At 41.6% G+C, this 127796-nt stretch overlaps 2 protein-coding genes across 3 annotated transcripts; one reads left to right on the top strand and one right to left on the bottom strand.

Annotated features, from left to right (window-relative positions):
- Window positions 1–37588: 37588 nt before the first annotated feature.
- Window positions 37589–58326, bottom strand: ABHD17B (abhydrolase domain containing 17B, depalmitoylase). Of its 2 annotated transcripts, none has more exons than XM_080638000.1 (4): window positions 58296–58326; window positions 51250–51724; window positions 39883–40062; window positions 37589–38973 (listed from the first exon to the last, which is right to left on the bottom strand). In XM_080638000.1, the coding sequence occupies exons 2-4, from the start codon at window positions 51714–51716 to the stop codon at window positions 38754–38756; spliced, it is 867 nt and encodes a 288-aa protein (XP_080494126.1). In that variant the 5' UTR covers window positions 51717–51724; window positions 58296–58326; the 3' UTR covers window positions 37589–38753. The 2 variants fall into 2 exon arrangements, with proteins under 2 accessions (XP_080494126.1, XP_080494127.1); XM_080638001.1 differs by lacking the exon at window positions 58296–58326 and adding an exon at window positions 58069–58244.
- A 218-nt stretch (window positions 58327–58544) lies between these two features.
- On the top strand, window positions 58545–83074 carry LOC308231730 (uncharacterized protein C9orf85 homolog). The gene is made up of 4 exons (XM_080637427.1): window positions 58545–58682; window positions 78216–78322; window positions 81648–81761; window positions 82513–83074. Exons 1-4 carry the CDS (start codon window positions 58581–58583, stop codon window positions 82688–82690), a joined length of 501 nt encoding a protein of 166 aa, XP_080493553.1. The 5' UTR covers window positions 58545–58580; the 3' UTR covers window positions 82691–83074.
- The last annotated feature ends 44722 nt before the right edge of the window (window positions 83075–127796 follow it).

Genomic DNA, 127796 nt, shown 5'->3' with positions numbered 1-127796 from the left:
GCTGGAAGATCACACAGATTTGGCTAGACCATTTCAGATGCTTCAGCCCAATATGTACTTGTTACCACTCATCTGCTGAACAGCTACACTAATTGCATGTCCCTCTTCTGCAAGACTGGTACTACTCCACACAATGCAGATGTCTGCTTATGCACCCCTTCCCACAATATAAGCAAGCAAGCAGTTCTCATACTGATCACATGAACAAACCCAGTTTAAACCACCTTAAAAAAAAAAAAAAAAAAAGAAAATAAAAAAAAAGGCAAACATTATTTGCACATCATCTAAGTAAAAACAGTGATTACCTGCCAGTCTGGCTCTGACAACAGAGCATCTGATCTGCGTGGACAGCAAACTCTAGTAGGCAGACAGCACTGAGCCACTGAACAGGCTGCAACATCTCCAGTCTCCTCACATATTCCATCATCGCTTTTAACTTGTGCCACTACCACACACTCATACAAGCCTCAAGCTTACTTTAAGGATGCACAGTTCACAGGTTTTAAAAATAAAAGGAAAACCAGAAAAAAAAAAAAATCAACACGTCTGTTGCTCTGGGCTTTCAAACATTACCAGCTGTAGTGCTGACCTACTACCATACTGCTTAATCTCAGAGCATATAATCGTCATAAAGGAAAAGGCTGAGGAAGGGTGGCGGAAAACCACACACATCAAGAAAAGTATTTCCCCATGCAATACAGTGCCATAATGGTTACTGCTGCTTTCCTGGCACAGCCACTTGTCTGGTATGAGATCAAAGAGCAGTGAAAACCCCAAGAAAAGGGAAAGGGACAAGAAGTCAGGATCAAATAGCTCCTAAGTAGCTACAAGTACTGAACAGAAAGTGATGTAAAGCAATCCCCTGAAGTATGACATGTACAAACTTTACAAGCCTCCAAGCTGGTCAACTACAACGAAGACACTAATTTCAGGACAATGTTTCAAGTGCCTCAGAAGCCCTCAGTTCAAAAAATCTTAACCTCACCATGAAGAAAATTCATGGTTCCCAGCGGACACCTGGAGTGCCCACATGCTTTCCTATCCAGTTCCACATTTTCTTCCATTGCCTTGTCTTGAAATTACACCTATTCACTACGATAACAGACAGCATGTTTTTAGGAATCCACTTTTCCACCCGTGTGAGCAAGAGCTGGAAAGAATCTGTGCACAGTAAAACACATTAACACAGTTAAGTAACTGTTGGAAATCATAACAATGCTTGTAACAGCCTGAAAAATCCCAGCTGACTTAAAAAAAAAGTAAAAACTCTAGACATCTTCCACCATGCTAGTTGTTCGCTGCATGCCACCACTGAGTTTCCTCCCTTGCCCAACAGTTTCAGGAGAAAATCAGAGGACAAACTGCAACAGCCAGTGAGAAACAGAGATACAAACATGGTTAAGAATTGCAGAACTTTGTTTAAAATAAGTTTTTGTACCAGATTTTCTGAGTTTCCTGTGCAGCAACTATTAATTTTCACAGAATTTTTCGGCACAGAGAAAAGACACAAAATTGCATGATACACAACCACTGGAAACTACTTGAGTGAGGACCTCATTTCCCAAAACAAGTCCTTCCAAAGTACCACAGATCGAGAGACAGATGTGTAAGCATGCATATTATTTACAGTGTAAGACAAGATCTGTAGATAGAAGAAATCTTCATCAGCTGGTCTAATGAAATATTTTGAGCACGCAAGTCTCTCTCTGGGTCAAAAGCAGATTTCAAACCTATATACAAGTTGGAAAGTTTAATTACATATGTTTAGTTGATACACGGAACAGTTTAGTTATTATCTATGGATAGGCAAGGGGACAGGGGATAGCAGATGGCAAGAAGATTGCTTCCCAAGCGAACGAGACAGGTAATTAGTAGCCTGTGGAGTATGAGTTTATCTTTGGAAACAAGTATGAAATTACAGCACGTCAAGTAAAACCACTCTCAGGTTCATGGTTTATAGCATACAGGAGAGCCATGAATTTAGTTCCTAGTCTTTTCTAAAGATGTTTGGTAGATCTCCATTAAGGAGGAGGCTTAATGATCAGAGGCAAAGTGGGGATTTGTACAAGAGATATGGTTTCCCTCTCCAATGACAACCAGGTTTTTGTTCTTCACCCACGGTTTGTGTGAATGAGCTCAGCAAGTTTTTCAGAAAGTTCACATGAAGAAATTTAGTGATTTCCACGGTTCTTCTACAGAGATGTGTCTTAACGGCAGAAACTGCAGTTACATGTTGTCTTTTCTAGTATTTGTACACCAAACATTATCCTGCAAGCATTCAAGTGTTCTTAGCTGACCTCAAGACAGCTATTTTCAGTCTGCTCCAGTATGTTTGTAACATACTCAGATCTCTCCCACTGAAACAAAGCAATGCAAGTCAAAAGCCGCAGCATCAAACTGAGGTCTGCGTATCTAAAATGATGCCTGACACTTCCAGCGACTTCAATTTTTCCCCTCTTTGTTTCTTTTTAACACAGTTATTCTTAGTAAATCACATACAAATTGGGGAACTCTACCCTGTTTTTCATTAATTGTTAAAACAACAGCATGTTCCAATGAAGGAAATTATTCAGAAAACATTTGTTTCTTTACATACAAGTGAATTGACCAATGACTTAAATGCAGAGGATCTGAGAGAGTACACCAGAAAATACGGCACATGTGCTGAAATAGGCAACATGAATGTAATAGTTTTTACTGTTTCTCTCATTTTCAGAAATGAAAGATTTAATAACGTGCATAAAACATCCAGGAGTGGAAACTTGCATTTTAATCACGCATCTGCCATTAGCCTGCTGCGTGACTCACGGCTTATTTGGGCCCCAAGCCTGTAACATGAGAAAAATAGCAGACACTAGCCTCACAGGGACATTGTGACGGTTAGTTTACAGAACACTTTGGTCTCCCTCAGCTCAGTGATGCATCTGAGCACAAGCCCACTTTTAAGCAAATAAATAGCTCTGCTTAAGTCAACAACTTCCACTGTTTAAAAGTAATGGATCTGCAGCACCTTAGAGAACCTGAAGATGGTGGCAGAGAAAAAAAAGGTAAAAAGAGGGGAAAAAAAAAAAAAGTTTTAAAACTACTTTTCATATTGATGATAAGAAGTGGTACCTACATATATTTGTGATCTCTGGAAGAACACAAATCCCATCCAAAACTGCTGCATCTTAGGATTTCACTGAAGAAATATTTTCATGCAATGGTAACACACTTCATAGAAGTGAAGTCCAGTTTTGACACTACCTTCGATCACTGGAAACAGGGCTCTGGCCTGCAATCCATTCAAGATGAGGAAGGTGATATTATGTATCTATTTTCTTATTAAATTGGAAAAGCTCTCCTAAATAGATAAGCATACAGGACAGTACAGAATATAACAGGCAGTGGGGAAAAGAGTCAGTTCCCATATTTAGCTTTGGCCAAGAGACATAAGCATGACTACTCCGAGAAACTAACCATATTGATAAAACTACTTAATGATCAGTGTGTTGGCATGTTTATTGTATTTAAAACACAAATCACTAGCATAGCATGCTGTCTTCCGTATCAATATGTGAACTTCTTCTTCATACTGGTTCTTCGTACTTGTCCTTGTTTTCTTCTCAGGTAAAGCTCTCAAGTTCTTGTAATTTTTTTCAGTCCAATTCAAATTTCAATATATGATACGTCACATCTTATTCTACTTCCTTGAAGGATTGCCTCTGCAGTTTTTAATTGTGCATCAGCCACAAAGAAAACAATGCTGTTTAAGAAGCTGAACTGCTGTAGCTGCACACCCACATTATTTTAGAGTTGTCTTGCATTTGTATGAGCCAAGTTAAATGAGTTTGCATTAAAAGATAATTAGTCTAAGAGCTCCAAATCACATTCTCTGAGAAAACAGCTGTGACATCAGTACCTCTTAGCTGTCTGAACCCCCAGAGGATTCTTCATCCTAGAGAAGGATGACAAACAGAGAGGACATATGACACAGGTCCACAGAGTCAGAAGCAACACTGAGAACGCAAATGACTGTTCATGTCTCTTCAACAAATTAATAAAAATAAAAATAAAATAAAAAATTAAAAAAAAAAAAAAGAAAGCAGACATAAAGAGGTTTCTGAACCTGACTCAGCACTGGATGGTATGACTTTAAGAATTTATGTAAGTTAAAAGAGCAGCAAGGTCACAGAATAGAATAACCGTGCCTCAACCTTAGGAATTCCTTGAACCATAAGCTGTCAGAGGCTGGAAGCAGTAGTATCATTATCCTTACCAGACATGTATTATTCACCACAGTCAGATATTGGGTAACGGACTGGACAGACACTCTGTGGGCATATGATTCTTCTACTATGCTGTAAGATCTCATCTAACTGTCATCTTCTTCCTCCACTTCTCCAAAATCATCTCCACCTGCAAAGGCCAACCCCCCCCACCCCCACCCCCCACCCCAGCTCAGCCACTGCAATTGTATGTTGATGTATATTGATGATCAGCACAAAACACACCTTTACGTGATGGCATAAATCAGTGACATATGGTAGCTGAAACATAGGAACAGTTTTCATTTTGCTGTAGGAATGGTGGCCTCCAGCAGAAGGGCAGGGCACATATCAGCTAAATCTGTGAAAGCACAAAGCCTTAAAGGTAACAGCTTGTGAAAAGAGTTTCCACAGCTAAGCCAACGCAGGATAACATGACAGTATGCCTCACTGCCAACATCCTCTATGGCTCTAAGGTAGGACAGGAGTTGCAGAACTATCAGAATTGAGAGCATGGTGAATGACATATAGTGATTTAATGTACAGTGATAACACACAGTGAAATCAGAGTGTACTTAATGGTATCTCAAAACAGCAGCAAGTCTTCAAAAAGCAAAACAAAGCCTTCTAATCCACCATTAAGTATGCATTCTGCTGAGCTGGTGGCTGCATTCATACTTTGGATTGCTGTGGTAAATTCCTTTCTAGGAAGCTCAAAAAACTTTGCACCCAACAGCTAAGACCTGCAATATTCTGTCAGGTACAGCGAGTCATTTTGCATGATTACCTACTCTTTACTCTTTTCCTTCTTAATCCCATGCACTAAACAGCTAGAAGAACTAATAGTATAATCCCTTTTGTTAACTTACTTCACAACAAAGGAATAAAATCAGTTGCAAGTTTTCAAGTAAGCATTTTTTAATGTCTTCAGTATTTCCTCTCCATATTGGCAAATTCATCACTTTTCTCCCTCACATCTTTCTTCAAGGTATAGTTTTCTACTCCCTCATGATTTCCTTTCTCAGTATTGCTATTCCAATAAAATACTTCTGTGGATTTCTACACCCACATCTACAATCCATTCCCATTTGCCTTGCCAGAAACATCTCTATTAAGTCAGTAATGAAATCCTTTTAAGTAAAAATAAGCTGAGCATGGATCAAGTCTAATCATGACTGATTCTAAACAAGAAACTGTAATTTATAATAAGAGATTTTAATCACATTTTGATGTACACTTCGGATGATTTTCTAAAGCTGCCTTGCTAATGCAAAGAATTAACTACTGATATATTTCAGACTATGCTCCTATCATATAATTTTTTAATACACGGAAAGTGAGATTTATTATAATTTTCCCAGTAATTTCTGTCTGAAGTTTTAAAATCACTGGTGCAAGCACACAGAAGGTGAAGAACAGAGTCACCATGAGCACTGTGGTACAAAATTCCTTGCAGAGATGTGTGATCATAGAATCACAGAATGATTGGAAGGAGCCTCAAAGATAATTCAGTTCTAACCCCCTGCCACAGCAGGGACACTTTCCACTAGACCAGGTTGCTCAAAGCCCCATCCAGCCTGGCCTTGACCACTTCCAGGGAGGGGGCAGCCATAGTTTCTCTGGGCAACCCGTGCCAGTGCCTCACCACTCTCACAGTAAAGAATCTCTTCCTAATGCCTAATCTAAACCTGCCTTTTTTTAAGTTTAAAGCCATTACCCTTGTCCTATCCCCACATGACCTGGAAGTACTAGAAGGCTGCTCTAAGTACTGGAGCTTTCTCTTCTCCAAGCTGAACAAGTCCAGCTCTCTCATCCTGTCTCCATAGGAGAGGTGCTCCAGCCCTCTGAACATCTTCATGGCCCTTCTCTGGCCTTCCTTCAGCAGGTCTACATCTCTCTTGCATTGGGGCCCCCGAGCTGAATGCAGTACTCTGGTTGGGGTCTCACTAGAGCAGAGTACAGGGGCAGGATCACCTCCTTCAACCTGCTCTCCATACTCCTTTTGATGCAGCCCAGCATACAGTTGGCTTTCTGGGCTGCAAGCGCACGCTGCTGGCTCATGTTGAGCTTAAATGATGCAGATCATCAGCTGAGGAGCTCCTTTAGCTGCGGGGCAGGGGTAGCAGGGATGCACCTCTACAGCTGTGGAGCCTGCAGCATCACTCCCCAGCAAATATCAAGGAACAGGTTCTCTCCCCCAGCCAGCTCTCCCAGCTCCTGTGTAAGGCAGCATGAAGAGGAAGTGGAGCTCTGATCCTAGCATAGCGGTGGTAAGTGCCTTCCCACGGGTAAAGAAGAAAGGGGTTACAGCATACTCAACAGGTAAGATATACAAGGCTGAGTCACGGAATAATATCCTTGACATATCTAATACCCATCTTTCCTTCCTCTTGTGGAGGAAAAGTAACAACCTGAGGAACATTGCTCATTTTCTGCAAACAAGACTTCCACACCAAGAAGGTGAACTGACTTACTTCAAAATGCACAAAATAATACGCTAAAACTTTCTTACAGCTTTTTCTGCAATGTGCTGGACACATGATAAAGGAAGTTAATGATTGTGCTTGGTATTAAAAGCATATTAGTAAGTTCGAAGGAGGTGATTCTGCCCCTCTACTCTGCTCTCGTGAGACCTCACTTGGAGTATTGTGTGCAGTTCTGGTGTCCTCAGCATAAAAAGGACATGGAACTGTTGGAACAAGTCCAGAGGAGGACCACAAGGATGATCAGGGGACTGGAGCACCTCCCGTATGAAGATAGGCTGAGAAAGTTGGGGCTGTTCAGCCTGGAGAAGAGAAGGCTGCATGGAGACCTCATAGCAGCCTTCCAGTATCTGAAGGGGGCCTACAAGGATGCTGGGGAGGGACTATTCATCGGGGACTGTAGTGACAGGACAAGGGGTAACGGGTTCAAACTTAAACAGGGGAAGTTTAGATTGGATCTAAGGAAGAAATTCTTTACTGAGAGGGTGGTGAGGCACGGGAATGGGTTGCCCAGGGAGGTTGTGAATGCTCCATCCTTGGCGGTGTTCAAGGCCAGGCTGGATGAGGCCTTGGGTGACATGGTTTAGTGTGAGGTGTCCCTGCCCATGGCAGGGGGGTTGGAATTAGATGATCTTAAGGTCCTTTCCAACCCTAATTATTCTATGATTCTATGATTTCTAATCCAGATTGTCCGAGATACGTAGGCATCTATTTGCATCTTTGGTGATAAGTATGCTGGTTTAGAGTATTTAAAACAGACTGAGAAGCACCTGTCCCACTTTTCCTTATCATTACTCAAGAAAGTAAAACCTTGTAACCTCCTTTCAAGTAAAAGCTATTCAAACATGTATCAACTCAGATAAAAAAATAACAACCAAAACTTAAAAAACAAACAAACAAAATAAAACTAAGCTCTAAAATAGAAGTCCTACAGTTTGTTCTTCAAGTGTCTAGAATTAGTAGATCTCCTTGTGTTGTACCTATATTTTTATATTCATGCCTCAAAGGAAATAAAACACCTTTCTGTTCCCCTGCCCCATCCCCTGGTTTGTCAGCTTGGAAGAAATGTGAAGTGTGGCAGCAAACAGCAAGTCTTCCAGTCATGGGACCAGCTCCAGCTGGGAAACCTTTAGCGGATTTTACAGTGCCTCCTGAAGACAACAGCTTTTCCACACAGGGGTCACCATCCTCTATTGCTTAGTGTCTCCAGCAATTAGCAGCAAGTCTGATGAACAGGTTAAAAGCTCCCAGCCAAATCTCACCACCACTTTTCCCCAGAAAAATACTTTGAGGTTAAAATAACACTCGTAATTTAAAAACCCTACAGTTTGCCACTGAAAAACCATCTATCCGCACCTCAAAACAGCACGCACCACAGCTAGGACTCAGATCAGATGCTGAATTTCAGAAGACACTTCTGTAATATCATTTTAACAAGGACTTCATGGCCCTCCCCTTGTCATCACCCCCATCCCTAACCCTTAACCCTAACCCCTCCTCCCTTCAGTCACCCATTTTATTCCTTTTCTTCCTGAATTCCTTTGTAGCTGGGGCATTACTTGTGCTTTAAACAAAACTGTTATTCTTCAGGAATAACTTTGCCTAGCTTGATCCCCTGGCACACACTTTGCAGGATGTTGTATTAGTAGGGAGAGAGCAGGAGGAGCAGGCCCAACAAACTTGATCTGACAGATTTCACATTCATGAAGGCAGTGCGCAGGATCCATGTAGACAAAGCACCCCTGAGAGCTACAGACTCTTAAGAACAAAGATGAACCTCCCCTCCTCCCTACTGCTGCCCGTAGGCCATTTCACACCAGTAATGTAGATAAGCTGCTGATGAATCACAGAAAAGGATTTGCAAAATTTGACTGCTGCCAGCCAAAAGTATGAAGTACTTTTTTATTTTCCTTATTGCATTGTCTTTGTCAAGCCGCAGGCACTATTTCGTTTTTCTAACTATTCGGGAATATATACTCTCTTCCCTTTTAAAGAACTCGTGCCACTAATTCACATTTAAAATATAAACAAGGATAGTATCTTCAGCACACACCTATCATCTAAGATTTGATGTAGCACAAACGTAGCGCATTCATCACTGCACACCCTCCATTACTAGACGACCTGAGATACACAACTCCCACGCCGTTTCTTCCATGCCTCTGAGCAAGTAAAGTAGGCTGACGGTTATCGGGCACAGGAAAGGTAGTCCGTAATAACAGAGGCACTCCGGAATGCCTACCACGACAGGTCCTAGCGGACGTACTGAGCCTGAGCCGAGCCCTGCTTCCTAGCGTGATCCCGGGAGCGTCTCACCAGCACCGCTCCCAGGAGCGACGAAACCTGCCAACGCGACCCCACCGCGCCACCTGCCATTGCACCACGCCGAGCCCTCACCTGCCGCCGGGACACACTCCGCCGACCCCTCGCCCAGCGCCCCGGACACGCCTGCACGGCCCCGGGCGGAGCAGGCGGCTCCTCCGCACAGCGGCGGCTGCACCCGCCGCCGGTGCTCCCCGCCCAGCGCCGGCTGCCGCCGCCACCCCGCTGCCTCCTCACTCCTCCTTCCTCCTCTCCCCTCCCGCTGGCGTCGGGAACAAAAGAGGCCGGTGCGGCAGCGGGCGGACGGCAGGGCAGCCGCGGCAGGCCGGCCCGGGCCCTGGTGCCAATCCCACGCCGGCAGCGCCGTCCTGTCCCGCCTCGCCGCAGCGCCCCGGCACTCCCCAGCCCCACCACCGGCCTCGTTCCCGTTCCCATTCCCGTTCCCGGCCGGGCGAGCTCTCACCTGGGCCCGGCGCGGCGGCGCGCTCAAGGCGGCGGCATGGCACTCCCCACCCCGGACACGGCGGGAGGCCGCCCGGCTGCTCGCCACCTCCCGCCGCTACCCGCCCCGGCTGCCGCCCTTACGCAATTGGCAGGGGCCGCAACCCCCGCGGGGCGACGATCTCCGGCCCCGAAACGAGACGGCTGCGCCCCGCCGCCGCGGCCCCGCCTCAGAGCTGGGGGAGGAGCCGCACCGCCCGCCCAGAGCGGCGCCGGGACCGCCCGCTCCGGCCCGGCCCGACCGGGGCCACTGCGCTTCGTCTGGCGGCGCAGTGAGTGGCCCGGCCCGGCGTGTCTTTGGAGGTGTCCGATCGCCCCCTGCCCGGCGGGACTACGGCAGCCCCGCACTGCCACCCCGCTGGGAAGGGGGTCGGTGCCGCCTCCGGGGCGGGGGACAGGGGAAGGGGGTTGGGCAGGAGGAGGGCCAAGGGGGCACTTCGCACCGCTGCCCTGGCCCAGGGGTCTTCCCGGGCGGCTTGGAAATCAGCTAAATAGCAGCTGAAATACCAAATACGGGCTTAGGTGCCCATGTAGATAAAAGTCCACGTGTAAAGCGCACAGGTGCTGCTAGGGGAGGCGTAGAGGGTCCGCGCAGTGCGAGAGCAGGTAAAGGAGCAGAGGCACAGCGAAGAAACACAGCGTGCCGTCCCCGTACCGACAGCAGAGAGTAAGGCAGAGGCAACCCCAGTAGAAAGCAGTAAGGCGCGAGACGGTTGTCATTATATCTAGGCTTGCTGGGCTGAAAGGGAAGAGATTACTGTTACTTACAAGAGTCGTAGCCCGGACAGCCCCTGACCTGGGAAAAGAGCTGGCTGGAAAATCTGTTTCCGCTGTGAAATTTTTTTTATTTTTTTTTCCCGAAGTCTGGTTTGGAGTAAAATCAAACTAACCTCAAAAATATTCTGAATTTGAAGGGACCAGTGGCTGCAGCTGTTCCACAGCAAAGAACATCAATCTGGCTTAAAAACTCGGAGAGACGGTGGAGCTCCAGGACTTTACCTTTGCTGTGTGGACCCGTAGCTGAGGGGCACTTCAGCTTCCGAGCCCATCAGCTTTGATTTAGGTCTGACAACGGGCTTCTCTTAAGTTTGGGACCTCCCACCGTTTCCAGTGCGTCGAGGTTGGGCCAAACTCATCACAAATCAAAAAAGAGGAAAAAAAAGTCTTCCCGATCAGAGTTTTCAATGAAATGCTTCGAGAAATACAGTCAGCGTTTTCCAAAATAATAATTTCCTTGGGGAAATTCCAGACAGCTGGAAACGAAGTGATAACATTTCTATTTCTATAAACGGTGCCCCACGTAACTTTAGTTCTAGCGATTTCTTTGTTTACCAGTAAGCACAGCTTGCGTTTGCCTACAGCATATGGAGACATCTAGTGACGAAGTAATAAACTGCAAATCAGTTTTAGTCCGTCTGGAATCCTGGAGGTCCTGCTCGCATCCTTCTCTTGCAGGATGTTTCTGGGACTGCGGCGCTCAGGGTGGCACAACTGCTAACACCGCGACATCTGCAGCAGGACCGCGATGGAAGGAGCGGCCCTGGCTCGAGTGGGGACTGAGGCTGCAACCCCTCCGCGCAGCTCGAGCTTCAGGACATAGCTTTGGGGGCTGAAACTGTAGAGTAATGCTTTATTGGAACAGACTTGTCTATATATGCACAAAAGGGGTTGAGACTGTTCCTAACTTGCCCTTCTCATCAAACCGCAGTGAAGGAAGCCCTTAGGTGCATAAATAAAGCAGTTTTGTCTTCACTTTGATTATGTCTCCGTGTTTCTGTTCCTTCTTCTTTAGCACCTTTTTTTTTTTTTTAATGCCCCTGAGCACAATCCTTCTAACACGTGATTGTAAATCTTTGCCTCATTTTGACAAACACACATTCAAACTGTGTGCATTTTATATTTGCCAGTGACTTTGGCTGAAATAAAATCGAAGATAGCTTAGCTTTGTTCAATGTGAACTTCAGACGTTTCCGCTGAAAAAATGCCCAATTGAAAAAAAAAAAAAAAAAAAAAAAGCCCAGTTTTCTGTTCTCACTAATTCTAGAATTAAATGCTTCGAATGTATTATTCCCCAGAAGCTTTTGTTTTTCATTAACACGGAGCACTGCTTATCCACTGGAAAGTTAAGAGTCCAGGAACAGAAAGTATACACTTCATATATTTGTATACAGAATGAAGAAACACAGACTGCTGATCAGCATTCCCAGTCGTAAGCCTGCTAAGAGCTCATTTCAGTGATACCTGGGTAGATGTTTGCTACGACTACTATATGGGGACATAAAGCAGAACCACTTCTACATACCTTAAGTATGAAGTTAAATATATTGCATTATATATGTACACGTGTGTGTGTGGTTGTGTATCTTAGAAAACACACAGAATACATACTTAGTATGTATTAGTCTTAGGCAAAACAGAAATACCTGTCAGCAATAAGACTTGACCTCTTATAGAATGAAATTATCACATGACAGATATAATTTTTAAGAGTTGTACATTTAAATAGAACAATACCTAAACTCTCTAAGTATGTGAAAGATTGGATTTTAAGATTACCTGAATATGAAAAATTCTGTATATTAAACCCAAATGGCACACTAAAGCATTACATCTCCTTGTGATATGACTTCTGTCATCACAATGCTTTGGGTTTAAGGAGACAAAACCTTGGCCAAGTGTATAACCCAAAGCTTAAAAATAGTAGAAAATAGAATTGAAAGAAGTCATTGATGCAGTCACTACTTCATTGAAGTCCAATGATTTCAAAATAAGCACAAAAAAGCCCACTTTTGTTCTTCTGAACAAAAAGAGGTACTAGGAGACGGGGGAGCAGTGCTAAGTATATCCAATAACTACTTAAAATTATGTCATATTTTCTTAATTTCAATTCAGAAAATCTGACTGTTGGTCTACTGAGATAAGAGAGGAAACATGCGTGTTTCTTTTCCTCATTTAAGTCCTTCTGGCATATGTCCCAGGTACTCTGTGGTAATACGTTTTCCATATAGTAGCTGTGTTTTAAATTATCACACTAAACACATGGATTTTTAATTACCTCTTTGGAAGTCTAACACATCAGGTGGCAAAAAACCCAAGTTAAATTCCTGACATATTACAAAGGCTGTCTAGGCTGAGGGGAGGTTTGTTCTTGGTAAAAGCCTGTTCCTACTTTAACATACCGTGCTTCAACCAAAGCTAACAGCAGTTAACAAAATACAACAACAGCTCAAGTGTTCAGAATGCATACTGGGGGAATGTAGAAACAATTAGTAACCAGATTTTAGTAAGGAACAGTTTCAGTGTACCACGTTCCCTGGCCCAGTGAAGGATCATGCCTTTTTCTTTATGCATGTCAGAAGAAACCCATGTACAATTCTTTTGCTTTTTGCAGGTCTACAAAAAAAGTGTGGGGAAAGTTACTACAAAATTCATTTATTATTACTGAAATTAATAAGATTCAAAGCAAACAATAAAACCCTGTGTTATGCAGCAAACACATTCACCCAGGCGTTTGGAAGTCTGGATTTAGTCCTTATGTGAAAAGTCTTTTAAATTGATGACAATGACTTTCCTCCACAGCAGTGATGCTGACCGGAGACATGTGGCCTTAACACTGCATTATCTGCTGTGGGTGCTTCAACAATATCATCGACTTCCCTAAAGCTTCCCCTAATGGCCAATTACTGAGTTCTGCCTGAATCATACCTTTCATACTTCCCCCCTTCACTTTGGCAGTAACCAAAAATTTCACAGTGGGGAAACATGTCACGATTTCAATATTCTGGGTCTGACAAAGATGAGAAATCATTAAAACCTGACAAGAAAACCTGATGAATTTTTAATGTCTTCTTGATTTTCTCCTCTGTAATAAGATACTGACAGTGAATCAGCAAAGAATTTTGAAATTCCTGTTAATGAAAGGAGTATAGGCTGCACTGAAGGTCAAAATGAGGATTTGTAAGTTGGGTTTTAAAAAGAGCAGTTGAAAGTAAATGTAAAAAGCAAATTAGAATGCGGTAAGTGTGAGGAACCAGATATGTGTAGATGGAATACATGAAGGACAGCAGGTAATTGAGACAAAAGGAAAAATAAAAAAAAATTAAAACTCCCTCACAACTCAAATATGGGCACAAGGAAGCTCCATTTTGCCTTTTTTACTTCTCCTAAAATGCAGTTTGATGAAAGACAATATACAAGATATTAATATTTCATTAATTTTTAATATAATCTGAATAAAAGTCACAATTCCCTACCAAGGCAACCCATTCATTCACACTAAGAAACACAGACACTATTTCTCATTGTGCTTACATTTTTTGTTTAGTGTTAATAAAAATGTGATTGTCTTCTGTATTTAAACACTTCTTCCTTGGGAAGGCTGCTTTGAAAAGTGTCCACCTTCCAAGTCACTTTAATATTTATTTTAATATGACATTTATGCAAATTTTACTAGCAAACTGTAATAATCAATTTGGCTTGCATGTAAGGGAAATACTGATGGAAACTGATTGCTAAATAGGTTACTAGAAAAAACATAACCATAAGGACTATTGGTCCTATTTGCTTGTTTGGTCAATAAACATAAACAACATATAACCGCATAAACTCTTAGACTAGTCAGTCCCATGAGAGCTGAGTTTGGAGTGCTATGCTCATAAGTCAAGAGCTGCAGTCTGCAGACCTTTACACATGTCAGAAATATTTTATATGCAACAGATTATGAGACATTTCACAGTCCATAAAGCAGACTTAAAATTGTTAAATACATAATTTCCTATAAATTGCTTGCCAGACTTTAGTTAAGGCAATTTGATTTGATCTGTGATCATCTGTATTGTATTTGATCTTATCTGCTTGGTATAATTGCTTTTAAATTATGCACATAATATTTCTATGCAATAAATTTCTGACCTGAATTTTTTGCTCTTTATTTTTCTTAACAGAGATCGAAATTGGTTAAGATTCTGTGAAATTTACAAGAAAAAGATTCAGAGCTTAAACCACAGATTTCAGATCTGCATTCACATTAGCAGGTATATTACAAGTAAGCCAGATACATGACAAAATTGCTGGATTTTAATCTTCAAGAAAGATGGAGAAAGTGGAGTCTGACTTCCACTGTAGAGAAATACATTTTAAGGACTTTGCCTTTATGGTAATTTATTACCTAGCTGGTTGAAGAGACAACATATATATTTGTGCAAGTAGAAATGCTCGGGAATATGACATAATTAAAAAGCATTAATAAATACCTCTGAAGAAAAAAAAAACAAAAACAAAAAACAAAAACACAAAACACAAACCAAAACAAGCTATATTGCTTCTAGATTGTTGGCCAAAACATATGTGAAAATTGCTGAAAACCTGTAGTTGCTGGTAATGCTTCCTCCTAGAACAAACATATGCAAGTAGAAATACTTTTCGTGTCTTTGAAAATGCAACAGGTAAATTGCAATGTTGGACTCCATGGTGGCATTCATTTCTATAGCATTAAATCCAAGTTTGGAACAGAACTTTCCATCAAAAACTGCAAGACACATTTCTTGCACAAGGTGATTTGCTACTGCAAATCTTTGTACAAAGCTTTAGGCTTGCAACTCTAATACGCATCCAGACCACAGTCCTCAAAGTTACACTCTTATAAAAACTGCTCTAAAATTCAGTGAAAACACATTTGACACACTTTAAAGTAATATTATAAAATAAGTCAGTTTTGTTGCTTACCTTGTTTTGTACCAAAGCAGTCATATGCACATGTAAAACTGAAGGGGTTTGTTTCCAGTACGTTTTCATTTTTCTGTCAACACAGTATGTCAGCAAATAGCTGACTGAACCTTTTTCCTTTTGGGAAAGAACAGTACAAAGGCTAATCATTGTTACAGGAAAAGTTATCTGTTGGGTTCCCTGCATAGGATATCATCCCGACCTTTTGTTTTTTACAGAAAACAGGAATTGAAGTGTCTCACATGAATGACAGCCAAATATAAAAACAAGAAGTATTTGTTTGCCCATCAGAAGTGAATCCTTTGATTCTCAGAGGTGTATTTGCAGTGCTGCAGAACATGTATCACCTTAAACAACTGGAAGTTCTGGTTGCGATATTCAATAATCCTAAAAATCATGCCACTTTTAAAGTCAGTTCCTAAAACAAGAGCTTGAAGTGACAGCACAATGACCATTACTGGCTTTGCAAATCTCTTTCTTGAAACAAAAATAAAGTGATATGAAAATAGAACTCCCCACACTAGAGCAGAGGTTCATCTAGTGAAGTAGCCTGTTTCCAACATTAGCTGATGACAAGAGATGAGAACAGTATAACAAAAGTTAAGTAACACAATCAACACTTGGTGGACTACTTCCCCATCTTTCAATGATTTGCAGCTTTGGGTCATCACTGATATACTTCTTTTTAACAATTTCTGTTAAAATAATCTGTTGCATTCTGAACTCACATAAGTTCCTAGCATCCATGACATCCTGTGACAAGGAGTTCTGCAGTATAACTGCTTCTTGTAGGAAGAAATACCTCTTTCTCTTGGCCATGGAGATTTTACTTACTTGTTTGATATGATACCCCATGATTCTTATGTTAAAAAGAACAGCCATTTGTTATTTACCTTCTGATAATCTTGAAGGTCTTCTACAACCTTGTTGATTCTATGATTCTACATGCCATTCCATCACATTCTCCCATATTTATCTCTTCTCCAATCTAAACATAGTAACAAAATATATCTGTTTGTCCCTTACATGGAATCTGTTTAATATCTCACCATCCTTATTGCTCTTTTGCCAGTTTTGCTGTACCTTTTTTACAAGACAACTGAACCAGAACCGCAGTGGGCTACAGAATGTAGGCACCTTGGATTAAAAAAATCTGCTTTCTTGTTACTCTTGTCTTTCCCAAAATCATCCCTAAAGTTTTCTTGCTTTCTTGGCCACCTCTGAACATTGAGCTGTTCACGTAGTAGTATTCATTTTAATGCCAAGATCTTATTTCTGAACAGTAACTCTTTAGAACCCATAAGCGTTTCTTAAATCTTAAATAAACTTTTATTTAAATAAACTTAAAAACTTAAATAATCTTTAAAAAAAAAATCTTAAGTAAACTTAATTTAAGATTTTCCAACAACTTTTAAATACCATATGCTACCACAATCAGATCAATATGCTTTTAAGAAGCATGCTCCTTTTCTGTGTCAGTTAAAAAATAGGAACAATGCAAAAATGATAACCTTTGCAACATTTAAGAAAGCAGAACTTCAATTCGCTGTTGTCCCCTCAAACACTGTCATTTAATTTTAGATAAACAATGAGGGGAAAAAAAAAATCCCAAAACAACAGGAAAAATACCTAATAAAGTATGTAACATGCTCAAGACAAGATCAGTGCAAGCTTGACATTTTTTATACACTTAAGGCTAGATACCACTAGATCAGGAAGGTTTTTTTCTGCTGACCCCTTAATTTTCCTTCAAGTTCTCTTGCTACCAACCTCTTGTTTCTCTCTTACGTTTTGGTCCCACTCCCTTCCCCTATTGCCTATTTTATTGCAGCAGAAGTACATTTACTAAGCAATCCAGATATACATGTTGGATGGACACCAGCATTTTATAGCTAAGTCCTACCTCCACAGAATTCCATGGGGCAAGCTACATGGAGCAAAAGGACAAAAAAAAAAAAAAAAAAAAAAAAAGCCAAAACCAAAAACACAAATAAAAAAACCAGCACAACCCCAAACAGAAGAAAAAAACAAAAAACCCACAAATAAACAAAAACAAACCGAAATGCCGACCCCCAACCCCACCCCCACCCCCCCCAAAAAAAAGGCAAAAAACAAAATCAAAATCAAAAACTACAGCTGGGAAGATACCTGTCGTGGTTTAAGCCCCAGCTGTAAATTAGAACCACGCAGTCTACTTCCCCCCCCATCCCCCCAGAGGGATGGGGAGGAGAATTGAAAGAATGTAACTCCCACGGGTTGAGATAAAAACAGTCCAGTAACTAAGGTATAACACAAATCACTACTGCTGCCACCAATAATAATAATAATAATGATAAGGGAAATAATGAGGGAAGAGAATATGATACCGCCTGCTGGAAAAGAGCCCGACAGAAAAGAGGACGTGCCCTTCCAGGTAGCTCCCAGTTATATCCCCTGGCATGACGTGCTGTGGTATGGAATACCTCTTTGGCCAGTTTGGGTCAGGTGTCCTGTCCCTGCTTCCTCCCGGCCCCTCCTCCTCCCTGGCAGAGCATGAGACTCACAAAGTCCTTGGTCAGTCTAAACATCGCTGTTATCAGCTCTGTTCCCAGGCCGAAAGTCAAAAACACAGCGCTGCACCAGCTACTAAGAAGGAGAAAACTGACTGCTGCTGCTGAACCCAGGACAATACCCCATATTTGTACATAATACATCCAAAACTTAGACAGCAAAGATTTCTTAGACAATGATTTCTCAGCTGAAACTTCAAGCTAAGCATACAGATAGAATAATACCTGTCAAAGCAATTTTCTCCATTTCTGAATTAGAGCACACGCTTTATGGGAGTGAAAAACTTACTGTAATTTAAGCTAAACCCTGAGAAAAACAATGCTACAGTTGAGAGTGTACAAAAAAGCCTCACTCAACCAAGCCCTTAGAGAATCAGAGGTAATGACTGCACAGGAACAGATACTGAACAGAAGAGGTCCTGCTGGCTTTATGTATCACACAGCCTGTCTACAAGACTGGTTTGGACAGTGTTTTCCACTAAGCATGCTGTTTTCCTACCATATTTACGCTGTTTACAAGCGTAAGGAATGAGCAATGGTGCTGAGCTAATGCAATGATTAAACTTTTCCATGGGTTCAGACAAGGCGTAAGCAATGCAGCAGCTTCTCATTGGCTTTTGCTGCACGGATGAGCTTCATGGAAGTTTAGACTAAACCTCCACCTGTACATGAACCAGATTCATGCTGTAATCCCAAGGAATTAAGAGCAAAGGTGCCGTTGAACTTGGTAAATAAAAACTTCAATGTGTATGATGACAGCCACTTATACTTTCAGACAAGGAGGTGGTTTTCAGCAGGACTAGTCAGAAGATTTGTGTTCTCTCCTTGAAGCACTCAGCAATTGCAATATAATCCCTTAAGACATTCACAGTTCTGCTAATGAAAAAGACAAAGGGTGGGATACTGTTGTTTTCCAAAGCTATGAATGCTTTCAGGTCAAATCTTTTGCTATGCACAAGGGGTTATTACACAGTTATAGATACTAGCAGGATGTTGGCCATTTTACTTCATTTCAGTTATCTAATGTCTAACACTTTTGGCATTACTGTTTCGACTCATGCACCTTTCAGGAGATAAAAACCAAACCCTACACATGAATTATTACACTGGTTTTGTATGGGAAGGTTTTAGTAGTGGTGGGGCTGCAGGGGTGGCTTCTGTAAGAAAATGCCAGAACCATGTTTGATAGAGCAAATGCCAGCTGGCTCCAAGAAAGACTCACCTCTGGCCAAGGCCAAGCCCATCCGTGATGGTTGTGGTGCCTCTGTGATTATTAAAGAAGGGGAAAAAACTGCTGGACAACAGAAGTCAGAAGAGAGGAGTGGGAATATGTGAGAGAATCAGTTCTGCAGACACCAGGGTCAGTGCTGGAGAGGGAAGGAGGTGCTCCAGGAGCTGGAGCAGAGATTCCTTGCAGCCCATGGTGCAGACCATGGTGAGGCTGTGCCACTGCAGCCCATGGAGGTCCATGGGGGAGCAGATTTACCTGCAGCCCATGGATGACCCCATGCTGGAGCAGGCAGATGCCCAAAGGAGGCTGTGATGCCATGGGAAGACTGTACTGGAGCAGGTTTCTGTCAGGACAGACAGGTCTGTTCCTTAAGGACAGCACCCATGGAAAGGACCCACACTGGAGCAGTTTGTGAAGAACTGCAGACAATGGGAAGGACCCACATTGGAGAAGTTCATGGAGGACTGTCTTCCTTGGGAGGGACCCCATGCTGGAGCAGAGGAAAAGTGTGAGGAGGAAGAATTGGCAGAAAAAACCATGATGAACTGACCACAGCTCCCATTCCCTATCCCCCTGAACGCTCACGGGGAGCAGGCAGAAGATTAAGGAGTGAAGCTGAGCCTGGGAAGAATGGAGGGGTGAAGGGAAGATTGTTTAAGATTTGTTTTTATTTCTCATTATCCTACTCTGATTGGCAATAAATCAAACTAATTCCTCCAAGCTGAGTCTGTTTTGCCAATGATGGTAACTGGTGAATGATCTGTCCTTGTCCTTACCTTGATCCACGAGTATTTTTTCCCCCTTGTCCTGTTAAGGAGGCGGTGTGAGAGGGTAGCTGGGTAGGTACCTGATGGCCAGGCAAGGTCAACCCACCACAATTGTATAGTAGCTTCATCTTTGTGGCATGTCATTTTAATTGTAATAATTTCAATTTAATCGAAAGAACTCTACACTTGTTTTTATTGAATTCCAAAAGGTTCCTCTCTGTCCAACTCTCTTGCCTGCCCAGGTTCTCACTGAATGGCAGTACAGCATACTGGTGTAACAGCCACTCCTCCCAGTTTTGTATCCTTCCCAAATCCTCCCAGTTGCTGTCCCTTCATCCAGGTCATGGATGAATTAATTGACCAATTAATTGATTAATTTCTGCCTCCTCCAGGCCCAAACTGTGCAGGGGCCTCAGGCGTCCCCTGAAGCTCATGGAGGAGTGGAGGAGGCTGTCAACCCAGGAAGCTGGGAAACAGTAACAACAAAAAAACAACAAAAAAAAGAGGAAGAGGACAATTAAAAACAAGGGGCTTCCTCCTAAAGCTGTTGTCCCCACCCAGAACCGTTTTGCTGTCCTGCAGGGTGCTAAGAAGGAAGGGCACTTGCACCAGAAACAACCGGCTGGTGCGCCGGTAAAGAAGATCTCTACTGGTGCTGCCAGGAAAAAGAAGCGGGTCATAGTGGTAGGGGACTCTGCTTTGAAAGGGACAGAGGCACTCATCTGTCGGCCTGACCCAGTCTCGAGGGAGGTGTGTTGCCTACCTGGGGCACGGATCAGGGATGTTGCAGAGAGGCTGCCTGCTCTAGTGAGTCCCACGGACTATTACCCACTTGTGGTGATCCATGTGGGTGCTAGTGATGTTGATAGCAGTAGGCTGGAGAACATAAAGAAGAACTACAGAGCCCTGGGAGAGGTGGTTAGGGGCTCTGGAGCTCAGATTGTCTTTTCGTCAATTCTCCAGGATACAGGGGGAGACCTTAAAAAAGCTAGGAGGATTGGTCAAGTTAATAAGTGGTTAAAAGGATGGTGCCATAGTCAGGGGTTTGAGTGTTTTGAATATGGGACCCAAGTTAGTAGGCCAGGTCTACTGGGGGCTGGTAGAGCTGATCTGACAAAGAAGAGGAAGAGTGGTTTTGGTAGGAGGCTTGCCAGACTGGTCAAGGTTGCTTTAAACTAGATGTGTTGGGGGAGGGGGGCATCGTTCCATCCCAACACACCCAGTCAGGTGCCAGCACCTACAATAAATGCTCGGAGTGATGCAGAGATATTCCAGCCGCTCCAGCCAATGAGCCGGCTTCATTTGGCACTCAGCTCAGATGCCTCTATACAAATGCCCATAGCATGGGGAACAAACAAGAGGAATTAGAGATGTGTGCACGACTACGGGAGTATGATATAGTAGGCATCACAGAAACATGGTGGGATGGCTCCTACGACTGGAGTGTTGGAATGGAAGGTTACAGGCTCTATAGAAAAGACAGGCCTGGCAGGCGGGGAGGGGGAGTTGCTATTTATGTTAGGGATAGGCTGGAGAGTATGGAACTCTGTCTGAGGACGGGTGAGCAGTCGACAGAGAGTTTGTGGGTCAAGGTTAAAGGGAGAACAGCGATGGGGGCCATTACTGTGAGGATCTGTTACAGACCGCCTGATCAAGAGGAATCTGTGGATGAAGTGCTCTATAGGCAGATAGGAACAGCCTCATGCTCACAGGCCCTTGTTCTCATGGGGAACTTTAACCACCCTGACATCTGTTGGAGTGAAGGTACGGCCCGGCACAAGCAATCCAGGAGGTTCCTCAGTTGTGTGGAAGACAACTTCCTTCTGCAAGTAATAGAGGAGCCGACAAGGAGAGGTGCCATGCTTGACCTCGTGCTCACCAACAGGGAAGGGCTGGTTGGAAATGTGATGCTCCAGGGCAGCCTTGGATGCAGTGACCACGAGATGGTCGAATTCGAGATCCTCGGGACAGTGAGAAGAGCGTGCAGCAAGCTCACTGCCCTGGACTTCAAGAGAGCAGACTCTGGCCTCTTCAGGAGCCTGCTTAGTAAGGTTCCATGGGATACAGCCCTTAGAGGGCAGGGGGGCCCAAGACTGCTGGTTGTTATTCAAGGATCACCTGCTCCAAGCTCAGGAGTGTTGCATCCCAACTAGAAGGAAGTGCAGCAGGAGGGCCAGGAGACCTCCTTGGATGGATAAGGAGCTGCTGAGGAAAATTCAAAGGAAAAAAGAGGCTTATAGAAGGCGGAAGCAGGAACAGGCGGCCTGGGAAGTATACAGGGGTGCTGTCCGGGAAGCTAGGGAGCAGGTGAGGAAGGCTAAGGCCCAGTTAGAATTGAACTTGGCTAGGGATGTTAAGGATAGCGGGAAGGGATTCTATAGGTACGTAGCGAGTAAAAGACAGACTAGAGACAACGTTGGCCCCCTTTGGAAGATATCGGGAGAACTGGCTACCCTGGATTTGGAGAACGCTGAGGTTCTTAATGACTTCTTTGCCTCGGTCTTCACTGGCAAAGTCTCTGACTGCACCACCCAAGTCTTGGAAGGCGAACGCAGGGACTGTGAGAATGAAGACCCTAGGCCCACTGTAGGAGAGGATCTGGTTCGAGACCATCTTAAAAACCTGAACGTTCACAAGTCCATGGGACCTGACGAAATCCGTCCGTGGGTCCTGAAGGAGCTGGCGCATGAAGTTGCTAAGCCACTGGCCATCATATTTGAAAAATCATGGCAGTCAGGTGAAGTTCCCGACGACTGGAAAAAGGGAAATATAACCCCCATTTTCAAGAAGGGGAAAATGGATGACCTGGGGAATTACAGACCAATCAGTCTCACCTCTGTGCCTGGCAAACTCTTGGAGCAGATTCTCCTGGAAGGCACGCTAAGGCACATGAAAAACAAGGAGGTGCTTGGTGACAGCCAGCATGGCTTCACTAAGGGGAAATCCTGCCTGACCAATTTGGTGGCCTTCTATGATGGGGCTATGAAACTGATGGACAGGGGCAGAGCAGTTGACGTCATCTACCTGGACTTGTGCAAAGCGTTCGACACTGTCCCACATGACATCCTTGTCTCTAAATCGGGGAGACATCAATTTGATGGGTGGACCACTGAGTGGATAAAGAACTGGCTGGATGGCCGCATGCAAAGAGTTGTGGTCAATGGCTCAATGTCCGGCTGGAGACCAGTAACAAGTGACGTCCATCAGGGATCGGTGTTGGGACCGGTCTTGTTCAACATCTTTGTTGATGACATGGACAGTGGGATTGAGTGCTCCCTCAGCAAGTTTGCCGATGACACCAAGCTGTGTGGTTCGGTTGATACGCCGGAGGGAAGGGATGCCATCCAGAGGGACCTCGACATGCTTGTGAGGTGGACTGATGCCAACCTTATGAAGTTTAACCATGCCAAGTGCAAGGTCCTATACCTGGGTTGGAGCAATCCGAGGCACAGCTACAGGTTGGGCAGAGAAGAGATTCAGAGCAGCCCTGCAGAGAAGGACTTGGGGGTGTTGGTCGATGAAAAAATGAACATGAGCTGGCTTCAGTGTGCGCTCACAGCCCAGAAAGCCAACTGTTTCGTGGGCTGCATCAAGAGGAGCGTGACCAGCAGGTCGAAGGAGGTGATCCTGCCCCTCTACTCTGCTCTCGTGAGACCTCACTTGGAGTATTGTGTGTAGTTCTGGTGTCCTCAACATAAAAAGGACATGGAACTGTTGGAACAAGTCCAGAGGAGGACCATGAGGATGATCAGGGGGATGGAGCACCTCCCACATGAAGATAGGCTGAGAAAGTTGGGTCTGTTCAGCCTGGAGAAGAGAAGGCTGCGTGGAGACCTCATAGCAGCTTTCCAGTATCTGAAGGTGGCCTACAAGGATGCTGGGGAGGGACTCTTCATCAGGGACTGTAGTGACAGGACAAGGGGTAACGGGTTCAAACTTAAACAGGGTAAGTTTAGATTGGATCTAAGGAAGAAATTCTTTACTGAGAGGGTGGTGAGGCACTGGAATGGGTTGCCCAGGGAGGTTGTGAATGCTCCATCCTTGGCAGTGTTCAAGGCCAGGTTGGATGAGGCCTTGAGTGGCATGGTTTAGTGTGGGGTGTCCCTGCCCATGGCAGGGGGGTTGGAACTAGATGATCTCAAGGTCCTTTCCAACCCTAACTATTCTATGATTCTATGATTTTAAGACTGGACCCAGTACTGACCCTTGGGGTACAACACTGGCTAGAGGCCTCCAACTAGACTGCACCACCAATCACAAACCTCTGAGCTCTGCCATTCAGCCTGTTCTCAATCCACTTCGCTGTCCACTCTTCTAACTGACACTTCCTGAACTTACCTGTGAGGATGTTATGGGAGACAGTGTCAAAAGCCTTGCTGAAGTGAAGGTACGTAACATCCACTGCTCTCCCCTCATCTACCCAGCCAGTCATTTTGTCACAGAAGGCTATCAGATTGTTTAAGCATGACTTTCCCTTGGTGAATCATGTTGACTATTCTTGATAATCTTTTTTTCCTCCACATATTTAGGGGTGACATCCAGGATGAGGTGTTCCATCACTTTTCATGGATGGAGGTGAGGCTGGCCAGCTGGCAGTGTTCTGGGTCCTCCTTTTTGCCCTTTTGAAGACTGGAGTGACATTAGCTTTCCTTAAGTCCTCAGACACCTCTCCTGTTGTCTATTATTTTTAAAAAATTGTGGTGAGTTGATTAGCAGTAACATTTGCCAGTTCCCTCAGCACTCGTGGATGCATCCCAGTGGGACCCATGGATCTGTGGGTGTCAAGTTTGAGTAAATGATCTCTAACGTGATCCTCTTTGACCAAGGGAAGGTCTTCCTTTGTCCAGATTTCCCCTCTTGCCTCCAGGGATTCTTGAGGGCTGACCTTAGCAGTAAAGACTGAAGCAAAGAAGGCATTCTGTAACTTGACCTTCTGTGTATCCTTCTTCACCAGGACATCTGTCTCATTCAGCAGTGGGTCCACAGTTTCCCTAGTCTTCTTTTTGCTACTGATGTTCTTGAAGAAACCCTTCTCGTTGTAGTTGACATCCCTTGACAGATTAAATTCCATACGGAACTTAGCCTTCCTTGTTGCATCCCTACGTACTCTGACACTGTTCTTATATTCTTCCGAAGTGCCCTGTCCATTTTGCCACATTCCATAAACATCCTTCTCCTGTTCAAGTTTTGCCAGAAGTTCCTTGCTTATCCATGCAGATTTCCTGCCCCTTTTGCTTGATTTCTTACTCATAGCGATGCCCTGACCTTGACCTTGGAGGAAGAGATGCTTGCATGTTGATTGGTTCTCTTGGACACCCTTGGCTTCTAGAGCCCTAACCTATGAGGTCATTTAAGCCGAATTCCTCACAACAGCACTAGCCATGAGGCCAGAAGTTTATCTGCAATATGCACCTATTTCTGGCTGAACCCTTTCCTCTAACTGGAAGAAATGTAACCTGGGCATTAATATTTTTCACTCTCACCCCCAGGGCTTTATAGTCTTCCTTGATTCTGGCCAAGTTCTGGCTTGTGTAATTTGTGCCCATATGAAAGTGTAGCAGTGGATAGCCTGTGCTCTTGACAAGTTGTGGCACTCTCGGCAACATCTCACACCTTAGCTCTGGAAGGCAGCATACCTCTTGTGACTCCCTGTCAGGCTGGAGGATGGGTGCCTCAGTGTCCCTTAACAGAGACTCACCCACTATGAGCACTTTTTTCCCTAAAACACCAAAAAGATCCTATTTTGTTTGTTGTATTTACAATTCAGTTTCTTAGGTTTCTTGCTAGATACTACACAAATATATTCAGGCTATGTTAATATCTGCCTTGGAAAGCCTGCAGCTCTACAATTAATTTTCAAACTAGGGACTGCATATCAACTTAATGACAGAGACTGCTGACTGGTACAACAAAAGAGATGAGATGTAAAATGGCTCTCATGTATCTCATCGGTGCTAATGCTGAAGCTGAGTAATCAGATTTTGAAGGGAAATATTAGTAACTACTGTACTTCTGACTGGAGAAAAAGAAGTTACTATGGCTGATGACTCCCCATCACTGCTGGTTTGTGCCATATTCCTATCCAAATCTGGGATGGGACAGATACTTGCTATCTGGCATTGCCTGCCAGGAGAATGAGGTCTCTCCCTCCTTTTAAAGAATTTCATTTCTATCCTAGTATACATGATGTCCCTTTCACCAGCCAAATTTTCAAACGTTTTCTCAATGAGGAAGGCAGAGGAGCTACAAGCTTTCTCTTTCTTACTTTGTCAGTAAAATGCTAACTTTTTCATATGCAGTTGACAACACCTTCACAGAAGTCTTGTTCCTGTCTTTGGGCTACCCTAGAGCTAGAAATCTAATTAGAGATTTACTGTCAGGTGAAGGCCATTTTTGTTTCCCATTTTTATTTCCCTTGTACGTGAACATGGCCAAGGAATAAGAGAGCCCTTGAAAAAATAATGATTCCTAAGCTTTGCAGGGGAACTGGAGGGAACGGAAGCTGAGGATGAAATTCCTCATGGCTCAGCGAAATATTCAAATAATGGTGACGGAAAAACTGCATCTTTCTATGGACCAGGCAAATCTAAAGCACGAGACTGCTCCACTTGATGTGTGGTTGATGCTTAGCAACATATCTGATCTTTCAGTTACAGTGCTGAAATCTCTGGATTACAAATGGCTTAAACTCAGAGAAGTAACGGAGTTACAAAGCTATGATCTCCCCTGTCACATACCCAAAGGTGCCCATCAGTTGCGGCCTTGGACACCTGTTTTTGGCCACTTAAGGCCCAGCATGTGGAATATCAGAATTGGTCCTGCAAGTAGCAGCCCATAAGGAAAAATGCAAACTCAAGCACATTTGGTGCTGACAGCTCCCATGCTGCTTTCATTAGCTTGAAGTTTAATTAAATGTTTGTCTTACAGTCTCTAGACCTTCTATTCTCTGTAGAATGCTATGGTTACATCACAATCTAAGATTTCATTTAAAAATGAAGCATTTTTAGCATCTGTTTTGAAGCTGGTGCTTGACAATGTGAATTTTGAGTCCTCTGCAGGTTCAAAACACAGGAGGTAAAGGAAAAAAAAAACCAACAACCCAGCTTGGGTTAGTTTGTCTTGAGGGATAAACTCAGGACTTTTTGTGGTCCAGCATATGTTTTTAATATACCGGATTGGGCTGGGCTTGAGTTCACTAGTTCTTCCTTGTTGAAAAGACTCATAAACATCCTCAGGGAAATAGATCTCTTATAAAACTCTGCAGAATGCATTCTGTTTGGAACTAAATTCCAGACACACTATCTACACACAGCTCTATAGGAAACTTTTTTTATTATCTCATTGATAATATCATTTCGATTTCACAATGCAGTATTGTCTTCCTATCATTCTGCTAGTATTGTCTCACAAACAGTACAGTCATTAAATACTACTTAAAGGGTAGCAGACAGCTAACAGGATACAGAACCTTTTATCTTTTGAGTCAACTTCAACCACTACTCCAGCAGATGAAGACCATGATGGATTTGTGTTTATAAAGTGGATTAAAAACAAAGCACAGAGGAACTGTCTGATGCCACTGTGGGGAAGAATACTGAAGACAAGCAATCTTCTCAATTCAATTCTATGCAAACCAGTGGTGGTTTTGTAACAATCATTGTCTTATTTGATATTCTCAGCAGAAAGGTCATGATCAGGAAGATTAAACACATCATAGATCTTTTAGGGATCTACCCACTCTGCTTCAGTCATTAACAAGGACAGTCAATACCACTGATGGACTCTTTCAAAGAAAACATGTAAAATTATAAGGAAGTGAGAAGAAAACACTACCCTGAGAGTGTGTATTTGAAATATAAGTATAAATTCATTTAAAGAGTCTAATACCATTTGCCACTTTTCATGCTGGCATAAATTCCTACATGCCTACAGCACTCAAACCTAGAGCCTTTCCACTGAACTGAAGACTGTATCAGCTAAACTGCTTGTAACACATTCTTCAGCTCAGCATGTTACACATCTTAATGTCTGGTGATTCAGGTTTATGTCAGCAAAGGGAAAAAGGCAAGTTATAAAGCTTTCAGTTGTAATCTAAAAATACCTTTAAATAATCTATTGTTTTAGCATACTTCTGTTTCAGTATCAATATTTGCCTTTTGTTGCTACTTGAAATTGCTGCTACGAGGCATAAGGACATGAATTTTATAAATATTAAATGTAAATGCTGTTAAACAGAAACAGAGAAATATTCTTTAAATAGAAGCTTACGCTCATCTTACACCTATTACCTTCTCATAACTTTTGCCATATGAATTTCCACAAGAAAGCACATGGGAAGATGACAAAATGAAGGCAGGTATCTGCAGACTTACCCTTCTCAAGCAAGCCCGGTCTGATTTATTACTGAAGTTTTGAATGTCACATTAATGTGTTAAAATAAATATATTCAAAATTAAGAATAAACACATATAAATGTAAAGTTATCTCTGAAGCAGTTTATCTATTCTTATCTGTGCAACTGAAAGCACAATTGCAGGTCTAATTCAAAGGACTTACACAACTCCAATTTGCTGCTGCTGCTTCAAGAAGACTCTTAGAAAAATACAGAAGACTTTAAATAGAAGAAATTCTCAATGTCTTTAGCAAACACTTTTAGGTCTAATTTGGTTGCAGCAGGACTAGAAACTTCTAAAGTCATGGCAGCTGCCTTCAGTAAGACTTGTATATTTTTTGAAAACTGTTATTTTCATCCTTGCAGCTGGTAAAAATAAGATGAAAAGAACCAAGAGAATGTCAAGTGTGGTCAGACTGAATGATCGTGTATTTTATTTTGACTGTGCTAACTAGCTATATCACGATTTGTTCCTGCACAATATTGGAAACAGATTCCACTACCACAAAGAGACGAGACAGCTCTGCATCTTGTGGTATCACCAAGGTATCAGAAATGTCAGCAATAGATGCAGAGAGAGCTCATCATAAAGCTTTAGACATTGCATTAAGGTCTAGACCAGCGACCTGCAAAGTGTGTGTGGGGGAATGAGTACACCCCAGGTTGTATGCAAGACAGTCCACTAGGGTGCAGGAATATGTTGCCATTAATAACTATTTTTTTTAATTGTGTTTGTTTCATCTTTATACCTTTTTTTTTTAATTTCTATTTTTGTATATATTTTATAATGCATATATTAGTACAATAGTACATGTATATAATTTATAAACAAATAAATATACATCTATCAGGGGTGCATGCTCAAAGATGTTTTACTGATAGAGGTGTGTGACCAAAAATGTTTGGAGACCATTGGTATAGACCTAGTACAGTAATGGTATCAATGAACAAAAGTAAAGGATGTGCCATCATTACAGTTAAATTGTTTTATCAGAATAAACTTACTCCCCAAGGACATATGATAAAACACAGGAATTGGAAAAAAAGAAGTAAATTTGTCAGGTTTCCCACCTCCTCTCCTTTCCGCTTCCTCTTATTTTCCCTTTTTCCATCTTCCCCTCTGCTTTTCATTATATTTGGCACTTTTCCACCTATTAATTTCTCCATTCCCGTTAGGATTAGTTACATTTTTCTTTCAAAATGTTTTCTTTTATAAAGCCAAAAGCTCTTAGCTCCTTTTGTCTTTTTCTTCTCATTTTTATTTTTCTCTCATTTTGTCACAATTTCTCAGTATTTCCAGTATCTCTCCTTTTTCTGTCTCATTCTACTTTTTTTTTTTCTTGCTGGCCTCTAACTATAAGCCCTTTTATCTGATTTGCAGACTCATCTTTGGGCCTTCCCATTGCCTATTTCCTCCTCGTCCCCTGCTTAACATTTTTTTCTTTTTCCCTGGTGGGGCTTTATATTTTCCACGTCCTCTCTTTCCTGTTATTTTCTTTTCCCATAACAAAATGGAAGAGAAATACTTAGGAGTAGAGACATGCCTTTGTAGTGTTCTGTTTCCTCTAGCCTTCCTGCTGCCCTTTCCCTTGGCAACAAATCTCCCCTTACGAAAGCAGGAATAGCTGACCATTTGCTGCAACAAGTCCCTTCCTGTCCAAGGTCCTCTGTGCTGCTGACATGCAGAATATGGCGTGCAGCCAGTGAAGCCTCATCCACTTCTGGCAGCAGGTTGGAAGATTTCTGGGAGGATGTGCTGGCTTATAGGACTCCGAGTCTGGCACAGGAACAGCTAAACATAGTGTAAGGGTGAAAAAAGGGAGCAGGTAAGAATCTGCAGTGAAAAACAGGTGTGTGCTCATCTGGAAGCTGTAGCTAAAGAACAAGGCAATCTAAACTCCAGTAGAGACTTCCTATATCTGCAGGTGCCAGTTACATGCCAAAGCATATTAATTAGAGTTTTGTTTCAGCAGCAATCATTGCAATAAGCAGTCTGGCAGCATGCGACTTAGTGGTCAAAAGCCTTTGAAGTCTGAGATTATTTATTAGTTGTTCCACTGTGGCTGCAATTTTCAAGAAGTCATTATCGTAGGTATTTCAACATACACAATGGCATGAAGAATTATCAGCTATACTGAAGTGTAGGCCCAAAAATATTAATGTAGCTACTAAGGCAGTTGTTTTTCTTTAACTTGGAAAAATTCCCTGAGTTAAGAGAAAGCATCACTACAGAAATTATCAATGTATATGCACACAATTGGTCGAAAATATCACATCAAAGTATTATAGCACATATCAGGTAACTTTACTAACACATTAAAGATGAATATTTAAATTAGTCCTCAAAATAATACATGGTTTTACTGCTTTACTTGTGTTAAAGAAAAACGCAAGTGCTTTGGAGAAATTTTTTTCCTTTTTTAACATGCTTCCTTTCAACAATGTTTTTTCTGAGTGACTCTATTGCAGAAACAGCATCAGCACCCACATAACATAAATGTCATTCCTTTTCTACACTAATGGTTTCAGAGGTTAATAAAAATATATCTATCAAAGTATTGACCCATAATGTATAACAAGTGCTAAACTCTGTATTTATATTCTTGTGTCTTCTCTATCATATGTGCACATATTTTCAGTAATGCTGTTTCTTTCTGCACTCCACTTACCCCTTCTCAGAAAGGACATAGCAGAGGACAACTAAAATGATTAAAGAGGAGGAGCACTTGCTTTGCAAGGAAAAATGGAGTGAAATCTGCTAGGGGTAAGTTGTGTAAGATGATGGCAGAACTGTTCATTAAATCCTGCAAACGCAAAATGGAGAACACTCATTTAGGAGTTACATTGTGAGGAAATTGATTTAAAACAGATAAAATATTTCTTTCAGAATGAGTAATGAAATTCTTGGATTTGTAGCCATGGAGCAACAGTATCAGGAAGTTCAAGATGAGGATAAAGAAATTCACATACAAAAACTATTTAAGTGGTTAGGTTTGGAAGTACCCTTTAAAATTTGTAGTTCTGCAGTTTAGGATGCCAGTGGAGCATGAGAAGATCTGACAACAGAGGGTACCCAGGTCTGCAAACTATTCCTAAATAGCATTTTCGACTCTCACTGTTGCAGACAGAATACTGGGACAGATGGACAACTTATCTGCAGGCTAGGGCAGTTTTAAAGAGAATTTAATGAAGGAAAGCATTTACTGTGCATTAATAGCTAATCTGTTTGCATGTTCTGACCCATGTGTAAGTGTGATACAATTAAAGGAAAGAAGTGTAAGTAATCCTGTGTTTATTGTGGGTAAGGTCGCAGAGTTATTGCAGAAAAACTGACACGTAAGAAATTCATATGTTTGCTTAAGTAAAAACTATTGTGTGCTCATATCTGTTGCTCTGCATGCAGCCTACGTATTGCAAAAAACTACAATAATATAAAATTTAGATGTAGAAACAGATGTCTGCATGCTTCATGGAAGCCTAACAGAGCAGATCAGCTCCTCTCATCAAAACAAATTGCTTCTTTGATTAGACCTACATAACAGGAAAAACAAAATCCTACGAACCGTAAAGGGAGACACAGAAAAACACAGTAGCCAGTTAAATCATTCACTGTGAAGAAGAATCAAATCCTTGGCTATCATAAATGATCACACTATTAACTTCAATGAAACCATACAACAGCTATATATCTAACAGTCTTCTGTGCACTGACTGATATACAGAAATACGCATATTTTAAATTATTAATAAAATACACAAACGTATCTATACCTTAGTTATTACTGGTTACTTACAAAATCCAATTATTCACTGAAGTCACTGATTACAATTCAGAAGAAGTGATAAATTTAAATAAAAGAACAACAAAATTACTATTAAACACATACATTCTCATGGGTGGCCAAGTCCTCACATACCACACACAGAAAAAGAGAGATAGCTTGGCCCAGAAAAGCTGTTGAGCGTTGATGAAGGAATAATCAGACATAAGTCATAATACTTTGTTCACACATGAACACTTGTTTTGTATATGATAATTTTTTTAGAGTAGCTATTCTCCAAACATCCATGTAAACAAACCTATTTATGCAAGTTTTTTGTAGAAAGCAAGCATAAATGTCACAGATCAGAGAGCCATGGACAAATACAATGTGATTTTGTTATCCATGAACAATGCATTATGTAATATGCATCTCCTTACTAAGTGAAAATCTAGCACGACACAGCTTTGAGTTAACATCTGCATTTTTCTGGAGGTGCCTCCAGGACTGCATATTCAGATTTGCCAGTCCTTATAATGGTTTTATCACACCTTCTATCTCGTACCTCTGAAGGACTCTAGCTACTGACAAGTAAATCTCAACTTTTCCTTAAAAAAAAAACCTTCTAGCCTTTGTGACTACAGAAAAACACATGAAATACAGTGTATGTATTATCCTAACTGAATGCCTCCAATTATTTTTGTTCAGGAATCCTGAACAGAATGACAGGTTATCTATCACACGCTTGCTATGATAGGCAAACTGAGAGAATGCTGGGTTCTATGATTTTCAAGGCTATTCTTTGCCTGTCTGCCTGTTCTGGCTCCAAGCATAATATCTGTGTTACAGTACTTGAACGGCCACAAAACCTCTGACAGTTTGTTACTTTTATTCAAGCTTGTTGCTAACTATAAGAGATACTACAACGCACACAGAATTCTGTTAAGTAAATCATGCGATACATTGCCCTTTTCTGTGCAGCACACTACAAAAGAGTTGGCTAAATACCAAATAAATCATTAAACTATATATTTAGTACCATTACATACCATCTCCGGCAGCAGAAAGGTCTGAAAACCACAATGCCTTTTGCCAGCACTTAGGTTTCCTAAATCTTTTGTGAATGTGTTTTTAACAAATTAAAACGTCATCATTAACATAACAAAATAGCACCATCCTGCGGGGCCATTTCAAACCAGTGACTAGCACAGTTCTGCTAGTTCTTTCTGAATAGCATGCAGCATCTATCAAATGGACCTAGCAAACTTATTTTAATCAAGATTTGAGGCAAGATCACAGAACATCACATGTGCCTCCAAATGAGCAATGCTCTGACAAAGCTGCAGGTGATTTTGAGTCCACACTTGCCTTCAGATGGCTTACAGCCCTTTTATGTTTAAAGTATACTTAGACTACAAGACCTTTAAAAACAGATGACTTGCCCCACCAAGGACCTTTGCAATGCTTAAGATGCTTGACAAAGACTTGCACTGCTGTTATATGTCTTTGAGGTACTAGGTGAATTACTGATCAAACATTGTTCTAGCTTAAGACTTACTTGGATCTTTCGTGTAATTCTGTTCTGGAACAAAATAGTAAATCCACTATTTACCTGACTCCAGAAATTTTTGGGCAAAATATCTGTGGCTTTATGAAAAAAGGAAAAGGTCTCAATATGACAATATGAAAGCCTTTTTTTATTTATATATTCCCATACAAATGATTCCATTTGTATGGATATACCTTAGGTTGTAGGAGACAGGGCACAGCTACCCACTTGAGATGTGCATAGCTTCCAGCATAATAGCAAGACAAATTGATCATCTCATCTTCAATAATCTATATCAAATATCTTCAATAAAAGTCTCTTTCATGTCTTCTCTTCAGTGCTGAAGGTTAGAGAACTGTTTGCCCACTGTAAGCAAAAGAAACTGAAAATGAAACATTAAAATTACAACCATTTGTATGATGCCTCATTTACCAACCACAAAACCTCTTCTAGGCAACAAAAACCCTTTTGAGGTTTTCTAATTATTTTGAAATAGATTATAAACTTAAGACATCTTACTAATACCTCTAGAGAAAAGTTGATGCTGAGATTCTTCTTTAAGGTTGGCCCCTTCCTTGCTAACAAGAGTAATCAGATTCTAAGGACTCTTTTACACTATTCTCTTTCTTAAACGGTTTTCCTTGCCATTCTACAAGAAACATGCTATATTTTTACTTCCTTTCACAGAAAGAAAGAGAAAGCAGTCTTAGCTGAGAAACAAAGATTTATAAAAAAGGGAGAAGGAGAGGTGTAGGGTAGAATTCATTGTCATGAGACAATGGAATTTCTTCACTGGGAAACATTGTTTCTATGGCTGTTTTACAATTAATATTTTCCCAATGTAAACTGGTTAAGAAGTTTCATATGTTAAGAGTCTTAAGGCTACTTCATGCTGAAATTTCAATCTAGTGCTACTTAAGCTCAACTTTTAATGATTGAAAAAAGTCAAGTGTTGTCAGAAGTGCATTGAGCCTGACACACAGCAGCACATGAAAAAAACCTTTTTTTTTCCTCCAATGAGAAAATAAAGAACTTTTTTTGTCTTACAAAGACTATTCAAGTAGAACAAGCTTTTTAACTAACTTTATTGAAACAGCCCCAAACCACCTTATATTTGTTCAGTCTCTGCTGTTTGCCAAGCACCTAGGATAACAGTAGTTGTCAATTACACATTCCCCCCTTTGAGAATGTTTAAGACCTTTCGAGCACTTTTGATTTTTTCAGGATAGCATGCCTATGCTTTATATCTAGCTTTTCAATCTTTGCTTTGTAGTAGGCTAGCAATGTGATCTCTGATGGCACTGTAGTATCAATTTCGGTGTTAGCCTCAGCACACCTAAGAGTGATGGTCTCAGGATTTAGACAGAATGGGCTTTTTTCATAGCAGTCTTTTGATTTTTTTCTGTTGCTGAAAAAATGTCAAAAGTAGGCAGCACGAAGTGAAGATAATTCTTGTAACTAAGCAGTCTTCACTTGTGGCACACAAATGGGTGTAACACCAACCATCAAAAGGATTTGCACGCTGTACTTCACAAAACCACAGAATGACCGAATTTGGAAAGGAGCACTTGATATCCTGTAGTCCAACTCTTATGCCGAGAGCAGGGTCAGATAAAACAGATTTCCCAGGGCTAAGCTCACAGCTAGGTTCCAAGTATCTGTAAAGATGGAATCCACCACTGGTTCCAGTGTCTGACCACCCTCACAGAAAAAAAGAATGTTGTTTTCTGGTACTAAGATTGGATTTCCTGTTTTTTCAGTGTGTGGTTGTCATCTCCATGGGAATACTGGGGAAAGCAGAGCTCTCTCCCCCTCCATCAGATACTCACACATGATTATAGTCCTCCCAAAACTTTTCTTCTCCAGGCTTCCTATGACAGACTCCACAGTCCTTCAGTGCTAGCTGTAGCCCTGCACTGGTTTTGCTCCAGTACATCCATATCCTCCTCAAACTGGGGAGGCACAGAACTGGGCCCACCACTCCATATGTTTCCACCCACAGTGAGGAGCAAAGGATCACCTGCCTTATACTGCTGGCAAGTGTCTGCCTCATGCATCCCAGGTTGTTGTTGTAAGGGTGCACTGCTGGCTCACAGCTGGTTTGATGTTCACCAGTTCCCAGGTGTGGTGGGAATCAGCTTTTCTGCAAAGCTGATTTCAAGCAATCAGCCCCTACTTACACAGGATGCTTTTTCCTCAGGTTCTCAAACACAACTTTCCTTATTTTCAGCTTTAAGATACTAACAATGACTACTGTATAACGAGAAAACTTTGTATCTGTACAACTTAGAACACTCCATAGTGAAAGGTACCAAGTAGCTAGCTGTGAACATCATTCAATTAAAAAGAGCTCAAAAGTAAACATTCAATTTCTTTTTTCCCCCACCAAAAAAACACAAACAAACAAAAAAACCAACCAACTTTCCTTTTCAAGCTAAATTTGAAATCAGTCAATAAAAGCAGCTAACTGAATATGCACTGGAATTCTTTGCTGCCACAAGCAGACTGTAAAGAGGGGAAGGTTTTTTATTTTTTTTTATTTTTTTATGTGTAGTTGGGAATGTGAGACAGCAAAACATGTTCAAAAAAATCCCACCTTTAGAAGCTGATCTCACATTTTACAATAAATGAAGCTGGTTTTGAAGTTGTTTTGCCAAGGTTTCCAGAACTGCAACAGACATTACTGTCAAATGTTTGTCTCCAAGAAAGAAAAAAAAAAAAAAGAAAAGACGAGATTGTGGTTCACAAAAATGCTCTTTTCTTTCTCCCTAAAATACAGACATTGTCTTGTTAATGAATGCTGAATAAACTACTATTTATCATGAGACAATTGCATTTATAACTTAAAACAACAGCCCACTGTCAATTCCAGCAAAACTATGGTTTAACAAGACAATCACCATGCCAAGTGTTTTCCTCCTAGCTCCAACAGCTCAGAATCACTTTATGTTGCTAACAAGTTTGTTGCCATAATATGATTCTCAATACAAACTAGGCTGTGCCTAAAAAAAATTTTAATTCCTTCAGTAAAGAACTCAGATGAAAGAAATCTAGGTATAAAATAAAAATCAGAACAAACTAGCAAGAATTAACCATGCAGAAGTGGTCCCAAAGAGACCAGAAGCTCTACCCACCACCATAGTCCAGCACAGCTGCATCTCTGAAGAAAAAAAAAAAAAGTGAGTCAGGCTTTTTGTTCTTTTTCAACAAAACACAGAAACAAAAGCAGTAAAACTGCTATGCCATCTTTTCTGTCTTTTCAACTGCAGAGTGCCATAATATTCGCTAGCACAATCGAATAGTTCTTGTGATGACCTTAGATCATTTTCCTACGATTTGCAGTACTATGAGCCAATCTGGATCACTTACCATTGCAGTTCTGTGTATATGGTATGATGTAATAAAGCCAAGTTACATATCTATTTAAGCACTCTAACTGTAAAATCTTGGATTAGGATGAAAATGTTTAAGTCTAATAATATTGTGCTTGAATACTACTCTGAACTTCAGAACACACTGAAGCATATGTGATCAAAAAAGACAAGCAAGAAGGCAGTTGCCTGAGAACAAATTAAAATTTCTTTCTACTCAATTAACAAACCAAAGGGCACAAGACAAAGTCACTGGTGATTTCAAATAAAGCTAAATTTGAATTCATTACAGAGGAACATTAATGAGTAGTTCTGCAGCAGAAAAAGTGTATCCTGAAGAGCAGAAAATAGCATGAAGAGGCACAGGGATGGGAGGGTGATCACAACAGCAGCTGCAGATAAAGAAATGTGCCAACAATTAGTAAACAATGGGTTTCTACTTTAGTTCTCAGATTTCCTAGATTAAATGGGGAAGTTACTTACTATTTTTGATATTGCAAGCAACTGTTGCTATTTCTTACAGTTAAAAAAAAAAAAAATTAAAAAGAGAACAGCAAGCATGCAATATTGTTTACTGTTAACCAACACAGCTTATCCAAAGTTTTCACAATACTTCAAGTTACATTTAAGTATACAATAGTTTCAGTCACAAAAACCAAGCAGAACAATAAAACTACATAAGGCCTTGAAATCAGAAGCACAGTGTATTTTTGGAATATTACTTTGTTTACAAATCGGCTACATATAATTCAGTTTCTTTTTCATAGTTTTATTCACAAAAAATGCATTGAAGGCAAAGGCAACTTACAAAGTTTGTTGTTTATTTTACTATTAGTTAATAGAAAAATGTCAACATTCTCTTCTTGCCCTCCACTCCAGCCAATTAGTAAAGTTTCCATACAATACTCGAAAACCAATAAGCTTTTATACTGAATATCCAAAAGTAAGCCTGATCAGACAACTGCATATTTGCAAATTGTTTATTACAAAGTTGGGTAAGCATTCAGGTTCTTTATAATGAAATATTGCACCTCTACACAAACAATGTTTAAAACTACAAGGTCCACAAAGACTTCCAGGTTCTAAAAGTCTTACTGGTTTCAAAGTACTCAGTGACCTCAGTAGCAGTCACATAAATGATATTTGCATTACAATAATGATAACTTGCAGCATTATTTTGGCAAGATTAGGACTGCTGAGAAGATGAGTAGGTAAATTTGTTTAACATGAAAAGTAAGGGACAATACAAGAACAAAACAACTAAAGTACAACTAAGCACAAAAGATAAAAAGAAATACGGAAAGAGAGAGCTATTTTGACCACCTCCCCTATAACAGGGCATGGGTTATCCCCAGTGACTCTCTATTCTTATTACATACATAAATATTTGCTTACATTTCATGGTTATTACATTTTTATAGAACAACTGCTTAGAAGTCTGGTTTTTAATTTACACCTGTGCAACAGAGTAAGTCACAGTACATTTTGAGATGTTTAAAAAATATTTTTAAACTTGGTTTTGATATGCTAAAGCATTTGGCAACACCTTTACAGCATTTAATTTCTATAATTACAATTTCATACAGTACTCCTTGTGATTTTTTTTTTGTACATCTAAGACGACAAAACCTCACACAGTAATATGAACTGCCAAGCTTGACTGCATGATCATGTAATTCCAGTTTATAACACTGGCATTAAAACCTTCATTAATCATGTTGACAAATCATTACCTGTACATTTAATGAAGGCAACCAAGATGATTTGAAAACACAACCTTCAGGTTTTATGTTATATATTTATTAAGGCATGCAGTTCTGCAACGAAATGAAAAGCATATAAATCTACAAGGAAAATTATAAGTTCACCAGTTCCTGTGACACAAACTGTTTTAATCTTTCGAGGTACTGTCCATAGAGTTCCACGTCATTATGGCCCGCTCCTTCTACCCACAGTGGTTCTACAGGTCTCTGGCAGCGCTCAAACAATGCTAGGCCATGCGAAAAGTCAATTACTTCATCTTCAGTCCCATGGATTATTAGCACAGGAGATGTTATTTTAGAAATTTTGTCAATGCTGTAAGAAAAAGATTACATCTATGAACACAGTGAGCTTTATTAGATCTTTTTGAAGGACCAGATGGTTGACTTAACTTTTTAATTACACATTGTAGTTTCAACAATTTCAATTGTTTCATTGTAGTTTAACAATTTCAACAGTTTAAATCATTACAAAATTAGATCTTAACAACACCCTGGAAGCCACTACAGAAGCACATGTAAAAAAACACTACTGGAAACTATTAGAATCGAATAACAGAGCAATCCATCTAGAACGGATATTTGTTACCATGTTACATTAAAACCAAAAAAAGCCACAGGACTGATGAAAGCATTAGTTCAGAGTCTTCCAGTAAAAAAGGGCTTGTCAGAAGTGAAAAAATTTTAGCACTTAAAGTTTGACCATTTATGGGGCAAAATGTCTTTGAAGTTAGATGCTTAAAAATACAAGTTGTTTTTTGAGACAAGCATACAACTTTGTAATGGCCAATACTGGCATTAGTTCTGAAACACATAACAGGGATTTCCTTCAGTTAAGGTCTACATAGCTTTTCAGTCTTCGCTGCTTATAGAAACATGCAAAAGACTGTTCAGTTACCGAGATTAACAACACACTTGACTAAAACTGCTTGTTACATTTAATGGTATTAGGGGTTACATATAGGAAACTAAACACTTCTTTACAGATACCCAATGAAATTATTAGAGATGTGAAAAACCTAGATTACAAAGTTCTGTAAACTCCTTTAAATCAAATGTTGTTCATTGTTGTTATTCACTCTGACTTTCCTTCAACTGTTGTTTTTTAAACCTCCGAAAGAAGCTTCAGAGAATTTGCCATATTACTCATTTCTTAGTCTAAAACTTCTATAATAAGGATGCATGCAGAATAAAAAAAAAAAAAAATTAATATCCTAAAACTTACTTTGGGAATGCATCAAAGCAATAAGTCTTCTTCGTATCAGGAAAAGCTACTCGCATTCCTGAGGTCAATGGAGAATGAAGAATTACAGCAGCACTTTCATATCTAGCAGCAAGATCCACAGATGGTACTGTTCCTATACTCTGGCCATATATAATCACATTTTCAGGACGGATTCCATACCTAGAAATTTAAAAATGTTAACCAAAGCGTCATATAAATTGAAACAGACAAAACTGCAACTACACAATTAGGCAAAATAAGCATTTGTGAAGAATAATATTTCCTGAAGGTGACAAAGTATGAAACAGGAGCTGGTAGAAGAACAAGCAGGTATATTCGAGCACATTCCTGACTTAAAGACACAATTATTTAATCTGTACTTCTAGTAACTTTTTTACCTTATGCCTCAATGATACTGAAATATGGTTTGTTTTGTTTTATTGTTTTTTTAAATGCGGATTTGTGAACGCAGTTGCGACTTCTTGTTGAAAGCCTTTACTGCTAACCCTAGCGGACCTACAACAGAAAACTGATTAGAGCTTTGTTAACTCTATGGTTATTATCAAGCAGAGCATAATCAAATATACAAAAATTTGGTTGGCTTTACTCTTCTAATACCCAATAAAAACCGCAAGCTGCTAATACTGGTCAGCAATTTAGTGGGACTTAAATCATGCCCAGATAGTGCCCAGAGTAGTACACATTCTATGTAGTAGCAAAGATGCTTCTTTCTTATCATAGTTGATTTGACACGTAACCTAACACCTAACCCACAATTAAGACAGCCCTATAAGCACTACAAAATTAAAGTTAAAGCCTCCTAGTAAGATGAAAACACTATTTTTTTCTTCAAAAGAGTCATGAAACATCTAGCTAACATTTACACAAGTCATATCTAATATATTGTCCTGGTTTCAGCTGTAATGGTTTGGTTTTTTTTACTTCCTAGTAGCTGCTGCAGTGCTGTGTTTCAGCTTCAATCTGAGAACAATGCTGATAACACACCAATGCTTTAGTTGTTGCTCAGTAGCCCTTACCTTGATGAAGGACTTTTTCAGTCTCTCACGCTCTGCCAGGGAGGAGGGGAAGCCAGAAGGAAGCAGAGACAGCACACCCAATCCAAACCAGCCAAAGGGGTATTCCACATCACAGCACATCATGCCTAGTATATAAACTGGGTGGCAGTCACCCCGAAGGGACCGATTGCTGGTCAGGTTGGGCTGGCTATCAGTCAGCAGGTCGTGAGCATTGTGCACCACTTGTGGCTTTTGTGTTGGGTTTTTTCTTTTCCTTTTTTAGTGTTATATTCTCTACCCCTGTTATTTCCCTTATCATTTTTATTAGTAGTAGTTACTGGACTGTTTTTATCTCCGCCTGTGGAGTTTATGTTTTGATTCTCCTTCCCATCCTGCTGCATGGGGCAGGAAAAAAAGGGGAGAGTGAGTGAGCGTCTGCATGGTTTTGAGTTACTGGATGGGCTTAAACCAGGACAGTCCTTTGTGTTGCTCAACATGGGGCACAAAAGGTTAAGATAACAACAGATCTGACCAGAGTGTGTCTAAACATATTTGTGATAAGCATTCATTGTTTCAGAGTGATAGTCATTCATCACAATGTTGATTTATTTGCTCTCAGAGTTGTGCTTGGTCTCAGAGTTTCATTATGTCACACCTTACTTGCAGCCAGTATTTGCTTTTTTGGTGTTTATCAGATTTGAGGCCTAGGCTAAGGTTCTTGTTTTGTTTATTATATGATAATCACTTGTGATACAATAGAATTAGTGATCATGAAACTGATCTGGTATGTGTTCTCAGCACTGCCATCATCTCTATACTTTGAGAAACACGTAATGGGAATTATTAAGAATGACAACTCTTTTTTCCTCACTTGGAGGGACACCCTATGGAGGAGACATCCTCCCGTGCCTTCTGCTCTCCCACTAGGCTGATTACAATGGCATTTGAGAATTTTAAAGATTTTCAATATTCTTTGAATACCCTTGAAACCAGCCTGCTTCTTTTGCTGGGAACCATCATTTTGTTGAATATGGTTCAGGTCTTAGATAGTTGTTTAACTATCCTGGGTTCAGCAGTAACAGTCATTTTTTCTCCTTCTTAGTAGCTGTTGCAGCGCTGTGTTTTTGACTTTCAGTCTGGGAACAGAGCCGATAACACTGATGTTTTTAGTTACTGCTCAAATGTTTAGCCTGAACAAGGACTTTGTGAGTCTCATGCTCTGCCAGGGAGGAGGGGAAGCCGGGAGGAAGCAGAGACAGGACACTTGACTCAAACTAGCCAAAGAGGTATTCCATACCACAGCATGTCATGCCCAGGATGTAGAACTGAGAGTCACCCAGAAGGGCTGGAACTCTGCTGGGTGGGGGGCGAGGTATCGGTCGGCAGGTGGTGAGGTGTTGTATTCTCTTGTTATTTCATTTATCATTATTATTATTGGTGGTAGCAGTAGTGATTTGTGTTATACCTTAGTTATTAAACTGTTCTTAACCCGTGGGAGTTGCATTCTTCCGATTCTCCTCCCCGTCCCTCCAGGAGCAGGGAGAAGAAAGGACAGGGGGGAAGTAGACTGCGTGGTTCTAGTTTACGGCTTGGCCTTAAACCACTACAACCTTAAATAAGAATATCACCTGGAGATCTTTCCCGAGGCTGGCCAGTCATGAGTGGCAGGGTGTGTGGGACAGTATAGGCAAGTAGTTAGGCCAGTGGGGCTCTCCAGTGCTTTGGAACTTCACCCTTGAACAAATGTGAAATCCAGGAAAGCTGGTGAAACACTTAGACAAGGTATGCTGTTGTTCTGGCAATAGCAGACAGGGACAAATAACCACAATATGCTGGGGCTTGGTCTGCACCTACAGAGCCCTGCTCAACACTATCCAGTACCCTCAAAGGGAAAGCACCTCTGGACCTGATGGCAAAGCAACAGATAACAGGGCTACTCCATCCCCAGTAACAGGCACAGAAGCCACTCCAACCCCAGTAGCAGGCACTGCAGCTGATCCTAAGTACCAATCTATGACAATATCAATTGCCACTATAAGCAAGAGGAGATGTAACTCATGTAGTGAAGGAAGATGAAGAAGGCTCAATGCCAGAACCAGAGGGGCAACAGCTGAACAAGAGGAATTAGTACAAGAAACAGAGGAAGATGAAGAGGTAAGTTCTCAATCCCTGTCCTTGATGGAGCTGTGGAATATAAGAAAAGATTTCAGCTGCCCTCTAGGTGAGCACACCATCACCTGGATACTCTGATGCTGGGACAATGGGACCAACAGTAACAAACTAGAGGGTAAGGAAGCCAAGCAGCTGGGATCGCTTCCTAGAGAAGGGGGAATTGTCAAAGCAATTACAATAGGGAAACAAATCCTCAACTACTGGAGGTGGCTCTTGTCAGCTGTTAAGGAAAGGTTTCTCTACAAGAAGTGTATGTCACTGAGGCAAGTGGACCACTTTATTACATGTGCTTTTCATTGCTTTTCATGATGGAGATAATGAAGTATTGTTCAGTATCTTACAAATATGGCTAATTGTATGCTGTGTAGGTCACCAAACACTAAAAGTCTCAAAATCAGGAGCATTAGGAAAAAAACATGTTTCACATGTATCAAGACATTCAAATTACCAACCAACAAAACTCAAAAATTCACAAGTATTTTCCAATAAGCCAGAAAACATATCCTGCATGTTACATCAACATGCAACAAACATTAAATATCTAGGAAGGTTTCAAGAAGAACAATTACATTTAAGTTGTTACTAAAATATAAGTATCACTAGCAAAACTTACTGAGCAGCCCAATAAGCTTTCTAAATTTGAGCTAAAATTCACTGTTCACAGCTAACATTGTCTACTTAAATATTTATTTAAATTGTGTTCTGCTAGAGTGAAACATAGACGCTGTAAAAGTATTAGCATAGATACAGATAGTCCTGATGCATTCATAGAATCTATGTAATTACTATCAGTGTTTTGGAGAAAGTTTCTAGGATCATAATCAAGAGATGTAAAACACTAAAACTCAATCATCAGCCTGGAACTACAGGCAAGCCCTTTACTCCACAACAGTTCTCAGAAAATAAAACAACATTCTGATTTACAAATATTTTTCTCAAAACTCCAACACACAAAAATACAATAAATTAGAACTCTGATGTAAGGTCTTCACTCTTTCTGTAGCTCTTCTGAAAGAACACCCAAGAACATCTATCTATCTAGCATCTATCCTTCTACAATTAATCTCCGAACTGAAAACAATTCAAATCACATTTATCCATTCTGAAAGTACAGTATGGCTTTCTATCCCTTTTATACAATCTGAACAAAACTCATTAGTACCTGAGAATTTGCATCATTAGTATAACATGGAATTTGCTCAGCATGTTATAACATAACATAATTTTCAAAAAACCTTGCAAATTATCACTCTGACATTTCCTTGGGTATTGAGTTTTACAAGACGCAGGCCATTGCACAGGAATTTAAAGCAAAACTTAAAAGTGTATTTTGCAGCATGTATTCTCCTCTTTACCTTCCCCCTCCCAACCCCCCGAGCTGGTTTTGGATCCAAATCCTTCAGCCTAAACTGAACTACAAAAAGTGACCCAAGAAAAATATTTACTATATTTGGATTAAAGTAACCTTTTCTCCAGCACAGCCGAACAGGTTGCCTTCACAGCACCCACTAGAAATGACTTTGCAGTCTGGAAACAAAAATACTCAGGCAAATCACCAGAAGTGGTGATTCAAAGCAGACTTTTGCATATTGTCACTTGGGAAAACAAAAACCAAAAAAACCCAACACAAACCAGCCTAAAAATCACAACCAGCCAAAACGAACACCAACAACAAAAACACCAACCCAATCAATAGCAAAAAAACCCCAAGAAGTTTGGAAACCAGAGACCAGCATCTGCTGTCTCCAGTCTTCTTCTCCTGAACTGGCATCTGAAAAGTTCAGGGAAAATGAAGAGTCCCTCAGTTCCTCTCTCCCAGAATTATCACTTTCTAAGATAAACCAGAAGAACTCTTAACAGGTAACTGTTGGCAAATTCCTCAGTCACAAAATCTGTCTACTCCTCCCTTTCGACAGCCCTGTAAACTCCAGGTAAACTCCAAGAAGTTTGGTAGAAAATTTTAGTGGACTATGCACCTCGTCTCTCAAATGAGGAAGAGTCAGATCAAGAGAAAAACTGTTCTCTCAGTGCCTTAGAATTACAGGCTATCCTGAGGAAGGGGAACATGATAGTTACAGAGCCATATGCTGTTAGTAGCTGCTCTGATAACAAAAGCTCACAGACATGCTATAAAACCCGATTACATCTTCAAAAGCTCATTATGTCGATCATAGAGGTAATGTAAACACTATTGTCCACTCTAATCTTAGATAACTTGTGTCAGAAGAGACAGAAGTTCAGTTTGTTGTTTGTAACAGTGGGGATTTGTATGTTGTGTTTTTTTGTGGGGTTTTTGGGTGTTTTGTTGGGGGGGGGCAAGGGTGGGGTTTTGTTGAGGTTTTGGTGGGGTTTTTTTTGTTTGTTTGGGTTTTTTTTTGGTTTTTTTTTTTTTTTTCTTTAATCCATAATCATTACAAAGGACCTCAGTATAAAGATCTTAAAAGCACTTGTGCAAAGATGTACCTTCTCAGAGAAGGTGTTCTTCCTCAGGGACAAGCTATTCTGGACTGAATCTGGCATAAAATTCAGATAGGTATTCTCTGCAGCTCAGCATTTTTCTCTTCTCCACAGCAACTGAGGTTTCAATTCTTTTAAATTCTTTTCAGGTCTTTTTTGACCAAGACCTGATTCATCCTTCATGTTCATGCACCTACAGCCTACCTGTCTACAAAACACATGGAATTTGAAAAGCAGTTTAATATAACTAGATGTACCTCCATTGACATAAACTTGCCAACCTCCACACAGAATGGCTGAACACTCAAACTTCTGCCCTGTTATCACGCTAAAGGAAGAAGTTAAAGGAAAAGGTTAGTATCCCTAGGAAGCTAAGCTATTGCCAAACAGAAGGGAAACACTTTCCTATTTGCATCCTCAGCCACATGTTGCCATTGGGCTTCACCAGCTCTTTTAGGAAACTAAGTTAACCTCCTTTGGGAGTATAGGAGCAACTATTTTTCTGCTCCTTTGTGCTGCGTGTCTTAAGGGCCAAATAAGAAATGACATGCTAGCCAGTAGATTGTTGTAACTGTAGCATCAGAGCACTCCGTATAATCAGGGCCCAAGTGAACATAGGGCAACTAATGAAGGCAGTATCCTCTTCTGTAAGCCTACATATGCTGATCAGACCTAGACGGTCTCTTGTAAAAGAGGCAATCCTAAACACTCTGAACTGATCTTTTCCGCTTCTGCAGGAAAAGAACTGCTAAAACAGCAATGAAATAATTTTCCTCTTCTCCTTTGTGACAGACTTCACAATGTTCTGTAGCAGAAACTCTTTCACCATTTCCTTTATATTTCTGTCTCTCTAACAAGACCTTTTCTGCACTTTAATTATCTCAGTGGCTGTCCACCCTTCTCAATCCCTCCCTCCTCTTTTTCTGTTTTCACAGAATCATAGAACAGTTCGGGCTGGAAGATGATCTAGTCCAATGAGGTTGCTCAAAGCACCGTCTGACTTTACCTTGAACACTTAAATTGGATATTCATCACACACCACTTACACTGGATACTCACCATATTATATACTTTCACTGGATATACATCACATTATCAGTTTGCAATACGCAAACTTCAAAAATGAATGTCTGGTTGTAACAAGCGGTTTTTTTGTTTTGGTCTTTTTTAAACTTAAGTTACATTTAACAGCCAAATGCCAGCTGAAATTACCATACTATACTTACAGGCTCTTAAAGAGTACCTGCTATTTTGCCCTTGATATATTTAAGGGAGACAGAAAGCAATTCCTCTTTTTACTTCTGAACTGCTGTTAATCTAGAAGACTTGCTCACTTTACAATAATAAAGCATCTGTAAAATCAACATCAGAAGGGTACATTTTCAATAGTACCTCTCAGATTCACGCTAATGAAGAGCTATAGATGCCCCAGAGAGTCTACTGTTTGTGAAGCTAGTGCAACACACATTTAGCCAACTGACAGCAGTGCTTGAGGCTCTTGGAACAAGGGGGAACATCCTTAGGGAATTTTCAATCCACATTTCAGGACCTTTTGTCATCATGCACATAACACACAAAATTGCATCTACAAGTTGCAGAAATATGAAGGGCATGAACAATCTCCACACCTTTAACTATCATTCCAGGCCATAATAAGATTTGGGAGCATACAGCTCTTCCTCAACTCAGATGCAGATTCCCCTTTTACATATATAAGACAAAACAATGCTAGAAGAAACAGGAACTATGTCTTATGAGAGGCAAGCCCATTGACCACTTGGGTAGTAATAAAGAAACTGCACCTTCTCTGCCTCTCTCATGATGGTTTGCCCTTTTCTGAACCTTACCATGCTGCTGGTACATTTGTCTTAATGGCAAGATTTCATTAGAAATTGAGCTACATTATCAATTTAAATAAAAGCTCAATTTAAACAAAAGCTCGATTTCTCTCCAATTATTCAAAGTTAAGGTACCTTATCTTCTAGCAAAAACTCCCACCCTACTTTTGAATAAAAAAGCCAAACCAAACCCCAAAAAAACCCCACTCACAACATAATTCGTGAATTCCCTTCAACAGCACAATATGTTGTTCCTGGACAGAACAGGCTATTTATACCTCACTTCTGGAGGTATATATTTTTTACACTTCTAGCTAATATCCAGATTTTTTTTTTTATTCCAATATTTGACTGTTCAAATTACGGACATTATGTCTACTCTGACACACCAGTCTGATGGTGAGATTTACCTTTCAATTTTTCAATTATTCTATCGTTCATGCTAAGCAACAATGAAAAGAAGGTTGTTTGGTTTCTTAAAGGTAAACCTGATAATGAAGTAACTCCAACAAGTCTTCAAGTTTCTGAAGGAGTGCCACCTGCCCTGCATTTGCCTGGGGCTGGTTAAACTTTTCCACCCTTCCTAGGGTGTCATCAAAGGCCTTCAGAGACTGGGACAGCAGGAAATAGGCGTACCCCAAAATGACTCCTGGCATTTCAACACTTCGTACCTATGACAGTCTGAAAAAGAATGTCCTCACTTGCAGCTTCTATACAGTCCGATGCACATGAACATGCAATGATGCACAATTTTCCCAAACATGATGGCAGTGAATCACCTTGCCTTCTTGCAGTCAGCATCCTCATGGATAGCTACTGCTTCCTATATAAATACTCAAAGCAGGTGAAGAATAGGGATACAATTCAGAATCTGCATCTGCTGTTTACCTCTTCTCATCTGCTGCCAAGTTATCTTTCCATATTAATTTATATGAATTATAATATTCACATGCCCTTACAGCAAAGTGGTGTTGAACAAATTTCACTAACACCCTCAATACTAGTATTCCAGACTATTTCACCCTAGGTGCCCAGTCTCCACTGGGCAGCTGTACCAAATTTAACACACAAAATGTACAAAATGTACAAAATGTACAAAATGTACAAAATGTACAAAATGTACAAAATTTAACACACTAAGGTATCTCCAACAAAAGCACCTGTGTTGACAATACAATGAAGTCCTCATCAGCATTTTAGTTACCCAGAAACACCTTTTAATACTGGGATCTATGATCCCATTTTGCAGAAGAGGGAATGCAGGGAGCTGTGGGTGGCTGTGATCAACCTTCGTCCCACAAAGGTAATTTCTCCATTCTGTTCTTCATCCCATCGCAATTTGTGAGGTACACTTTAAAAGTCTAGGACCCCTTTCTTCTTTCATTCCATCAACATGAATTTCAGAGGAGCTGCAGGTATACTTATATCTGTCCTGCAAACAATCCACTGAATAGATTTGTTTTTGCAGAACACTTACATTATAAAACAGTAAAGACGGTGCCAGTGTAACACTGACAGAACAGGCTATACTAGAAAGGTGAATCGATGCTGCTGCAAATGCTCAAAGGCTGCATTCTGGTCTAGATATTCAGCAAGTATTTAAACACAGCTGAACACTGTCTCAAGGCTCAAGAGAGTACCACAGACTGGTAACCAAACTCTGTGAGCCAGTATATCCAGAGTCACGTAGGAGGGAGAACTTCAGTACATTCAGCGTTCAGATGGAAGGACAAGACTAGGTCTGCCAATTAGGAAGTTGCTGAAAGTGCCACAGTATAAACTAGTAACACCAACCACTTTTTAAGCATGGGAAAAAATCATCAGTTAATCTTCACAAAATCCAGAAGCTGGATAGATCAATCCAAGCTCTATACACTCTACAGAATTATGTATTTCTGAAATAGGTTTTGACACATTTTTATGAAGACAGCAAATAGAACTGAAGTGAGGTCACTCCTGAATTAAGAGGGACAAGCAGACAGATGTAGAAGGTATTTAGTCGTCCCCCCACAACAATGCCTGTTTGGCAAAAGGGATGTTCAGACAGGATATTATAATGAAAAACCTTGTTTAATTAGTGAAGGTACACTATGTACAGTTCAAGAATGGAGGCAAGTATTCAAGTTGCAATCACATTTCCTTGTAAGTTTTCAATCAGAAATTTGTTAAGGGGAGGAAGAGACAATAATTACAAATTAGTTTATAAAAAGAGCCTGTAAACTGACAAACATAATTAAGTCTCACTATCTACCTCTCTTCAATTTTCTGGTGCATTTAAGTAATCCAGAACATCCTCCACATTGTTCAAAATGGTATTATGGTTTTGGTCAATGTTACTGAATATTTCACAAAGTGGCTATCTTTCAGATCACCTATCAACTACAAACCATGGTCACCCATGCACCTGTTGCAGCTCTTAGCTTACAGACAGAATCTAGTTGTATCTCAATTTTCCACTGCATTCAAAACAAATGCCTAAACCCAATCTAACAACACAGTACACGCTTTTGAATATGAGGCTGAACACATGTGCCCTGTGGTTGTATGATGTTTATGATAATAAGTATTCTTCCCAGTTTAATATATGAATAAAATATACTTCTTTAAAAAGAGGTATCACATATTTGTCATAATGCTAAAAAAAAAAAAAAAAAAAAAAAAATCACAAGACAACATGTGTGTTTCAAACACTGAAAAGTGATAACGCACTCCAAAGCAATAGGAAAATAGCTAATATTGATCAAGTTCTAAATTCACTGCAACAACTACCAAGCTCCAGAATTTAAAGTCTTTATGTATGCCCTTACACTATATCACATCCCTGGTATTGTATTATTAAACAAGATGCTCAAGTTATAATGATCAAACCATAACATCCTGCTCTACACTAAATTCAGATTTGCACAGCTTTTTGGTGCTAAACACACAATATGATTGGAGTTTTTTGGTGAACATCTATTCTTATTATCACATAGCATTTTAAAAAACAATCTTTGTAGCTTTAACCAAGAATATTGCTCTAAATGGAACAAAACATACTGAAAAATGCTCTCAAAATTCAGAATTGGGTACTCAGTGGTGCATTTATGTGGTGCCTATGATTCTTACCCATATAACAGAATGCCTCTGGAGTGTTACATATTACTATTTTATCTCCCTAAAACCATAGGCTTAGAATGCAGAAATTGATGAAATAATATCCTTCCAATTTACATCTTCTTCTTTGTCCAGTTTTAACCTATTTGAGCTTACACCACCAATTAAAATTCCAGGATTTTATTCCCATCATAATGTATTTACACGGATCAATTATAACCTCTCCCACAATATTTTGCCAAGATAAGAAACTTTTTTTTTTTAATATAGAAACGTATCTTTAGAAATGTTGTAGCTGCTAGTGTGAATTCTGAAACAAAGGTGGTATGACCACCATACAGTAATCCAGAGTTTCACCAAGTTCTCTCATAACAGCTTTTACACAGTCCCTCTCTGCAAAAAACAGTAGGTGATGGAATTGTCGGAAAAAACAACACACATTTCCCCTCACCCACATCACACCAGTGGTTTAGTTAGTGGGGAATTGATTATTATAGGTTTTTTCCATCTTTTGATATTTATAGCTGAGAAGATCCCAAATTGTGACACAGATTATCTTCTAGTAAATCAAGACTGAAACATACCTTAATAAATTTCAATCAGTTTCAATTTTTCTAGTATACCAATACTATATACTAATCCTTCTCAGTACTAACAACTTCAGTATAAGGCACCACCAATCAGCTTTAATCCTAAAATACAGCATTTCTGTTTAAACTACCAATGCGGATTAAGTACAACCATTTGAAGAACACACTGTAAAAGAAAAATAGCAACTAATGTCTTACCTTGTCCTAAGGGCCACCCAAGCAGCATCAATGTCAGCATACAGATTCTTCTCTGTTGGCTTCCCAGAACTTGCACCATATCCAGAATAATCGTATGAGAATATGTTGCAATTAATTCGTGAACCCAGTCCTATGTAAAAGCTGCTCATCTGACCCAGGTCAACAGCATTCCCATGTGAGAAGAGCAAAGTATACTTGGCATTAGGTGAGCAACGCACAAACATACAGGCAATCCTGTTACCTTTACTTGTTCTAGTCATGAAGCATTCAATGGCATCTTTTTCTCTAGAAGAATATTGCCAGTCTGCTCGCTCTGAGAGATGTAAAGTCCAGCGACTACCACTCTCATCACACATCAGTGTGTACGTGGGATCAGGAGGTAAAAATGCCAGTTTGGAGGCAATTTTCCCTGGGCATGGTGGACAACAGAACAGGCAACACAGTTCACTAAACGAAAGATTATTCATCTTCTCGGCTGAAACAGGAAGAGAGAATGGTATCAGTTTCTAGTTACAATCCAATATTAAAAAAAAAAAAAACAAAAAAACCCCTCATGTCAAATGTGAACATAACCCCTCCAGAATATGTAATTTTAGTGGAAATATTTAACAAAACACAGATTTAAATATATGTATATAAATTTCTACACAATAGTTTATTTTATATCATCAGCTACTTCAGAATGAGCATATTATTAAAGAAGGGTGACAACTCCAAAAGCTCTGTCAGATATTAAAACTAAAATATTATTATCCAGGAAAGAATAAGCTTAAGTTTTGGAGTTTCTGTGGAGGAAATGAAGTTCCTGTTCTTAAAGCCATAAAGAGAAATGTGCTTCCCTTGACAAATATGTATCTTATAAATAACAAAAATATTTTTGAGTGTTTGCAGCGTACTAAGGCTATGCAGGTTTCTGCAGCCAAAAATCACTACGGCATTTCCTAAATACAGAGAATATGTATGGCAATCATGACTTATGAGCTCCTGTAAGCAGTATCATAAGTATGAAAGGTGCATGAAAGTCAAAACTTACAAGGCAAACCAAAATCCTTCTACTGGCTTAGCAAACACTATAGACCCTCAGTACACTAAAATCTATCCATAACCTCCTCCTTGCTGCACATACTGGCTGACATAAATGTTTCCAAGCCCTTCAAAGAAATAATTAGCTAAGGTTTCCCACATTGCACTTAGGAATTCAGATTATATTAATGACATGACTATTTTTATTCCATGCTTTAACAATACCATCCCAAATCAAATGCTCTATTACAGATATTTGTCAAATCATTACAACCTACACTGCCAATTCAAAGCATTGGCTGACAAAGTGAGAGGAGAAAAAAATGTAAACACACATATACCTAAAGCAAGCTAGGTATACAAGATACTCTCACCCCAAAAAGCAGACATTGTGTCCTTCTCTTAATTTACAGCAGAGAGAAGAGGGGAGGGAAGGGGGAAGGAAATTCTTTGTTCAGACAGTACCTTTCCTCAGAGGCAGGAAGAGTGATAAAATCTGCCAAGAGCCATGCTGGAAACCAGCACACCTATGACAGGTATTTACACTATTTTCCTAGTGTTAAGGCATCTGACATTTCACCCCAATTTTAACTTTTCCATCCCAAGCCCATCTACAGGTCTCAAGCTCGGTTTCTGCCAGGTCACTGCAAACAGAAACATGGTTTCATGTATAAGCTTTGACTGCTAGATACAAGTTTACAAATGGGAACTAAATAAGCTGATTTCTTAGGTCCACAGTCCCATGTTTTTTCAGGAATACTTCGGTACTCCAATAACAAAATCTTACTGCTAAGTATAATACTTGGTGGTATTCAGATCATATTTCAAAGTTTGTCCTCCAACTTGCACATTTTTCATGCCTGTACAAATTTCTTCATAGAAAAGCTTCAAGGACACTGCTGTAAGAATTGCTGAATATAGATTACAGATCAACTCTCTGTATTTTGGACATGTGAATGGTCTCTTCCTTTTGGTAGAGTCTGAATGCATACTGCATATAGCACTACACAGAGTATACCAGTAGAGTAGTAAACAAGACAGTCTGAGAAACAGCGTAAGCATTCTTGGAATACTACTCCTTTTTGTAGGGCACAAACCCCTGGTTTTTTTGCAAAGGCTGCTACAGCCAAGTGCTTTCACCTGAAGTCTCCAGTTTTCTTCAAAACAGAGGGAAAATCACAGACTTTTAGATATGGGTGACCAACACTACCAATTTAGAGATGGCAGGAAGGGTGTATTGATCACCTCCCATAAAAAGATAGATTATCTCTTAAATTAAGATCTAAATGACCATATTTCTGCCAGCTAAAGAAACAACAACCTCATGTATTTATGTAATCATCACAAGTAGTCATTCAAATTTGAAATAGCTCATCTGTTCCCTTTCAGGCGAGATTCCAGTTTAATTTTAACCTGCAAGTCAGGACAAGTGGAAGAGGTCTAGGGATTGACAAAAGGCTTGGTCTACCTTATGCACACGAAAAACTCAATTTTTTTTTTTTTTTCCTTCTTTATTTCTCTTACAGCAGTGGGCACCAAAGGAGACACTTCAACACTACCAAGAAATTTCACATTCACATAAAAACTGCTTTGATGCCTCAACAGGCTTTTTCTGCAAGACCTACTATTCAACCACACTTCTATTTCTATCAGAAACTATTAAATCCATCTGTTCCAAGTAAGTTTCCCACCTTTCAGAAAAGCTGAAGGCTAAAGCTAGATACTACAATTTATTCTAGGGGAACAGGGGGAATATTATTTTACACGAACAATCGAGAAAAATATGTACCTCCAGAAGTGAGGTATGAATAGCTTGTTCTGCCCAGGAACAACAGATTCCGCTCTATTCCAGCATATAACAATAGCTGCAGAATTTCTTACTTGCTTCCCAATACACTTGTCAGAAAGAACTAAAACAGGAGTTTGCATTATTTATAACTATAAACAACCAGCAACACTACAAATATTATCTCACTGAGAAATTGTTTGCTATTTGTCAAAGTAATTTCGGAAGACTGGAAACTGGCCTGTGGAATTCACACACAGGGCAGTACTGCAGTAACCACAGTTAATCAGCTGAGGTGGTACTGTGCCCCCAAGATAGCTTAAATGTGCTAAAAACGGGCTGTTGCCACATGTGACAAATGACTTATACTGAAGACCATGGCTAAAGTATTATTTCTTCCCTATGCTACTCAGTAAAGCAGACTACATATAATGTTCATTTAATCCAGTGGAAACTGTCTACTGAAACTGCAGATCCTGATTCAAGAGTCATTCTCCATCTAAATCACAGCTAGCAACATCTCATTTCTTTAAAACAAACACTCGCTACTTTCTTCGCTCAGAAGACCCAAGAAAAACAGCAGATCTCTAGTATCGTTAACTGAACAAATCTGACACAAAACACCTATTTAATTCCTCAGGAGAATATCTTCAACTAAACGCAGAAAACATTTCCATTATGCTGGAGCTGGTTTGTCATTCACTGAATTCACGAGTGTGTTCTTAACCTCTGGATCTGTAATGGAACCAGGATGCGAGAGTCCCCAAGGTGTACAGAGTAATTCCGATATCACTGTTTAAAAGTTCAACTGAATCAGCATTTCACCAGATGTCATAATTTCACTTTAACTAAACAGGCATAATCTTTCCTCAAAAAGTGTACTGTTCAGACATTTCAATGAGGGATTAAAATTAACGTTACCCAATAGTGGTTTTTTAATGTTCCTAATGTTAGAAAAAAACATACCATGATTTCCTAATGATTCATCCTGCCAAAAATTATTCCAATAAAAAGTCACAAAACCCTCTTCATTTAGCATCACCTAATCTTGGTAAAAGTTTTGGAGATCAACAGTCTTAAGAGACCAATTATTTTATTAAGTCTAAAATATAACTTATGGAAAGTGAGCAAGGTATCACAAAGTGAATTGCGTTAAAAAGCACTCTAATAACAAATGGGCTTGATCCGTGTTTTAGCTGGACTCCTACTGAAGCCTGGCAAAAACAAGACTGACCACAAATTACCTTAATCATACAGTTCCACAAGTACAGATGAGTGACTTTAAATTTGCCTAAGATACCTTGTGAATACTTAAGTTATAGTCTTAACACCTTCTGAGCATGCATGATGTAAACCTCTGTGCTCATTACAGTAGCATGACAGAGATCAACACATCCCAACAACATAGCTATTTCACCTTCTATTTATCATTTCAGTACTAATAAAGAAGCCAGCGCTGTTTTGCATTGCAAGCACACTTCCTAGCTGGTAAAATTGCTAACAAAAAAACCCAAATAAACAAACAAAAACCCCCCAAAACTGAAAAACACCAAAACACACATACACACAAAAAAATTATATATATCTATCCTTTAATTTCTATGGAAAATGTACTTTAAGTGTGAAAATTCTCTGGAAAAAACTGTGGAAAACTGGAACTTCTATTGCACCAAGAAAGGTTAAAAAATAAAACAGAACGCAAGTGTTATCACCCACCCACTCTGGGATAGCTTTTAAAAGGAAGGTCAGATTATTTCATCAAATTTATCTCTAACTCTCTTGTGAATAAAAAGTAACATAGAAAATGATAAATGCATCCACAGGCAGTAATTTCAATCCATTCTTCAGCAATTAACCTTTTCATTAAGGCTGACAGAACAGAGGGGAAGTCTATCTAACCTGAATGAACACCTCAAATATTTATTTTATGATGCTAAGGATAACACAAATGTAGCTCTTTCATGTAAGCAATTATTCCTGACTTCCTCCTTCTGCAAATCATAACAAGAAAGTGGCTCCTATTATTCACATCTTCAAGTACTTCACTACGTATTAGCCTCAAAAGCCAACTCTTGAAAACACTTATCTAGAAATCTTACATTTACAGTAAGTATAAATTATTCTAATTGTAAATCGAAATTAAATTACTTATTTCATAGGAACTATTCAAAAGAGCAAAGTAAGTCTTGTAAATATAGCTCCTGGTTTGTAAATTTTAGTGGTGCTCTAACTGTAACAAGCACAGTATTCAAATTGTTGGGTTTTTTTTGCTTGTTTTTGCTCTTTTTTTGTTGGTTTTGTTTTGGGTTTTAATCATAATGTTTTATTATATACTGCTGAATTAAGAAACTCTAAAGAAGAAAAGAAACTCATGCTTTCGCTGAATACAAAGCAATGAAAACTTGAGTTCAAGCCGTTACTGAAGTACCCATGTTTATTTCAACACCTGCATTACACTAGAAATGAACCAGAAGGGTATGAATATCCTCCAACTACTTCAACAGCAAAAGTAACAGAATATTTAGTGAGGGAAAACAAAGATAAAAATCAGTGTCTGATTAAGTATTACATAAAAAGGATTAAAGTAATTATTAAGACAGAATACACAGGAAGCCAGGAAAAGAACACAAAGGACATCTATTCAATAAGAAAGAGTCATACCAAAAATATGGTGAACTTTTTTGAGGCAGTTTTCAAAGAGCAAAGCAACCTACATAAAACCAGAGAAGCCTGATAGGTTCAAATCTTCATTTTGGCTAGTCTGCTTTTAAACAAATACACTGCTTTACTATGCTTATAAATGCTAGCAATATTATAAAGTTTAACTTGTATATAGAGAGACCTGCTGCTGCTGCTTACTTTGTATACCCCAAAACCTAATGGCAAAGTTGAGAAATGAAAGGGAATACAGCAAACACTATGTGAAAAATCTAGCCATTCCTTCTCACTTAAAGAACAAACTGACCCTCTAAAGAGCCCAGTCAGACAGCTGTGGGATTAAATCAGATTACATAATGTTCTGCATACTCCAAGCAAGACTCTGCACCATGGAACTTCTCTGCTAAAGCCATCTGTAGGCTGACAGGCGCTGAAGCCCCCTCCTGTATTTCAAACACATCAATCTGGTGCTTCACTGCACCAGTCGGTCAATCACTAAGAAGCAGCTATGCTTTTGAAGCCTGTCTATGTTCATATGCTACTATTTTGGTTTCTCCAATCGTGCATTCTTCTAATTACCTTCTGGCCAAATACTTTAAACTTTTAAAATAGTAAAACCCCAGAGCAATTTTAAGGCCAGCGCCACTCCCACCTCAAACAGCAGAAGCTGAAGAAATACATTAAATCGGGCTAGTAAAAACTAAATGAACTCTTCAGGTGTCTGTATCTAAGAACTTTGCAGAAGTCAACATCGCCTACGAGGAGGCACTATTTAGACCCGCTAAACGCCAGTACGTAACAAGCGTTTAAGGAGTCAGCGCGCCTGTTTCCCCAACAAAGGCGGCCACGGCAATATCACAGAGCCGGCAGCCCCGGGTCAGGCCTCTCACCCTGGGCCCTCTGAGCAGGCGGCACCCCCTCGCTGGGAGCTCCGAGGCCAGCAGGGCAGAGGCCCCTGAGCCTGCCCCGAGGCCCAACCCCCACGTCCGGTTCGGGTCCGAGACCCGCACCGCCACCTGCCTTCCTCCCTGAGTAGAAGCCGTTGACTGCCGCGGCCCTTCCTCCCGCCCCATGCCACAGCTCCACAGGGGAGCCGCCGCACGCCTGCCCCAGACAGCGGAGAAATGCTGTGAACAGGAGAGGAGGGCAGAGAAGCGGCCGGACCTGCCGAGCGGCCGCCTCGCTGCCACACCTCGGGAGCACATCCTCGAACCGCAACACCACCACCAGCGTCGAGCCGGGCCCCCGCTGGCTGTGCCCCATCACCCCTTTACCACAAGGTGCCAATCGCCGCAGACCCCGGTCCTGGTGCCGCTGCTGTCTGAGGGCGGAGGAGGGGGCACAGCCCATACCTGCACCTGGAGCTCCTCTGGGAGGAGGCGGCCCCACGCTTCCCCAACTGCCGCCGCTCAAGCCCCGGCCGGCGGGGGGATGGGTGCCGGTTGTGCTGAGTAACGGCGGGCAGCTATCAGCGCCCCGGCCGGCTCCCGCAGCTCTGCAGCCGCGCTCCGCGGTAGTGAACACGCGGCCCCCGGGAGGCTGCTCTCCGCACGGCCTACAAGACCTGCACCCGTCTCACCTCTCCGAGAGACTGCATCGGACCGAGCGGCTGCCTAAGCGGCCAAGGGGGCGACGGGCGGGACCGGCCGCAGAGCACCAATGAGAGGGCAGCCCGCAGCGCCGTGCCTGTCGCTGAGGCTCCGCCTAGGGGCGGGTAGGAGGAAAGCAGCCGGGAGACAGCGAACCGTGGTGGGCGGAGGGGTTAGAGAGACGCGGCTGCGGGCCAATGGGGAGGCGAACGGGCCGGGGGAGGTGCGGAGCGGTTCCGGGGCAGGAGGTGCGAGCAGTGGCGGTTGCCTGGGGAATGAGCTCGGAAAGGGGGAACGTGTCGCGCACGAGGCGCCAGCGCTACCAGAACACGCGCGCCTTCAGGAACGACAAGTACGACACCAGCGTCCGGCGCAAGGTAGGCGCGGGCGGGCCGTAACGGGGCGGCCCCCGCTCCGGTCGGCTCTGAGCCCCTCTCGGCAGTGCGCCTGTCGGGTCGCGTAGCTCGCTGCCCCCGGGCACGGGAGCGACGCGAGTAGCGTGAGTCCGCCGAGCGGCAGCAGGGCGGAGCGACCCCGCGGAGCAGCTGCGGGGCGGAGCGGCGGAAGGGGTTTGCTGTCTAAAGGGTAGGTAGGAGCCTGTGCGGCCTGCTGGGTACAGGGTGCCCTTGAATCGATGGCCTGCTCCGATGCGGCCTTCGGCCAGAAGGTGTTAAGGAGCCTCAGGACCACAAACAAAGCCATGCAGCAGTGGAAGCCGAGAAGCATTTTCATTTTGGCAGTGGAGAAACCTCTCATCACGGTCTGGCCAAAAGGTTCGCTGCAGTGTCAAGGGCATAATACATAACAAGACATTTCAGCCAGCTGCCACCTGATCCCGGTCTGAGGCAGCTGTGTAAGCAAATGGGTTTTGTGTGATACTTGATCCATGTTCATGACATGACAGGCCCTTGTTAAGCCAAACAATTATTAAGAGAAGGACTGAAATAAAGCATTTACTTTAGTGCAGTAAGTAAAAATTCCCTTCAGTGTTGTCGTCCGTGTGACTTCTTGGAAGGTATTTGGTTTTCTCAGAGCTTGTGACTATGTGGTCTGATTTCAGACATCTGATTTTGAGAATTTGTTTTGAACAGCTCCCCCACGTTGTGGTTTGAGCAGGACATGCCATCATCCACGCAAATACCAGGTTGCACTTTGCGTTCGAGACAACTTCAAATAAGATTCATGTTGGCTTTAAGGCTTTAAAAAATCTTATGGGGCTTTTCTGAGTAGTTTCATAGAAAAGTGTCTTTAGATGTTTTATCAGTGCTTTTGCTACATGCAACATCATGATTTGATATGGTCACACTTGTTTAAAAAGACCATTGTTGTCTTTTATTTGTTGCTGTTGTTATTTCTAAGCATGGAAAAGGAAATGGTTTACAATATATTCTTGCAACATTTTCTGTGCTTGTAGTTGTGGTAACAAAATAGCAGTGCTGGAGAGGATGAAGGCCAAGTGGCGTGCCTGACCAGTAACAACATGAAAGTGGGATGTTTTGTCTTACAGGCTCAAATGGAAAGGGATGAGTAAAACAAAACACACGATGAGCATCCTAGAAGAAGCTTATCTCGTGCTATTGCTGTTATGTCAGTATCCCTTTAACTGAACCTGACTGGGTTGTCATAAATAACTGAGAGGAGAGGACTGGTAGAAAATAGGACTGGTTCTGCAAGTTGAACAGGCTGCTTAAATGGGACTCTAAGCAGCACCAGTGCTATTTGTTGAGTGAGTCACTGCATGATCCCCAATAGAAGAGTATTTTCCTGTCTGGCCTAAACACACATAGACAAAAATATCCTAGAGAGTTGGTCTGTCAGAAAAGTCCTCAAAGAGAAACTGAATTCTAACATCATTTCTGTAACTAAAGCAATTGCTTTAATACCCAAATGGCTGTTTTCATTCCCTTTTTAAATATTTTGTATCATGTAGAACCAACTACACAGTACCATGCACACAAATAATTTTTTTTTAAAGCTGTTGAATGTAGCCAAGCTTCACTGCAGGCATTGACTGTGATATGGGACTGTGTCTATTTCTGATTTCTGTCTGTGCCTACCAGTTCATGTGGAGATAGCTGAACACAGGGAAGAAGCTTCTTGAAGAAGGTGCTTCCTGTTACGGAGGTTAGATAGTGTGTGATAAAGAGAAAGTAATTTTTCTTTTGGCATATTGTCATGTACAGATTCTAGTGCTAAGGGAAACACAGGAGTCTTTATATTGATGACTAGACCTGATTCTGCCATTTGAGAAATTTAGTTAGGCTAACAAAGATTAGATTATTAATGTCATAGTTTAGCTACAGACTATGCTGAATTATGACAAGTTTTGCATCTCTGCCTTGTCTACTCCAGAATGATCAGATGCACCACAGATGTTCAAGGTGTGATGAGGGAAAGGATGAAATAGTAGCAGTTTGATCACAGGGAGGGATGCAATAATGGGCCGTTCTTTCTTTTCTTCACTAGCTGAGTAGGTCAGAACACTCAGAGCTGCTGAGCTGCTGAAAGAAGGTGGGTCTCCTGTAAATCACGGCTAAACTTCTTTTTTTCTTTTTTAGTTTTAGGTATTTGGCTTGTCTTTGACTACTGTTATACACTGTCCTATGTAATACTACCTTGAAAGGCTGCAGAATGCTTTATAGCTTAAAAATTTTATCCTGCTGCATTTGTGCACTGCATTAGCAATGTTGAATATTAACTACAGTAGCTTCAGGTTGCACTGCAGGTGTAGTTGAGTTGTTGTTTGCAGTGTTATTGCTGCTTCTCTCAGTGAAGCAGTATCTGCAGAGGAAATTGATGTGATAGCCTTCTGACTTCCCTACTGGCAGTTGTTATCCAGTTCTTCTGGGTTTTTTCTTTTTGAAGAGTTTTGAGTCTGACACTGAACTTAGCATCTGTTTTCTAATCTTAAAGACTATATATTTGATTACTTGCAAAACATGATGAAAGTTCCATCTGGCTTTCCTCTAAGGATCAGCCTTTACTACAGCATTACTCTAGGCTAGTTGAGGTGAAACACTCTTGCAACAAAGTACACTGCCTCTCTACTGGTTTTGGCCAACTGCCTACAACAGTGCTGGGGGAGCCTGCATCTAGGATGAACTGAAGACGGAAAATCCAGGACAGTGTAAACCCTGACGGACTGTGTTGTTAGTTACTGAATCTTGGAATTTGTTTATGGGTGTTTGGTTTACGTAGTATATTCCAGGAGAGCTGTTTGTGGTACTCAGCTGAGGAATATACATTATATTTTATGAATATACATTTTATTTAAAGTATATTACATAAGTCAGCATGGAAGCTGGAGAAGTTCTAGAGATGAAAGCAAATAGCATTCAATGAGAACATTTAGAACTCTATTGTAATAAGATGGTAAACCACAAAGTGATTCATATTTACACCCAAATGACTGATCTGTTTCTCCATTTCTTTCCTCTCATTAAGTACACCCCAGATGATAATCCACATTTCCCTAAATTTCAGGGGTTATTAACTCTGAACCTTAGCTTTACCGTAGTGTTTATGTCAGCTACTTCTCAGCTGGCTGTATGGATAAATAATTTGGTTTTATGGTCAAGAGTGCAAGATGGCACTAGGAACAAAACAAGTGAATATAGATTACAGAATTACAGAATCATAGAATGGTTTGGGTTGGAAGGGATCTTAAAGATCATCTAGTTCCAAGTCCCCTCTATGGACAGGGACACCTTCCTCTAGATCAGGTTGCTCAGGGACTCAGATCTTAAATGCTCAGCCAGTGATTGTGAGTTGAAGCTCAAAGAGGAGCTATAGGTAAACCAGTGTGGGGGATTGATCTTTGCTGGATGCCAGATGCCTACAAAAGCTGCTCTATCACTCCCACTCCTCAACTGGACAGGAGAGAGAAAATATAACAAAAGCCTTGTGGGTCAAGATAAAGACAAGGAGCAACCATTCACCAATAACCATCCAGGCAAAACAGACTTAACTTGGGCAAATAAGTTTATTGCCAGTCAAATCAGAGTAGGATAATGAGAAATAAATCCAAATTTTAAAAACACCTTCTCTCCCACCACTCATTTCTTCTTGGGCTTAACTTCACTTCTGAATTCTCTACCTCCTCCCCACCAGCAGCACAGAGGGACAGGGGAATGGGGGTTGCGGTCAGTTCATCACGTGCTGTCTCTGCCCCTCCTTCATCCTCATGGGAGGACTCCTCACACTCTCCCTCTGCTCCAGCATGGGGATCCTCCCATGGAAGACAGTCCTCCGTTAACTCTCCAACGTGAATCCTTCTCGTGGGCTGCAGTTCTTCACAAGTTGCTCCAGTGTGGACTCCTCTCTCCATGGGGTCACAGGTCCTGCCAGGAGCCTACTCCCGTGCAAACTTCCCTCAGGGTCACAGCCTCCTTTGGGCATCTCCCTTCTCCAGCATGGGCTTCTCCATGGGCTGCAGGTGGAATCTGCTCCATCATGGACCTCCATGGGCTGCAGGGGGACAGCCTGCCTCACCAGGGGCTTCACCGTGGGTTGCAGGGAAATCTCCACTCCAGTGCCTGGAGCACTTCCTCCCCTCCTGTGTTCACCTTGATGCCTGCAGAGCTGATTCTGTCACATATTCCCACTCCTTTATCTGTCTGAATTTTCCCCTGTGCCGTAACTTTTTCTCCTTCTTAAGTGTGTTATCCCAGAGGCATAAACACCATCACTATGGGTTTAGCCTTGGCCAGCAGTGAGTTCGTCTTGGAGCTGGCTGGCAATGGCTCTATTGGACATGCTTCTGGCAGCTTCTCACAGAGTCCATGCCCTGTATCCCTTCTGCTACCAAAACCTTGCCATGCAAACCCAGTACAAGCAGTAGCCAGCTGGAGTTATCAGATTAATGGTATCGGAGTTTGGTTACTTCCTGTTCTTGATGTGCCATAGCGTAGCTTGGTAGGCTGAAGTCTACTTCCTAGCCACCCCTGTTATTATGGATTTAGAATTACATTCAGGCCTGGGTTATAGCCTTTCATGTACGGAGGAGAGGAGAAAGCATAACATCTGAGGCCCCCAACATGGACCTCTTGGATTGAGTCTAGAAAAGGGCCATGACGATGGTCAGAGGGCTAGAGCACCTCTCTGATGAAGATGGGCAGAGAGAGTTGGCCTTGTTCAGCCTGGAAAAAAGAAAGCTCCAGGGGGAACTTTAGAGCAGCCTTCCAGTACCTAAAGTGGGACTTGTAAGAAAGCTGGAGAGGGACTTTTTACCAAGTAGTGGAGGACAAGGGAGAATGGCTTTAAGATGAAAGAGGGGAGATTTAGATTAGATACAAGGAACAAGGTTTTTACTGTGAGCATGGTGAGACATCAGAAGAGTTTGCTGAGAGAAGCTCTGTCTCTCCATCACTGGAAGTGTTCAAGGCCAGGTTGGACGGAGCTTTGAGCAACCTAGTCTAGTAGAAGGTGTCCCTGACCGTGGCACGGGGTTGGAACCAGATGATCTTTAAGGTCTCTTCCAACCCAGACTATTCTATGATTCTATGATCTATTCTGAACTCTAACCTAACTCATGGTAAGGGAGAGCCCATGCATGTGTTGAGTTCTTTGTGGGGAAGAGGGTGGGAGTTGGCTGTTGGCCCGTCCAAGTGTGTATATTCTCTTGCTGGTTGCATGCATGTTTTCAGAATCATGGGCACAGATCTGAAAAAAGCCAAACATCTTGATCTCCAAGATGGCCATTTGGAATTGGGCTTAGAGAAAGCTTTTTCTTTCATGTGTTTTAAAGTCCATAGCAGTAAAGCACAAAAGGACCTTAAATGCTAGCTAACCATACATAACCATTACGGATACAAAGAAAACTTTAGGTCTTTGATTAAAATGTTAGATATCCTTCTCCTAAAAAAAAAAAAGATTAAAAAACACTTGTGTAGAAAATGGAATTTAAAGTAATACTGATACAATATGTGAGTAAGTGAAGCTCTTTGGAGAACTTACTTGTGAAATGTGTATTAGACCCCTGAAAATCTGATGTCTTGTGTCATTGTTTCACGTTTGTTAATCTGTGCTGATCTACTCTGCTATGTAGTCATTCACAGGAGATCCTGTGGAGTTTTGTTTTCGAGAAGTGTAGTTATTCAGCCTTTTTGATTGAAGCAGTATCACCTGTGCTTTTTATCAGCTGTGCTTTTGACAAGGAAGTTAATGGATGGCATTGACACTGCATTCCTTTACAGCAGAATAGAACACTGATGTGTTCACAGTACTAGGAGTCTGCTTTCAGTAGAGTAACTCAAAATACCCGTAGGTTCTCACATAATTAGAAACTTCCAAACAGACAGTGAGGCTTTTTTGAAACCCCATCATTACGTCTTGCTTGTGAGTGCTTTAATGCTAGCTTAAGCTAGGGATTATTTTGTGTATCAAGTTAGTAGGTGTAGGTGCGTGTGTTTACTTTAATGCATTCTGAACTGCTTTTGGCGGGTTGTTACATGATTTAATATTGGGTTACGTGAGCATACAGAGGTTGCTGTTTTGTTAGTGAAGTTGATGTGACAGTGTGTATATAATATGCACATGGAATATTTTATGACTGTATGCTTTAAGACTGTTTATCATGTCTGTATTGCATAACTATAATTTCTTCAGAGAATATATAGACATACTGTAAGCATTGGATGAGTTGCATTTGTCCTTGGAGGGAAGTATAGCAAAAAACCTGCCAACCAACCAACCAAAAAAACATAAAAGGAGGGAAGAGCTATTGACTAAAACAGGGAAATAAGCATTAAAAAAAAAAAAAAAAAAAACCAAAAGAAAAAAAGTACATAGAGAGTCTGCTGTGACAGAAACAGAATCTGAACTGTCAGAGTAGTTCTCACATCAAGAAGTCCATTTCAGATCATAAGCACTACCACCTCTTTGTGTATGAGAGCTAACAACCTGTGTAAAGGCTAGGTAGAAAATTTGGAAAGGAATAATGAAGTTGACAAGCCTTGTTCAGGTCTTTGTGTGGGTTGTTGGGTTTTTTTGTAAAGAAAGCAAGCTATTAAATGGGCAAAAGGAAGAAAATATGAATATATGAAAGTTTAAACAATGTACAAAGTATACTGAAAAATTAGTTTTAATAGGAAAAGTAATCAGCAAAGGGATTGCTTTGATTTAACTAATAACTTCCCTATTCTTTCTGGGAAGTGAGATACCAGGAAAGTTTCTCTTCCAGTTTGTTAGAAGAATTTACTCTCACATGTTCTTTGATGATTTCAAAAACATGAAAAAATAGCTTATCCAAATCTTTAATTCGGAACATCTTTCTTCACTTCTTCAAGTAGGCATAGCTTCTTTAAGTGATATGCTACTTTTTTTTTTTTTTTATCAAATGGAGTGTTGGATTTATTTTAGAAAAGAACAGTGAACTATCAGCTTGTTTTAATGATAGTATCTTTTAAACATCAGGGATTTTTTTCTGACCAGAATAAACTTAGAAGGCAAGCAAAGCCAAAGTTAAACTCTGTAAGCTTGCCTGCTTGATGTAAGTCCATCATTTTTTATTGACTTTCTCAATCATCAGCCTAGTAGAAAGACTGTAGAGTCAGTCTCTCTCCTATTCAGATGTACCGAGCCAGTGATTACACCACCCCATACTTGAAGTGCCAACAATGAGTAAAAAATGCAGGAAATTGCTGAAGGGGAGGAAGAGGTTGTGCTGTATGTGCCTCTTAGAAGGAGGAAATTAGAATTTAAAAGTTGTTGTCTGTCTTCGAGTTGTTGCTTTCTGAGCAGATATACCATGTGATTTTTTTGAGCTGCTGTGTAAGATTTGTGGTCTTACAGGTGACTAGGTTGAAAAATCCAGTCATCTTTATTCCTAGATCAGGATCTTAAATGTGATCTTCATATCTACAGTCTAATCAACAATCTAATTTGCTGTCAAAAGACTCCTAGGCAGCATTTTGGTCAATGTTCTTCATCTTTGCACTGGATATTTGAAGTGTCGCTGATCATATCAATAAAACAGAACAATCCAAATGTGACTGTGTAGAAGTAGTCTAAATAGACAATCTCTGATAGAGATTCATTGACTATGGATAATGTGATTGTTGCTGTGCAGTTCAATATATTAACTTTATTTTACTTTACTTTAGAGCTTCTTGTATTAATTGTCTTCTGAAGACCTTTTTCAGTTGTGAAGCAATGCATTAATATAGAGGTAGAACTAATCATCAGATGAGTTGTAGGGATTTGTTGTTGGAACAAGGATGAAGAGGTCCCAATAATATAGTCTTTATATGCCACATGACTAGTCTAGGTCTTGCTATGAGGTGGTGTTTTCATGCAAAGATCTACAGAATGACTAAAATTAAAAGGCATCTTTGGAATTTTGGATGGCCTGCATTCTAGTTTGTCTGCTAAGTAAACAAAAATAAAAAAGAAATTCACCGCCATATGGTTGTTGTATATTCTGGAGGCAGATGATACGCATATTGGAAGGGGGAAGAGCTTTATAAAGCTCCATTAATAATAACTATGCATATTTGCTTGTTCCATAGCAAATATTTAGCAGAATTTGTAATAGGCAGCCTATATGACAAATTTTGGATGAGAGGTGAAAGTAGTTCCTAGTATGTTCTTCTGCACTGTTTATACCACATGCAGTCCTAAGCATGGTCTCTAGCATTCCAAATGTGTTACGCATTGCTGAGCCTATCCCTGCATCACTTAGTAGCAGGGCTTCCATTCACAGTCATGATGTCAGGATGTATTATGGGAAGCAAGGTGGTTTTCAACAAGGAAGCTAACTCCCTCTGGAAGGGCAACAAGCTGTCTTCAACTTAAACTATTGCAATATTTTGATGTTTATTGAGTTCTACCTTAGCTACACTAAAAATAGTTGATCACGGTAAAGAACACCTGGAAATAAAAATTACAGTGTCTGTGTCTTTCTTCCCTCATGCGTTACTAATTAATGCAAATCAGGAGTGTGAGAGAAAGAACTGGAAAGTTCAGGCTAATTTGCAGGTTATTAGAAGCTTATTCAGGCTACATTACTTGGAGCCTTACTTTGTGCTGTTAAAGTGCTGAAAAGAAGGCTTATCTTCAAATTGCATGAATTTTGAAAGAATGAACACAGTCAGTGTTGACAGCAGTTTGAATTGCCAGCCCTTTAACAGATATGTGCTTGGAATTTGCAATTATTTTATTCTCTCAGAAAGTTTCCTCATTAGCTGCCAGGATCCATCAGTAAACAAAGCCTAACACCTTTCATCTTTAGCTAACTCATTATATGGTAGTGTCTCTTGGGTATGAGCCACCTCCACAGGCAGTGTTCCAAAACCTCTGCCTTCTGGCCAGTCCATGATATCTTCCAGGATTCCTCAGCAGTTGAGCTTATTGTGTGATCAACACTACCTGCTTCCTCTGTGTAGTCTTGGTTGTGTGAGGGGGTGTTTCCTTTGAACATCAAATATAGCATGGGCAGTTGGAGTGCTGAGAGGAGATAAGCTCCTGTACCAACAACCTCTGAAGCAGCTTGAACCCCCTCTTATGCTGCTAGTATCTTTTTTCAGTTGGGTGTGGTGGGCTTCTGATCCTCAATACTCAGGGCTCCCAAACCCTAGTGGTCAATATCAATTTTCTCCTGATGTTTTCTGCCAGAGGCTCCAGGTGAGACTGTGTTCCCCAGCTGCAGTGTAGAGTACGTTCTGCGTATCCGGCCAGGCCCAAGAGCTACCACACAAGCTATTTCCTGTTTGATATGCTCAAAGTCCTGTTGTTGCTCAAAGCCTCATTCAAAGCAGTTCTTCTTTTGGGTTACTTGATAGAGAGAGCTCACAAGCTGACTGTAACATGAAATATGCGTTCTCTAGAACCCCACAAAGGGGTTCTCTGCAAGGAAAACTGGTTTTTCCTTCTTGTTAGCTGACAAAGACATAGTTGCTATCTTGTTGACAACATCCATAAGAACATAGCATCCATTCTGCCATTTTATTCCCAAGAACTGAATCTCCTGCGCCAGATCCCTTGACCTTACTTTTCTTTATGGTGAAACCAGCTTTCAGAAGAATCTGAATTACTCTGTGAGGAGCATAAACGACTTCTTTTGTGTCGCTGCCCCACACAATGATGTCAACAGTGTTTTTTAGCTCTTCAAGTGGTAGGACTGTGCTTCTACCCCTGGTGCTGTTGATTCCAGGCGTACTGGACACCCCTCCAACATGAAAGCAAGATGTGGTCTGCACTCTGCTGCCTAAGAGATTGAGAAAAATGCATCGGCAGTGTCAGTTGTAGCATGCCGGCTGGCTGCCTTTGACTCCAGTTCATATTGGAGTTTTAACGTGTCTGGTACAGCAGTACTCACTGCATCACTTCTTTCAGGCCACATTAGTCTACTGTTAACCTCCACCCTTCATCAGACTTTTGCCTTGGCCATATGAAACTATTAAAAGGTGAGTGAGTCTTGCTGATGACTGCTTGGCTCTCCAGTTGATGAATCAGCTCATGGATAGGAGCCAGGGAGTCTCAGTTTGTGGAATATTGCCACTGGTGCATGTCCTGGTAGCAGTTGACACCTGCTATTCTTCAACTGAGAGAAATTCCACAACAAAGGGACCTTCCAAGAAGCTGGACAGGGTAGATAGCTGTTTGATCTTCTGTGTATTCACAATGGCTACACCAAAAGCCCATCATTTCTCCTCTGAGTCCGTGAAGTACTTTCTCCTGAAGTGTTCTATGCCGACGATGCAAGGGACCTCTAGGCTGGTCACAGTGGGGTGCTTTTGACACTTAGAATCATAGGGTTGGAAAGGACCTTCAGATCATCTAGTTCCAACCCACCTGCCATGGGCAGGGACACCTCACCTTGAGCAACAGGTTGCTTAAGGCTCTGTCCTTGAACACTGCCACGGATGGAGCATTCACCACTTCCTTGGGCAGCTTGTTCCAGTGCCTCTCACAGTAAAGAATTTCTTCCTTATAGCCAACCTAAATCTCTAAGTTTAAACCCATTACCCATAGACTTATCACTACAATCCCTGATGAAGAGTCTCTCTTCAGCATTCTTGTAGGCCCCCTTCAGATTCTGGAAGGCTGCTATGAGGTCTCCACGCAGCCTTCTCTTCTCCGGGCTGAACAGCCCCAACTTTCTCAGCCTGTCTTCATAGGGGAGGTGCTCCAGTCCTCTGATCATCCTCGTGGCCCTCCTCTGGATTTGCTCCAACAGTTCCATGTCCTTCTTATGTTGAGGACACCAGAACTGCACACAGTACTCCAAGTGGGGTCTCATGAGAGCAGAGTAGAGAGGCAGGATCACCTCCTTCGACTTGCTGGTCACGCTCCTTTTGATGCAGCCCAGGATACGGTTGGTTTCTGGGCTGTGAGCACACACTGAAGCCAGCTTGTGTTCATTTTTTCATCGACCAACACCCCCAAGTCCTTCTCCGCAGGGCTGCTCTGAATCTCTTCTCTGCCCAACCTGTAGCTGTACCTGGGATTGCCCCAACCCAGGTGTAGGACCTTGCACTTGGCTTGGTTGAACTTTGTGAGGTTGGCATCAGGCCACCTCTCAAGCGTGTCAGGGTCCCTCTGGATGGCATCCCTTCCCTCCAGCTTATCAACTGAACCACACAGCTTGGTTTCATCAGCAAATATGCTGAGGGCGCACTCAATCCCACTTTCCATGTTGCTGACAAAGGTGTTGAACAAGCTTGGTCGCAACGCTGACCCTGAGGGACACCACTTGTTACCGGTCTCCGCTTGGACGTTGAGCTGTTGACTGCAACTCTGCGTGCAGCCAGGCAGCCAGTTCTTTATCCATTGGGTGGTCCGTCCATCAAATTTATCTTTCTCCAGTATAGAGACAAGGATGTCATGAGGGACAGTGTCAAAAGCTTTGCACAAGTCCAGGTAGATGACATCAACTGCTGTCCATCAGTTCTGTAGCCCCATCAAAGAAGGCCACCAAATTGGTCAGGCAGGATTTCCCTTTAGTGAAGCCATGCTGGCTGTCGCCAGCCGCCTTGTTTTTCATATGCATTAGCATGGTTTCTGGGAGAATCTCCTCCATGATCCTGCCAGGCATAGAGGTGAGACTGACTGGTCTGCAGTTTCCCAGGTTTTCAATTTTCTCCTTTTTAAAAATGGGGGGTTTATTTCCCTTTTTCCAGTTGTTGTGAATTTTGCCTGACTGACGTGATTTTTCAGGTATGATGGACAGTGGCTTATCAGATTCATCCACCAGTTCACTCAGGACCTATGAATGAATCTCATCAGGTCCCATGGACTTGCGCATGTTCCTTAGATGATCCCACTTGTCCTCTGTTAAGCTCACCTCAGCTTCTGAAACAGATAATTCTCAGCACCCAACTGTCACTGCAGAGATCTAGATGGCTTGTGTGCCCCTATACCTTGATGGCACCAGTGTACACTGTGCACCAGTGTCTACTAGAACCTTCTACTTCTGTGGGTCTGATATGCCAGGCCATCAAATCCATACAGTCCAGTATACATGGTCATCCCTTTCCTCTTCCTTGGCAAGGCAGGTACCTTATATTCTTGTTCCTCATCAGAGTGTTCACTGTTTGACCCTTGCAGTGCCAGACCAGAAGTACCCCTTACCAGGATCAAGGGAGGTGATTTCAGTTCTATGTCTGGGAGACCGCTGATTGCCTTCTTGTGTCTCTACAGCAACTATGCTGACAGCCTTCTTGGGTGACCCCTTCTTGACAGCAGTCTTCCCTCTCAGTTCACGTACATGGGCTTCCAGCTTAAAGGTAAGTTCACCATCCCACTTCCTCGTGTCATCCCTCTGGCCTCACAGGAAGAATCAGAAAACCAGAGTTCACCACATTGCATGCTCCTGGGGCTTACTTTCCCTCTGACCAGCGCAGGAGATGACTGATTTCTTGCAGTGCCCCTAATAGCCAAGGTACTGGCCCATAGGGTTGAGGAGGTACAGAAATTTTCTTGCAAGTTTTTGAGCAAAAAAGAGGCTCTCCACAGTTGGTGTATCCATATCCGAGCAGTAATTTGCTGCCAAGCTGTGAAAGTGTGATGCTTGGGCACTTTGAATCACCTTCCTCCACATGGCTCAAGTGCACATGACGTCCTTGGGATCTTTGGAGTCATCATCATCCTCTAGATCACTGTAGATGAGTTCTAGCACTGCTAGTTCTCTCTGTTACTCGATGCCATCATTTGCAGTAGTCTGCTTTCCTGAGGACTTCACAAGAGCTTCCTTGAGTGGGTATATTGACCGCACACTTGAGAGGAACTGTCTCCAAAGACAGCAAATTGCTGCCTCTTTTCCAGTTCCTCTTTAAATTCCCTGGTTTCTGTCACGGTATCCCAGTTATTGGACTTTCTTACCTTCCAATTGCTGACTGTCAGCCCCATTACCCCAGCATCAGAGCAGCCAGGCAGCAATCTGCTCACCTGGCTGGCGACTGTAAGCTCTCTACATGTCTTGAAGTTCCGATGAGGTCAGGGACCAGGTATGTCTGCTTCCTGTCTAAATTTTCCCACTCCGTCCTGCAATTTCTTTGTCGAAGTACTGACTTTCTTCTTCTTCTCCTCCCTTACTAATTGGTGATGTGGGCCCGTTGTTGTTGCCCACTGTTTCTTTTTCACTACTGGGGCAGTTACTATAGCTGCTTGGGTCCCTATCTCAACCATGATGTCTTCAAATGCAGTTTGAGAGTAACTTGTTACTCTTTTCCCAAGGAGCAAGTGATAGGACAAGAGGAAACATCCTCAAGCTGCACCAGGGGAGGTTAAGATTGGATATTAGTAACAATTTCTTCAGGCGTTGGAATAGTCGTGGAATGACATTCCCTGGAAGTGTTCAAAAAATGTGTAGATGAGGCCCTTAGTTACATGGTTTGGTGATGGATTTAGCAGTCCTGGGATAGAGGTTAGACTGGATGATCTTAAAGGTCTTTTCCAACCTAGTTGATTTTATGGTTCTATGATTCTGTGAACTTTCTCTGAGAGTACCAAACAGGCACAGGCCAGGCCCCAGTACAATGCTAGAAGCTGCTGGTTTTCACTGGGGTAGGCGAGACACCCTTCTATCAGGTGGTGCGTCAGTTTGCCAGGGTTGCTTGCCTGGTCAGGTGGAAGTCCCAGGTTATAGGAGTTGATAAACACCCTAGGAACCTGCCCAAATCTTTCCACACACTGTGCCACCCAGGTATCACCCACCTCAGGTCCTATTTCAGTAACAGGTGATGTCCAGCCACAACACAGAGATGTAGTGTTTGCTCTGGAAGGCAAACGTAAAAATAATGAATGTCGTCCCCCTCCTCCTAAGTCGCAGATTTTATTGCTGGACAGATATGCTGCGGTATGGAATATCCCTCTGGTCAGTTTGGGTCAGCTGTCTTGGCTGTGTCCTTTCCCAGATCTTGCCCACCCCAGCCTGCTGGTGAGAGGGAATGTTGGAGAGATAGCCTTGATGCTGCAGCAGGTGGCTGAGCTGTGGGATGCTGTTAATAGGCTGCAAGATATCAGGGAAGCTGAGAGGAAGCAGGACTGCCTTCTCCAGGCCCAAACTGTGCAGGGGCCTCAGGCGTCCCCTGAAGCTCATGGAGGAGTGGAGGAGGCTGTCAACCCAGGAAGCTGGGAAACAGTAACAACAAAAAACAACAAAAAAAAGAGGAAGAGGACAATTAAAAACAAGGGGCTTCCTCCTAAAGCTGTTGTCCCCACCCAGAACCGTTTTGCTGTCCTGCAGGGTGCTAAGAAGGAAGGGCACTTGCACCAGAAACAACCGGCTGGTGCGCCGGTAAAGAAGATCACCACTGGTGCTGCCAGGAAAAAGAAGCGGGTCATAGTGGTAGGGGACTCTACTTTGAAAGGGACAGAGGCACTCATCTGTCGGCCTGACCCAGTCTCGAGGGAGGTGTGTTGCCTACCTGGAGCACGGATCAGGGATGTTGCAGAGAGGCTGCCTGCTCTAGTGAGTCCCACGGACTATTACCCACTTCTGGTGATCCATGTGGGTGCTAGTGATGTTGATAGCAGTAGGCTGGAGAACATAAAGAAGAGCTACAGAGACCTGGGAGAGGTGGTTAGGGGCTCTGGAGCTCAGATTGTCTTTTCGTCAATTCTCCAGGATACAGGGGGAGACCTTAAAAAAGCTAGGAGGATTGGTCAAGTTAATAAGTGGTTAAAAGGATGGTGCCATAGTCAGGGGTTTGAGTGTTTTGAATATGGGACCCAAGTTAGTAGGCCAGGTCTACTGGAGGCTGGTAGAGCTGATCTGACAAAGAAGAGGAAGAGTGGTTTTGGTAGGAGGCTTGCCAGGCTGGTCAAGGTTTCTTTAAACTAGATGTGTTGGGGGAGGGGGGCATTGTTCCATCCCAACACACCCAGTCAGGTGCCAGCACCTACAATAAATGCTTGGAGTGATGCAGAGATATTCCAGCCGCTCCAGCCAATGAGCCGGCTTCATTTGGCACTCAGCTCAGATGCCTCTATACAAATGCCCATAGCATGGGAAACAAACAAGAAGAATTAGAAATGTGTGCACGACTACGGGAGTATGATATAGTAGGCATCACAGAAACATGGTGGGATGGCTCCTACGACTGGAGTGTTGGAATGGAAGGTTACAGGCTCTATAGAAAAGACAGGCCTGGCAGGCGGGGAGGGGGAGTTGCTATTTATGTTAGGGATAGGCTGGAGAGTATGGAACTCTGAGGACGGGTGAGCAGTCGACAGAGGGTTTGTGGGTCAAGGTTAAAGGGAGAGCGGCGATGGGGGCCATTACTGTGAGGATCTGTTACAGACCGCCTGATCAAGAGGAATCTGTGGATGAAGTGCTCTATAGGCAGATAGGAACAGCCTCACGCTCACAGGCCCTTGTTCTCATGGGGGACTTCAACCATCCTGACGTCTGTAGGAGTGAAGGTACGTCCCGGCACAAGCAATCCAGGAGGTTCCTCAATTGTGTGGAAGACAACTTCCTTCTGCAAGTAATAGAGGAGCCGACAAGGAGAGGTGCCATGCTTGACCTCGTGCTCACCAACAGGGAAGGGCTGGTTGGAAATGTGACGCTCCAGGGCGGCCTTGGTTGCAGTGACCACGAGATGGTCGAATTCAAGATCCTCGGGACAGTGAGAAGAGCGTGCAGCAAGCTCACTGCCCTGGACTTCAAGAGAGCAGACTTTGGCCTCTTCAGGAGACTGCTTAGTAAGGTTCCATGGGATACAGCCCTAGAGGGCAGGGGGGCCCAAGACTGCTGGTTGTTATTCAAGGATCACCTGCTCCAAGCTCAGGAGTGTTGCATCCCAACTAGAAGGAAGTGCAGCAGGAGGGCCAGGAGACCTCCTTGGATGGATAAGGAGCTGCTGAGGAAAATTCAAAGGAAAAAAGAGGCTTATAGAAGGCGGAAGCAGGAACAGGCGGCCTGGGAAGTATACAGGAGTGCTGTCTGGGAAGCTAGGGAGCAGGTGAGGAAGGCTAAGGCCCAGTTAGAATTGAACTTGGCTAGGGATGTTAAGGATAGCGGGAAGGGATTCTATAGGTACGTAACGAGTGAAAGACAGACTAGGGACAACGTAGGCCTCCTTCGGAAGATATCGGGAGAACTGGCTACCCTGGATTTGGAGAAGGCTGAGGTTCTTAATGACTTCTTTGCCTCGGTCTTCACTGGCAAAGTCTCTGACTGCACCACCCAAGTCTTGGAAGGCGAACGCAGAGACTGTGAGAATGAAGACCTTGGGCCCACTGTAGGAGAGGATCTGGTTTGAGACCATCTTAAAAACCTAAACGTCCACAAGTCCATGGGACCTGACGAAATCCGTCCGTGGGTCCTGAAGGAGCTGGCGCATGAAGTTGCTAAGCCACTGGCCATCATATTTGAAAAATCATGGCAGTCAGGTGAAGTTCCCGACGACTGGAAAAAGGGAAATATAACCCCCATTTTCAAGAAGGGGAAAATGGATGACCTGGGGAATTACAGACCAGTCAGTCTCACCTCTGTGCCTGGCAAACTCTTGGAGCAGATTCTCCTGGAAGGCATGCTAAGGCACATGAAAAACAAGGAGGTGGTTGGTGACAGCCAGCATGGCTTCCCTAAGGGGAAATCCTGCCTGACCAATTTGGTGGCCTTCTATGATGGGGCTATGAAACTGATGGACAGGGGCAGAGCAGTTGACGTCATCTACCTGGACTTGTGCAAAGCGTTCGACACTGTCCCACATGACATCCTTGTCTCTAAATTGGAGAGACATCAATTTGATAGGTGGACGACTCGGTGGATAAAGAACTGGCTGGATGGCCGCATGCAAAGAGTTGTGGTCAATGGCTCAATGTCCGGCTGGAGACCAGTAACAAGTGGTGTCCCTCAGGGATCGGTGTTGGGACCAGTCTTGTTCAACATCTTTGTCAGTGACATGGACAGTGGGATTGAGTGCTCCCTCAGCAAGTTTGCCGATGACACCAAGCTGTGTGGTTCGGTTGATACGCCGGAGGGAAGGGATGCCATCCAGAGGGACCTTGACACGCTTGTGAGGTGGGCTGATGCCAACCCTATGAAGTTTAACCATGCCAAGTGCAAGGTCCTACACCTGGGTCGAAGCAATCCCAGGCACAGCTACAGGTTGGGCAGAGAAGAGATTCAGAGCAGCCCTGAGGAGAAGGACTTGGGGGTGTTGGTCAATGAAAAAATGAACATGAGCCGGCTTCAGTGTGCGCTTGCAGCCCAGAAAGCCAACTGTATCCTGGGCTGCATCAAAAGGAGTGTGACCAGCAGGTTGAAGGAGGTGATCCTGCCCCTCTACTCTGCTCTCGTGAGACCTCACTTGGAGTATTGTGTGCAGTTCTGGTGTCCTCAACATAAAAAGGACATGGAACTGTTGGAACAAGTCCAGAGGAGGGCCACAAGGATGATCAGGGGACTGGAGCACCTCCCACATGAAGAGAGGCTGAGAAAGTTGGGGCTCTTCAGCCTGGAGAAGAGAAGGCTGCGTGGAGACCTCATAGCAGCCTTCCAGTATCTGAAGGGGGCCTACAGGGATGCTGGGGAGGGACTATTCATCAGGGACTGTAGTGACAGGACAAGGGGTAACGGGTTCAAACTTAAACAGGGTAAGTTTAGATTGGATCTAAGGAAGAAATTCTTTACTGAGAGGGTGGTGAGGCACTGGAATGGGTTGCCCAGGGAAGTTGTGAATGCTCCATCCTTGGCGGTGTTCAAGGCCAGGTTGGATGAGGCCTTGGGTGACATGGTTTAGTGTGGGGTGTCCCTGCCCATGGCAGAGGGGTTGGAACTAGATGATCTTAAGGTCCTTTCCAGCCCTAACTATTCTATGATTCTATGATTCTATGCTTGTGAACACTGCTCAGCAGTAGCCAAAACACTGATGTGTTACCGACATCTTCGTAGCTGCTAATACACAGCGCAGCCCTATGAGGACTGCTCTGGGGAAAATTAACTCCATCTCACCCAGACCCAATGCACATAAAAATTTAATTCATAATGCATGACTGACATCAGAACCACAGCTTTCTGTATTCGATATTCAAACATTCTTCAAAACCTTGTTACTTTCTTTTTTTAACGTGCCAAGTATTTGATAATTTGTAAAGAAGTTTACTGTCTTCTAACTGAAGTAGCCAAAAAGTGCCACACCTTCAGTTAACTACACTGTGGGAAAACTCTTACCACATGGTTGAAGTTTATTGCAAATGAAAACAGTGGAAAACAAGCTCCATAGTGTAGTCCCACTCATAAACAGCATACATACATTTTTTGAAACAGAGTAAGATACTTTATTTTTAAAACTATGCTTGTTCCTTTGTGTAGTATGTTGAAGTAGAACTTTGTGGGGTAGTAAGAAGTTCTTATGTGTCATAAACCCAGGAAATTACTTCACAATGATGTGAACTCTAATGCCAATTAATGCAGTATCTGTTCCAGCAAACTTTTAGGTATTCTAAGAAATAGATGTGTTTTAGTGTTAGTAATCTAATGTTAATAATCTAACTTTGGTGCAGTAGCCATTTTAAAGCTGTTTCAAGAAAGGCACAATAGATTTTTTTTTTTTATATATATGTACTTTATAATGGCAAAATTTCTATTTTTAGAGTTCTGAATGAACACGCACACCCATATGATAGATAGTTACTGCTGGCATTTTTAGGTGGAGAAGAAGTAAAAGTAGGTTGAATGTGTAAGTATATGTTGCTTGTTGTAGTAACAGTGTGGTTTGGTACTACTTCTCATCTCAGAATAACTCCTTTTATGCAAATATACTGGCCAGTTGACATTTTGTATACCTGAGAAAACTTAATACAAAATGTTCAAGAAAATGTTGTTCACATTGTCTTGAAAATATACCATAGTTTAAATGACCATTTTGCAGATTTTATCTTAGATACTTGAGTGCAAAAATGGGTTGCTTTTTCGTAAATGAAGTTTATGATGAGAGAGACATTAAATGATTTGACTGCAAATAACGTGTATTTTACTCCATTGTGTTCTGAGAAAAAAATCCTGACACTTATTACTTAAAGTAGATAGCATAATGGTAGCTTGAGCAATATAAATTAAAAGGTAAGTTTTGCAAGTTTTCGTCTTTGGATGAAACCTTTGTATTTCAGGGCTCGTTTCTATAAAATCTCTGGAAATGAAAAAATAATAATAAAATACCTATAATTATCTATTACGAACAATATAATAACATAAATAATACTACTATTAACAGTATTAAAATTATGATAAAAATAATGAAGGCTACGTCAAGGTAAAAGGTTACCTCAGTACTCTTTCCACTGAAGAAAATTAGTAACAGTAGCAGAATATGAAATGCTTATGTTAATATGAAACAAATGTCTTTCTAAATGCCATATTAATCACATGATGGGTGGAAACGCTTTCTAAGGAAGCTTATATTAATGAAAATAGGATTTTTTTAAATAATTCTCATTTTTATTTCTTTTTATTTATTCAGAAAATAAATGCTAAGCTTCATGATGGAGTGTGTCAGCATTGCAAAGGTATCTTGGAGTGGCGGGTAAAATTCAACAAGTACAAACTGCTAACAAAGCCTAAAAAATGGTAAGATAAGATACTTTGTGTTAATCACTGGTAGTGTTGTTGGTGGACTTTCTTAGAAAAATATTCTAGTTTTGGAAACTCACAAGTAGTAGCTGCTACTGTATGGCATTCTTCAAATTTGGAGTCTGCAATGACAATATATGTTTTCTAATATATAATTTTCTAATTTGCTAGTCTGTTATCTTAAACTTTTGAAAAGAAAATATGGAGAAGCAACTGCTTCCCTCTTTGCTGTTAAAATGCTTGAACTGTGGACCTGTAAGTTTCCAAAACTGTCAGTGTGTCCTGTTGAATAAAAGTCAAATCCAAACCAGTTGTAACACAATATTCTAAGGTCTCGTTGCAAGTCAGTACTAGAGGTATCTGAACATCTCTTAACTTTTGTAGTTCACAAAGACTGTGTAGGAGAGAAGTGAGGAGAGGAAGGCTTTAGTTTTGTGTCATATCAAAACTCAGCAGCAGCATTGTTCTCAGCATTAGAGGCCTCAAGTTCTACAAAATGTTTGCAATGCATGCATTTCATTACCTCTTAGTATGTTCTTTCTTTTCGTACATGAAACTATAATCCTAAATATTAAACATTTAGCATTATTTGCATGAAGCTCTATATTACGTGGTTTTGGATAAGTACATAACAGTTGGAAGGGAACTTAAAGACCATCTAGTTCCAACCTCCCTGCCATGGGCAGGGACACTTTCCACTAGACCAAGTTGCTCAAAGCCCCGTCTAACCTGGCCTTGAACACTGCCGGGGATGGGGCAGCCACAGCTCTCCTGGGCAACCTGTGCCAGAGTCTCACCATCCTCACAGTGAAAAGCTTCTTCCTCATCTCTAATGTAAATCTCCCCTCTGGCAGGTTAAAGCCATTCCCCCTTGTTCTGTCACTCCATGCCCTTGTAAAAAGTCTCTCTCCAGATTTCTTTTAGGCCCCCTTCAGGTACGGGAAACTGCTCTAAGGTCTCCCCAGAGCCTTCTCTTCTCCAGGCTGAACAAGCCCAACTCTCTTAAAATACAACCTTAAAAAATGTCTAGGTTTATGGTAGGTTAATTTTCTGAAGTGGATACTCTCTACTTTCTTCTTGCTCAGCTGCAGAGGTTCTTACCTCTGTGGCAGCAGACACAGCCAGTGCTTCAACGATGAAACACTTAAAGGAACTGCAGCTGGGCTGTTGCATATGATTCAGACAGTTTTGTCACAGTAGTTTGTGTTTGTGGGTCTTGAATTACATACGTCTAAAATACTTATGAACTGCTTGAAAGGCTTCTGTAAATGTATGCATACAGTTCCATGAATGATAGTGTATTTTATTTTGATTTTCAGTAGGTTAAAAGGGAAGGAATGTTTGTTCATACTATATTCGCCCACTTGTGACAAGTTTTACTTTTTAATATGAAACCACATGGAGCAAGTATTTTGGTTTTAGTAAGTGATTTCATGCTTTCATGTAAAAAAAAATAGATTAGGTAGAAGTCTCACTGGTTCTGAAAGTAAACATTCTGGGTTCTGTTCACCATGGATGAAGTTGGTATTTCTCTTCTTTAACTCTTTCTTGAATGACTATGTGTGTCCCATTTAGAAGTAATGAGCTGTAGCAAATCCTGTGGTGGTGGATCTGGTTCTTTTGCTTCTTCTTTGCCTACTGTCGAAGTAGACAAAATATGCAAATCAGCATTGGAAATAGAAGAAGTGACATTGTGGGACAGCTGCTTATGGCAGAACATGTTATGTTTTCCAACATGTTTTTGAACAAGTAAATTGGGCTGCAAACGATTTTAGCTCTACAGGTGTTGGTTTCTAGCCCAGCCTACAGCAGTACAATGGGCCACTGTTCTGAAAGGACAAAACTATGAAGATTTACAATTTATGAAGCTTCTAGGGGAAGTAAACACATTATAGATGTTAAAACCATAATTATTATCAAGAAAAATGAATTCTTCACATCACAGGCAATGGTAATGGAGGACTTTTCTGTACCTTAACTTATTTTTGGTTATTATCCTCAAAATTATGATTGTTGGTACAGCCACAAGTTATCCGTAGTTTACTTGTATTTCAGGTGTTTAAATATTGCAATTAAACTCTTTTAGAAAAAAAGTCTATCTGCCTTGCATTGATAGTGCCACTGTTTGGTGTGACATGGCTGTAGACATTATTTTTAATACTAATGCAACTGATCATAGAAGAAAGATAAAAAAACCCCAAACTAAATCAAACTACATTGCTATTTCCAGTGACATCTAACTGTAGGTTTTCTGTGGGGGAAAGGGAAGAGCAGGAACGCTAGGCAGTTCAGACTTTTCTTTTGTTAAATGTGTCTACAGCAATTCTTGTGATTTTACAGCTTCTTAAGGAGTTGGATATGTACATCTTAGTAGTGAAAGATCATCAGAATCTAGATGAAGACAGTAGGGGGAAAGTGATAGTATGTGAGACGGGGATTTGAGAAAGAAAGTAAAAATTTATGTGTAACTACATGCTAGTTAGGGCATCTGTCCTTATAAGGCATGCAAAAACACTTGATATTTTTCTTCAGTCTGTTTTTGCCAAGTCTGCAAATCCACTGTTCAGAACTGTATCCTTAATCTTTCCTGACAGCCTTTTGAGTGCCTGAGGAACCAAAAAAGAGTGACTTCAAGGCAGCTGCATTACATGGGATATACAGTTATGTTCTCCAAGAATACAAGGCTTTCTAAATGTCAGCTGAATGTTAAGGCATAGCATTTTAAAATTGACTTAATCTACAGAGTTTTATCACATCTCTAAAAAGAATAGCAAAAAAACTTTACATAATTATGTTGTGAAGAATGCAATTCTGTGCAGGCTTGTATTCATAAACAAAGTCCAATAGTGGCCCTCCTCGTACTCTGAGATAAGGAAGAGGATGACACTGCAGTGTTTGAATCAGAAGCTTTGTACTTGTAAAATGCATGCACCTTTTATGGTACCTTTTATGGTACCTTATGTACCATATTCTTGTTTCATTCTATCGCTGAACCAGAAAAATTTATGTAGCTTTTAAAGTAAAACTACCTACTGAAATGAATTGTAAGGTTTCTTTTGTTACTTTAAATATAAAAAGTAGTGATTTTGTGATTCTACTTCATTTCTTGTTTTAATAATTCTTCCTGAAAAAGTTGAAGAAGAGGTAAGACAGGCAGTTATTTTGATAGTGCTGTTTGTTGAAACACCAAATGTTTCATATGAAACTGGCCTATAAAATGTTGTTCCTCTTTTGAAGAGCACACCTGTATTATGTTACACATAATGTTCAACAAATGTCCACAAATAGTTTTTTAATCATGTTTTCTTTCTCTCACACACAGTGTGAAGTGCCTCCAGAAGACTGTAAAAGATCCATACCATAGTATTTGTCGACCATGTGCTGGTAAGCTAGAGATCTGTGCTAAATGTGGAAAAAAAGAAGAAATAGTAATTCCGTAAGTAGTTCTTAGGTTACTTAGAAACTGAACTATTTCTTCCCCTTTTAATAAAGCTTGTTGGGAAACTGCCAAGAAGCTGTTGTACTTTATGCCCTATTCTGAATAATCCTGACAGGAATCAGTAGGAGTCATTACCATTGCTTTCTTCTGCTGAAACTGGAGGTGCAATGCCTATTGATGTTAGTGGGGCTGGGAAAAAAAAACAAAACTAAAAGCAAAGTCTTTCTTGGTTAAGGCACTTTAATACCAATTGAATATCTTCCTTAGGAACAAAGCACTTCAAAATGGATTTTGGTCTAAAGCACCATAAAATATGCATAAGCCAAATTACTGTTTGCATTTTGTCTGTCATTTGATGATTCATTTACTAGTGAACAGAAAAACTAAATGAGTGCTAATACTGAGCAGAATTACCTCATATATTTAGCATGCTTTTGGCTTTTTTGATCTCTCTTTTTTGAGCATCCTATATAAATTTACTAGTTTGTGACAACTGGCCAGCTGTTGCTTATTTGGTCAAACTGTTAACATACATTTTTTGTTTCTTCACAGACTCTTTTTCCTTTATTGTCTTTTATGTCTTTCCTATTCAACATGAAAGTAACTTTAGGTTATTGTTTGTCTCCTCCTCTCCACTTCCTGCCCCCTTCCATCACTGGCGGAATATTCTACTCTCCATCCCATTCTTGTGTAAAAGAAAAATAAATTCTAGAAGTGGGTGATGACAACATCCTCTTTCTTTCTGTAGGATTGATAAAGGACAAGACAGAGCTGAGATTGTGACTACTAAAAATGGCCAAGAGAGCAGGGAGTTGGAGGATGAGCTGGATTTTGATGCAAACTTAAGTAGTAAGGACAGTGATGAAGATGCTGATGTGCTTGAAGAACGATTTAAAAGTATGAATTTTGAAAGGACAGAGATTTAAAAGGTTGAGTTTATATGGGAGACTATATGCTGTGAGAAGTGTTAAATCAATGTTTGCCTTAAACTGCACTGAAATCTGATTTCATATCTTTGGTCCTTGCATATAGATGTTGGCACTGTGTATTATGATGCTTGTTGAAGATTTTGTATAAATAAGTTGGGTTTTTTGTGCATGAAGAGCAGAATTTCTTGTGAAAAAGATTCAGAAATTGAATCTTTTAAGCATAGTATTTCATGCATACATGTAACAACTTCCTGTTTTTCTAAATTAAGCCTCCGTGTAATTGTTCTAAATTCAGTATTGTGCTACTTTGTATTGCCAGTTGGAAAGCTACGTGAAAGTCTAGAATAAATACATAGTCTTGCCATACAAAGGAAGAGCTAAACCAGTGTATTTTGCCGAAGGAAAATCTTGCAACTTCTGTCCATGAGTTTCCAAATAGGGTCAAAATACCAGGTGGCTGTTACTGTTATGCCTGTTGTTTCTTTTCTATGCAAAAAAGAGAGTGTAAATGTACACCGGTACAGTTCATGAGCACTTAATGCTTATTTACCATCTATAAGTATGCATTATGAATTTGTGACCCTGTTTCTACTAATGTTTTGAAAAGAAAAAAAAAATGATTTTTTAGAATTGCTCATAACAGATCTCACACTTTCATTTCCTTTGTCTGCAGATCTAATATAGTTTGCTGTGATATGAAAACACTTGTATAGTGTAGTGATGCTTATATAGTTCCTGATTCTTTTTAGGGATTATTTCAATGTATGTTAAGCTCTAGGAAGAACTTAACTGAATTTGTAGTAACTATCTTTTACGGGATTCAGAACAGTTTGATTTCTTCTTTATTGTCTTCTATTTCTATAAATAAAACTGAAGAAGTACTTTTTAATAATTAAATAGTTTGAGCTGTGACAATATAGTATGCCATTTTTACTAACTGTGTAACAGCTACACATCTGCTTGGGTGTTCTGCCTGATATTACAGTAGTGTAGCAGGCATGGAAAAAATTGATTCCCAAACTACCTTCTTTGAATGAATTGTGAGGAACTTCAGCTCTGGGATTATTCTCACCACTTACAGTGAGGAAAATACTGAAACTTTGTCCTTTGGGTAGAGATAGCTACCCTGTGGCTGCTATAGTTGACCTTAATTCAAAAGAAAATGTAGTTACCAGGCTGTAGAGTACTAAGACATTCAGCAGTCAATAGCCTAAAAGCATATTATTTAAAGGACAATTTTATTATTTAGTATTGACAATAACAGGCAACAGCAATATTCTTGTAATCAGTCATGGAACGATGAGCTTTTACTGTTTTTTCTTAAATATGTAGGTGCTTTTTGCTACACATACAGCCTTAAGAGTAAGCTTTTTCTTTTACTATCATGTATTTTGATTTGTATTCTGCTTTAATATTATACATTAAAACACTGTTTTACCTTTTCTAAACTATTTGTAAGTTTGTATCTTAATATCTAAAACATGCTTTTGTATAGTTTTTTAATGATCTAAGGACTGCTTGGTTTCTTCTTTTTTGTTTTCTTTCCGCCATTCCTTTTCTGTGCTGCCCTTCTGCTGCTGAAGAATTTGATCTGTCCCATCTATGTTTTTTGCATAGGTAGATTTTTGCTAAGTGTTTGAACTATTGAAAAACGTTCTGCTGGTCTTCTCTGTTCCAGTGATATGTCCAGACTTCTGTGGCTTTTCACTGGGGCAGCCTAAAGTTTACTAAGTGTTTGGGTAGTATTCTTTTTCTTTCTGGGGTTGCTTATTACATAGTTGTTCGTAGTTGGGAAGGACTGGGACTGATGACCCAAACAACCCATCTTCTTTTTCCACCCACTCTATAAACACGTTTATAAGCTAAACCACTAGTTTTGTGATTAAACATACCAGTTCTTTCACTTAACTGCAACTAATAAAATCCAAGAAGGCTGAAAGTTTAAAATTTGTGGAAGAGCAATGGTTCCTCTCGGGAAGAGTCAGTGAAGCAGCAAAGCACCAGGAGGTGCTTAGTGGCAGAAAAGGAGGTTGGCATGTTTAGAAGTGACTGGAAATTGGTGTGAAGGTCATATTGCATTGACAGATAAGTCCTCCCAGCAGGACAGCAGTGATGTCTGAGTCAGTGTGACATCGCCTGTTGTCCTACCAGTTGACATTGATAAAGACAGAGTAAACAAAGAGTAAAGACAGAATAAACAACGAATATCCACATAGACTGCAGATGACCAGGCAGGGAGGGAGAGGGAGAGCTAATAAGTGATCTGAAGTTAACTTCAAAAAGGTTCTGTCTGAAGAGGAAACCATGAGTGTCATCAAAAGTGAACTGGCTTTTGAAAGGGACATACGTATGGGAAATGTTCTTCCATTTGGAAAAATTAGGTAATGACCTAACCCTTTGCCCAAAGGTGAGGGGAAATCCTGAAATGATAAGAAAGCGTGTCATGGAACTGGCAGGATGACAAAATGAGGGGAAGGATGCTCTTCTCAAAATGGTGACACAACCTGTCAGTACTGGAGAAGAGCAGTGCCACACAGGTGAGCAACAAGTAGCCGCAAAATAGAGACATTAGGGAAAGTCCCGTGAAGTTAGTTAGCATCTTCATGTTGCACCACTAATGCTCTGTTTGGCCTTTAGGTGGTCATTTGGTACCCCAGCTGATGAAACTTTGCTGTGAGAGAGCACAGCTGCAGTGGTGGCTGGCTGCATAGTCCAGCCTTTCTCTCTGAAGACAGCTTTTGATTCTGGCAAGTGTTCTGCCTTTAGCCATAACTGTGGTTAGAAGATACACTGCTGGAAGTGATTGCTGCAGCTGATGCCATGTATGATGGTGGTTGTGAGTCAGCTTGAAAAATTGCTAACTTGGACTTTGGATCCTTACTGAATACAATACTGAAGAAGAGAATGATAGATGTTAATATTAGTCATCTGAAGAATAAATGTGATGCTGCTGACACAGTTGAATTCCTGTTAACTGATTGTCCTAACGAGTGTTAGCAATTCTCATTTAGTATGACTCAACGCTGACAGTAATTAATTGGATAATGGACTGTCGGCATGTGTAAGGCAGACATGCAAGATGATTCTTACTTCACAGGGGAAATGCTTATCATAGGCTCGAGCTGTCAGAACTTGTCATTGTTGATCGTACAGGCTTCCAGAAAGCCAAATTCCCACATACAGGGATTTCTCAGGACAATCTGGATTCATCACAGTATGAGGAGAGTCCGGTATGGACACAGTGCTGCCTCCCAGCATAATTCCTGAACAATCTTCTCTGTCAAAGTTCACAGTCCTCTCTGAGACATCCTATCGTCAAATGTTTTGAAGTATCAGGTGATACAAAAAACATTGCCTAATGATTTACTTCTAGTTTTGCATGGGCTGGGCTCTTCTGTTCTTGTTTTGGCTACTGATGAATCTGTATACCTCTACAGTACTAAAGGAATACCAGCCTCTGAAGGTTTATAAGACTACTGGTTGATTAGGAAAAGGATGGCTTGTTTTCTCTCTGTAATGGGCATGTATGTGGATGCTGAGATGCAAATCGTGGCATTAGCAAGGAAAATAGAGAAAAACATAGCAGGTAATCAAACATGAGCCACCTTGTAAACCTCTGGCCCTGCAATTATATGTGTTTTCTTTGTTCAGGAGTTCTCACAAGTAAACGGATGCTGGTAGAAAATGCAAAACTACTTCTACTTACAGGAACCATCGGAATGACTTTCTGTCTTAATGAAGAAAGGTTTGTAAGTATCATAAGGACATTCTTGATAATCAGATGTTTAGGAAGCTGGTCATGTATACTGCCAGCATCTGTTTTGCTTCATTCTTCTGCCTACTTTTTATCTAAAAGCTATTAAAGGACAAAACTCTATATGAAAAAGAAAGTATGTGCCCTGCATACATGCTCTTGTCACGTACAGTAAATGTGTGAAATAGGGTTCATAAATCTCAGAACAGTTGAAAATACACTAGTATTTGAAGTGAAGTCTGTCTAGGGATTGGTAACGTGTTCTCAGACAAATTACCAGTAAGGGATTAGAGATTAAATACTTGGCATATTTCAGGTAGCAGGTTTTCCTGTTGGAGCCTCTGAAATAGTGAAGATTAAATCAGATGGGAGTTATCTTTTTTCCTACTGAAGTGAGAAAACAACTATTTTTAGAAATAGGGATAGACTCCTAATACAGTCATCAGTAAGAAGTTTGAGAAGCAGAGGCTGAAGATCCATCCAATGCATTAAGATTTGACCTGAATTTTGTATATGTATAGCATCTGTACATGTATTTGCCTTTGATACAGCTTTAGAAACCCAAGTTAAAAAGGTCTGTTGTAACCTCATAACTAAAAGTGCTTTGAAAGCAGTACTAAATATTTTAATGTTTTTTGCTTTAAACTATAACACAGACGACTGGTTTTGTGCAAAAATCATATGGATTATGCATGATCCTGAATGGCAGCACTCACTTGAAATCTCTCTTTAGGACAGCCAGTTTGTCACAGCTATGCTCCTTGCACTTGGCTCGCTCTTTCCTAAATCCTATGTGAGCAAGCGTGACGTAATGTGTAAAAGGAGTCTATAAAGGGTACCCATAGTTAACATATTAGTATGTGTAACAGCAGTGGAATTTGTTGCCTTTTTTTATATCAGTAATTGCAAGCTACATGTGTAACAGTTTGATAGTTTTTTTCTTTTTTCCCTCATAGACCTTACTCTGTCTCCTGACTATTTGTTCCTTTTAGGATTATTTTCTGTCTTTGTCCCACAGCATGGTTCTACACTGTAGAAGTTGCTAGCTTGAATGAGAGCTAATGGAGCATCTGACTGACAGCAGCAATAGTTTACTCTGGGTTATTCCCAGTAGCAGCAACAGGGTTGACACCAGAACCATAAAACACTTTGAAGTGGTGATGTTTGTGAGATTATGTGAAGTGAAATGAAACCACAAGTCTTGGGAAAAGGATAAAAGAGCCCTACCAGGTTTTCAGTATAGTGGAGAAATGCAGAATAACCCCAAGCCTTCCATGTCTAAGGAAAAATAAACCCCATAAAATCAGACCGTTTTGGCAACAGCAGATTTACTATTGTGTGACAAAGATTTTAGAAGTCTCTGGGAATGGCTAATATGCTCAAAGGGTAATAGCTCTTTATTCAGTTGTGATTCAATCTTCCTTATAATGTTAGTGATGGAATCTCTCAGAATGCAACAACCTGTACTTCCATTATTGGGGAAAAGATGTAATACAGTCTTTGTGTTGTAAAACTGTAATCCTATGCTCTGCAAAGACCATAAGGATTTGGCATAAATGTCTAGAAAGCCTGATGCTGCTATGCAAAAGTCTTTCTATTTTAGGGAAGTGTTACATGAAGGATTAAACCATTGGAAAACTGTGCAGTGACTGGAACTTAAGAGCTGTTGTATTTACTGTATTTCAGCAGAAAGTTCTTTCTTATCCAGCTCTTTCCAGTTTTTGTATTAACCTGGGTTGCATTTGGGTATAACTAGTACTGACATTGTGATTTCTCTGCACCAAGGAAGAATTACGCGTTGGATCATCACATTCAACTAGTTGTTCCTTTCTCATCCTCATGACTGAGCTCTCCAAAGTCTTTGGAGTCTGAACGAAGTTGATGGCTGGCTGTGTTACTTCAGAAAGTTACATTAGCAGCTGAGTGGCTGTGGCAAACAAAAGACAGGAGTGCTAACCCAACGCAGGTAGAAATTCATGCCGTTGGGCATTCTGGTTCCCTGCCACTCCTAGCATGTAGCAGTGCAGACCTCTCTGCTATAGAGGCTAGAATTAAAAGTGTGCATTGTAGCCCCACTGAGTAGAGAGATTTTGTCATTAATGAGAACACAGTGTGGGGCTTACAAGGAAGGGTAATGTATATGTCTGTAGTTTTTAAATGGAGAGAAGGGTCTCTGCCAAATATTTGAGGGTGTCAGGCAGGATGCCCAAGCCAGGTCTGTCCAAAATGCCGTGAATAGGGAGACGGGTGGGAAGAAAAAGCTTCTAACTGAAATAAACATGGCACTGAGCTTATGAGTGTGGTAGTACAAAGGTTCACACAGCCTGCAACTGCCTCTCTTCATCTTTGCAGTCTACAGCTGTCACTGCAGTGTGCATGGAAATTATCCAAATAATAAACCTACTTCACCATAATTAGCCTGACAAGAAGTTAGTGTTTATTGCCCCCTAGCATGTTAAATGAGATTTGCAAGTGGGCTGCGAACAATGAAATAGCGTGCTGTGGTTTGAGTTCTCTAAATATGAGGTGAAAATGAAATTACCGAAAAAAGGCTAATTTAGATTAAGAATCCTGTTCCTGAAACCACAGTGACAAAATATGGAGTTATCACTTTACCTCTGTAATTGAATGGGGTTTAAAATTATTTTTCCCTTCATAGTAAAGCTATGTTTACCATTAGTTACACTATTGAGCTTAGCTCTATTCTGCACAAAGCTACACCTTTAACCACAAGACCACTCAGTCATGTTATTCTGCAACTAGGAATGCTGTGCTCCTTCTTAAAGATAAGTAGTGTTACAAGGGAGCTTGATTTACTGAGTAAACTATGTTGGTGGCTAAATATATCTTCTCTAACTGATTTAACATCAAGGTAGTCCACTGGGCTTCATCTGTCACTGAATTTGTCTGAGGGTTGGGTTTGGTTTTTTTTTTTTGTGAGTGTGCTTTTATTTACATGAGTGGTTTGCTACTCCATCGCAGACAAAGCCCCCAAATCTGTGTGGCGGTTGCTGTTCCAGAGTATACTGCATAAATCAGTTAGGGTAGATGCATGAGGTCATAGGAGCTACCAGATCAGCAGGAGACTTGCAACAGAGCCTATAACTCTTACATCCCACTCCAGTGCCTTATCTATTTAATTTTGCTGTCCACCGTGTGACTTTGACCCACAATACACAAATGAGGGGTTTGACCTTGTATAGAGTGAGAATCTAAAAAACAAAACAAAACAAACTCAAACCCCTCTTTTTTTTTCAGTTAATAAATGTGGAACAAAGAAAATCGTGCTAAAAAAAAAATTTAAAAAAAAGCCTTGTGTTTAAAATCGGTACATTTTCTCGCCAGTGAGATGGGAAATGGCTGAGCAAAAGGTACGAGTGTTTCTGGCGCTGCTTTTACGGACGTCTTCACGTTTCTCTCTCGAAAAAGCTCCTTTGCAACACCAGGTGTCAGTGTAACAAAGAGAAAAAGTTGCCTGTGAAGTTGGCTTCACAGTGCGCGGTGGTAGCGGCTTTAAAACCCACCAGCGCTCTCAGGTCTCCAGGCTGGATACGTCGAAGGGCTTTGCTTTCATACCCTGGGGCTGGCTGGCCAGCTTTTGTCTCGCAGGGATGCAACAATCTCTGAGCTGTGCACAGAGAGAGAGTAACCTACACTTCTAACAAGCTGCTCAGGAGAGGAGGCTGGGCCAAGGGCAGACACCTGTGCTGAGAATTCTGCTTTTAATCTAGAGTCTGCTTTTAGGGAAAGCCTTAAATGGATGTGCTTCCCAGCCTGGCCTCCACACCTGCCCTGCACTGCCACAAGTAGGCAAATACTGAGTTTTCAGAAATCAGTGCTAACATGCTCATCCAGTATTCTGACATCCTGTCATGTGAATTAAAAGGCCCTCTACGCTCCAGATATCACATATTAATCACACTAGACAGGATTACACTTTAGTATATTAAGCTCAGCTCATGAATTTCCTCAGAAGTCATGGAAAACTGGCGTGGGGTGGCTGAGAGAGAAAGAAGCCTGAACATGAAAATGTTACCACAAAATGACATTTCACCCAAAACACCTTTTTTTATCATCGGCTTCTCAGGAGCACATCTGAGCTTCTAGTTAACAAGGCCGCAGAGTACCTGTGTATTGAGGCCTACAAAATGTTAACTCTTCAGTTAGCTGAGAGCAAGAACACATGAAAAAAAAGTTAGTTTGTGTTCCTGTGTTGAATTCCACCTCAGTAAGGATCCCACTTATTTACTGTGGGACAGCCTTGGTTGACAGCCAAGAGCCCACATGGCCACTTGCTCAACTCCCCTCTCCTGCGGCATGGGACAGAGTAGATGGAAGGCAAGGAAACTTTTGGATCAAGATTATGACAGTTTAATAGAGACAGCAAAAGCTGCACATGCAAGCAAAGCAAAAAGAATTCATTCACCACTTTCCGTGGGCAGGCAGATGTTTAGCTGCTCCCTGAAGAGAAGGGCTTCATCATGCATAACAGTTACTTGAGAAGACAAACACCATCAAACATCCCCTTTTTCTTCTTCTCCTTTCCTTCAGCTTCTGTTGCTGAACCTGATGCCAAGTGGTATGGGGTTTCCCTCTGGCCAGTTTGAGTTGGCTGTCCCAGCTGTGACACCTCTCAGCTTCCTGCCCATCCCTGCCCTACTTCTTCCTGCATGGAAGAGTGTGAAAGAGAAACGACACTGTCCAGCAATAGCCAAAACATGGATGTGCTGTTGACATCATTCTGGTCACAAATGCAAAGCTTGACACCGAGGCTGCTGTGGAGAAAGTCAAACCCCTCCCAGCCAGACCCAGTACATTACATAGTGAGTTTGCTTTCTGAATTGTCTCAGTGTTACAGCAATCTCAGGTCTGAGTGCCAAAAATAGAAATTATTGTTAAATGGTCAATATGGACCTTTCTAGGCACAGGCTGAACAAATCTGAGAAAATTTATGAGCATATTCATGGTGATCCATGCACATCAATCTGATTAAATGCTTGCCTCTCACTAAAAGTTAGGTGCTATATTCACCTTGGGGTAAAATGCGTGTTAAGCAACACTTCTTTTGAAAAAAAGATTGAGCCTCTATTAAAAAACAAAAATTAAAAAAAAAAAATCTATGTCTTCTTTATTAGGTATTTGAAGACTCTGAAAAAAAAACCAAAACCAAAAACAAAAAACCAAAAACAAACCACCTATAATGTGCTGAACATGTAAGATTTGGATATTTGGAATGAAAGAATGACATTTGAGTTTGTGTTGAGCAGGCGCTTTGTCTTTTCCTCTTTTGGAGGTTCCTGAATCACTTCACATATGTGTGTGTTCTGGAGAAGTTCAAGTATAAGAATAATTATGAGAAAGACAAGTTATAATCATAAGTGCTTGGGAGCGGAAATCTATAACCTATTTACTGGCCACCCCTGAAAAGACAGCTCCTTTATTTGTTCCTTTCACAATTCATTTCATACTCTGACTGGTGATCTCTGGCAATTAGCCAGCCATGTGCATAAGAGCATTCAGATCCACACCAGCATGTTGTTTTACTTAGTATTAAAAGTCTGTATAGCAATTCACAGAGCAGCATTGCATAAGATTTTTGTTCTGGAAGTACTGAAAGGTTTTCTGAGAATTATGGAATTGTTCATTTATCTTGGGTCAAATCCAGACTGTTTAAAAACAAATGCGAGTTTCACTACTAAATCTAATGGTCTCTGGAGCTGACATTTTAAAATTTGTACTGTGCTAAGGATGATTGGACTATGAAACCTTAAGCAGTTGTAATCACTTAGAAAAGTGCCCTCATGGGCGTATGGAGTCTCAGAATAATGGTCTGATTCACAAGTGTATTTGCTAGGAAATGGTAGCAACCTTGTTTATCCAAACTGGTGACACAGAAGCTACTTTGAAAAGCTATTATATCAGTATATATTTCTGATGTGAAGCTTTCTTGGCAGAAAGGCCAATGAAAGGGACTCTCACCTCTCAAACAAGGTAGATTTTGTGGTAAAACTCCACCCCAACTGATATAACTACTGTTCATCTCTGTCCCACATTCTCTGACCCAAATCTTGGGAAAGGTGAACTGAAGGATCCATCTTCCAGTGGTGTAAGACTTGTGTGCAGAGGGGGGTTGGATAAGAGAGCTGCCAGCCATGCTTCTGTTTTTGTAGACTTTTCTTGGGGAATGGCAGCAGTAAAGATTTCCCTCCTGTTGCTGACCAGACTTCCCCACATCCGCATGTGCTATCCAACAGCTATTATCTGCACAACTTTACATTGCCGTGGCAGTCGCTAAGTCCCTTGTTAGGACACTCTCAATGAAGAGAGGCTTGAGTGGGTATTGCGAGTCTGAAGGTGTTTGTCCACTGAAAGCAAAATAGATTAACAACATCAGTTAAATTTTCCCTGCATTCCCCAATAACATCTTGTTGTGATCTTAAATGATTTCTATGGTAACAGCAGAACAGTATTTCTATATTTATAACATCACACTGGGGGCGTGCATCAGTGCTGTTGTCTGAAGGATATTTGCAATTGAGCTTTTATAGGTAAAGTCTAAGACTTGTTTAAAACAAAAGATACATGTTTCATTGTTTGACTTTGCAGGGGAGATGTAGCAGGCAAAAAGTTAATTTTTAGTCGCAGTTTAACTCATCCACCATTTTCCTTTACTGCACTGAATGTGGTGACTGGATTAGCTGCAACATTAGCAATGTTCAGGTGTCAAAAATGCTTCCTTTACATAATGGAAATCATTAAAGTGTCAAAATCAAATGTCTGGTCACAATAATCACTGATGATGTCATCATGTTTGTACCATGAATGCAAGCATTTATAATTAGAGACCAAATCAAAAATGTGAAATGCCAATGCACATGAAAGCTACAGTTTCCACAAGAAAGCATTTCTGACTTGGTGCTAATATTAATATCAACTATGCAAATAAAATTATTAATATCAAAATAGTGTAAAAATATATTTGTTTTCACAGAGTAAATCTAACGGTGTCTTTTCAGGTATTCTATGTAGGCATATCCCTACTGCTTTTTAAAATAAGCAGTGGTAATCTTTTTAAAATAAGCAGTGTAAGGCAGTGGCTAGGTCTCTATTAAATGTTGAAAGCATATTTTTTTGCAATTGAATTTGACCTACAGTGCTTCTTGTGTTGCAAATGGCACTGTGGTAAAAGGCACAGGCCATTACATAAGTAAACAGTATATGGAATGAAATATTGCTACCTTAAGTGCATGAAGGTAGAAAAAGTTGTGGTTTTTAAAGAGATATAACTTTTTAGGAATTGGAAGTAACATGGGAAAATCATTTGTCTCTGTAAGCTTTTGCTGGTTTACACAAAATAGTGTGTAACAGGAGGACTTCAGTTGATCAAATGGCAGGCATTTGCACTGGTCATTTGCTGAATGTTTATCTAGTAAAAGATAATATATCTCTCTACAGACCTGGACTTACACTTTTAACCTTACATCATTTTGTGCAGCCAGACCCTTCCTATTGCAAATGTGGTCTAGCATTAAATCACTTGTCTTAACACAGCTAATCAGATAGGAAATAGTAAAAGAAAACTGTGTTCTCCTCTCTAGATGTTTTTTAGTTAAGTAAGAAAATATATAGCAAGGTGACAACATTGTTTAGTAGTAAGTGTCACATTTATAATGGCAAGCTACACAAATGGCACGTATATAGGCTGGTGATGCAACTGCAATATGGAGTTACTGCTGCTTGCATGAGTTGGTTGGAACTTTCAGTGAAGATTTAATTTTTAGGTGCGTATTTCCCAGTTAAATAAGCAGCTATTGAAGAACTGGAGTTGAAGAATTTCCTAAGTTCAAGCAGAATAAATGTGGATGAAAAACCCTCTCCCAGAAGTACCAGAAGAAAAATCCTTCCCAATGAGGAGTGAGTTGATGAGAATTTGAGCAAGAGACAAGAAGAGAGAAAGAAAGTCCCTCTTTTGGCTTGTAGATAGAAATTGATGAACAGAAATACTGTTTTTTTAACATTCTTTTAATTGTAATTTTCAGACACTAACTTCCTGACTAGAAATTCTTTTCCTGGTAGGGAAAACAGCTGCAAGAACAAACATACCAACACAGAAGGGCTTATAAAATGTACCATGTGCTACAAACAACTTGCTTTAAAAGCCTAAATAGTCCTTTTGGCATTGTGCAGACAATCAGCTGGAGTCTAACTTCACCTTCCACAAAAAATAAAATTCATTTTTGTGCCACCTTAAAAAAAAGCCACCAAAAAAGAAGACATGATGTGGTCAGTTCATTTCCTTTTGTTTCTGCTATCAGTTTCTCCCGTTTGCAATTGCTTGTTGCAGAGAGCAGAGACACTCTGATTCATGCCTGTGGTGTTTTGCATCTCACACAGCTCCATTCCTGTGAACAGTTATACTGAAATGGGGCCTACCTGGAATGCAACATAGATTTAGTAGGGCAGTCCATTTTCAAGAAAATGTTCCCTCCCTGTTTCAGGGAAAATGTTCCATCCCTGTTTCTGGTTTAGGAGTAAGTAACCATGGTGACTGCAAAAGCTCAACTTCTGCACATACTCTGAGGTTATAATCTCTCACAGTTTTACTCCCTGCTTAACCCCCAAAACCAGTTACCTTGACAAAATAACTCCACTGTTCCATAATGTGATGCTAATAGCACAGCTTCTTATAGTTCATCCTTACCTCAAACAGCAGTCAGTGCATCATGCAGCAGACCTCATATCTATATCTTTGCGTTCGACACTGTCCCACACTACATCCTTGTCTCTAAATTGGAGACATCAATTTGATGGGTGGACCACTGAGTGGATAAAGAACTGGCTGGATGGCCGCACGCAAAGAGTTGTGGTCAATGGCTCGATGTCCGGCTGGAGACCGGTAACGAGTGGTGTCCCTCAGGGATCGGTGTTGGGACTGGTCTTGTTCAACATCTTTGTCAGTGACATGGACAGTGGGATTGAGTGCACCCTCAGCAAGTTTGCCGATGACACCAAGCTGTGTGGTTCGGTTGATACGCCGGAGGGAAGGGATGCCATCCAGAGGGACCTCGACACGCTTGTGAAGTGGGCTGATGCCAACCTTATGAAGTTTAACCATGCCAAGTGCAAGGTCCTACACCTGGGTTGGAGCAATCCCAGGCACAGCTACAGGTTGGGCAGAGAAGAGATTCAGAGCAGCCCTGTGGAGAAGGACTTGGGGGTGTTGGTCGATGAAAAAATGAACATGAGCCAGCTTCAGTGTGCGCTCGCAGCCCAGAAAGCCAACTGTATCCTGGGCTGCATCAAAAGGAGTGTGACCAGCAGGTCGAAGGAGGTGATCCTGCCCCTCTACTCTGCTCTCGTGACCTCACTTGGAGTATTGTGTGCAGTTCTGGTGTCCTCAACATAAAAAGGACATGGAACTGTTGGAACAAGTCCAGAGGAGGGCCACGAGGATGATCAGGGGACTGGAGCACCTCCCATATGAAGAGAGGCTGAGAAAGTTGGGGTTGTTCAGCCTGGAGAAGAGAAGGCTGCGTGGAGACCTCAGAGCAGCCTTCCAGTATTTGAAGGGGGCCTAGAAGGGTGCTGGGGAGGGACTATTCCATGAGGGACTGTAGTGACAGGGCAAGGGGTAATGGGTTAAAACTTAAACAGGGGAAGTTTAGATTGGATCTAAGGAAGAAATTCTTTACTGAGAGGGTGGTGAGGCACTGGAATGGGTTGCCCAGGGAGGTTGTGAATGCTCCATCCTTGGCGGTGTTCAAGGCCAGGTTGGATGAGGCCTTGGGTGACATGGTTTAGTGTGGGGTGTCCCTGCCCATGGCAGGGGGGTTGGAACTAGATGATCTAAACGTCCTTTCCAGCCCTAACTATTCTATGATTCTATGATTCTATATCTCATATCTTGCTAATCTCATATCTACATGGCAATTCTAATGGCAAACTGGAAAAAAAGCTGATCAAACAAGTCCAAAGGGCGTTCTCCACATGCAAGATAAGACTTTCAAAACACCCATATGACTAGGAAGCCCAGCTGGTGTGTGGCTGGCTCCTCAACACATTTGGCTCACTGTTGAACCTGTTAAAGCTGTCCAGCTCATTTCTGAAGCATGGAGTTGGTCAGTGATGACCAGGTTTGTTCCCTGGTCTCCAGTGTGCCTCCAACATTACCAGTGTCCTGGGAAGTCCAGTTTGAGAAGGCCAGCAGAGAGCTGATGCCAACAGTGAAGCAGTGCAGGGGCAGTCAGCATCAGAAGCCAGAAAAGCCATAGCTCTGCCACCACCCCCAACCACCTCCAACAGCCTCTCTTCAACACGGGCACCATCTCACTTCATTTGGAGATGCGTACTGGGTTTCCTTGTCCAGTGAGGAATCATGCCTAATGCTGACAATTAATCCCCCAAAAGTTGTTTTTCTGTATTTCTGGTGCTTACAGTATGTACATCAGCATGGATCGTACACGTTCACTCCAAGAAAGATCACAGACTGATGTCCACATCTTTTATCCTATTATAAATGTATAAAGAGTGGTATATATCATCTGTACATGACCTTTATTACCTTTAATATACCTTTAATGATTACCTTAATTACCTGTAACATAAATAAAGGGATGTCTGCTAGTGAAATGCTGCTCTGTTTACCTGAAGTGCACTCAGATAAATCACTTTGCATGGCTCTGTGAACAAAACTGAAGCAACTGTTCTACCTCATCAGCTGATCTAGGATCACTATGATGGCTGAGGTCAGCTGGTGGGAAAGTACTTTTCTTTTCTTTGCTTCTATGAACTGCATACCTCTTGGAAGTGTAAAGAAAGACTTTTGCGTAAAGTTGCTTTTATACTCAACACCAGCTACAATTAGCTAACCTGAGAACCTCTCTTACCTTAAAAAGCCTTGTTGGAAAGAAGAAACTGAATTATCAAGATAACCATTACACCATTTTCCAAAATAATTTTACAAAGAAGCTTCCAGGTCTTTAGCAACCTTTGTAATACAATTATTCTTATTCTGAAAGAAATGTTCAGAAAACAATATATTATCATTCCTTCATTGTTGGACAATGGGAACTGAGTTTTGTAACAGTGGAAGAAAGGATGGTGAGGAGGTCAGTGTGGCTTTTGGGATTCAGTTAGGATAAAGAAAGAGAAGACTTCTCGCTTCCCCCTGTGAGCACAGTGCTGGTTTTGGGAGGCATGCTGGTGGGCAGGCAGCAGAAGTGGGTCAGGCTAGGTGACCACCTCCCTTTGCCTGTGCCCAAAACTGGCCTGGAGTAAAGTTGTAGGTGGCCCAGCTGAGATAAAAATAAGGGATATGAAGCAAGCTGTCACTCATTGTTTTGGGAGTGTGCCAAACCCAGCAGCCCCAAGCTGATGATAATGTCTCCAAATACTTACTGCTGCCTGACAATTCCCTTCTTGACTTTGGCTAAGCGTTCCCCTGAACACTGGTCACTGCTCTTTAAGAGAATTTAAGTTACCAGGTGAGAGGTGCCATCTGTTTTGAAAGTCAGTTCCTTATTTTGTAATACAAGCTGCTTTAGAGATTACAATGTCCTTTCATTCCTTCCAACATAGAAATGCAATGTAACAAATGACATGCATTTCATTGTATGCTGTCAAAAGACATCTAAAACAATTTCTGTCACTTAAAAAAGCATAAAAGTACTCTACATTTTAAATCCTCTAGCTGATAGGTGTTCCAATACTTTAGTGTGGAAACCAAATATGTGTTTGACTGAAGTCTTCATTTGAACAAAGCTGAAGTAATTGTTATGAAGTGTAATATTGTCTTTTTCCAAGAAGTGGAAACTTTACTTTTTTACCATGGTCCCTAAGCTACAAAGCAGAAAAATGATATTTTAAAATAAATAAATAAATAAATTACACCAGTCTTTGAATTAATGAGAGTACTTTTTTTCTGTACTAAACATGCATTGCTGATTGGTGAAAAGAGGCTTAAAGGGATGAGTCAGAGGAGAAAGATGTGAACACTGAAAACGTGCTAGATTCTGAGTGCACTCTTCATGTTTCTGCTCTACTTAATGTTTCACTAAACTCTTCTGAATTTAGGGTGTGGGAGATTTTGGAGGGCAGGTGTTTAGTGGGAGAGAGTGCTTTTAATTCTTTCTTTTTCTGGGGAATCTCTTGACCACCAAATAAGCTCCAAGCTAAAAAGCCGTATTTTTTCTTAGGTTGGAGCAGGACTCACTTGAAATTCTTCTAAGTCATTGGCTTACTGCATCTGAAAGCTATGCATATGCATATGCTTCTTTGTTAATGAAATTAAAACACTACCCTGTCTATATCATCAAGACCCACTAGTGAGTTTGTTCTGTTTGCCGTGCAGCCACTCTTGTCAAAAGTCTGACTGATGCAGGGCAAGAAGTTACAGATTTTGTAAGGTTTGCTTATTTGGTATAGTTGCATAAAAAAGTAGGACTAAAGCAATGACATCCAGTGTGAGACTATTAGAAGGAATTAGATAATGGCCACCTATCAGGCAACACCCCTCTGGCAAACCAATAACATGTCTGGAAGAGCTGAAATTCACTGGTTTTAATCTACAAAAGGAGGAAATAATTCTTAGGGCCAAACCAAAGAGATCTTGAGCCTGGCCATCCTCGACTCAGAGACCCAAAGCCAGCCAAGACTGTGAACATCAGAGCCAGAAAAGGAGCATCAGCTATGTGGTGTGGTATGGTGTGTGTAAACCCCAAGTAACATATTTGGTTGATGATTGATTTTTAGATGCTAACAGATTGCCTAGTCTTTGAACATAAATAAAAGCATGTTGGAAGCTTTGAGGTTTGCCTGCTCGTATCACAGCAATACACAGACACCGAATAATAACAATTGCAACACCACCAAAATACAAATTACACAACAGGTGGTTAACTGCTTTATCAGCCCATTGTTTATGTCCACACAATGGTCTTTACGCTTTAACATGCCAGGGACCCAAGATAAACATCACTGCAGGGAATATCCAAGGAACAAACCTTCCTCCCAAAAATAATGTCTTTTACAGCTTGTTTTAGCTGCCCTTACATATTTATTTTTCAGTGCTATGTATGGTAACATTCAAGCCCTTCATAGGACTAACAGAATATAAACACTATCATGATTACCATGGTTACACTGTTATTACAGTTTAACCTTGCAGATGGCTTTCAAAAATGCTGGTATCAGAAGTGCTGGTAATCAGTCCAATTGGTCTAACTGTACCTTTTTTTCTGAATAATAAGATTGTACCTGTAACTCAGCCTTGCACAGCAAACCTTGTGATTTATTAGGACTAACTTTTTCTGATGGTGCTTCCGAAAACTGAAAAGGTCAAAAGCTACGTTATGACTGGCTGGAGGCTGCTGGTGCAGGCTCATCACTGGCCCCCATCAGGGACTTTGCTATGGACCCCATTGCTACCATCACCATAGCAGCTCCAGCCCTGCTGCAGCCAGCACCATGTCTCTCTGAGATGTTTCTTTTTTCTGTGCCACAGGAGCTGGTGCAGCATTATGCTCAAAATCTTGTTTATGGGAAAGATGAATCATGCCTTGTATACAAGTAAAGCCAGAAATTTCTTGTTAGGATGATGGAAATTTTAAAGGTTTAATTCAAGGATCTGCAGTCATCTAGATCTAATTATTAGAAAATGAAAGAACAATTTTGCAGTTGAATTACTTCTGCATGGAAAAGTATCAATAATAATAAAATTAAAACTGAAACACACACATTCTGTAGTTTCTATCCCCTTTTTTACTGATGTTATGTTCACCTTTCTACTGCTCCTTTGCATCTTAAAGTCAATAGCTTTGGACTCCTAGAGAGGGCAATACCAGAAGTTGTCAGCCACCTGCGTCCTTTGGGAGGAAAATTAGGTTGATGTTGTTAGTTTCTTCCTTCTCTCTCCAGGATCCACTTGAGGCAGATCAGCTGATCAACAGAGTTGTTTATAGGTGCAGGATCTCTCCCAGTGCCAAGCCTGTGCCCCATCTCGTATCACCCCATGCCTGTAATCTGAGGCATATCTTGTGTCTGCTATTGCATCAGCCTTGAGGTTCTCTGAACTATGTCACTGTGTCAGAGGTGTAAATATCCCATTTTGCATGTATCCACTATCAGTATAAAAATAGTGTTGCTCTGTACACAAATAAAACAGAGTGATCATGAGCACCTTGGTCATTGAGAGAAATTGCCTTGACAGCTAGGCCAACTAAAAGAAAGTGCAGGCCAGAACCAGTTCAGTCAGCACAATTCTGACAAGCCTCAACCCTGAGGCCTTGCAAATTCAGTGCACAGCATAAGGCCTGTAACTAGCAATGGCAATACTGTGCTGGAGAGGTACATGCTGTGACAACTCTGCAACTCAGTTAGCTGCCCTGAGCAATTGTGGGAAGATCCAATTTCTGCCACCTCTACCACTAACAAGCTATATGCCAATTGCTCTAAGAGCATTCTTATTCCTAAAACTGGACAGGGAAGGCATAACATTTCTCAAAGGTATGTGCTGGAATTGGGAAAAAAAGTGACCTTTCAATTAGTCTCCTAGAAGCAGGAGTACTATATAAGTGTCTGGACATGCCAAATCTGGATCAAGGAAGAGAAACAGAAGCTGAGATGATGGGATGGATAGATGGATGGATGGATGGATGGATGGATGGATGGAGCTCTGGCATGTATAGCTCATGATTACAAGTACAAAATATGCATTGCAAATAGCCATACATCACTGTCCCTTTAAAAAAAACCCACACACCAAACCAAACACAACCAAACCAAGCAAAAAGAACTAACCTCCAAAATATATATTATCTGAATTCTCAGCTTTGTCCTCTGCAAAATTTTCAGCGTGATTCCAGATTAAGTTTATATAAAGCTCATGAGGTAAGAGCATTTGCCTGCTTTACCTTAAGTCAAGCTCAGTAAAGAAATGTTCTAGGAAAATACCCCTTTCCAGGTGACTGTTTTTTTCAACACCTGGAAGCCTAGTGAACTCCACATGATGGGGCAACTCCTGTCATGTACATGTAAATGAACAAATAAAAATACCAAGTGGCTCAATGATTATGTTTTATGTTCATATATCAGTAATAAAGTAGAAAATGCAACTCTCTTTTGTGTTAAAATAAAATAAGGGAGAATAATATGAGCAATGTAAGCTGATGAATTATGCGTAGTCAATGCATCTTATTCAGTTCCGGGATATTAGTATTATCTAACAGACTGCTATATCAATTCAAACCCTGAAGAAAGTGTGAAGCACAGATTTATTTCCTAGACAAACTTATTCAAGATAATAATAGGATGTTAGCTGGCTATTTCACAGAAAGTTCTTGGTGGAGGAAAAATCCATGTACATATATTTTCTAGTTTGAGTTTAGGTGGTGATTATGTTTAATGTTCTGCATAACTGTTTCCCTTTGTCATGCTTTTCATTCAAAATTGGAATGATTGTATAGGAAAAATGAACAAACAAAAAATAATCCTCTAGAAACAGGGTGTGTTCTTTCCTTTGAGGAACAGAAAGCATTAGAGCTATGTATTTTAAAGATGGCATGCTTTTGGAATTACAATTGCTGGTCCAGCCTTTGAAAAGGGATCTAAAGTGTGTCTAACATGAAAAGCACAATTTTTTCATGTAGGGGAAGGTGATCATCAGAGCACAGAAACCTTTGCCTTACTCAGAGGACTTGTAGGTGGGATCTCATAAGGGGCGGCTCTGAAGGGCAAAGGACAGCAGCAAAGCTGGCTGGCCTTTAAGGACAGCATTTTCCAAGTGCGACAGTGATGTGCTCTCAGGAAAACAAGGAGACCTACCAGGAGGCCAGCTTGGCACAGCAAGTAAGTCATGGCACAGCTCCAACAGGAAAACGCACATGGGTGGGAAATAAGGACAGGATACAAAGGAGGAAACAACAAACACTTCTCAGGCGTGTCGAGGCAGCGTCAAAGAGGCAAAAGTTCAGCTGGATCTGAGATCTGCAAGGAATGTAAAGGGCAGCAAGAGCTTCTACTGTTACATTAGTCACAAAAGGCTCACCAAAGAAAATGTGGACATTGCAAGATAGAGTGGGTGATTTAGTGGTAGCAGACACAGATAAGGTAGGTCCTCACCACCTTCTTTGTTGTCACTGGCAAGTTTTCTAGGTCTCTGCTCTTAGTGACAGGTCTTGAGGAGGAGATGAGCTACCAGCTTGGGACAATAGTCCAATTGATGTTCATTCAAGAGCACTTGACCCACACACATCCCTGGGACCTGTCCGGCTGTGTCCCAAGGTGCTGAGGGAGGTGACTGACGTCCTTGTGCAGCTGCTCTCCATCAGCTCCCAAAGGCCATGCAGATCAGGGAGGTCTCAATGAGTGGAGAAAGGCAAATGTCACCCCTGCCTTCAGAACAGGGCAGCAGCAGCCTGGGAAGCTGCAGGCTGGGCGGGCTCCTGCCAGCCCCAGGTAAGATCAAGGAGCGAGTCCTCCTGGAGCCCATGCCTGGGCATATGAGGAAGCAGGCAGCGATGGGAGCAGCCTGTCATTACATTTATAAAGGGCATTTCAACTCCGTTCTGTCCATTATTTCTTTCCACAGCCCTTTTTACACTTATCCTTATTCAAGCATGCAGCTATTATGGTCTATAAATAATTATAAACTGTAAAAGCATTTGTTATGGACTGACAACACCTGCTACCTAGTGACAGAAGGGCATTGTGCCTTGAATCTGACAGCTATAAACTGCAAACCCAATGCCCTGAGCAGCTCTTCAGACCTTCATAACCTGTGTTCAAACTGCCTGAGTCCTAAAGGGTAGATTTGTACATATCCATAAAGTGAAAATCTTTTGGGAGAATTGGTAACTTTTTCTTAGGGGATTATTTAGTTATGTCCTTGTGAGAGCTATTTATTTAAATCTGACTAGTTAATCTCAGCTTTTATTCAGTCATCATTGTCATGGAGACACTTACTGCTGGTCAAACAAAAAGCTTTTATGTCCACTCTCCTTCTACATTTGTTTACTATGTTAGCAGTTGTAACTATTTGTCCTTCTGGCTGTTAAACAAATAAAAGAAGAACCTGGTTATGTGCCTTCAGCCCCTGAACAAAGCAGAAGGTTGAAACAGATGGAAAGTCCATCGCATATCTGCAGCCACAGCACTGTGTCTCTGAGGGTAGCAGCATGGAACAGACTTGGTGCAGTCTCTGAATATCTGAAAATACACCCTTTTCATGCTTTTCAAGCCTTATGTGCTTTCATCTAGCTTCGTAGTGCTCTAGTAAATAACAAACACAGAAAACAATAATCAAATATTTTTATTCCAGCACATCGAAGTAAGTTATTTAATAAAGTTTTAAGAAAATAAGTATTGCCTATGAACGAAAGCTGAGATGAATAAATATACCCTGCACACAGGCAGTGCTGAGCTGCCACTGTTACACTACAATTCACAGACCTATTTCTTGACCGCAGGACCAGTAGCAATGAAATCTCCCCTACTTTGCCCTTCACTGTACTCTCAAGTGCTGACGATATATGGCATCCATAATCATGGAGACTGAGGCAAAAAATACCCTTCCTACCCTATACCGTGCCTCCTTCAGGGAGTAATACATGATGTTAAGAGCCTAGAATTACAGCCTAGCCTATCTGTATCCTGATGTCATGTTCTGGAAGCATTCATCTCTGTCGTGGTTTAAGCCCCGGCTGTAAATTAGAACTACACAATCTACTTCCCCCCCCCCCACTCCCCAGAGGGATGGGGAGGAGAATCGAAAGAATGTAACTCCCACGGGTTGAGATGAAAACAGTCCAGTAACTAAGGTATAACACAAATCACTACTGCTGCCACCAATAATAATAATGATAAGAGAAATAACAAGGGAAGAGAATACGATATCGCCTGCCGGAAAAGAGAGCCCGACAGAAAAGAGGACGTGCCCTTCCGGGTAGCTCCCAGTTACATTCCCCAGCATGACGTGCTGTGGTATGGAATACCCCCCCGGTCAGCTTGGGTCAGGTGTCCTGTCCCTGCTTCCTCCCAGCTTCTCCTCCTCCCTGGCAAGAGCATGAGACTCACAAAGTCCTTGGTCAGTCTAAACATCAGTGTTATCAGCTCTGTTCCCAGGCTGAAAGTCAAAAACACAGTGCTGCAACAGCTACTAAGAAGGATTAAAACTGACTGCTGCTGCTGAACCCAGGACAGTATCCACCCCTTATTCCATACCATTCACGTCATGCTCAGATCCCACATTTTCCATATACCCTCACTCTCATCTCAGTGCACTGTTATCTTAGTGCACGGACCAATTCCTATAAAGCTGCAGAGTCCATCCGGTCCATGATGTTGGGCTCCATCTCTTGAAACAGTCTTTCAGGGCAGAAGAAGCTGTGTGCAGTGTTGAATCGTTGCCTGCTGATGCTGATCATTCCTTTACTGTAGAACTCGTCCGGTTCTATCAAAGTTCATTCTCTGTTGGGATGATGGTCGGAGGAAAGTCAGGGCCAGTCTCTGGTGCCCTGCAGACTTCTAGTTGATGGGCTATAGCAGGCAACAGTGTACAATTGAGTTCATTGTCTGTTTTCCCCTAAAATCAAATCCCCTTGAGGTACACATCGGACTTCCCCATCTTCCTGCATTACCCACCAAGTATATCCAGGTCCCTGAGCAAAAGCAATCCCACGAGTGGGTTTGCCTTCACCTGAAGCAGGAATAACCCAGCCTGTCTTCCCCAGCAAATTCTTCATGTGCACCACAGGAACTTTGTCCCCCTCTACAATATGTAAAAGTTCTGACTGGGCTGGGCCAGCCCTGTTGGCAGATCCTCTGGTGTTGACCAACCAGGTGGCCTTTGGTAAGTGTGTGTCCCAATGCTTGAAAGTCCCACCACCCATTGCTCTCAGTGTAGTTTTTAACAGCCCATTGTACCATTCGATTTTCCCAGAGGCTGGTGCATGGTAGAGGATGTGATATACCCACTCAATGCCATGCTCTTTGGCCCAAGTGTCTATAAGCTTATTCTGGAAATGAGTCCCATTGTCTGATTCAATTCTCTCTGGGGTGCCATGTCGCCACAAAATCTGGTTCTCAAGGCCCAGGATAGTGTTCCGGGCAGTGCCATGGGGCACAGCGTATGTTTCCAGCCATCCGGTGGTTGCTTCCACCATGGTAAGCACATGGCGCTTGCCTTGGCGGGTTGGTGGGAGTGTGATATAATCAATCTGCCAGGCCTCCCCATATTTATACTTCAGCCATCATCCTCCATACCAAAGAGGCTTTAACCGTTTGGCTTGTTTAATTGCAGCACGTTTCACACTCATGAATAACCTGGGCAATAGTGTCCATTGTTAAGTCCACCCCTCGATCACGGGCCCATCTATATGTTGCATCTCTGCTCTAATGACCTGAAGTGTCGTGGGCCCACCGGGCCAAAAATAATTCACCTTTATGTTGCCAATCTAAGTCCATCTGAGCCACTTCAATCTTAGCAGCTTTATCCACTTGTTGGTTGTTCTGGTGTTCCTCAGTGGCCCGACTCTTGGGTACATGGGCGTCTACATGGCGTACCTTCACCACCAGGTTCTGCACCTGGGCAGATTGATATTGCCAATGCATTCTTCTCAATACCTTTGGCAGCAGAATGCAGGCCACAGTTTGCTTTTACTTGGAGGGGTGTCCTGTTCACTTGGAACCGACTGCCCCAGGGGTGGAAACACAGCCCTACCATCTGCCATGGACTGATCCAGAATGCACTGGAACAGGGGCAAGCTCCAGAACACCTGCAATACTTTGATGACATTATTATGTGGGGTGATACAGCGGAAGAAGTCTTTGAGAAAGGGAGGGAAATAATCCAAATCCTGCTGAAAGCTGGTTTTGCTGGGGGATGCATGGAGCCTCTGGATCAGTCACCGTGGGGTGCTTTTGCCTTTTCCTCCCAGTCAGGCTGATTCCAGCCTCCAGTACAGTCAACTCTTGGGATCCTCCTGTCACTCCAGAGATACAGATGGGTTCCATCCCTTGACAGCTTGACGGCATCAGGGTACACTGTGCACCGGCATCTACTAGAGCTTTATACTTCTGTGGGACTGATGTGCCAGGCCATCTGACCCACACAGTCCAGTAAATCCGATTGTCCCCTACCTCCACCTGGCTGGAGGCAGGGCCCCTCTAACAGTCATCACAATGTTGGACACTTAAGTCATGTTGAAAAGGATTATTCTTCCTTATCACAGGAGCTGGAGTAAAATCAGCTCTTCCGCTCCATCTGGGAACCTGCTCACCAGAGAGTGAAGCCGCAGCTCTCATGGGATGATTAGTCTTGACCCTTGTTCCTATTTTCAATTCATGCACCCGTTCCTCCAAAGCTGAAGTAGGTTTTCCATCCCACTTCGTCATGTCTTCTCCATGATCCCGCAGGTAAAACCATTCTGTGAAGTCTGAAGTATTGATCAGGTGTAATGCTGTCGTTATCTCAACCCTTAGTGCCCCACGTTGGGTGCCAAAAAGAACTGTCGTGGTTTAAGCCCCGGCTGTAAATTAGAACCACGCAGTCTACTTCCCCCCCCCCCCACTCCCCAGAGGGATGGGGAGGAGAAAGAATGTAGCTCCCACAGGTTGAGATAAAAACAGTCCAGTAACTAAGGTATAACACAAATCACTACTGCTGCCACCAATAATAATAATGATAAAGGAAATAACAAGGGAAGAGAATACGATATCGCCTGCCGAAAAAGAGAGCCCGACAGGAAAGAGGATGTGCCCTTCCGGGTAGCTCCCAGTTACATCCCCCGACATGACGTGCTGTGGTATGGAATACCCCCCCGGTCAGCTTGGGTCATGCATCCTGTCCCTGCTTCCTCCCAGCTTCTCCTCCTCCCTGGCAAGAGCATGAGACTCACAAAGTCCTTGGTCAGTCTAAACATCGGTGTTATCAGCTCTGTTCCCAGGCCGAAAGTCAAAAACACAGTGCTGCAACAGCTACTAAGAAGGAGAAAAACTGACTGCTACTGCTGAACCCAGGACAGTCTCCCTTTTACTGTTCCCTTCATAAAAATTAAATCAAATAATAAATTCATGACCTTTGATATAAATGTTTAAATTTGGAAGCCTGTAGAAATCAAGTAGTAATAATATCTGGAACAGCTAACTACAGTTTTAGTGTTGCATTAGCAGAAAGCAAAAAAATAAAGATAACTGATTTATAATTGATTATTAAGAGGAATCAATCTGTTTTCAATCCTACTGGTGCATGGAAAGAATGGGTCTACATCTGTCATTTACTTAATCTATAAACTAAGAGACCTTGGTCATCTGCCGCTCTACTCTGCTCTCGTGAGACCTCACTTGGAGTATTGTGTGCAGTTCTGGTGTCCTCAACATAAAAAGGACATGGAACTGTTGGAACAAGTCCAGAGGAGGGCCACGGGGAGGATAGGGAACTGGAGCACCTCCTGTATGGAGAGAGGCTGAGAAAGCTGGGGCTGTTCAGCCTGGAGAAGAGAAGGCTGCGTGGAGACCTCAGAGCAGCCTTCCAGTATTTGAAGGGGGCCTACAAGGATGCTGGGGAGGGACTCTTCATCAGGGACTGTAGTGACAGGACAAGGGGTAACGGGTTCAAACTTAAACAGGGGAAGTTTAGATTGGGTATAAGGAAGAAATTCTTTACTGAGAGGGTGGTGAGGCACTGGAATGGGTTGCCCAGGGAGGTTGTGAATGCTCCATCCTTGGCGGTGTTCAAGGCCAGGTTGGATGAGGCCTTGGGTGGCATGGTTTAGTGTGGGGTGTCCCTGCCCATGGTAGGGGGGTTGGAACTAGATGATCTTAAGGTCCTTTCCAACCTTAACTATTCTATGATTCTATGATTCTATGATCTGATCTGCGAGATGCGCATGAATACATTTAGGCTAGAAATAAAAAGAGAAATCCTTTCAGTTAGAGAAAAGAGGATCTGTAATGGCTGCTGCCTCACAATAGTCAGGACAGAAAAATCCTAGCTCCTCTAAGATGGAAATTGATATTGCATGGATTTGTGAAACTTCATGAAGTGGTATCAGATGTCTGATCTCAGCTGAGGAGGCCCCTCCTGCTGCTATATTACCATAAATATTATAAATGTATAAATGATTATAGAATTTAATTTGGGATGACATTAACAGTAGATATATTATGAAGAAGCTTACTGTTTCTAGTTTAAAATAAGTACAAAGCTATCCTAGAATGTAACAGAAAATAGGAAGTATCTGTCTTTAAACACTTAACTGAGATACTTCATTTCTATGCAGTACGTCAAGGCTCCTAACTTTATAAGTTAAAACCTCTGTCTGTTTCTTAGTAATGACACGAACTGTGTTACTTCAAGCACAGTGCAATAATTGAAATGTGCCTTGGTGGGAACAGTGATTGAAAGGGTCATAACTTTCACATATAAAGTCCTGCTGGCTTAAACAGTTGCCTTAGCCAGCCCTGCAAACACACACCAGAGTCAGCTCTGCTTTCCAAAGTAATTCAGCAGGTGAATAGCTCAAAAACAGTAGTGTAGAACAGGCTGGTTCTTAAGGGCTCTGATGTAAAATGGAAAGCTCTCCATCTGGTGAAATATCAGTGTTCACCCCCATTTTGTGCCTTCTTTGCAGCAAGGGTCCTAGAGCTCTTCTGCCTACAAGGCTCAGTACACCTGACACTAATGAAAGAAGCAGGTTCTGGAGCTGTCTTTCTTGAAATTATGTTCTTTGAGTGAAGAAAGCAATACTATTAAAAATGGGAAGGAGAGAAGACTAAGCCATTGCTACTATCTAGTCAAGTCTCCATTGAAATGCCCACTGAGCACCAGTAAATACTACATTGAACTGTTTTCATGCCTGCACAAAAATCCTTTATAGTGTCTCTCCTAGATTGTGTTTGCTGCTGCAAGGGAAAGATTCACAGTAAAACTCTTAATCCAAGGAATTTAAGTTGTGCAGAAATGAGGCAGTCTATGGAAGTAAACACAAATTGAGCTACCTAAGGTTTACTTCTGCTGTGAAATGCTTACTCTCCTATCAGTGGTTGGATGGTTGGAATGTACAAGCCAATGCCAACTTCTTGTAACTGACAAGAGTAGACAGAAGATCACCTGACTCTTTTTTTTACTCACAACATTGTTATTTTATTTTTGCTGCTTTTTATTGTTTTGCATGCAGGCAGTGCTACGTGGGCTGCTGAAATACTTGCATAATGAATAAATGCTTAGAATTCATATTACACAGAATGTCACTTTTGCTACCTTCGACTGAGTTTCCCTGGGTATAATGAATGATCGTTCCATAGAATAGCCGATATATATGATCCTAGTAGCAGCACTAGCCGCTCTCATTTCCCTATAGCTACAGACAGTAAAATGCAAAGTGCTTTCTCACTGCTTCTTTATATTGAACAACAGCTGAAAAGTCATGATTCAATAAAACCATTGGTTTGTTAGGAAAAAACAAAGACCCAGAAGGAAAGAATTGTAACAATTTTCTAGATTCTTGAATATACGTGCATCCTTTAAGATTCATTGAGTCTTCAGGATGATTGACTGGAAACACATGACCTTGTTTTCAGCTAATGGGTGTTGACTCATTTCCATTAAGCACTAATCTATGAGGAAAGGTGGCTTGTACATGTCAGTCTGTGTATATGTAACACTGAGGGTCTTTAAAAGGTAAATTTAGTAAAGCCATGAAAATTATCTCTTTTTATGAGTTGATATAAGACATAAGAGAAGGACTAACCTCCGCCATTATTAATAACAGAAGTTAAAATTTAATCATATATACAAAACAGCTAGCTAAATAATAATAATAATAGTAAACCAACAAACAAAAAAAACCCAAATAAAAACCACACTGAAAATTATGTTACTGTAAAGTAGAAGAGCAGTATGGAAACACATATGACATACTCAGTAATAAAACTGAGATTCCCTAATGCAGGAAACAACCCCTAATCTTTCAAGCACTCTCTTTCAAATATAAAATCAGCCAGCTGCTCAAATATCTAACTATGCATCTATAGAATTGAGATGGGGAAGAATAGAGGAGCAGTTTTATCCAGCATCCCAGGAAAGTGAAAGGGAATGATATAAATGAAACTTCCCTTCACTTTCTTCGAAGACACTGGGCTGATTTTTCCAGAAAAAACCCAGACAGCTTTTTTATTTGGTCTTTCTTCATTCTGCTATTCATTGTGTTAGTCAAGAATCTTATAAATGCAGTCTTAATCAAACAACTTTTACTATTATGGCTGCAGAAATACATAATTTGGGTGTATAGCAGGTGAGGATAGCATTACAGCTTTTGCTTATTGAACTTCTAGTGGGAAACCAGGCGCTCAGTTTGCATGTGAAAGAGGTGAATAGCTTTTTCTCTTCTCTCTTTCCTCCTGGTCCTTAGGTTACTGAAAACCCAGATGCTTAATCTAAACTTCATACAACCATAGACTGCTGTAATTAGGGCCTTGAAATGGCTAGCGAAGAGGAGTGTGCGTATGGCATGTACGATATGAAGCTAGATCTTTAAAAAAATACTTTAGTGGCAGGAGTCACAGGGCTAGTATAGTAAGCTGCTTCACATCCTCCACACTGAAATCACCTCTCTAACTTTTCATACCTCAGCTGGCTGGCTGTTAAAAGAAAACTATTAAAACTCTTTCTTTTTTTGGAGGTGAAAGCAAGCGCCTGGTGGAGATTGGACAGGAACATCAAAAAAAGTTGCTGCTAACTGAAACATAAAATTTCAGAAGTTTAAATCGGAAAATAGGGAAAAAGAAAAACAGGCCACAAAACATTAATTAGACTTGCACGTGCAAGTTTAGATGCACCTCTTGTGAAATTAGGTATTTTGTTAGCAGACACACTGTCACTGTGGAAGTACATAATACATCATCACTTTTAAAAACCTGAAGACTGAATTTAATCTGGTGCATCTGATCATGGCTTAAAGGAATAAGTTAGGAACAAAGTGGGTGGCTGCATGTGGGAAGTGAATAAAAGTATTCGGTGGTGAGGAGTTAACGAACACTGGTGGGTGTTTCTATTTTTGTTTCAGGCACGTGAACCGAGGCTGCTGTTAGGCTTAACACAATCTTCAACTAACAGTCTTAATTTTTAACCATTGCAGGTTATTAGAAAAGCTATCTGCTCAATCTCAAAGTTAATGCAATTACGTTGCATGGAAAGTGAAGTACAAATTGGCTCCTTCACTGTACAAAGTCATTTCACAATACAAACATTCCTTGTGAATCTTCTACCTGGAGAAATAAATAAGCCCCTTTCAATAAGAAAACAAAGGTTCTAATACACACAAACCCTTTATTTCTACTCTATATTACTGCCAAAAGCACAAATGTAACCTTCAGTTTTATTTTGTGATGAAAAACATTCTCAGCTGACCACTTCTTTTGTAGTTTGTGAGAATGTAGCCTGTTTTTTTCAGTTCAAACTTGACTGTTCAGCTATGCAGTGAATAATGCAAATTAGTCACCTTGCGCAGGTCAGCCTTTGCTATAAGTTGCTACTTAAAAAAACCAAAGATTTTGCATTTGCATAGTTAAGGTAAAATCAGAAAGTCTAACAATAATAATTTCAAAATCACTACCCATTATTTCAGTTCAGTCAGCTCCAGCATGCTTTAAGATTCCCAAATGTACATAGGACCCAATTTCTGCAAAAACAGAGTATACTTTGAGGTCAGATCCTGGGGAGGATCACCACTTATAGGGGGATCAATAGGGGTAGTTTAGAGGTTCATAAAACTCTCCAGTCATAAAACTTGCTTGGATATTTTACATCTGTGCATGATTCTTCTAGTGCGACACACCAGATCTGGCATCTGGTAATTCCTGTAGTATAGACATAGTAATTCCTGTGCTCTAGAATAGCCCAGGAACATCTAACCTTTTTAGTATCTGTAGTGTCCCCCAGCTAGGCTTTGCAAACTTCTCTGAAACATACTATGTGTCGGCTAGAAACCTAGAATTTACTACACATCTCGATCCCAGACCACGAACTGGTCGATCAGTATCTACTTAGGATTCTCCCTGGATATTGGCAATCCACTTCTGCATGGTAAAGATGGCCCTTCTCATGAGCCTCTGCTGCAATACTGGAGTCCAGTTACATTACAATTTCAAAATCTCTCTGACTTCATCCTGGAATCCACCTACCCAGAGCCTCCACTGAAAAATGATACACATACATGGCTCCTGATCTATCAGCCTTGGGAGGTTCCTCAGGATGCATATATTTGCTGTAAGAACAGCTTTTTAGCAGGTAATGTTTTACCTAAATCTCTTGGGGAAAAAAAAAAAACAAACCAAAACAACAAAAAAACCAACAAACCAAAACCACCAGTTAAACAGCAAAAAGTAGAGTGAAATATTTTTTCTAAAATCCATTTTGAGAGCAAAACTAGAAATTAGTATTAAGATGGTGGAAGCTGCAGAACTTCTCCTGGGAATATATGGGAGTTTCTTTTCTTCTCCCTTAGCCCAGCAGATCTTTCTGTCAGTATCTGCCTTGGGAGCTTAGGGCAGGGATAAATCAAAGCTAGTGTGGCTGTACAGTCAAAGAGTAGAAGTCCTCTTTTCCCAAATGACACAGCCAGAGCAGAAACAGTACTTCTGGCTGGTACTTTCCTGTTATTCCAGACATCCATTTCTCTGGCACTGACAAGGCAAGATAACACTGACAAGATAAAACTGCTTTTCTCCCAGATGACGAAGCACTCACTTAGGATCTGTTGTAGATGCCTTGGCTGTTTTTCTGCAGCTCTGTGTGGAGCACTGAGAAACAGGAGACCATTTGATTTGCATAACTAGCTGCCTTTTATAAAGGCTTAGGTTTTGTTTTTTTTTTTCTCTCTGCTGCATCTAATCCAAAAAACTAAAAAAATACAGCAGTTTAACACTTAAAGTATGTGAATGAGTGTGACTTACCAGGGACCAAGATTATCAAAGGAGACAAACCACTTTGCCTGTTCTGTCTTTCTGTCACAGTGTGCTATTTGAAGCCCCATACTTGCATATCAAAAGGGCCTATGAGTCACGACAGTACTTCTGAATCACAAAAATGATCTTGCTTGTGCTATGGATGAGAAAAATGGCTTAGCTGGGCATGCTAGCAAGAGACAGATAATTAGATGCATGTGTGTATGAGTAGATGTCTGAAACTGAACTTTTGTACCCTGAACAGAAGCCTGCTATGTGATAGTGGCAACTGGCATGGGGAACAGTTGTAAATGTTGATAACATCTTGTATAAACACAGGTGTCACATACTGAGTCCTCTAACTGATGAAGGGACATGAAACACCACTTGAGAAGCTGATGATACATCTTGTTTCTGCACACAGAAGGTTGAGAAAGCTGGGGCCTGTTGGAGAGCAGTAGATGATCCTGGCTGAAAGAAACACCTGGAAGTGGGGGAAGATCCTGAAGATCAGAGCTGAGTGGAGGTGAGTGCCAGTGTATGCCCAGCATCCCTAGCCACAGACACCCAAGAGAGGCAACTGCCAGGAGTGACACAGCAGGAACACAAGTGAATTTCTACCTGGCTGTACTGGATCAGCAGTGATCTCCCTGCTGGGGACAGGGTCAAAGAGGCTGGGAGCCTGACGCAGGGGAAGCGAGGGAGTGAGTGCATGAAGAAGTCTTAATCCCATCAGTTCTCAAACAAATCCCAGTACCCAGATCCTTGATGGGTTGTCATTCCATCTGCCTGGTCTGTGACAGCTTGACAGATTGCTTCATACATTTTTTAACTGACTCTTAAAGCATTTCAGAGCTGACGTTTACTTATATGTGCCAGCTGACGCACGCCAATGCTTTGGAGTGGAGATCCCACTGCTCTTTTCAACAAGCCTTGAAAGAAGTGACGAAAAAAAAAAGCAATGTTTTTGATTGCTTTTTTATTTTTAAGTTAGAATTTTCTGCTATAGTGAAAAAAATAACCCAAATGAATTATATTTTCAAAATATTAAAAATTCAGAAAAAAAATCCCACTGAATATTTAGCAAATCTATTTTACCAGATAAAACATAAGATGGGGTACCATATGTGGTCTGCTGTTGACTGCTCCACCAACTCATATGAGAAGGAAGACAGATCTCTAGGCATGCTATAAATGTGTAAGTATGTAATAGTGTGTCTGTACTGGAATTCTGCAGATACCATTGCTTGGCCCTACACAATTATTACTAGCCATTTGGAATAAAATACAAAATACTCATTGGTAAAATCTGCAGAAGACATGTAGGTATGGAAAGCAGTTAATTAATATGGAGCCCAGTTCTGTGATCTCAAGAACTTAACTGCCTTGTCTCAAACAAATAGTATGTATTTCAACAAAAATGAATGCAAGGTGTATGCTTAGGAACAAAGACTGTAGGGTATATTTATTTGGCAGCTGAGACTGACTATGATTGATAAACATATATGACTTCTCAGTGCAGCAGCATGATGGCAAATAAGCTGGTTTCAGATATATAAATAGGGACATTACATAACCTCTGTATTTGGCATTAACGTGATTGCTTCTGGCATATCACATCCAGTTCTCAACGTCCATGAAAGACACCAAAATTAGACAGGATCCAGAAAAGAGCCATGAGGAACATTTAAGGCTGAAAACCCAAGCTATACCTTGAAAGACGAAAGGCACAATCTATTTAGCTTGTTGAAGGGTGTGAATGATCTGCTTAATCTTCATGAAAACACAGCTTTCTTAAGGAGTTTTTCTACTTAATAAATTGTGTGTCTGGAAATCCAAAGTAAAAAATTCAAGTTATAAATAATGTGGCTTTCTCCCTTTTTGCTAGGAAAGATAATTATCAATTAAAAAAAAATTCACATAACATATTATAAGCCATACTGAATTCTCCATTACTGCCAAATTATGTAACAAGGTCTTCCTAGAGATATACCTAAATATGCATAGCCTCAGGCATTGCCAGTGGTGCATATTAGATAGATCACCAGAGTACAGGATCACAATTGTCCTTTTTCTTTATATAAATATTGCTGCGTGAGTGGGTGAAGGGAACAGCCGTGGAACGTGTCACAGTTTAACCTTGAGTATAGTGGTTCAGATTAAAATCTGAAAAAAAAAAAGGAAATCTCTTGATAAAACTGACGTGAAAAATTGAAAAGCACCTTTTTAAAAAAAAAGGAGAGGAGAGAATTTAATTAAATTTTTGAGAAAGTCTGCAGAAAAAATTGTACAAACCACTGCAGTCCTTGAATGATGCGATACAACACACACATCTGGAAACAAACCTGAATGTGATAGCATTCACAGCAGAGAGACTGCAGCATAAATAAGAGTGACATGAGAACAGAACTGAAAAAACAACTGTTAATTCTGACGTTAGTGAAAAAATTACGATGAAGAAATAAAGAATTACAAGTATGATGAAACTATGTTCTTGGAGAAACTTGGCTAGAAAGGAGACCTGATCCAACTCTTTGTACCACTAATACATGGCATCTACAGCATGTCTCCATATCTCAGTGTTCTGCCTTGTGACAGTATGCTGCCTTTGTATGTGTTCATAATGCTACAGTCTCTGTAGTTCCTCCGCAGCTTTTGCAGATGCATTTCCGAAAGAACAACTTTGCCCTGGCACTGGTTCTGGGAGAAGCCACATGTGCTTTTGTGGATTCTGTCAGAATTCCCTTCTGACATGCATACATAATGGTTATCATCAATAAGTTGTTCTTTTCTTTCTCCTCTCCTTCCCTCCTTCCTTTTCCTCTCCTTCTTCTTCTCTAAGAGGAACTATTGGGAAGTTGGAAATCTTGTGCAGCTCAAATATGACAATGCTGCTTTTAGACACCTTAAAAACACTGTTCTGACTGGAAATAAGAAACCTTCTGCCAACAAACCATAGAAATAAATTCCTTTTCAGTTTCAGAGCTGACAATCCATGAAACTACTTAGCTCTGTATAAATAAGTTAACTCAATTTACACACATCACTATTGCCATTGGAACTCAACAAGTGTTTGATTTTTTTTTAATTCTCTGTCCTGAGTTCAGCAGTAGCAGTCATTTTTCTCCTTCTTAGTAGGTGGTGCAGTGCTGTGGTTTTGACTTTCACTGTGGGAACAAGGCTGATAACATCAATATTTTTAGTTGTTGCTAAGTAATGTTTACTCCAACCAAGGGCTTTCTAAGTCTCATGCTCTTCCAGGGAGGAGGGGAAGCCGGGAGGAAGCAGGGACAGGACACCTGACCCAAACTAGCCAAAGGGGTATTCCATGCCACAGCACGTCATGCCCACTATATAAACATGGGGCAGATACCCGAAAGGGCTAGATCACTGCTCAGGTTGGCCTGGGTATCGGTCGGTGAGTGGTGAGCAGTTGTATTCTCTTCCCTTGTTGTTTCCCTTATCGTTATTATTGGTGGTAGCAGTAGTGGTTTTGTGTTATACCTTAGTTACTGGACTGCTCTTATTTCAACCCGTAGGAGTTACATTGTTTTGGTTCTCCTCCCCATCCCTCCAGGAGCAGGGAGATGAAGAATGGGGGGAGTTAGTGAGCAGCTGCGTGGCTCTGAGTTGCCTGCTGGGTTTAAATCATAACAGTTGTTTATTGTGCCCAACATGGGGCACGAAGGGTTGGGATAATGACAGATCTGACCAGAGTGTGTCTAATCATATTTGTGATAAGCATTCATTGTTTCAGATTAATAGTCACTTGTCACAATACTGATTTATTGGCTCTCAAAGTTGTTTCTCTTGATCTCACAGTTTCAGCATGTTGTACCTTACTTACAACTGGTATTTGCTGTTTTAGCGTTTATTGGCTGGTGGGGCCTGGGCTAAAGGTGGTTGTTTCACTGTACTTCATGGTAATGGTATATAATACAATAGACTCATTGATCATGAAGCTGATCTGGCTTGGGTTTCCAGAGTGGTCATCCCCTCTATACTTTGGGAGGTATATAAGAGAAGTGTTTAGCAATTACACATCTTTTTTCCCCTCCTCGGGTGGTCAACCTATGAAGGAGACATTCCCTTACACCCCCAGCTTTCCCACCAGATCATTTACAGCATGATTTGAGAGTTCTGAAGGTTTTGAACAGCCTTTGGGTACCCTTGAGACCTGCCTACTGATTGTGATGAAGATCACCATGTTGGCACACATACAGAGTGTGTTTTACCCACAAGCATTTCGTTTGATATCAAAAGTAAAGCAGAGTCGAGTTTAGGTCTTGTCTAGGGTTAGACAACGATATAGGAGGACCAAGAGTCTTTCACCAAGGCTGGACAGCCATGAGTGGCAAGGTGGGTGGAATTGTATGGGCAAGTGTCTAGCCCAGTGAGTCCCTCCAGTGCTTTGAAAGGGTCGTAAATGGAAGGCAGCCGTATGGAGTCTCTGATGACAAGTTGCAGAAACTGCTGAAGGAGGGGCTGAATTGAGTCAGTTTGCTGAGGTGAAAGCCATCCAGCTGGCCCTGGACATTGCTGAATGAGAAAAGTGGCCAGTACTTTATCTCTATACTGACTCACAGATGGTGGCAGATCCGCTGTGGGGGTGGTTGCAACAATGAAAGCAGAGCAACTGGCAACACAGAGGTAAACCCATCTGGGCTGCTGCACTGTGGCAAGATATCGCTGCCCGGGTGCAGAACCTGGTGATGAAGGTACGCCATGTAGACGCCCATGTACCCAAGAGTCGGGCCACTGAGGAACACCAGAACAACCAACAAGTGGATAAGGCTACTGAGATTGAAGTGGCTCAGATGGACTTAGATTGGCAACATAAAGGTGAATTATTTTTGGCCCGGTGGGCCCACGACACTTCAGGACATCAGGACAGATGGGCTTGTGATCAAGGGGTGGATTTAACAATGGACACTACTGCCCAGGTTATTCATGACTGTGAAACGTGCTGCAATTAAGCAAGCCAAGCGGTTAAAGCCTGTTTGGTATGGAGGACGATGGCTGAAGTACAAATATGGGGAGGCCTGGCAGATTGACTATATCACACTCCCACCAACCCGCCAAGGGAAGCACCATGTGCTTCCCATGGTGGACCCAGGGGTCGACTTCAAGTGTCCCCGGAGCTTTCTGCCAGAGGCTCCAGGTAGGACCATTCTCCCCAGCTGCGGTGTACAGTACATTTTTTACATCTGGCCCAGTTCGGACTGGTCCAAGGGCTACTGCATGAACTATCTCACGTTTAATTTGCTCAAAGGCTTGTTGTTGCTCAGGGCCCCATTTAAAATCGTTCTTCTTCCAGGTCACATGATAGAGAGGGCTTACAATCGAACTGTAATTTGGGATGTGCATTCTCCAGAACCCCACAGCACCCAAAAGGCTTGTGTTTCTTCCTTATTAGTTGGTGGAGACATTGCTGTTATCTCGTTGATCACATCCGTAGGGATCTGATGACATCCATCTTGCCATTTTATTCCCTTGAATCTCCTTGTGCAGGTCCCTTGACCTTACTCCATTTTATGGCAAAACCAGCTTTCAGCAGGATTTGGATTATTTTCCTCCTTTTCTCGAAAACTTATTCCACTGTATCGCCCCACATAATAATGTCATCAATGTATTGCAGGTGTTCTGGAGCTTGCCCCTGTTCCAGTGCATTCTGGATCAGTCCATGGCAGATGGTAGGGCTGTGTTTCCACCCCTGGGGCAGTTGGTTCCAAGTGAACTGAACACCCCTTCAAGTAAAAGCAAACTGCGGTCTGCACTCTGCTGCCAAAGGAATTGAGAAGAATGCATTGGCAATATCAGTCGTGGCATACCACTTGGCTGCCTTTGACTCCAGTTCATACTGAAGTTCTAGCATGTCCGGTACGGCAGCACTCAATGGTGGTGTGACTTCATTCAGGCCACGATAGTCTACTGTTAGTCTCCACTCTCCGTCAGATTTTGGCACTCGCCATACGCAGCTATTAAAGGGTGAGTGGGTCCTACTCATCAATCCTTGACTCTCTAGTCTACAGATCAGCTTATGGATGGGAATCAGGGAGTCTCGGTGAGATATTGCTGCTAGTGCACTGTTGTGGTCGCGATTGGCACTTGCTGTTCTTCGACCTTCAGCAACCCCACAACAGAAGGATCCTTTGAGAGACCAGGCAAGGTGGACAGCTGCTCGGTTTCCTCAGTCTCCAAAGCAGCAATACCAAAAGCCCATTGGGACCCTTTTGGGTCTTTGAAGTACCCTCTCCTGAGTTAGTCTATGCCGAGGATGCATGGAGCCTCTGGACCAGTCACAATGGGGTGCTTTTGTCACTGCCTCCCAGTCAGGCTGATTCCAGCCTCCAGTACAGTCAACTCTTGGGATCCTCCTGTCACTCCAGAAATATAGATGGGTTCCATCCCTTGATAGTTTGATGGCATCAGAGTACACTGTGCACTGGTATCTACTAGAGACTTATACTCTTGTGGGACTGATGTGCCAGGCCATCTGATCCACACAATTCAGTAAACCCAATTGTCCCTCACCTCCACCTGGCTGGAGGCAGGGCACCTCTAATAGTGATCATGAGATTCTCCACTTATGTCTTGTAGAAAGGGATTTGTATCCCTTATCACAGAAGCTAGGGTAAAATCAGCTCTTCCACTCCATCTGGGAAGCTGCTCACCAAACACTGGAGCAACAACTTTCTTGGGAGGATCATCCTTGACCTTTGTTGTGCTCTTCAGTTCACGCACCCGTTCCTCCAGAGCTGAGGTAGGTTTTCCATCCCACTTCCTCATGTCTTCTCCATGATCCTGCAGATAAAACCATAGGGTGACCCATAGCATGTACCTCCTGTATCTTCTCTCTCAGGCAGTAGGATGCCTTTTGTTAATAGCTGAGACACAGGTTGTACACATGGGGAGCTGAACAGATCGGATAGATCGTCTCTCAATTGTTTGAACTCCTGGGACAGTTTTTCCACAGCCGAAATGATGGAAGGGGTGAGATTGTCTTCAAATTCTCGGAGTTGACAAATCATTTCATCCACTGTTGGTGGTGCTGCCTCACTCAAGGTCATTGCTGCCAGTGAGCAGGCATACAATGATGGTGCACTCCATATAAGTTCCGCCATATGGGTCATGTACATTTGACTTCATCTGGATCTATTGATGCTTTCCTGGCATCTGGCTTACAATATATCATCTCTAGAATGGCTGATTCCCTCAAGGACTGCATGCCTCTCTCTATCATGGTCCACTTGCCTGAGCGACTCATAATACTGCCCTTGTATGGAAACCTTTCTTTCACAACTGCCAAGAGTTGCCTCCAAAGGCTCAGGGCTCATTTCTCTTTGCAATTGCTTTGTCAATTCCCCCTTCCCTAGCAAGTGGTTCCAGCTGCTTGGCTTCCCTACCTTCTAGTTTGTGACCGTCAGTCACATTGTCCCAGCGTCGGAGCAACCAGGTGATGATGTGTTCCCCCGGAAGATGGGTAAAATCTTTTTGCATATTCCACAGCTCAGTTGAGGTCTAGGATCGAGAAGTTACCTTTTCCTTTTCCTCTGATTCCTCTACTAATAACTCTTGTTCAGATGGTGTCCCCTCTAGTGCATGCATTGGGTCCTCATCTTTCTTCACTGCATGGGTTGCTCTTTGTGGCTGTCGTTTGCTTTTCCCCTTGCTTACAGGGTGTCCTGGGTTCAGCAGTAGCAGTCATTTTTCTCCTTCTTAGTAGCTGGTGCAGCGCTGTGTTTTTGACTTTCGGCCTGGGGACAGTTCTGGTAACACCGGTGTTCTTAGTTACCGCTCAAATGTTTACTCTGACCAAGGACTTTGTGAGCCTCATGCTCTGTCAGGGAGGAGGAGAAGCCAGGAGGAAGCAGAGACAGGACACCTGACCCAAACTAGCCAAAGAGGTATTCCATACCACAGCACGTCATGCCTGGGATGTAACTGGGAGTTACCCGGAAGGGCTGCTCACTGCTCGGTTGGGCTGGGTTGGACGGGGTGGTATTGTATTCTCCCCCCTTGTTATTTCCCTTATCATTATTATTATTGTTGGTAGCAGTAGTGATTTGTGTTATACCTTAGTTACTGGACTGTTCTTATCTCAACCTGTGGAAGTTGCATTCTTTCAATTCTCCTCCCCATCCCTCCGGTAGCGGGGGAGGGGGGGGAAGAAAGGGCTGGGGGGGAGTGGACTGCATGGCTGACTTGATGACAGGGTTTAAACCACGACACAGGGGCAACAGATATTGGCAGAGATTGGTCCTTTGTCTGCCACTGGGGTTGGAGCAGCAGCAGGGTCTGTTGGCGGGGCTGGTGTAGCTGCTGTGCTTGGGGGTTGAGTAGCTGCATTGTCTGTTGGTGTTGGGTTTTTAGTAGCTGCTGTGCTTATTGCTGGACTTGGTGTAGCTGCTGTGCTTTGAGTCTGAGTAGCTGCGTTGTCTGTTGTGGTCAGTGTTTGAGTAGCTGCTGTGCTTGACACTGTAGCTGCTGTAGCTGCTGTGTTTGGGGTTTGAGTAGCTGCATTGTCTGTTGCTTTGCCATCAGATCCAGAAACTTCTTTTTCCAGAGACGCTCTGTAGACGTAGGCTAAGCCCCAGCATGTTGCAGCAAGTTGTCCCTCTTTGGTATTGCCAAAATGACAGCATACCTTTTTTAAGTGTTCTGATAGTTTTTCTGGATTTTGCGCCTGTTCAGGGGTGAAGTTCCAAAGCACTGGAGGGGCCCACTGGCCCAAGTGTTTGCCCATACGATCCCACACACCCTGTCACTTGTGACCGTGCAGCCTTGGGAAAAATCTCTTGGTGGTCTTCCTACATTGTTGTGTAACCCTAGAAAAGACCCGAACTCAACCTTGTTTAACTTTTGGAATCAAATGAAATAGGCTGTTCTCAGGGTGGAATGGCCATGGGTAAAACACATGCCATATGTGTAGCAACATGCCTATCCTCAGTAAAAGCAGCAGGGAGGTCTCAAGGGTACCCAAAGGCCATCCAAAACCTTTGAAGCTCTCAAATGCTGCAGTAAATAGCCTGGGGGAGTGGGGGTGTGAGAGAATGTCTCCTTTATAGGTTGACCACCCGAGGAGGGAAAAAAAAGATATGTAATTGCTAAAAAAATTCCATTATATACCTCCCATAGTATAGAGGTGATGACCACACTGGGAACACAAGCCAGACCAGTTTCATGATCCATGAGTCTATTGTATTATATACCATTACCATGAAGTACAGTGAAACAACCACCTTAGCCCAGGCCCTTCCACAGCCAATAAACGCTAAACCAGCAAATACCAATTGCAAGTAAGGTACAACATGCTGAAACTGTGAGATCAAGAGCAACAAGTCTGAGAGCAAATAAATCAGCATTGTGACAAGTGACTATCAATCTGAAACAATGGATGCTTATCCTAAATACGATTAGACACACTCTGGTCAGATCTGTCGTTATCTTAACCCTTCGTGCCCCATGTTGGATGCCAAAAAGAACAGTTGTGGTTTAAGTCCAGCTGGTAACTCAGAACTATGCAGCCACGTGCGCACTCCATCCATTCTTTTCCTTCCCCCATTCCCAGAGGGATGGGGAGGAAATAGAAAGAATGTGACTCCCATGGGCTGAGATAAGAACAGTCCAGTAATTATGGTATAACACAAAACCACTACTGCTACCATCAATAATAACGATAATGGAAATAACAAAGGAAGAGAACACAACCACTCACTACCCACCGACCGGCACCCAGTCTGACCCCAGCATTGATCTAGCCCTTCCGGGTAACTGCCCCCAGTTTATACAGTGGGCATGATGTGCTGTGGCATGGAATACTTCTTCGGCTACTTTGGGTGAGGTATCCTGTCTCTGCTTCCTCCCGGCTTCTTGTGCCCCTCCTCACTGGCAGAGCATGAGACTGAAAAGTCCTTGATTGGAGTAAGTATTACTTAGCAACAACTAAAAATATCGGTGTTATCAGCATTGTTCTCAGACTAAAGTCAAAAACACAGCACAGCTACTAAGAAGGAGAAAAATGATTGCTACTGCTGAACCCAGAACAAGATTGAATGTCTGTGTTAGTAAATGAAATGGAGCTTGTTTGTATATCATTGTTTCTTACTCTTTTTGAGTGTAATGGATCAACCCTAGCTTCCAATTTAATTCCATACATGAGAGTATATATTTATGGTGCTTCAGTTTCTTCATATTTGAAAAATCCAGTTCCATCATATTTGAAAAATCATGGTAGTCAGGTGAAGTTCCCAATGACTGGAAAAAGGGAAATATAACCCCCATTTTCAAGAAGGGGAAAATGGATGACCTGGGGAACTACAGACCAGTCAGTCTCACCTCTGTGCCTGGCAAAATCTTGGAGCAGGTTCTCCTGGAAGGCATGCTAAGGCACATGACAAACAAGGAGGTGGTTGGTGACAGCCAGCATGGCTTCCCTAAGGGGAAATCCTGCCTGACCAATTTGGTGGCCTTCTATGATGGGGCTACAAAACTGATGGACAGGGGCACAGCAGCTGACGTCATCTACCTGGACTTGTGCAAAACGTTCGAAACTGTCCCACACAACATCCTCGTCTCTAAATTGGAGAGACATCAATTTGATGGGTGGACGACTCGGTGGATAAAGAACTGGCTGGATGGCCGCACACAAAGGGTTGTGGTCAATGGCTCGATGTCTGGCTGGAGACCAGTAATGAGTGGTGTCCCTCAGGGATCGGTGTTGGAACCGGTCTTGTTCAACATCTTTGTTGGTGACATGGACAGTGGGATTGAGTGCGCCCTCAGCAAGTTTGCCGATGACACCAAGCTGTGTGGTTCGGTTGATGGATGGGAAGAGGATGCCATCCAGAGGGACCCCAACACGCTTGTGAGGTGGGCTGATGCCAACCTTATGAAGTTTAACCATGCCAAGTGCAAGGTCCTACACCTGGGTTGGAGCAATCCCAGGCACAGCTACAGGTTGGGCAGAGAAGAGATTCAGAGCAGCCCTGCGGAGAAGGACTTGGGGGTGTTGGTCGATGAAAAAATGAACATGAGCCAGCTTCAGTGTGCGCTTGCAGCCCAGAAAGCCAACTGTATCCTGGGCTGCATCAAGAGGAGCATGACCAGCAGGTTGAAGGAGGTGATCCTGCCCCTCTACTCTGCTCTCGTGAGACCTCACTTGGAGTATTGTGTGCAGTTCTGGTGTTCTCAACATAAAAAGGACATGGAACTGTTGGAACAAGTCCAGAGGAGGGCCACGAGGATGATCAGGGGACTGGAGCACCTCCCATATGAAGAGAGGCTGAGAAAGTTGGGTCTGTTCAGCCTGGAGAAGAGAAGGCTGCGTGGAGACCTCAGAGCAGCCTTCCAGTATTTGAAGGGGCCCTAGAAGGGTGCTGGGGAGGGACTATTCCATGAGGGACTGTAGTGACAGGGCAAGGGGTAATGGGTTAAAACATAAACAGGGGAAGTTTAGATTGGATCTAAGGAAGAAATTTTTTACTGAGAGGGTGGTGAGGCACTGGAATGGGTTGCCCAGGGCAGTTGTGAATGCTCCATCCTTGGCAGTGTTCAAGGCCAGGTTGGATGAGGTCTTGGGTGACATGGTTTAGTGTGGGGTGTCCCTGCCCATGGCAGGTGGGTTGGAACTAGATGATCTTAAGGTCCTTTCCAACCCTAACTATTCTATGATTCTATGATTCTATGATTCTTTTTCTGTATAATGCCAAGTATTTTCTGCATAATCAGCTCTTTCTTTTACAGACAAACATCACTCAAGAGCAGATAAATCAATTATGTTTTTTCTCTCCATTGACTTAGTTGCTATGTTACAAATTATAGGCCAGGTACATGTTGATGATAGAATGCAATAAGAACATTCACTTCTAAATCAGAACAATAATTATTGTACCCTTACACTCAGGATCTGCAGGCACTTACCCCAGCGGGATTCTGACAATGGGAGCTTCTATTTGGTGGCATGTAACCCGTCAACTGTGTTTTGAAAGTGGGTAGAGAAACAAGTTTCTATCTCTTATATTTCTCAGAAGATGCAGGATTGGCTTAGGTGCTCTGAAACTTTGAAACAAGCTGTTGAATTCATGCTTTGTACAGAGTACCAAGTGAAAAAGATCAGGAAGTGAAAGTGTTAATGAGAATGAATGATGCTAAAATCTTTCCCTGTGCTCCTAGAAGTACATTGACTGATTCTTCAGTTTTTAGGCTTCAGGACTCAGCCTAAAGACTCATTTCTACAATTGACTTGATGACAATGATTTAGAAGACAAAGAGAGTCTGAAAAGCTACTGACTGCAGAGACAGACTTTTTTTAACATCAGCAGATTACAGTATGGTGATTATGTACTTAAACATAACTGTGATTTCAAGAAGTTTTTACAACTAAGATTAATGTGTAAATGCTATTGAAACAAAACATTGTGTAATCTGTTAAGAAGCTAAACCTCTCTCTATGAACTCTCAAATGTTTTGCAAAAAAAAAAAAAAAAGAGCAAGTGACTTCATTCACTCTTCAATTAGTAAGTACCAGTCACAACAGAGCATTACCTTTCTATTCAAGGAGGTAAACTGCCTAGCCCAACATATCCCAGCAAAACTAAACATGCATCAGTGTAATCCTCTTATAATAACATTGAAGAAGGACTCAGTTTTTCAAAGCTGACCAAGGTCTCATCTTAAGCCAAGTCTAGATTGGGTCATCTTGAGGCAACCTAAGGGCATGCATGTGCAACTATTGGAAACTAACAACCAAAAAAAAGGCTGGGAAGAGGGAAGGATGTTAAGCATTTGTCCACCAGCCCTCTTCAGGGGCTCCATGCTCTCCCTCATGACAGCTGGAAAAAGTAGAAGAGGCCTCTACTTCTTTTAACAGCAAAATTACAAGATTTTAGTGTTTGGAACCCACTTATGGCAATAAATTTATCATTAACAGTGTTTGTTGTTGACATTTCTTACTAAAAGTGCTAAAGGAAGAAACTGTCAGGGGGTTTTGTTTTCTTCTCATGCATAAATACTGGCTGGATTAAATTTCACTAAAATCACCGAAAACACCTTTCATGTGAGGTAAGTGGAGGAAATCCCTGAGATTTTTAAGGGAAAAATAGGGTTGGAACTGTCTCAGATTCTCAGGAGCAGCCTACATCCCCACCAAATGCAGTCAAATGGTTTCTCGAGAACAGGGGTGAGCTCTGCTGAATATTACTTTGGACAGAAGTGTACATGTGTCTGTGTGGCAAGAGCTCAGGATTTGAAGCCATAAGCTGTATGTAGCCTGATTTCATTAAGTGGAGCATGCAGCTACCTAGGGCATCAAACTGGAGAGGACAGCATACAGTGGGATCCAGCTACCTTGGAAAATTAGGCTAGCTGCTGCCCACGGGGGCAGAAGCAAAGTTGCATTAGCAGTAGCTCTTGCTGAGGAAAGTCATTTTCACTCCTCTGTTCACAGAAGAGCAAGTGCACTTACCTTTTCAGGGCTTTGTCTGTTTTGTTTTTGTTTGGTTTTTGTTCACCCCATTTCTCAGCTCTATTCCTTCTACCTTTTGTTATTCAGTGGCAAAAACCAGCCTATCTCTCACTCCTTATCCTTCATAAAGACAATTTTCCTCATCTGGCATGACAGCTTGGATTACAGATCATTTCAGCTGCAGCTTTAAAAAACATATAAATATCACCCTGAGAAACACCTTTCTAAGAAGGTTTTTGCAAGTGCTAATTTAAAAGACTTTTGGTGCTATTTCTTTAAAATAAGTATTACTCTGCTTGTTCAAGGAAGCAGGAAGCATTACAGTGTTTTAAGCAAACTGAATTGCATTAAAGATTTTCATGCCAGTTTCTTCTCCAAACCCGCAAGATTAATTCATGCTTTGTTTGCTAACTTCTCATGTCAAAGAGATTATAAATACAACAAAAAACCACCATGTGCCTTATAAAAAACCAATTTTATCTCACTGGGAGTCTTTCTAAACTACAAGATGTCTCACAAGAAATTAACAATATCAGCAACTAAGGTCACTTTCACTTTAACATGTCAATTTTATTTGGGACACTTTATGGCCTGACTAAACTGATACCAGAGCCCAAGTAAGACAATTTGGTTGGCATCAGTAAGTCCACTATTTATTAAACTTCCTTCACAGAACCTAAAGAAAAGAAGTCAAGATGTAGGCTGTTGACTTCCCCACAGAGAACAAAATTAAATTCATTCTGTGATTTCCCACTATCTTTCTTTCCTCCCACAACTGAACTGGAACTTGTAGAAAAGATAATCTGCTATGTATTTGTATGGTGTCAGCACAGTGGGAAGTGCAAAGGTCTTTTAATGATAAACTATGTAATGACAAACTTTGCAATTGAGCTTTGAGAATGATGGTGTCAATGCCCTGGGTGCCAAGTTCATTCATCATTTCACAA

Source organism: Psittacula echo (assembly GCF_963264785.1).
Source record: "Psittacula echo genome assembly, chromosome: Z".
Lineage (NCBI taxonomy): Eukaryota > Metazoa > Chordata > Aves > Psittaciformes > Psittacidae > Psittacula > Psittacula echo.
Note: the sequence above shows the minus strand (reverse complement) of the source record. Positions and strands in the feature narration are given on the sequence as shown.

Coding starts and splice junctions, on each gene's coding strand:
- ABHD17B (XM_080638000.1), bottom strand. CDS start 51,716: ATGAATAATCTTTCGTTTAGTGAACTGTGTTGCCTGTTCTGTTGTCCA. Junction 40,063..51,249: donor TGGGTGGCCCTTAGGACAAG/GTAAGACATTAG, acceptor TTAAATTTCTAG/GTATGGAATCCGTCCTGAAA. Junction 38,974..39,882: donor TGCTTTGATGCATTCCCAAA/GTAAGTTTTAGG, acceptor TTTTTCTTACAG/CATTGACAAAATTTCTAAAA.
- LOC308231730 (XM_080637427.1), top strand. CDS start 58,581: ATGAGCTCGGAAAGGGGGAACGTGTCGCGCACGAGGCGCCAGCGCTAC. Junction 58,683..78,215: donor ACACCAGCGTCCGGCGCAAG/GTAGGCGCGGGC, acceptor TTATTTATTCAG/AAAATAAATGCTAAGCTTCA. Junction 78,323..81,647: donor CTAACAAAGCCTAAAAAATG/GTAAGATAAGAT, acceptor TCTCACACACAG/TGTGAAGTGCCTCCAGAAGA.